The 136833-nt window shown below is 41.4% G+C and overlaps 1 protein-coding gene across 4 annotated transcripts; it reads right to left on the reverse strand.

Moving 5' to 3' along the window:
• Window positions 1-42931: 42931 nt before the first annotated feature.
• Window positions 42932-118396, reverse strand: TMEM161B (transmembrane protein 161B). Of its 4 annotated transcripts, XM_050944815.1 has the most exons (13): window positions 115875-115944; window positions 115319-115471; window positions 91468-91571; window positions 85966-86049; window positions 82692-82789; window positions 80485-80641; window positions 59603-59754; window positions 58995-59055; window positions 57038-57178; window positions 53123-53236; window positions 50674-50848; window positions 45027-45123; window positions 42932-44314 (listed from the first exon to the last, which is right to left on the reverse strand). In XM_050944815.1, exons 2-13 carry the CDS (start codon window positions 115373-115375, stop codon window positions 44037-44039), a joined length of 1518 nt encoding a protein of 505 aa, XP_050800772.1. In that variant the 5' UTR covers window positions 115376-115471; window positions 115875-115944; the 3' UTR covers window positions 42932-44036. The 4 variants fall into 4 exon arrangements, with proteins under 4 accessions (XP_050800772.1, XP_050800773.1, XP_050800771.1 ...); XM_050944816.1 differs by lacking the exon at window positions 115319-115471 and having other exon boundaries at window positions 115875-118396; XM_050944814.1 differs by lacking the exon at window positions 115875-115944 and having other exon boundaries at window positions 115319-115599.
• Window positions 118397-136833: the final 18437 nt, after the last annotated feature.

Raw genomic sequence — 136833 nt, forward strand, 5'->3', positions numbered from 1 at the left:
CTAATAAAAAAATTCACTGCCGTGATTCATATAAAAAGAAGTTGTTACAACAATGTGTGTGAAAACAATTTCTGCATCTTTTTCTATAAATATGCTAGTTTATTGCATTTGTTTGTCTCCATATCTTGGATCCTGTTGGATTGTGACATCAGTAGGCCCAGTAAATAAAAAGGTTAATTCCTCATTCCCCGTCCTCTTTGCTCTCATTCTTTGATATCATTGAAAAGTTTTCCTCTCTCCTCCTTTTGCTGCTATTTGTCCACAGCATTTGCTCCTGTTCAATTACTCTGGGTGGGGCTGGCAGGCTAAGGGAAAAGAACAAAAATAAGAGTTGACAATCTTGTGTCCAGGGCCAATATTAGGAATGAGTTAGCTGCTCTGTGACATACAAACCTTAACCCACCGTTCACAATCTTTTAAAATCAGATGGATGGGGGCTGCATGCATGGACTCACACAGGCATGGGGAGTGAGGATCATTAAATAATCTCAACTCCAAAACTGATAGCTTGAGCCTCATACAAGACGACATATTTATCATCTGGGCATCACCACTACCACATACATTAGTACTAAGAGACAAAATATTTGTCAGTCTAGTCCTATCTATAAAGGCCACTGTGCCACTTTCCTCCAAAAGACTTCTAGAATGAGAAAAAAGTTAAGAGCAGAAAACGGGGTAAGTTACACAAAAAAAATACATTGGTTTCTCCTCTCAGATACTAGGAGAGTCGGAAGAGAGAGCTACAATAAAAGGTGAGTAACTTTCCTTGTTGTGCTTCTTCTTTTCCCCATCTGATCTATAGGGAAAGTCAACGGCAAACAGCAATACTAAGAGAAGGAAATATCTGATTGTATTGGAGAACCTTGCAACTGAAGAAGGCACTTGCCAAATGAGGGGCAGGCCTCAGGGGCATCACTAGACGAAATAGAGGTGTTTCAAATTCCAACAATAACGAAGGTACCCAATCCTGAGAGACTAGCATTTCTGCTGAAAGAAACCAGGAAATGGCAGGAAAGGTAAAGGACATCTATTGTGATGTGGGACACATTGGACAACAGGACAGGGAGAAAAAGACTGTTGATAGGAGAGAAAAGGTTTCCTCTAAGGAAGAGATAATGCCATCAGGCCAAAAGAAAAGATTTTAGGGGTTCAGAGTGTAGATGGACCTAGAGACTCAAATGAAGCTGAAAAATTGCTCTGACCCAGTGAAGGGAGGAAGCCGAACCAAAGATGTCTGATAGAATCTGAAAATTGTCAAGAGAGACCAGGGCCTTTGCCATTCTGGTGTCCAGTATTATCCCCAGGTGTGAAAGGACCTGAAAAGGGGAGTAGATGGGAACTGTCCTGATTGCAAAGGAAATTGGGATGCTTTATACTTCAGGATCTTGTCCTGTAACCATTTCAGCACATCTGGATCAGGATGTGGTTGCTTTAAGTAGGTCTACGCTTGCGGCAGTGTGTAGAATACAGACACTGCACACCCAGTTAGCATGGGTATAAATAGTGTGGACCATGAGGCATGACTTAGGTGAGTAGAGCACTTTATATGCCTGAACCCTAGGGCATATGCCCTATACAGTTCTCTATACTACTGTTTTCATTTGTGTAGTGTCCTGCTGCCAGAGCCTTTCCCCACTTCAGTTAAAGGCTCTGGCAGCAGGAAAAAGCTCTGACAGAGGGGAGGCATTGGGAAAAGATTTCTGCAATGGAGACCTGCTGGAGTCTCCCCCGTCACGGTATAATTCCCCACTCTGAACCTTAGTGTCCAAAAGATGGGGTACCAGCATATATTCCTCTAAGCTTAATTACCAGCTTAGTACTTGTAGCGCTGCCACCCACCAGGAGTTCCAGTGCCTGGTACACTTTGGTCCTCCCCAAAACCTTGCCCAGGGACCCCCAAGACCCAGTCCCTCTGGATCTTAACACAAGGAAAGTAAACCCTTTCCCTCACCGTTGCCTCTCCCAAGCTTCCCCTCCCTGGGTTACCCTAAAAAATCACTGTTATTCAAACTCCTTGAATCTTAAAACAGAGAGGAAAATTCACCTTCCCCCCTCCTTCTCTCTCCCCCTCCCAGGCTCTCCCTGAGAGAGAAAGTAATCCTAACACAGAGAGAAAATTAACCTCTCTCTCCCCCTTCCCTCCTTTCTCCCCACCAATTCCCTGGTGGATCCAGACCCAGTCCCCTGGGGTCTCACCAGAATAAAAAAATGATCAGGTTCTTAAACAAGAAAAGCTTTTAATTAAAGAAAGAAAAAACAGTAAAAATTATCTTTGTAAATTTAAGATGGAATATGTTATAGGGTCTTTTAGCTATAGACACTGGGAATATCCTCCCAGCCTAAGTATACAAGTATAAATTAAAATCTTTTCAGCAAAATACAAATTTGAACTCCTTCCAGCCAAATACACATTTGCAAATAAAGAAAACAAACATAAGCCTAACTCGCCTTATCTACCTAGTACTCACTATTCTGGACATATAAGACACTGTATCAAAGAGGTTGGAGAGAAACCTGGTTGCACGTCTGGTCACTCTCAGAACCCAGAGAGAACAACCACCAAACACTAACAGCACACACAAAAACTTCCCTCCCTCAAGATTTGAAAGTATCCTGTCCCATGATTGGTCCTCTGGTCAGGTGACAACCAGGCTCACTGATCTTGTTAACTCTTTACAGTCAAAAGAGACATGAAATACTCCTGTTCTATTAACCCTTAACTGTTTGTTTATGACACCCCCAACTGGAGCTTTTTGCTGCTGCATGTAGCTACACATTTCAGTGATGAGAGGATAGAGCCTGCTTTTACTATGACCTGTAGCTACGAATGTAGTTCCTGTACCCTACATGCCACTATTTAAGTGTAAACAAGGTGTTAGGGAAAGAGATATATTACCCTCCCCACACTGATGAAGGTTGGCCACCAGAACCATTAGGACTTTCTTGAAGACAAGAAGGTCAGGCAAAAGATCGAAGGGAGCTATGACAATCTAGTAGTGCTGTTTGGAAAACATGGCAACAGCCAAGCGGATGGCGATGTCCTGAGCTCAGCTGAGGAAAGAAAGTTGCCTCATAAAATGGACAGGAGAATAAGTGCGAGGGATTCCATTTAAAAGCTGCATTTGCAGAAGTTCAAGAAACAGAGTTTGATGATAGGCAAGTGTGTTATTGGGTACTGTGCCCTTAAGAGCTGAGCTTCCCAAAACAAGAGAATAGGCAGACCCCTATGAAGCTCATTATGCACAATTAATTGTAACCAGATAGAATAAAGCAGCTCTCTTGGAAGCTCTATCAGTAATCATTGAGTAATCACTGCACATTCTGCTGTGCCCAAACTCGCCCTGCTTCAGTACCTTCCTTTCCAAGGGTCTATCATGTTTCCCTGTACTCCACTCTAACCTTCCTGGGTTACTCGTCAGTCTCAGCACACTCAGATATGATAAGACCCTACTTCAGGAAACAGCAGTACTCCCCTCCAGAAGCTAACTTTCCCCTAACCCCTTGGAACAAGCTGGGTCTGTCTTATACAGACCCCCATGCCCCTCCCACCTCCAGCAGCCTCGAGGGATCGTGGTTAATAAGAGCCAGCTGGCCTGCCTACAGTTGGTTGGGGCTTTCTGTTTGGTTGGTTGCGGGGGGGAGGATGTTAAGGGGGGGGAGAGGGAGGAAGGAGTTCCCCAACCCATGTGACAGTTCACTGTCACAGGACATATAACTGCCATTTGTACCTTTGAAAATCTCCCCCCAGTCAGGGATGAAAGTGAGCTGGTACTCCCCCGTACGCAGCCCACGTCCCTTCTCCTTTTGCCTCCCCCATCGGCGGACCTGCCCGTAGGGTCCATACTGGCAGGGCCGCCAATGGGGGGGTACAGGGGATGAAGGGATGTGGGAAAGGACTCTCCTTAAAGTGATGTAGTGGCTGGAGCTCTGAGCCCTTTTAAATCGCCGCTGGAGCCCTGGGAGGCAGGGGCCAGGCAGCGCGGATGGGCTGGCTGAGGGAGGCTGACCCCCAGCCCCACCTCTTCTGCTCTAAGCCCCAGCGCTTCCAGGGGTCAGAGCCAGCCCCAGTACTGGTAAGAATTTATTATTACTTTCACCCCTACCCCTAGTTAGTTATTAAATGGCTCAATTTTCAGAAATACTTAGAACTGGCCATTCCTTTTCACTTCAGTAGAAGCTGGAGGTTCTCAGCATGTCTGAAAATCAGGCCATCAATGCTTTATTTCCAATATTTTAAAACTGTATAAAAAGTACAGTATACGAAGTATCTGTGATAATATATTCACTTATTAAGGAATTCCTGATGAGTGCTCTGAAGAGATGACTGCATTAGACTCAATTATACGAAGAGCTGGGTGAATACTGATGCAAAATTTATGAGAATATTGGTTCAACATTTAATGAACTTTCTTCAGCTATTTTCATGCCTTTTGTGGGAGATCCTGGCCCCATTGAAATAAATGGAGACAGGATTTCATTCTTTGTTTGCTTTCCTTGAATACTCATGCAAAGTTAACTTTAAGTACTCCCCCACAAATATTCACGCAAAATGAGTTTTAATTCCACTTACCACAAAGCTTCATGCGAGAAATTTGACTATAGTTACATTCATTCACTCAGAATACCATGTGATTTCGAACAGCAATCAGAGTAAATGATACTAATGACAAGCTGTTAAATAATTTTGAACAAATAAAATCTAAGAAAATTGCAATTTGTTTGCAGAAAATAGAAAATTTAGAATAAAATATTTGTTAGGGATATTCCCTCTTCTGCTCATGAGGAACATATACATGAACTGTAGTGTTTATGATATACTGTAGATAGGACATAGCTAACACTTCCTTCTTGTTTTGTGGAGAGACGCTATTTATTTTACAATAGAAAATGTCACAATATCAATATAACCTTTCAACCAGTTCCTCCAATTTTGGCTTGGCTTCCACTTCTTTTCCAGGATGGGCAGCCATTTGCTGTCACTACCAAATGGACTGAAGCATTTTGAGAACTATTTTCATGTCACTTACAAAAAGGCAATAGAGATGGATAGCCAGGAAAAGAGCTATGCACCAAAATCAAATAACTTTTGCCTAAATAACACAAGGACAAGCAAGCGATGGAGGAAGGTGGTCAGAGTTTCTAAAGAACATCTAAAATAGAGGATCAATATAAATTCACCAATTTATGCAATGCAGTGGTGATTTTATATAAAATATGTAAGGAAAAGTGAACTCATGTCCATGTGATTTAGCTGCTGCAAAGACTATGCATACTAAGGGGAGATGGACACTTTCAGGTGTCCTGACTCATTTTAGAGGCACAGACTTTTTCAACACTAGCCAACAAAATGCCTCAAAGCCTTTAAAAACATGATAATTAGCTTTTGGAATATCAAAAGTTTTCTCCCTCTCTGAAGGAAGTGAGGAAATGTTTTTAACCTGGTTAAACCAAACAACAAAATTAGGTTGACTTTATAATGATAGAGTTGGTATTTCCCCCGCCCCATCACCCCAGGTCAGAATGATACCTGTGCATCATGTAGGCACCCTGCATAGGTGATGTCTTGGCAAATGAATCTTATGGGCAGTAACATTCCCAGCCAGTGCATGTAGAGAAGACAAACCTGGGAAGATTAGGAGAGCATTTACAGGTTCTGCATATGACTGTACTAAAAGCTCTGCTGAATTGCTATAGTGCTGTTTGAGTCAGTAACAAATTGAAGCACTTTATAAAATTTGTAGCTCTTCAATAATTTTGAATCACTCTAAAGTGCTCGTACTGCAACCCATATACTCTTTCTTAACCACTGCAAATATATAAAAGGCACGTGATCAAAATGACAGTAATCAGCCCATTCACTCTCAGGTGTGAAATTGTTCTGTATTCCCCCCCACACACCTTGTTTTTGTTGTTTACCATGTGCAAAAAATGGTCATAGAGACACAAAGGAAAGAAATCTATTTTTGACATCCTCATGTAAGCAAATTTCTAGAATGTTTTTAGATAAAACCATTCTCAGCTATTTTATGCCAGGCTGGCTAAGCGATCATATGATGGTCTTTTAAACAGCCATCCCATGAACAAGAAGAGAAACAGGAATGGGGCTAAATGAATCTGCAGGTATATCCCCTTAACAGTACAAGTGTTTTGTGTTAACAGTGAGGGCAAAAGAAAAGGTATACATGGAACTGTAAAGTGATGTTGTGTGTACTAAGACATACTAGTATATATTAAATTAATCATTTTCCCATTACCCACACCACACAGTAGAGAGCAGTATTGAATTGTCTAGTACAGGGGTTCAATACTGAAGTCCTTATACATTTCTGCAGGTGTATCCACCTTCTTTTGCATGCACAGTTACTGTGCGCATATGTGCAATTCTGTCCTTTGCAAATGTAAATGTTTGATTTAAAAGATTTGCATGTGCAGACGTGATGATTGTGCATTACACAAAAAAGCTGGTGAACCTCAGGCCTCAGTTTATGAGCATCTAATTTTAATAGAACTACCTTCCTTACACTGAAAATATATTCCTTTTCAAATTCATCAAAAACACCAGAATATAGGTGGTGCAATAGGTTAACGCTAGCACATTAATTTTCACACCAAAGTTCAAATTCAGATTTCTGTCACCAGTTGTAACAATCTATTCTCTGTAGGCCTGATCCCAAAAGCCATGAGTCTCTCACTGGCACACATTACAAAACCGCAGCACAGTTTGCCATGCAAGTCTGTCTTTGCCCAGTAGCACTGAAATAGAGATGGTTATCAAGCTGCCTTGCCAGAATTGCAGAAGAAACTTCTGACATTGTTAAAGTAATCAGATAAACTAGGTCAGCAAAAATGAGCAAGGTAAGCCAGTTGCAAACTAAGGGTATGGCTACACTGGAGAGTTGCAGCGCTGGTGGTGGGTTTACAGCGCTGCAACTTACTCACCGTCCACACTTGCAAGGTACATACAGCCCTGCATCTCCCTGGCTGCAGCGCTGGCTGTACTCCTGCTCTACCTGGGAAATAACGATTGCAGCGCTGGTGATGCAGCGCTGCTCTGCCAGTGTGGCCACCAAAAGCGCTGTTATTGGCCTCCAGAGTATTCGGAAGTATCCCAGAATGCCTGTTCAGCCACTCTGCTCATCAGTTCGCACTCTACTGACCTGGCCTCAGGTGACCCGCCCTTTAAATTCCCTGGGAATTTTAAAAATCCCCTTCCTGTTTGCTCAGCCAGGTGTGGAGTGCTATCAGAATCTTTGCAGGTGACCATGCCTCCATGCGCCAAACGAGCCCCAGCATGGAGCAATGGCAACTTGCTGGACCTCATCAGTGTTTGGGGTGAGGAAGCTGTGCAGTCACTGCTGTGCTCCAGCCGTAGGAATTACGATACCTATGGGCAGATCTCAAGGGCCATGCGGAAAAGGGGCCATGACCGGGACGCGGTGCAGTGCAGGGTTAAAGTGAAGGAGCTGCGGAGTGCCTATTGCAAATCCTGCGAGGGAAACCGCCGTTCCGGTGCTGCCCCCATGACCTGCTGTTTTTCAAAGGAGCTGGACGCAATACTTGGGGGTGACCCAACTGCCAATCCAACGACCACGATGGACACTTCAGAGCAGGGGGGGACGGGGAGGGGAAGGAAACCGAGAGTGAGTGTACTGGGGTGGAGGAAGACATCCCAGAGTCCCAGGAGGCATGCAGCCAGGAGCTCTTCTTAAGTCAGGAGGAAGGTAGCCAGTTGCAGCAGCCAGTACTAGGTGAAGGACAAGCAGAGAAGCATGTTCCCGGTAAGCGGCTTTTATTTTCAGGATGGAAATGTTTCAGGAGAGAAGGGGGGCGTTAGGGCTGCATGCATGCATGCATGCCTAGTTGTGGAATAGCCCATTGATGTGGTCTATCACGTCGCGGTAATCGGCCTCGGTAATCTCTTCAATAGTTTCAGCCAGAGTGTGGGCAATGCGCTTGCGCAAGTTTATAGGAAGAGCCACTGTGGTCCTTGTCCCAGTCAGGCTAACGCATCTGCGCCACTGTGCCGCAAGGGGTGGGGGGACCATTGCTGCACACAGGCAAGCTGCATAGGGGCCAGGGTGGAATCCGCATTGCTGTAGAAGACACTCCCACTCTTCCCAGGTGACCTGCAGCAGCGAGATATCTTCCAGGATTAACTCCTGTGGAAAATGTTGGGAGACTGTTCAGTGTTGCTGCCCCCAAAAGCAGTTTGCTTTCCCCAATGCACAGAAACCCCTGGACATCCCTGAAGCAATGAGTCCCCCTTACTCAACTATTCTGTGGATCCTGTGAGTTATGTGCACCCTGTTTGGTATGGGAAAAGTATGCTAAAGTGAAGACTGTAAACTCCTTCACTGTGTGGGAATAACTTTCTGGGTGAGATTATAAACAATGCAACCTCTGTTAACTGTTGCCATTTTTGCCTTTTCAACATTGTCCTTGACTACTCAACTGCCTGTATCATCCACTGCTCAGAGGCTACAAAACCTCAGGAAGAAGCTGCGAAAAAGCAAAGAAGACATGCTGAAAGCAGTTATGGATCAGTCTACCAGAGAGAGTAAAAAACTGTAGAACTAGAGGGAAAGGGAAAGCAGGCTCTGCCAGAGAAACGCAGCGGCTAAGAAGAAAAGCACAAAACAGCCGATAAGCATCCTGGCACGCCAAGCGGACTCTGTCCAGTCACTCGCAGCCATGCAGGCAGAGCACTACCGTGCTTCCCTGCACCCCGTCCCAAAGCTCTTTCCCTTGTGCCCCAAAGTCAGCTCCAAACCCCCTTCCCCAGCATCCAGGTTCTTATCACCACCAGCTGCCCCCAACACCTGTACATTCACCAACCAGCCCTGAGAACTACGACCATTACCCTCCGCACTCAACCCCCATCACCATGCAGTATTTTCATCCTGAAGTGCAGCAGTCACTGCACAGCACTCCAGACAGGACATATTCAAACCTGTGACTGTACAGTTCACCACCCTACCCCCCTGCCCTTTTAGGTTCCCAAAATGTTGCGTCTGTCAAGAAAGTTATTTTCTTTTCAATAAATGAATTCTTGGCTTTGAAAAGTCTTTATTATTGCAGAAAGTGAAAGATACCGTAGCCCAGAAAACAAACATGCACTGCAAATCATTTCAGGAAAAACAGATTCCTACTAACATTGTAACCACTGCACTTCACCTCACTCCCTTGCAAGGCACCAACATTACTGTTGGTTTTCAGCCTCAAATTTCTCCCTCAAGGCATCCCTAATCCTTGTAGCCCTGTGCTGGGCCTCTGTAGTAGCCCTGCTCTCTGGCTGTGCAAATTCAGCCTCCAGGCATTGAACCTCGGAGGTCCATTCCTGACTGAATGTTTCACCCTTCCCTTCACAAATATTATGGAGGGTACAGCACGCGTACATAACCACAGGGATGCTGCTTTCCCCCAAGTCTAGCTTCCCATACAGAGATCTCCAGTGCCCTTTTAAACGGCCAAAAGCACACTCCACGGTCATTCAGCACCGGTTCAGCCTGTAGTTGAACCGGTCCTTGCTCCTGTCAAGCTTCCCTGTATACGGTTTCATGAGCCAAGGCATTAACGGGTAAGTGGAGTCTCTAAGGATCACAATGGGCATTTCGACATCCCCTACTGTGATCTTCCAGTCTTGGAAAAGAGTCCCGGCCTGCATCTTCCTGAACAGGCCACTGTTCCGAAAGGTTCGTGCATCATGCACCTTTCCAGGCCAGCCTGTGTTAATGTCAATGAAACGCCCATGGTGATCCACAAGCGCCTGGAGAACCATAGAGAAATACCTCTTCCGATTAATGTACTCGGATGCTAGATGGGGTAGTGCCAGAATAGAAATATGCGTCCCATCTATTGCCTCTCCACAGTTAGGGAAACCCATTTGTGCAAAGCCATCAAGAATGTCCTGCACGTTCCCCAGAATCATGGTTCTTCTTAGCAGGATGCGATTAATGGCCCTGCAAACTTGCATCAACACGATTCCAACGGTCGACTTTCCCACTCCAAACTGGTTCGCGACCGATCGGTAGCTGTCTGGAGTTGCTAGCTTCCAGACTGCAATAGCCACCCGCTTCTCCACTGGCAGGGTAGCTCTCAATCTCGTGTCTTTGCACTGCAGGGTGGGGGCGAGCTCAGCACATAGTCCCATGAAAGTGGCTTTTCTCATCCAAAAGTTCTGCAGCCACTGATTGTCATCCCAGACTTCCATGACGATGTGATCCCACCACACAGTGCTTGTTTCCTGAGCCCAAATGCGGCGCTCCACGGTGCTGAGCATTTCCGTGAATGCCACAAGCAATTTAGTGTCACACGTGTCAGGCGAATCGATATCATCGTCCGACTCCTCACTGTCACTTTGGAGCTGAAGGAATAGCTTCACTGCCAAACATGATGTGCTGGCAACACTCATCAGCAAAGTCCTCAGCAGCTCGGGCTCCATTTCTCACAGAAATTGCACTGCACAGAAACCGTTGGGAGACTCACAATGGAGCCAAACATGGATGGAAAAACAGTGACTGCTGGGATGTGAAGCGATGCATCATGAGGTCTTGGGACAGGAAGCGGAATGATCCGCACTCTTCCGTCCCCTTCCCACAACCCACGGTGCCAAAATGGGACGAGCTCTGTGAGATAGCTGCCCATAATGCACCACTCCCAACAGCGCTGCAAATGCTGCAAATGTGGCCACACTCCAGCGCTGTCCCTGCACAGCTGTACGAAGACAGCTGTAACTCCCAGCGCTGCAACTCTCCAGTGTAGCCATACCCTTAATGGGCAAAACAGCAATAAGTAAGATAGCTTGGAGGGCATATGCACAAGAGTTCAAATCTCTGGGGAACAGCTTCATGCAGCGCTAATCAATTTTTAAATGTTCTTACTTTCATTTTTTTGTAACTGAGTTCAAACCAAGTATTTCATACTAATTTTGTAACTATTTATTTGCATCAAAAGACACGATAAAGTTGTCACTAAATTGCCAACACTTCAATTAAGATTTCTCTTCCTTTATTAAAATTAATCCTTTTGATTCAAATGGGTCTATGCAGTCATGCATTGATGTGCATGCCTGAACTGCCTGTTTACATTACTGGGGTTCTGGGCACACAGCAGTAAGAGGGAAAATCTTAAGTGCCAGAGAGATAGCTGGAGTGAAAACTGGTTTCAGATCGGCGGTGTTCACATTACTATAAATAAAAGTAAAAACAAAAAACAGGAGGAAGCAGGACCAGAATAGGTGGTCTGGGGAAGATGCTCTTAAACATGAGGACTGGCAGCCCAAGCAAATGACATTCCGTAAGGCATCCCCAGACAGTTTAGCAGCATTATGAAAGAGGGGTCTGCACGTGTGAGTGCTCACCCACACTTTTCACAAGATTAAGGAATTGCAGTTCTCTCAAATCTGTGTAAAGAAAATCCCAACAGCATAGGAAAGGAAATGGGCAGAAAGGGGTTACTATGGTATAGAATAGCCATGCCCTCCCAATTCCAATAATTCTTTAACTAACTGGGTTAAGTATGAGCATTGTCCCAATGGAATGCATATATATTTGGAGAACATCTGGGAGAGAGGGGAGTGGTAGACTAGTGAAGAAGTCAACTGAAATTGAAATCAGCGAACGTTGCATTTAGAGCCTGACTTCTCCTTCAGTCCAAGTCACTGGGGATGTGGCAAGTGAAAGAAAAAATTTGGAGGAAGAAGAACGTTCTCTGTTGCCTAAAATCAGTAGTTTTAATGCATTTGGAGACCACTGTTTAGAGCACTTCCTACCAAAGGATGCTTCTTCTGTGTTCAGCTTTAGAACATAGTGTTAATGTAAATAAATCCCATGTTAGTCCCAGAGGGACACTTATCTGACTTGAGTTGCTGTTTGTGCTAGCTTTTTTTTTTTTTTTTTTTTTTTGGTGGTGGGTGGGAGGTGCGGGAACATTCATGTGTGTCTGTCTGTCTCCTTCACTTGGAACTCTAACATAAGCACATAAGAACTCTATGGGAGCTGCAACTGATCAGCACCTTTGAAGTTCAGGTTACTTTTATAGATGCCCAAATATGGATTTAAGAGGCTAACTTCAGATATCAAGGTTTGAAAACTTTGGCCTAAACCTCTCTTTATATGTTTCTCCAGCTATAAAATTGGATAATGATATTTACCCACAAACCTAACACTGTTTACATTTCTGATTCATGGCCAGTGCAATTCTGTCAGTTCAGCAGTGGAAACTTAATTTTAAACATTTTTTTTTTAATTGACAGACCTACTAGAAATACATTGAAGTGATTATTTTAAAACTTCCTGAAGAAAATTCATTTGCATAGCGATAACCTCTCATATACAACAGCACTAGTCTATTTTCAAAGCATTCACTTTCTACCATATTTTTTCTCCCTCATTTTCTTCCAGTTAACATTTTACACCAGCAGTTAGCCTATTATGGTTAGTTATTGTGTGCTCTTCATCTTTAAAAGGACACTGTCAACATAAAATCTAGTCAATTTGTTTGAAACAAAGATAAAAAGTTTCAGATATTACACATGCCCATGGGTTCCACTGCCAGTCTTTGAGTTAAAAAGAATTTCCTTTTCCACCTGACATGATATGAAATAGAGAGACAAGGTAGGTGACGCAATACTTTTTATTGGAGCAACTCCTTTTGTTGAGAAAGACAAACTTTTGAGGTTATACAGATCTCTTCTTCAAGTCTGGGAATGGTACTCATTGAAGGAGAAACTGAGGAATCATCTGCACCTCTCATGCTCCAGAAGAGACCACCTCCAACTAGAACTAATCTCATACTCCCACACACTGGAAGGAAAAAAAAAAATCTGGAAACCTACCTGAAGATCATGCAAGAAACCCAAAACAACTGTCAAAAATCCTAACCACAGCTATTCAACGAAAAAACAAAAAGTGAAACCAACTACAACAACTCCACACCTATAGAATACCTCTGTGGAGAAACCATGACACAGGACCCACCACATGACACGCTAAAATCATCACTTCATCAAGACTACTCTCCAAGAGACTGAACTTCTGCCCTATCACAGAATCATATACCATACTAACATGTGGAGAACTAGAAGAATTATTTTGCTTACACAAAGAATTCTTTCACAATGATGACACCATTCACAGCTACCACATCCCCACTGACAATCATAAGAAAAAAAGTCCTCTTACTGGACACCCCAGAGTGGACGAAATGACACATTTGATCATTAAATTGATTGATTCTGGAAAAAAGACTGAAATCCTTAAACACATCCACCACAGTCTCTTCACTTCCGAGAAGACAGCTATACAGTTCCTGAAATCCAACCACCAGATAGTGAAGAAACCAGTAGATAAATGGGTGCCATTGTAATCTTCAACCACGATGACTATGTCAATGAGGCCAGCCGACGAGATATCTGAGATACAAAGACGATATTTTCATCCTCTGGACAGATGACCTGAACTCCCTCATAGATTTCCACAACTTCAACCACCACTCATCCAAACGCTCCCTAGAACATTGTCCACTAACATCAATTTCCTGGACCCCACGGTCAGTTTCAGCAATGGAACCTTACAGACAACTATATGCAAGAAACCCTTAGAACATCACATCTCCTTTCACAAATCTAGTAACCACCCCAAACACCAAGAAATCTATTCTCTCCAACCAGGCACTCAGATAACACAGAATATGCTCCAAGAAGAAAGTCTGGGACATACACCTTAACACACTTAAAATCACCTTCATCAAAAAAGGACACTCCACCAGAGAAGTAGATTGCATCATGGAACGGGCCACCCAAATACCCTGAGAGAACCTGCTTCAATAGAGAAACTCGCCTCCTCCCCCATAGTTGTCACCTACCAACCCACACTGGAACCCATATGGGGTATCATTAAACAACTACAAGCCAGACTCAGTGAGAACTATGTCCTGAAATCTTTTTTCCCTGAATCATCTCTTCTGGCCTTCAAACAACCTCCAAGCCTTGCCAAACTCATCAGCAGAAGCAAGCTCCTCACAGATGAGGACAAACCAACTCAAAGCATCACCAGACCCTTCCAAAACAACAGATGCAAAAGCCAGCACTCAAGTCAGTCAAACTGACAGGGCAGGCAGGCCAGTGAGGGAGTCAAGAGCCCATCAAGGCTCATCCTTCGTGTGAGCGGTGGCTGCCAGGGCAGATTAAAGCTGAGCAAAAGAAAATGTAGCAGGCCAGAGCTAAGCTGTGGGAAGAACAGAGGGCCAGAACCAGAGGTGCCAAAGAAGCAGTTCAGAGGCAGAGCTGAGCTGGAGGCAGAGAAGCTGCCCAGAGCCAAGGAGTTAGAGCTGTGGAGACCAGCAGCATTGATGGTGAGCCAGGACTGAGCTACAGAGGGACCCGTAGGACCAGAGCTGGAATAGTGGAAGGCTGGCCACACCACAAGTAATGCTAGAGCTGAATGTGGTGAGCAACTGGGGACCCTGGGCAGAAATGGCCCAGTGCAGGGAGATGTCACCAGAGAAGAAAGCCCTGAAGGCCAGACTTGGAGGGATGGGGGTGCATGAACCTGCTGGGATGGTTGATACTGGGGAGAAGAGTCCTGCTACCTAGAACCTGGAGGCATGTAGCCACTACCAAAGAAAGTGTCTTACCTGCAGTATCACTGCAACACAGCCAGGTCCTGGGAAGGAGGCCTAGTATATATAAGGAATAGACTGTAATTTTCTTAAGTTCCAGAGACTACTGTTCATGGTGTTCCCCATGCCCATAAGGTGGGGTTCCTTCTTCTTTGAAGCTTTTCCATTTTCCTTTGTTTAGTTTGTGTTTTTAAAGTCGCTGTTTAATAAATTCTATTTGGTTTAAACTCAGTGTAGTGATCACTTGGTCAGGGAAGTGGCCAGTGAGGAATGGGGACACCCTAGCCGCTGTCCTATGTGACCCATGATGAGATCAGGAATCCTGTTCCCAGCCTTATTGGGGTTATGAGGACTCTGCCACACAGGAGATTTGAAGAGGAGTCCTTGAGGTGAGCCAGGCATCTGGGTAAAGGGAGCTGGGATGGGGACTCAAATCCTTTTGCTATCTGATTACATCAGGGTAATATAGAACCCAAGAAAATTCCCCCACAATAGTGGGACCATTCTCCCACTTACATACACATGCCTATCACAACATGTGGTATACCTCATCCAGTGGACTAAATGCTCCAATTAAAACTATGTGGTTGAAACAAGACAATCATTATGTTCTTGAACGAACTCACACAGAAAAATGATAAAAGACAAGAACACCACATCACCCATGGGTGAACACTTTTCACAAAGTGATCATTCCATATCTGACCTTTCAGTCCTTATCCACAAAGGAAATCTGCACAACACCTTCAAAAGACGAGCTTGTATATTTATAGGACCAGACGTTGGTCCTACAAAATGATATTACTTCATCCACCTTGTCTTTCTAATGTCCTGGAACCAGGACATCTACAAAAACACTGCAAACAACTGGGTGAAATACCCACACAAAATCAAAAATGAATCTGACCAACTACACAGTATCGACCGACTGTACTGGGGGATACAGTGAAATGGACTGTACACTAATTGCTGTCAAATACACACCAAAGAAAAATCTAATCTTGCAGCTGCAGTAATCTTAAATATTACTTATTGCAATAGCAGTCACTGCACAGAACTAATTCCTTATCTTACTATGTCCTTTAAATATAATATTTGGGTTGTTAAGAACATGATACGTAATTGTGAATTAAGGTATATCAGCTGTATATCACTGTGAAGCTGAGTGAGGCCTAGTTAGTGCTTGGATGGAAGACCTCCAGGAAAGGCCAAGGTGCCAGAGGGAGTAGAGTGTGATATTCAGTAGACAGCACTCTTCCCTTTGCGTAGGGTGAATAGACAGCAAATGTGAAAAATCGGGACAGAAGGTAGAGGGTAATAGGAGCCTGTATAAGAAAAAGACCCAAAAATCGGTACTGTCCCTATAAAAACTGGACATCTGGTCACCCTGCCTTTGGGTTACATTTGATGCTGGGGGAAAGTGTTGCTACCAGTGCAGGCTTCTAGAGGAGATGTAAGACTGAGATCCTAACAACTTAGTCATTAAAAAGCTTTTGTTGCTTCCCATACAAATATGGGTATTCGGCTAGGATGATGGGGCTAATTCCTATTTAAGGATCTGCTCTTTGTTCTAATTCTCCCTGCAGCTTCAATTACCTACATTCTTCTTCTTTACTTCTTGCTCTTCCGGGTTGTGCTGCTGTGCATTGTTGCATTCCAAAAATGTATGCATTATCTTGTCAGGGGCAGGATTCATATATGCACACACGGGTGACTGTTCTGGGATCCTTTGGGATGAAAGGCACTTTATAAATCTATACTATCGGACAGACTTATACAAGAGACAAAATACACAGTTTGGAACCAGTTTTCCAGTGACCCTGTTTATAACAGCAGACTTGTGAAGCTGTTATGTGTGTCTTGATGCAGTTTTATTGACTGTTGGGACTGACACTTAAGTGAAACCTTCTCCACATTATGGGGTTCTTTGTAGAAATAATTTTTTTTTAATTTATTTTTACAGATTATAGCTGAAGATAATGTGTAATAGCCAGTTATACTCCAGGCTCTCATTCAACAAGGTACTTGAGCACATGACTAATTTTAAGCACATCTTCCATCCTCTCCCCAACTTTATCTGACATTTCCCCCCCCCCCCCCCCCCCCACACACACACCTCCAACAGTGTTCAGGCTTTTACTACATTTAGCTTCCAACAATATTAGAACAATCTTGCTTGTTGCTGCCTCTCAAATTTTGAGACTGATGCTGTAGCTTGGCATTTTTATTTTTGAGTATAGAATATTAAACCATAAGTGAATAAATGCTTTAAATTTCACCATTCGCACTTTCATGTACAGCAGACAAGCTTTAAAACAGATAACTGGCAGACAAAATTTCTTTCGGTATTTTGACAACTCTGTTTTTATTAAGTATATGGTAAACCTTTCAAATACAAAAGTTTCATAGTTATTTTCTCAGGATTTGATAACCCTATCACATAGAACACAGAAATAAACCTTATACAATTTTTTACACTGTTGATTAAGAAGAATCAGAAGATAAACGAAAATTAGGATTCTTGAAACAAATCATCTATTGTCAAATTGAATTCCATGTAAGCACCAGACTAGCATGTAGATGTCCTGACCATTTCAATACTTTTATTTCTCAATATTTCACAACTTCAGAAACTTAACATGAACTAATTCAGATATGAAAAGGTAAGAAAAGTAAATGAAAAAGTTCAACATGAAGGAAAGCATATGTGTCTAACTTTTCCAAAGTACCACTATTCCAAGCCACTTTCAATTTTCATGTTACAGAATCTCGTCACTTGCAGTTTATAATAAATATTCGATATTTTTAAAGAGCTGAGTAATTAAGTGAACACAATAGAATCAGAACATTGCACAAAACAATCCATGCAGGCCAAGGAAACCATCGTTCCTAAACTGCAAACTCCACAATTACATCCCAAGTATGAGGGGGAACAGCAGTTGGGGATCTGATTTTCTTTTTTAATAAATTTTAGTTTAGTTAATAAGAATTGGCTGTAAGCATGTATTTGGGTAAGATATGAAATATTCATTAACCTAGGAGTTAATGTATCCAGTCCTTTGGAATTGGTAGAACTTTTTTACATGATGAATAAGATTTTCAGTTATCCTCATCATATTTGACTTGGGTGTCTGGGTGGAGCTTAAGGCTGGGTTACTTTAAGGGAACTGTGTTGTTGGCTTCTGGGTAACCTGTGAGGTATTATAGAAGCTGTTTTGTGCTGGCTTGGTAAATCCAAGTATTTGAACGTTGATCAACTCTGAGGATTGTCTGACCCATTCTTGACAGTTCACCCTAACTGAGTGACCTTGGTTGGCTTCCCTGGGACTCCGGCCACACCTCAATTTACAAACAAATTAGTACTGCCCCTTTCACAGAGTTAGTTACTGCCCCCTAAAATCGCTAGTTATCACCCATCGTCTCATATATGTTGGCCCAATCAAAACATCTCTATTACATACTGTCATCCTGACTTTATCTTTTCGGAGCTGTCAGTGTTCTCCTATTATCCTTGGGGAATGGTTTTGTACCATCCTTAATATCAAAATGTTCTGGTTCCACTTGATATCAGGATGTGTTTGTGTGCATACTTCTGTGAGTAGCACTTCTTAGGGATGTGTATTTCTGCAATATCAGCCCTGTTTCTTGCCAGATTCTGTGAGCCTCATAGCAGGCCTCTGATACAACGGCTTATGTCTCAGGCTCTCTTCCTACTACAGTAGCCGTACTGCTTCACAGGGACTGCACCATCAATGAGACAAGATGCCTTTAGTAAAAAGGGACAAAAGCAGGTGCAGGTTTTAAGACACCTATTGCATGGACATGTTCCACCATCCAGAAAGAGCTTTGCCTCTGAAAATCCCTTGCCCCAAAATACCACCATGGAAGAAGGCTACAGCGTAACAAAATGGTGGGAAATGCCAATAAACTTGGAGAACCTGGTTCCTTCAGAACATCTTCCTTGAAAGAAAACATTCGTGTACTCTAAATCAAACAAGAGCTGAGATGGTAAAGTCTGGTAACAGTATGACCAAATGAAAGCCAAGGAATGACCCCTAGTGTGACTGTGGAGAATCTAAGCAAACACTCGAACACTGTGTGATGTAGATGTAGTGCTCTGTCAACATCCTGTATGCCTAAGGAACTATCTGAGGTAGGTGAAAACAGCAGATCTTGGCTGTGGTTTTGGAGTGATAATCTATGATGATCTTGAATTGTACAGCCCCCCTAATTCAGCCAGCTACAGGAGTACGACATATGTGCAGAGCTACAGTTCCAAGCGTCTCTTCTCCTGCAGCCTCAACTATCCCAAGCAGTACGTAGCCTTTGGAGGAGCAGGAAACAGGCAAAAGAAAAAAAAGAGATGGAAAAAGAGAAGAGGTAAGATGGACAGAAAAGTTGCAACTGTGCCAAAACATGACATAAGAAAGACAGAGGCACGTCTTCCAATCTACCTTTGGGGCCTCCAACTAAAAAAGGCTGAGAAACACTGCACTAGATTATCAGAATAATCTCTGAGCAAGTTAGAATACTTCAAGTGCCATTACCAAAATCCAGTTTTCAAGTATTGTATTAAGAAATAGATGGAAGCAGGGACTCCACTAAGGAGACCTAGACAGTGGCACAGAATTCTCCTAATGTATTCTGCAGCCACAAAAAAACAAACAGTCATCTCTAAAAATCCTGTTTGCTTTCTCACATAAGCCAAGGAGTTAATGTGCAATAAGTATTGAAATTTGTATAAAGAGGGCATGGAAAAAGAAATAAATAAGGGACTAAGAATAATTATATCTTAATTTCTGAGAATTTCAAAGAAGTCACAGTGGGTAATCTAGGTTCTGAATTTGGAGCTGCCATTCCAGACAATAGTTTGATACAGAGCCAGCACACAGAAAAGCATTTGCTAGAAGCCAGATAGACTGATTCCTCATAACTTCAGCAATATCTCCTTTCCTGTCAAAAACTTCCACTTGTTCTTGAAAATGAGAAACTCAACAACCTTATGTAACCCAAACTAGGAAAAATGGATCCTTGGCCCTGTGACAGACTAATATCATGGACAAACCTTATGGAATTAAGAAACACTTAATTCAGTGAAGTTAAAACATATTGAATTGAATTTAATACCTTTGTGGTACATTGTATTAAAAATGCAATTGTGTATGTGTTGTCATAGAATTGTATGCAACTCCTCTAGAAGACTGGGGATGCTAATATAATTTTCTGTTATGAGCCCTTTGAAGCCACCTCCTGGACAGGATCGCATATACTAGTTCAAACTGGATTCTCCAGGGACCAACAGGATTTTGGATAAATAGTCTGTTTTTAAAAAGCTCACGGTCTTCTTCCTGATCACTAAATGAACAGGACCCCTAGTCCCTAGAAGGCCGCAATCCTTTGGGAAAGGTTGGAAGGACTGGTACTACTGAGGCCCCCTTAAGTCATAAAAACAGCCATACTGGGTCAGATCAAAGGTCCGTCTAGCCCTGTATCTTGTCTTCCGACAATGGCCAATACCAGGTGCCCCAGAGGGAATGAACAGAACAGGTAATCATCAAGTGATCCCTGCCCTGTCACCAATTCTCAGCTTCTGGCAAACAGAGGCTAGGGACACCATCTTGGCTAATAGCCATTGAGGGACCTATCTTCCATGAATTTATCTAGTTCTTTTTTTTAACCCTTTTATAGTCTTGGCCTTCACAACATCCTCTGGCAAAGAGTTCCACAGGCTGACTGTGTGTGGTGTGAAGAAATACTTCCTATTAATTTCATTTGGTGACCTCTAGCTTTTGTGTTATGAGTATAGCACTTCCTTATTTACCTTCTCCACATCAGTAATGATTTTATAGACCTTTATCACATCCCCCCAAAGTCATCTCTTTTCCAAGATGAAAAATCCCAGTCTTAATAATCTCTCCTCATACAGAAGCTATTCCATACCCATAATCATTTTTGTTGCCCTTTTCTGAACCTTTTCCAATTCCAGTACATCTCTTTTGAGATGGGACAATCACATCTGCATGCAGTATTCAAGATGTGGGTCTACCATGCATATATAGAGAGGCAATATATTATTTTCAAGCTTATCTATCCCTTTCTTAATGATTCCGAACATTCTGTTCACTTTTTTGACTGCCCCTGCACATTGAGTGGATGTTTTCAGAAAACAATTCACTACTCCAAGATCTCTTTCTTGGGGTCAAATTAGCTGTTACTACTCATCATTTTACATCTATAGTTGGGATTATGTTTTCCAATGTGCATTACTTTGCATTTATCAACACTGAATTTCAACTGCCATTTTGTTGCCCAGTCACCCAGTTTTGTGAGATCCTTTACTAGCTCTACACAATCTGTCTTGGACTTACTTATCTTGAGTAATTTTGTATTAGCTGAAAATTTTACCACCTCATTGTTTATTCTTTTTTCCAGATAATTTATGTATATGTTGAATAGGACTAGTCCCCATACAGACCCCTGGGGGACACGACTATTTACCTATCTCCATTTTGAAAACTGACCATTTATTCCTACCCTTTGTTTCCTATCTTTTAACCAGTTATCAATCCATCAGAGGATCTTCCCACTTATCCCTGACAGCTTACTTTGCTTAACAGCCTTTGGTGAGGGACCTTGCCAAAGGGTTTTATGAAAATGTAAATACACTATCTCTGCTGGATCCCTCTTGTCCACATGCTTGTTGACCCCTCAAAGAATTATAGTAGATTTCTGAGGTATGATTTCCCTTTCCAAAAAGCATATTGCCTTTTCCCCCAACAAATTATGTTAATCTATGTGTCTGAGAATTTTGTTCTTTACGATAGTTTCAACTCATTTGCCCAGTACTGAAGTCAGGCTTATGGGCCTGTAATTGCCAGGATCACCTTTGGAGCCCTTTTTAAATATTGGCACCACATTAGCTATCCTCCAGTCAATTGGTACAAAAGCTGATTTAAAGGATAGGTTAAATTGATAGATTTCATGAGGGATGTACCTGAATACTTGGATGCTAATATCTGAACTGTATCAGTATATTTCTTCACCTAAATTTAAGTTAGTGCTGATTATGTACTATATGTATTTTATGATCTTTAAACCAACCTTTGTACTTTAAATCTGTCCAAAGTTCCTTTGCTTTCATGCAGCATGGCTGCTGACCCTTGTGATACCCCTTTACCTGCATTCACCATGCAATTTTTTCATAGATGTCCATGTTTCCACAGCTGATCCATAGCTGCGGATGCACAGCCTCTTCTCCCCACAGGCCCAGTTGATCCACTGACTCCTGGCTACTCTAGGCAGGAGAGCATCTAGGATGTACTCAAAGTCTGAGTGCTTGTTCTGATCAGAAATTGTGATGAACTTGAAACCCCAAAGAAACCCCTTGCATGAGTTTTGGAAAGACTGCACCAGCCACAGCCAAGCTACAGTTGAAGTAATTTCTGGTAAGTTTATTAGCATGCATGTAGGCTCTTATTGTTTTTATGATTTCTCCCTAACATTTATCTTAACTGTGTAGTAATTTATAAGTATGTGCAATCATGCTGTTAACTGATTCAGAAAAGAAAGAAAGCAGTCCTGGTCAGGCAGACTGCCTGTTGCTGGGGATAACACAGTGAAGGCAGGAAAGGAAGAGATGCACGTCTCCACCTGTTGGAGGTGAAGACCACAGATGCTGGAAGCCTGGGGGTATGTCTACACTATGAAATTAGGTCGAATTTATAGAAGTTGTTTTTATACAGTTGATCCTGTGTGTCCCCACACAAAATGCTCAAAGTGTATTAAGTCGGTGGACTGCGTCCACAGTACTGAGGCTAGCATTGACTTCTGGAGCAGTGCACTGTGGGTAGCTATCCCGCAGTTCCCGCAGTCTCCACCACCCACTGGAATTCTGGGTTGAGATCCCAATGAATGCCTGATGAGGCAAAAACAGTGTCACGGATGGTTCTGGGTAAATGTAATCAGGCCCCCTCCTGTGAAAGCACAGTCAATCATTTTGCACCTTTTTTCCTGGGTTACCTGTGCAGACGCCATACCACGGCAAGCATGGAGCCTGCTCAGATCACCGTCACTGTATGTCTCCTGGGTGCTGGCAGATGTGGTACTGCATTGCTACACAGCAGCAGCTCATTGCCTTTTGGCAGCAGACGGTGCATTACAATTGGTAGCCACCGTCATCCTCCTGAGTGCTCTTTTAGCCGACTTCGGTGAGGTCGGTCAGGGGCACCTGGGCAGACATGGGAGTGACTCAGCTAGGTCATTCCCTTTTCAAGTTTCATCTCGTGGAGACTCAGTCCTGCCGGCAGTCGCACTGCACCATCTTCTGGTGAGGAGCCAGGAGATGATGATGGCTAGCAATCCTAATGCACTCTCTGCTGCCAGCCTAAGATGAATAAGATAGATGGATCAAAACAAGAAATAGACCAGATTTGTTTTGTATTCGTTTGCTCCACCTTCCCTCCCTCCCTCTGTGAAATCAACGGTCTGCTAATCCCAGGGTTTTGAGTTCAATCCTTGAGGGAGCCATTCTGTGACAGTTGTTTGTGTTTCTCCTTGATGCAAAGCCACCCCTTTTGTTGATTTTAATTCCCTGTAAGCCATGTTGTCAGTCGCTCCACCTTCCCTCAGAGCAATAGCCCAGAGTAATTGTTTCGTGCTTTTTTTCAGCACAGACACCTTAGCACTGAGAACATGGAGCCCGCTCAGATCACGGCGGCAATTATGAGCACTGTAAACACCACACACATTATACAGCAAGATATGCAGAACCAGAACCTGCAAAAGCAAAACCAGGCGAGGAGGTGACGGGAGTAGTGACAAGAGTGATGAGGACATGTACGTAGACTTCTCACAAAGTATGGGCCCTGGCAGTGTGCATATCATGGTGTTAATTGGGCAGGTTCATGGCACGGAACGCTGATTCTGGGCCTGGGACACAAGCACGACTGGTGGGACTGCATAGTGTTGTGGAACTGGGACGATTCCCAGTGGCTGCGAAACTTTCATATGCATAAGGGCATTTCCATGGAACATTGTGACTTGCTTTCCCCTGCCCTGAAGTGCCAGGATACCAAGATGAGAGCAGTCCTCACAGTTAAGAAGCGAGTAGCAATAGCCCTGTGGAAGCTTGCAATGCCAGACAGCTACCGGTCAGTCGGGCATCAATTTGGAGTGGCCAAATCTACTGTGGGGGCTGCTGTGATCCAAGTAGCCAACGCAATCAAAGAGCTGCTGCTATCAAGGGTAGTGACTCGGGGAAATGCGAAGGGCATAGTGGATGGCTTTGCTGCAATGGGACTCCCTAATTGGGGTGGGGCGATAGCTGGAACCCATATCCCTATCTTGGCACTGGAGCACCAAGCCAATGACTACATAAACAGAAAGGGGTACTTTTCAATGGTGCAGCAAACACTGGTGGATCACAAGGGATGTTTCACCAACATCAGTGTGGGATGGCTAGGAAAGGTGCATGATGTTTGCATCTTCAGGAATGCTGGTCTGTTTCAAAAGCTGCAGGAAGGGACTTTCTTCCCAGAACAGAAAATAACCATTGGGGGTGTTGAAATGCCTATAGTTATCCTTGGGGACTCAGTCTACCCCTTAATGCCATGGCTCATGAAGCCATACACAGGCAGCCTGGATAGTAGTCAGGAGCTGTTCAACTATAGGCTGAGCAAGTGCAGAATGGTGGTATAATATGCATTTGGATGTTTAAAAGCGTGCTGGCGCAGTTTACTGACTCGGACAGACCTCAGCGAAACCAGTATTCCCATTGTTGTTATTGTTTGCTGTGCACTCCACAATATCTGTGAGAATAAGAGGGAGATATTTATGGCAGGGTGGGAGGTTGAGGCAAATCACCTGGCCGCTGATTATGCATAGCCAGACACCAAGGTGATTAGAGAAGTACAGGAGGCCATGGTAAGCCACAGTCTTTTGGCTTCTTTTACCTTCATAACACATGGGAATGGTTTCAAACAGCAGCACCCTCATTTGCCATACCAAGCAGCTGTTGAGTTGGCCATTTAAAATGGGTTGGCAATTTAAAAGGCGGGGCTGGGGTTTACAGGTTAACATGCAGCACAAACCCAACACCCCCCCCCCACAATTCTCTTGGATCATAGCCATGCGGTGGGGGGAGGGGGTGAAGCCAACAGCAGGGAACATTTATGTTCAGCCACAGGCAAACAGCCCAGCAGGAATGGGCACCTCTGGATGTCTGCTTAATAAAACCACCCTTTTCAACCAGGTGACCATGAATGATATCACTCTCCTGAGGATAACACATAAAGAACAGATGTTTGAATGCCAGCAAACACTGGGACCATACACTGCAGTGCTTTGTTCTGCAATGATTCCTGACTATGTGCTACTGGCCTGGCGTGGTAAAGTGTCCTACCATGGAGGATGGAATAAGGCTGCCCTTCCCAGAAACCTTTTTCAAAGGCTTTGGGAGTACATCCAGGAAAGCTTTATGGAGATGGCCCTAGAGGATTTCTGCTCCATCCCCAGACACGTTAACAGACTTTTCCAGTAGCTGCACTGGCTGCGAATGCCAGGGCAAATTAATCATTGAACAAGCTTGCTTTTAAAACTTGTATAATATTTACAAAGATACACTTACCAGAGGTCCCTTCTCCGCCTTCAGGGTCCAGGAGCCCACCTTGGGGGAGTTTGGGGGGGTACTGGTTCCAGGTCCAGGGTGAGAAAAAGATCCTGGCTGTTGGGGAAACTGGTTTCTCCACTTCCTTGCTGTAAGCTATCTTCTTCATCTCCAAAACCCGCTTCCGTGTTGCGTTCTACTCCATTGACGGAGTCAAAGCACAGGGTTGGGGTAGTGCCGGCTGCACCCTCTAGAATGGCATGCAGCTCATCATAGAAGCGGCATGTTTGGGGCTGTGACCCGGAGCGGCTGTTTGCCTCTGGTTTTTTGGTAGGCTTTCCTGACCTCCTTATTTTTCATGCGGCACTGCTGCGAGTCCCTGTTATAGCCTCTGTCCTTCATGCCCTTGGAGATTTTTTCAAATGTTTTGGCATTTCGTTTACTGGAACAGAGTTCAGCTAGCATGGATTCATCTCCCCATACAGCAATCAGATCACGCACCTCCCGTTCGGTCCAGGCTGGAGCTCTTTTGCAGTTCTGGGACTCCATGGTCACCTGTGCTGATCAGCTCGCCATGCTGGCCAAACAGGAAATGAAAATTCAAAAGTTTGCATGACTTTTCCTGTCTACCTGGTCAGTGCATCTGAGTTGAGAGCGCTGTGCAGCTCGGTCACAATGGAGCACTCTGGGATAGCTCCCAGAGGCCAATACTGTCAAATTGCGTCTACACTACCCCAAATTTGACCCAGCAAGGCTGATTTCAGTGCTAATCCCCTAGTCGGGGGTGGAGTTAAGAAATCGATTTTAAGAGCCCTTTAAATCAAAAAAAAAAAAGGGGGGGCTTTGTCATGTGGACGGGTGCAGGGTTAAATCAAGGTAATGCTGCTAAATTAGACCTAAAATCGTAGCGTAAACCAGGGCTGAGAGTGGGTGCCCTTGCTTGACCCACGGAGGATGAAGATAGGTGCAGTTGTGTGAACTGTGATGGTCATCCTCCTCTAGTGGCTAGTGAGCTACGAAGTTTGAGTCTGCTATTGTTTCTAATTAATGAGTTCAAGCTTAGTAGGAACAGAATTCAATTTCCTACCATTGGCCCAGGGTAGGGGCATTGCTTAGTTATGTATTTTTAACAACCATAAAGTATTACAAAAATCATGATTTTAACACAACATAGAACAAAAGATCAAACCATGCTTAGGCCCCCAAGGCTGTCAAAACAAACTAGTGAATAGATATTGGCAGTCACCCTCTGAAGGCATCGAAGGACAGGGACAGAGTCTTGTCCATATTGTTATCCTTGCAGGATAAGGGCCTTTGTTTGTATTCTTATATTTTTAACCATATACAAGAGAATCTAAAACGGGCTTGGGACCAATCGCTACAAATGACCAGGTAAAAATCTCTTGTTGGACTGCAAATGTCTTAAATTCCATATACGATGATACAAAGAACCGGTAAACTTTAAAAATAAGAGGAAACTCCAAAATTTAAACTGAGAACTTGTTATCAATATTGTTCAAAATGTCACAAAAGCTACAAAGACAAGCACGGCTAGCATAGATTTTCTTCTGAAGTGTCACTGTGCCATTGTTTATGACCTCTTATTATAAGAGGGAACAACCCTTTGATTATACACTTCCCTAACACCAGCTGTATGGCTGAAGTTGTTCTATGAGCCTTGGCCCCTTTTATAAGTCTTCAAAGGCGCACAAACACAAAAATTTATTTACAAAAAGTCTAGGGACAGACGGAAACTAAAATATTAGTACGCTGAAGTTTCTCCTCTGACTTGTGGGCTGGATAGGAACATGCCAATACAACTACAGCTATTCCCCACTACTCAAAACTCATGGGCCAAGCCTCAGAAAATTACGAGTTATAATTAAAAAAACAAAAAACAGTGTGTTTGTTTCACTGTCTTCTGGTTCCTGAGCCTTTAGGTTACACTTCAGGTGTTTTAAGCTCTTCTCCACAACCAAAAGGGCTAGGAACCTATTTCCTTAACAGAGAGGTAGCCGTGTTAGTCTGGATCTGTAAAAGCAGCAAAGAGTCCTGTGGCACCTTATAGACTAACAGATGTTTTGGAGCATTAGCTTTCGTGGGTGAATACCCACTTTGTCACATGCATCTGATGAAGTGGGTATTCACCCACGAAAGCTCATGCTCCAAAACGTCTGTTAGTCTATAAAGGTGCCACAGGATTCTTTGCTGCTTTTATTTTCTTACTGTTATCACTGGACAACTGCAGTAGGTGGGGCCTTGAGAACCTCAAACTTCATAAGACCATGGGAGTTGGCAACACTAATTTTTATGGTCTAAAATGAACTAGGAAGCAACTGAATAGCAGCCTGGATCCTCTTAGGAGTTAATCTTACCTACATGAAAGATGGACAGTAGTGCCCAAGAAAGCTCTGTCAGCTCCAGCACTCTATTAGAAGAGCTGATAGCAATTAAACACATCACTTTGAGGAACCAGCATTCAAAGTGCTCAAGACAACACAAGCGAAGTTTGAGCACTGGGGAAGTTCCAGAAGATTGGAAGAAAGTTAATGTTGTGTGAAATCTTTAAAACGGGTAAAAGGGATGACGCAAACCATATAGGCCTGTCAGCCTGAAATGGACCCTGTGCAAGATAATGCAGTGACTGATCTGGGACTCACTCAAAAGAATAAAAGGAGGATAATATAATGAATTGCAAATCAACATGGGTTTATGGAAAAATAGATCCTATCAAACTAATTTGATATTTTTTGATATTACAAATTTGGTTTATACAGGTAATCGTATTGGCGGAATATATTTAGACGTCGCTAATGGGTTTGACTTGTTACGCCACAACATTTTGATTAAAAAACTGGAACTATATAAAATTAACATGGGGCACATTAAATGGGTTAAAAATTGGTTAGCTGATAGGTCTCAAAATGTAATTTTAAATGGGGAATCACAATCAGGCAAGCCTGTTTCCAGTGGGGTCCCGCAACTATCTGTTCCTGGCCCTACTCTAACATTTTTATCAATGACATGGAACCAAAAAAACACCTCTGATAAAGTGTGCAAATGACAAATTGGGGGAGTGGTAAATAATTAAGAGGAGAAGTTATTGATTCAAAGTTATCTGGAACACCTGGTAAACTGGGCACAAGCAAATACTCGTTTTAATACAGCTAAAAGTAAACTTGTACATCTAAAACCAATTAATGTAGGCCATACTTACAGGATGGGAGACTATCCATCATGACTCCCAAATTTTTTTCAGAATCATTGCTTCTCAAGACAGTCAGACAAATATGAGTATTCATTGTGATGCTGTGGCCATAACAGTTAATACAATCCTGGGATACATGAACAGGGAAATTTCAAGTAGCAGTACAGAGGTTATTTTACCTCTATATTTAGCACTGGTACAACTGCTGCTTGATTATTATGTCCAGTTCTGGTGCCCACAATTCAAGAAAGATGTTGATAAATTGGAGAGAGTGTCGAGAAGAGCCATGAGAATGATTAAAGGATTAGAAAAACATACTTTATAGAGATAGACTAAGGGCTTGTCTATACTTATGACTAAATCAGCACTGCTGCGATCAATGCAACAGTGTCGATTTAGTGGGTCTGGTGAAGATCTGGTAAACCGATGGGAGAGTGCTCTCCCATTGATGTCTGTACTCCAGCTCCCCGACAAGTGTAAGGTAAGTTGGTAGGAGAGTGTCTCCCATCAACACAGCATGGTGTAGATACCACTCCAAGGTGGACCTAAGTTACGTCGATTTCACTTATATAATTTACATCACTGAAGTAGCGTAATTTAGGTCAATTTACAGCTTCAGTGTAGATTAGCCCTAAAGGAGCTCAATCTATTTATCTTAACAAAGAGAAAGTTAAGAGTGACTTGATTACAGTCTATAAGTACCTACACAGGGAACAAATATGTAATAATGGGCTCTTCACTCTAGCAGAGAAAGGCATAAACACAATCCAATGGCTGAAACTTGAATCTACACAAATTCAGACTGGAAATAAGGTGGAACAGTTTATCAAAGGTTGTGGTTGATTCTCCATCACTGACAATTTTGAAAACAAATTTTGGTGTTTTCCAGAAAGATATATTCTAGGAATTATTTAAGGGAACTTCTATTGCCTGTGCTATACAGAGGTCAGACTAGATGATCACAATGATCTCCTCCGATCTTAGAAACTACGAAAAAGTCTCTCCGTGACCCCGATCCTGCAACTGGCTCTCTGGGGGCAGATCTTTGTAACTGCATGGAGCCAGTTGTAGGACTAGTATCAGAGGCATAGTTGTGTTAGTCTGGATCTGTAAAAAGCAACAAAGAGTCCTGTGGCACCTTATAGACTAACAGACGTATTGGAGCATGAGCTTTCATGGGTGAATACCCACTTCATCAAACACATGAGTTGTAGGACTGTTACTCACATGACTAAAACCTCATCTGCACACCAGACTTGTATTGCTTTAACTATACCAGCATAAAGCACTACAATCCCACCAGTGTGGATGCAGCTAGCATAGCTAATTCCCAAATAGGAAGTGGAAAAATACTATGCAGGTATAAGCACATTTATTCAGTTACAACTGGACCCACACTAGGTGTTGTATCAGTTTAACTATAATAGATTTAAAAAAAAAATTACCCTAACCCTTATACTGGAACAAAAATTGTGCAGACCTTGCCTATGATGACCAATCAAGTCACAGAGTAGTAATTAACCCTCCCTCCCATGCACAAATTGAACTAAAACATTACAAGTCTGCTAAATTTCTTCCTTTAAAGTTTCTAAAATATGTTTTCAAAACACTAACAAAAAAATCAAGTTGCTTGTGGGATTTTTTTTTAAACAAAGCTAAATCAATGAAACATTTTGACTAGCTCTATTCAGTTAATTAGGTTGTCAAATAGTTCCTTGGAAGTCAGAGTTTTGCACAAATTTGCAGAACCAGTAGCTGCAGTATCATTTCAAGATTTATAAATATACAAAAATCAAATTTAGGAATAAAAACATTTGTAGATCTTTGGTTTTAAAAGTTGCCTTATTTCAGATTTGGGCAGCACTGTTTAAAATAATGGAAGTTATACTTCAGTCCAGTATATGTCATATAAACATATGTATATAACAAGTATGTGTCATTTAAAAGGTCAGGATGCACTGCATAAAAGCAAGACATGTGACAACTAAAGATTAGAACACTTCTATTACATTAAGCAATTTCTAAAACACCAGCATTGCATCAAACATTAAATCCCTCATTTGAATTAAAGCTTTAAATAGGCAAGCAGATTAAGAACATAAGAACGACCACAGTGGGTCAGACTAATGGGTCCATCTAGCTCATGATCCTGTCTTCTAACAGTGGTTAGTACCAGATGCTTCACAGGGAATGAACATAACAGGGTAATTTATTGCATGAGACACACCCCTGACATCCTCTCTCAGTTTCTGGCAAAAACGTGGGGAAATAGATTCAATTAGTGTAATGGCCCAACCATTCCTAGTCTCTGTTCAAACCTAAGGCCATGGCTACACTTTGTACAGCGCTGGGAGTTACCGCTGTCTTCGTACAGCTGTGTAGGGAAAGCGCTGCAGTGTGGCCACACCGACAGTTATCAGCGCTGCAGTGTGGCTACATTTGCAGCGCTGTTGGGAGTGGTGCATTATGGGCAGCTATCCCAGCATTCAAGTGGCTGCAACGTGCTTTTCAAAAGAGGGGGGTGAGGGGGAGCTTGGGGGAGAGAGAGTGAGTGGATTTTTGGAGCTGTCAGCTCCCTGCTTTGCAAGTTCTAAGGACTGGAACATACACATCACCAACCTGCAATCATTTAAAAAGTTTCGAGCCCTTCCCCCACCCCTCTCTTATTCACTAAATGGAAATTATGCACTCCGAGCTCCAACATGGACTCCCTCCCTCCCCCTCCACCGTGTGGCTTCTCTACTCAAGCAAACAGCTGTGAACATTCCAAAGCAATTTCCCTGCCAGCCTCTTCTTGAGCAAACAGGAGCTGTGTTTGTTTTTTAGATAAGCAGCTCCGGGGAGCCCGGTCTTCCGGTTTGTTGTGAACAGGCATTCTGGGATACCTCCTAATACCCTGGAGGCCAATTACAGCGCTTTTGGTGGCCACACTTGCGGAGCAGTGCTGCATCACCAGCGCTGCAATTGTTATACCCCAAACAGACCAGATGTACAGCCAGTGCTGCAGCCAGGTAGTTGCAGCACTGGACGTGCCTTGCAGGTGTGGACAGTTATTAAGTTGCAGCGCTGTAAACCCACCACCAGCGCTGCAACTCTCCAGTGTAGCCAAGCCCTAAGATAATTGTATCTAATTTGCATATTAATTCAAGTTCAGGAGTTTCTTTGGAGTCTGTTTTTTAATTTTTTTTGTTGTAAAATTGCCACCTTCAAGTCTGTCACTGAGTGGTTAGAGAGGTTGAAGTGTTGTCCCACTGGTTTTTGAATGTTATGATTCCTGAGGTCAGATGTGGATCCATTTATTCTTTGGTGTAGAGACTGTCGGTTTGGCCAATGTATATGGCAGAGGGGCATTGCTGGCACGTGATGGCACATATCACGTTGGTAGATGTGCAGGTGAACGAGCCCGATGGCATGGCTGATATGATTAGGTCCTATGATGGTGTCACTTGAATAGATATGTGGACAGAGTTGGCATCGGGCTTTGTTGCAAGGATAGGTTCCTGGTTAGTGTTTATATTGTATGGTGTGCGGTTGCTGGTGAATATTTGCTTCAGGTTGGGAGGCTATCTGTAAGCGAGGACTGGTCCGTCTCCCAAGATCTGTGCAAGTGAGGGAACATCTTTCAGGATAGGTTGTAGATCTTTGATGATGCACTGGAGAGGTTTTAGTTGGGGGCTGAAGGTGACGGCTAGTGGCATTCTATTTTCTTTATTGGGCCTGTCCTGTAGTAGGTGACTTCTGGCTCTGTCTATCTGTTTTTTCACTTCAGCAGGTGGGTATTGTAGTTTTAGGAATGCTTGATAGAGATCTTGTAGGTGTTTCCCTCTGTCTGAGGGACTGGAGCAAATGCAGTTGTATCTTAGAGCTTGGCTGTAGACAATGGACCATGTGGTGTGTCCTGGATGGAAGCTGGAGGCATGTAGGCAAGTATAGTGGTCAGTAGGTTTCTGATATAGGGTGGTGTTTATGTGACCATCGCTTATTAGCATAGTAGTGTCTAGGAAATGGACCGCTTGTGTGTATTGGTCTAGGCTGAGGTTGACGTTGGGATGGAAACTGTTAAAATCCATGGTGGAATTCTTCGAGGGCTTCTTTTCCATGGGTCCAGATGATGATGTCATCAATGTAGTGCAAGTAGAGTAGGGGCATTAGGGGACGAGAGCTAAGGAAGCATTGTTCTGAGTCAGCCATAAAAATGTTGGCACGCTGTGGGGCCATGTGGGTACCCATAGCAGTGCCGCTGACTTGAAGGTATATACTGTCCCCGAATGTGAAATAGTTGTGGATGAGGACAAAGTCACAAAGTTCAGCCACTAGGTTTGCTGTGATATTATCGGGGATACTATTCCTGATGGTTTGTTGTCCATCTTTATGTGGAATGTTGGTGTAGAGGGCTTCTACATCTATAGTGGCTAGGATGGTGTTTTCTGGAAGATCACCGATGGATTGTAGTTTCCTCAGGAAGTCAGTGGTGCCTCAAAGATAGCTGGGAGTGCTGGTAGTGTACGGCCTGAGGAGGGAGTCCACATAGCCAGACAATCCTGCTGTTAGGGTGCCAATGCTTGAGATGATGGGGCGTCCAGGATTTCCAGGTTTATGGATCTTGGGTAGCAAACAGAATACTGCTGGTCGGGGTTCTAGGCATGTATCTGTACAGATCTGTTCCTGTGCTTTTTCAGGGAGTTTCTTGAGCAGATAGTATAGTTTCTTTTGTTAATCATCAGTGGGATCAGAGGATAATGGCCTATAGAATGTGGAGCTAGAGAGCTGCTTAGCAGCCTCTTGTTCATATTCCAACTTATTCATGATGACAACAGCATCTCCTTTGTCAGTCTTTTTCATTATGTCAGAGTTGTTCCTGAGGCTGTTGATGGCATTGTGTTCAGCACGGCTTAGGTGATGGGGCAAGTGATGCTGCTTTTCCACAATTTCAGCCCATGCACACTGACGGAAGCAATCTGTGTAGAAGTCCAAACTGTTGTTTCAGCCTTCAGGAGGAGTCCACACAGAAGCCTTCTTTTTGTAGAGCTGGCAGGAAGGAATGGCAATTTTACAACCAAAAAACCTTCAAAAACAGGCTGCTGAACTTGAATAAAAATGCAAATTAGATACAATTAATTTAGGTTTGAACAGAGACTGGGAATGACTGGGAATGTTTGGGCTACGACACTAAATGAATATTTCCCCATGTTAAGTCTCCTCACACCTTCTATGGGTCATCTCTATTATCACTTCAAAAGTTTTATTTTTTTTTCCCTCCTGCTGATAGCAGCTCATCTCAATTGACTGGCCTCTTACAATTGGTATGGCTTCTTCCACCTTTTCATGTTCTCTGTATGTATAAATATCTTCTTGCTGTGTGCTCCAGTCTATGCATTCGATGAAATGGGCTGTAGCCCACAAAAGCTTATGCTCAAATAAATTTGTTAGTCTCTAAGGTGCCACAAGTACTCCTGTTCTTTTTGCAGATAAAGACTAACACGGCTGATACCCTGAAACCAGTTTCTGGCAGTCACACATCCAGAGCATGGGGTTATGTCCCTGACCATCTTGGTTATCAGCCACTGATAGACCTATCCTCTATGAACTTAACCAATTTTTTTTTCAAATGCACTTACACTTTTGGCCTTCACAATACCCCTGGCAATGACGATCCAAATAAGATTGATTGAAGTGAGTTCCTGTACAACAATTTATCAACAGTTTTCCCTCCAGTCACTGTGGCAACCCCACTAGTATTTTAACCAGTGTACATTCTCTTTTTATACATAATTAAAATAAAATTATGTACTATCAACCACAAACCATATTATAAAATTTTCCACCCAACAATGACTGGGGAGCTCAAAAAGCATAATCTTTGTGTTTCACAGAATTTTATTAAATTAACATCAAAACTTACAATGAGCTTTATTACTATGTTCATCAACATTAGGAAAATGCTGCCTGACACATGCTAACACTTTTCAAGCAAAACAGAAAGTTCTTCTTTAATTCTCCAGACAAACCATCAGCAGCACTAAGCAACAATTTCTTACACACAGTGTAAAAAACTAATGTATAGTAGCTTACAGGAACAAGTTTTCCCCAAACCGTGTGCTATATACATTAAAAATACTAATTGCTAAAGCCATTTTTAAGAGCTAAAAGGTCAACGCTCTATAAGGCTTCCTTTAAGGAGTGCTTCCTTTGGTACAAACTTAATTCAATGCAAACAGTTCAATTTACAAACTTTACATGTAACATGCAAAATAATTACCTCCAGACTAGGCATCTAATAATGTTTATTTCATCACTTTGTTTTCCTGCTGAATCAGATCACGTTTGATAGATTTTTTTTAAATCTTAAAATTTAAAGCATGCAAGTTCTTATAAAAAATAGTTAAAAGTCAAGCTGGCAGCCCACTGTCCTACCAAAAGCATTCAACAGTACATTAGGCTGCTATTAAAAAATACAAAATTTAAAAAACTGTACAACAGTTAACATTGGTCTCCTGTTTTGGATCCATTATGTTCAGCCCCCTATGTCATGTAATTCCTGCTCTTTTGTATCCTAGATTTGACCTCATTAATGCTCAACTCCTGCAGAAACTTTCACACTTGCTAAACTTTAAACTCATGAATAGTCCCATTGAGATCAAATTAAATACACAAGTCTTTGCAGGACTGGCATGTAAACTACAAACCTGGAGCAAAGCAGTTGTTACAAACTTCTTTCGAAGTCAACCATTCCATTGCAGACAGTTCCAACATTATAGAATTGTGATTTCTTTAATCTCAAGTATGAAAAAAGTGTGAAAGTGTAGGAGGAACTGAGGTGTTCTTACAAATACTGTAAAGGGAAGGCAGAATTCTTGGAATATTTATATGATAAAAGCAAAATCAACTTATTGGAAATTAAAAAGATATATATGGTTAAAATATTAGCCATGAGAATTTATTTTTCCACATTAATCATCTATACATACACACGTACATACACACACATATATAAATGAGTTAAAATTAAATTCCCATGGCAAGTTTTTAAGGACTAGCTGATCTCCTTTTAAGAAAATGCAGGCTCTCTTCTAGGTATGCATATCTACCAAGAGAAGCACAAAGGCCTGTGCACAACTTTAGAAAATGTCTGTTTGACATGTCATTTCCTAGTATCTGCTCTAGAATGTGCAGGTCCAGGCACTTTAGTAACACCTCATGTGCACAGAAGATGGAGTTTGTTCTTTGTACAAAAGCAGTTGGTAATATTGTACCCTCATCCGCTGTTTTATTTTTTAAAAAATGATGTGGCTTTGCCAATACCAGTTGGGTTCCACTATGCTAGCAACTTTTGGAAGACCTCTGCAGTACACCCTAGAAGGTGTGCCTGATTTTAAAGCACTACGTCATGCAACTTTGCTCATAGCAGGTCTAATCAATATAGTGTTTTAAAACAGTGATAACTGTAGACAATCAAATGAAGGTGCTCAATCTTGCCAAGATGGTGGAACTGAAAGTGTAAGTGGGAAATTTTTGAAAATCTACCCTACTCTAGAAAAAGAGGCTTGGAAGTTTCCCGTAAGATTTGACCTTTTCCATTGGCAAATACAGATTTTTCATCTCTTGTTCACAATCTGTTACTATGCCAGCATAGTTCTAAGAACAGAATGTGTTGATCTATGTACCCATTACTAACAAAAGCAATCTCAGTAGCAACAAGTGTGAGGTTATACATAACATTAATTTTAAAGTTCCCAGTAACAATGATAGATTTAAAAAATATTTACAGTCTGGAGACATGTACAGTTTGCAATAATTTACAGTTTACAAGAATTTTAACTTGAGTGAAATTCTGGGCCTAAACAACTTAATAGTATTTTTAAGTACAAATATTTGCTTATACTTAAAAGGGAATGATACACTAGGATAAAAGCAGGTTTTTTCCCCCCTATTTCTGCCACAGATGTTTTCCCACTCTTGTTCTTGAAAATGTTTATCTACTCAAATTATGCAAGATAGTTAACAATGCAAGATAACTAAAGTGGAATATGGGCACGATTTAAGATAGGAAAATCAGAAACAGGAGAAAAAGTTTTTGTTGGCACACCATGTTTACACATGTAAGAATCAGATTTACAAAATGGAATTTTTGGTACATTTTTGTTTTACCTTTTATGAAAAATATTGTAAATACCCATCTGCTTTTGAAATACACAGGACAACAGGACATAACAGGTAAACAAAGTTACAAAGAATACTGAAAATTAGGGCAAAGCATTTTATAAGCATAAAACATAAATCAAGTTTAAAAAATACAGCAAAGCTATCATACAAAGTAATTGCAAATGGACAACCAGTAAGATTATTCAAAAATATGCTTCTTTAAATGCTACAAGGGTTTACTACTTGTGCTCCTGGGGGAATTCTGCACCACTGTGGACATGTACAATTCATATCCCCTACAAAAGTGTTTTGCTTTCCTGCAGAAAAATGACTTTTTACAGGGAAGCAAAGGGAAGCTGCAAGAGCAGTCACACATCCCTCTCAGGCAGCCTGGGCACGTTGGCTTGAGTGCCTAGAGCAGCCAGTGGAGATGTAAGTCACTGCAGGGGTGGGGGGTGGGGGAGAGAAGAAGAGAGGCTGGGTGTGCAGACATGCAAGCAAAAGAGACTGTCCCTCTCACTCCCTATTGTGGTGAATCCCATGTGGAGGGTTAGGGTTTCTGGGGATTTGGAGGTATGTGTGAGGTAGACTCTGTCCCTTCAGGCAGAGCAGAATGTAGCAGCCTGCTGGCTAAGTTGTTCCCATAGTTGTTAGTGAACTGTTCCCACTCTTAGTGAATTCCCCCTGGGAGGATAAGACAGGCATAAAAGTTTTAAGGCTCCTTTACATTGCCAGAATGGTTTAAAAGAGTCTTATTATAAATGACAGTGACCTTATCAATGCTTATAGTGCTTTAGTGATTAGAACTGGTCTAAAATTTTGGACTGAAAAATTTTCCTATAAAAATGTGCTCCAAAAACTGTTTACTGTCAGCCTTTCTGGAAATGGTCAATAGCAAATATAAAATCGAGAGTTTGACTCCCCAGCCTTTACTTGCCCTTCAGTTGCCTATGATGAATACTGAGCATATGGATGCATATATTTGTTGACTAATAACTAGAAATAAAGGGTCAAATCTAGCTACATTACAATTAGACAAAGAGAATTTGGGGATTTCCTCCAAAACTCCCCACTCCCATGCTCCATGCATTGTATTGTAGTTTAAATAAATTACCAAAATAATTGAAACTGGCATGGTTATATGGCATTATTTTTTTACAAAATATGAGGAATTTTTAATTTTTTAGCGCAGAATTCACCTAGGAGCATACAAAAGTCATGAACATACTGTGTTAACAGAGATTGCGGATCTCAACTTCTTCCCTTCCTTGATTTTGAATAATGGGAATCTTAACCGAAGGAACTGTTTGGTATTTACAGACTGAAAACAAGCTTGTACTTCTTATAAATTATACTTAATATATATTAAGTATATACTTATTAAGTATATATTTATGCTTATTAATTAAGCATATACTTGTTACAAATTCAATCTGGGCTTCAAGTTTAAAAAAGCATCAACATGTAGAAACATCTGATCTAACTGGAGGCACTGACATGAATAAACAGGAGGACATGTTCCATGGCATCAGCATTACAAAAAAATTTAATTTGCATTAAAAACACTGTTACAACAAAAGGTATGAAAATACATATATACTGGTTCTCAAATCAGTGACCAGTACATCATTATTCCCCTGACAACCAATAATGGGAGATTTCCAAAAGGACTTGGGCTGTGGTTTACTTTTCTCTGGGCTTCAGCAAATAGCCTGAAAAGTTACACACTTTGTGTAAAAAGTGAAACAAACTTCCTTGTAAAAAACGTTAAGCAGACTGCAGTAAGGAAGCCTTAGACTAAAATCCTGATTGGTGCAATGTGGGTATGCAAGTGAGTAAGAACCCTTAGGGAGGCTTCTCCCATACACCCCTCCCCACAGCAGCAGGTGGTCATTCCAACCTCATGCTGGGAATGACTAGGTACCGCACCACAATGTTGCCACTACTGGCGAGCATGCTGATGCTTTTCAAAGGAGAAGTAACATGCATGTCACTGTACAGCATGACTGGCTGCCCTGAGCCATCTTGACCAACAACAAAACAGTGTATCTAATATTTCTGTAACACTTGTACTCTCCAGAGTAAGTCTTTATCAGAGAGGCCAAGATTTTGCCCTTAAATACTTATCTTGGGGATTTAAGCTGTAGATTAAAACAACAGTCTTACCTATTTGTTATTTTACAGTAAATGTTCACTTTACCATTTAGAACACTAGTAATCTGCTGTCTTTCTTTTATTAAGATCCCGCTCTGACCTAGGAACATTTCCTTAATATAGAACACTTCAGCTCCTTTTGCCTGAGTATTTTCATTCATGATTTCTATTTTTATTGTGGACATTGTTCTTCAAGCTCGAGTAAAATGTTTAGTAGCTTTGTGGAGGGAAAAACCAATGGCAATAGACTATGTGTAGTAGTAAATTTGGGGGCTATTTGGCTGACATAACACAAAGATCCTCTATAAAAAAGCGAGCTAAAACTTAAAAAGGAAAAGTGTAACACTAAGGTCTTTGAGAATAAAAAAGTATAAAATCTTCCATTTTACAGCATCACTAACTTCACAATATTGTATCTATGAGGACAAACAATTTTCATGGTCAGATAAGTTTACTTATAAAAATATTAAACCTAAGACATCAATTAGCAGTAGTGAATTTTGCACCCAGAGGTGGCTGACAAAGACAAAGAGCTGTTTGGATGAGATTAGCTGGGATTTTCTGAATACAATAACTATATTATATGCTCAGAAGTTGAGTGTTGTGGTTTAGACCTCTAATGTATCTTCATGTCACAGTGCTTGCTTCTAGGTAAGTTTGACTTTACAATTAGAACATAAGTGGCTCCCTGTTCACAAGTTCGCCATCTCCTTAGAATAAAGAATAGATGTTATGTAACACTGGGTTTGAGCAATGAATCTTCCAAGGCAGCTATTTTTCCATATAATGCTTGTCGTTCTCTCTCTCGGATACCACATGCCTTTTTCCTTTGTTGTATTGGTTGATTCTTATGCAAGAAAGAGGTTTAAAAAAAATGATACAGAATTTGTGGTTGCAAACAACTGCAAACTTTTAGGCAGCTGGGAAATCCTGAAGACCTCTATAATTACTGAAATATCTACATGCTGATAGTACAGCCCAAAAGGCACTCCAAGGTGCTCTGCAAAGTGAAAAATACTGGTTTATGACCTTTTCTATGATGTATAAAAAACATTTGTAAGCTTAAAAATAGTTCCTATCAGGAATTCATGGCTGGTCTTCCCTACTTTTTGATGACAACTCAGAGGTCTCAAGCCTGGTCTAGACACAGATTCCTACTGATTTAATTAAAAAGATGTTAGTTATTTTAAACCAATTTAGTTAAACTGATGCAAGTTCATGGTTTGCTATTCTTATTTCAGTTTAGTTTAAATTTGTTAAAAATACACAGATCAAGTTAAACTGAAATTAGCCACTCAAATTCAGTTAAAACACAAACTCCAATTTAGGTCAACTAGTAGGTTTAAAAATCACACTTTTTAGTCAAGGCCTTAGGCTCACAAGCCACATTTTCTTAACGGAATGGACAGGGCTGTTGAATCTTTACCAAAGACATTTTATCTCCCAGTTCTTTTTCTCAGAAAGAGATAATTCATGAAGAGGGCCACACAACAACATTTTAAGCAGCCTGACTAAAAACTGCTTTCCCAGTCAGGTTTCACTTGCTTTATATTTCTGAAACCCATTAGTTTTCTGCAGCTGTCCATATAATCCTCCAAAAGAAACTAAGAAAATCTTATTTTTGTAATGTAAAAAAGGAGAACGCCTGCCAAAAGTACATACCTGATAAGCCTTCTGTATACATAATAAAGATGCAACAACTAAAAAAAAAAAGAGCACAAACCTACTTTTTCTTTGCAGGTTACTGATGAGAATGGCAGACAGATACACGAGGGTAAAAGATAACTACAAATGACTTAAGATGAAGCACAAGACGGGTTATTCATTTGCTCATGAAGGTGCCATTCAGCTATAAGTCACCAGATGTGTTTTATACCATACTCATCACTATAATGTTTTTTTCCCTTAAAAAACCACTTTTCTCCACTTCCCCTACGTCAGAAAGATTTTCTGACCTACATAGGTTTTGTACAAGAAGGCCTCTAGATTCTAAGTCAATGAAAGTCACTGAAGGGAGACTGTCTTCCACCCACAGAAAACCTGCAACCTGCAGAACCACAGAGCTGGATGCAACATTCAAGAGGCAATGGCTATCAAGCTGTTTCTTGATGTATCAATGTCAGTTCTCCATGTGTATCAGTTTGATCAGTGTTATTTCTGAAGAGTAAGACATCTGACACTTGTTAACAGCTCTATAAAGCCCAACCATATTAATAATTGTCTTATATAAGACACACACATCTTTTTTATAAAAAAAGTCTTATACAATCACTTAATTTTCAGTTAGGAGTAGTGGCAACAAATCTATGGGGATGGAAATTCTATTCATGTACAGAAATGCAGGTCTTCTCATGGATTAATTATCCTTCAGAATCTAAATTTCGTTGCTACTCTTCAAGTTGCAACGATAAGCTTCTTAAATAGATTGATACAACTTCGCAAGCTGAGTCTGCAGTCAGAATGAAACAACACTAAGAGACTTTTCCCCCCTAAAGGGAGCATTAACAGGACCCTACCAAATTCACGGCCATGAAAAATGCATCACAGACCATGATATCTGGTCTCCCCCCGTGAAATCTGGTCTTTTGTACGCTTATACCCTATACTGTACACATTTCACAGGGGAGACTAGCATTATTCAAATGGGGTCCGGACCCAAAAGGGAGTTGCAGGGGGGCACTAGGTTATTTTAGGAGAGTTGTGGTATTGCCACCCTTCCTTTTGCACTGCCTTCAGATCTGGGCAGCAGCTATTAGCCAGACACCCAATTCTGAAAGCAGTGCACTGCCAGCAGCAGCACAAAAGTAAAAGGTGGCAATACCATCCTTACTTCTGCGCTACTGCTGGCAGCGGCTCTGCCTTCAGAGCTGGGCTCCTAGTGAGCAGCCACCAGTCTCCAACTGCCCAGCTCTGAAAGCGGTGCCACTGCCAGCAGTAGCGCAGAAGGGTAGTAGTACTACAACACCGCCCCACAACTCCTTCATGAGTCAGGACCCCTACAATTACATCATCATGAAATTTCAGATTTAAATAACTTTGAAACCATGAAATTTACGATTTTTAAAATCCTATGACTCTGAAATTGACCAAAACGGACTGTGAATTTGGCCCTAAGCAGTAACTTTGGAAATCTAATTGTAACCACTTAAAGGCTACCTTATTCTTTCCATTGCTAATCATACACAACACTCACCCACAAATGGGACTGTCCAGTATTGCTGGACCTGTCAATCATCTGAAAGGGCATTTCTCATAGGAATGTTTCAAGTTTTGAATTTATGAAGTCAAATATTCTTTAGGCCATTCAGGTAGTGGATGCCACTGTCACTTATTTAAAATTAGGGCATAAGTGAAGTTTACAGCACTGTTAGTTATAAAGTACTATACTCCTACAGTAATTGGCAGGATCTTAAGAGGTTTTTCAGGATATTTAAGAGGGAGTGCGCGCACAGCGGGGGATGCAGGTGAGAGGTGGCGGTATATAAAACTTATTAAGGTAACAGCAAATGAGCTAAAATATTTTTGAATGCTTTCAAAGCCATTTGATGGAGAGAGAGGAATTGATAACTATCTCAAATCCTTAATTTTCAGTATTCTTTGAAGCTTTGTTTTCTCATACCACAGATTTACAACATTTAAATTAAGCATTTTCTAACAGTCTTTTCATTTTTGTTTACTATATTCCGAGCTTTACACAAATAATTCAAAGAAACTCAAAAGCGTTACCCATATTTTCTATGTATGGCTAATATTACTTCCTCATACAAAACCACATCTTCTTGCTGTACCCTTTTTTTTTAAAAGTAAAACTTTTTAAAAATAATTCCCAATCCTGCATTTCTGATTACAGTATACACAAAACAACAACTGAAAAAAAAAATGTCATTCTAATTTGTTCTCAAAGTACTCAACTTAGGATCTGTCATTCAAACTAAGCAAAACTTGTCAAATTCGTACTTTACTCCTCCTTACTATACATTTTAAAATTAAGGTACAGAAAATACATTTCTGAGACTAAAAGATGTTCAATACTTCTACATCAGCAGGATAACCTCACATTAGACTAACAAATGAAGATCACAGAGAGCAGAAAAGATAAGAGTAACAACTTCTGGGTGAATCTCTTTCAACAAAATTGCAAAGGTTCTTTATTAAAGTTAAGTACCTTTGTAGAGGCACCAAAAATGAATAGCCCTTTCAGCTGAACTTTCAAAAAAAATTTAATTTTCATTCAAAAAGAGATCTTGAACTCATTAGATACATATATGTCCCTATCCCACTGCCCTGTAACTTACATTCAGCAACTTAAAGATTCAATATTTATTTTTATAGACTCCATATATATTATATATCTAATATATAATATATATTTATATATATATATACACACACACACACACTTACAGATACATACACACTCAGCAGGATTATAGGTATCCTTTTTAAACAGTTTGATCAGTGTTGATAATCCTTCCTATTCCTTTTATTTTGTGAATTGAATGTAATTTATCTATTATCTGGAAAAATAAATTTTCAAGACCCAAATGGAATTTGTGGATCAATAGTAGCACCAATACTGTACTTGTGAGGGTTTATATGGCCATTACTTTAAAATGACTGCAGGGATTGAGACAATATATATTTTTCTAATATTCTTCTTAGAGCATGAGCATTCCTGCACTTCTTAGGCAGCAATATTTGCTGAGTCCATGCATTTGTTCCTACCTTAAATTCAAATATTACATAGCCTTCTTTACTGTAATATACAGTATTTCTTCTGTCCTGTTGGATTTTTTTGCTTTTCACATAGAAAAGTGATCAATATCGTTCCAACAGAAATTATTCTCTCCCCATTGTATGGCTCAGTTTCAAGATTGTTTAACTAGGCAGCCACCGTTAGTGTTACCTGTACCTCAATACCACTAAGAGTCATCAGTCAACGACTGAAGTAATATACAAAGTTTTCAGGGCAGCTTACTGTTAATGGAAAGCAAGGTACTCATAGGCGCTACCCTTTTAACTAGCCCTCCAATACCAGCCACACAAAAAGGTTAGTCACAGTTCCAATAGCATAATTCAGCAGTTACCTACCTACCTACCAACCATTTGGTAACAAAAGTTAAACCCACTTGTGATTTGAAGCAACAATATTCACCCTGAGAATACAGAGGAAGCATTTAAGAATAAAATCTGATATGTGTTTTTTCTTCACGCATGCATTCTTCCATTTTTTCTTCAGCCCCTCTGGGGTACATGGGTTTGAACTGAGAAGTTAAACTTCAGATATTTCCTTTGTGAGCTGATTATTCATGCCACAGTCAGATACTGGTGATAGAAAAGCCCAAAAAGGCTTGTGAAGAAGAGACAAGCAGCAATCCACCAGGTGAGAAAAGACAGGAGTCCTCGGAACAGAAGAGGAGTGAAAATGTTCTTTAGGCTGCCCAATGCCATTGTTATTTGTACTACAGTTACCTTCATCTTCCCATCAGCAGGTGGAGACTCAGAATAAACTGAATTGGGGAGTGGACTGTTCTCCACTGGAAAGTCAGAGCTAGATTCTGGATAGATGCCCCAAGAATAATTACCTGTTAAAAGTAAGATAATAAATGAAGCAACTAGATTCCATCTCCTTTTACTTTGGTCAAGTCTATAAATATACCTGCAGTACCCATGACATATTAGAAATAGAAAATTCTTTCTAAATAACTTCCTAAATATAAAATTGCAAAATGCCTGATGTCAACTCCCTAATTACACTACAGTAGATCTGGTAAGACAGTGTAAGACATATCCTTCATGATGGTCTGGTGTTGCTCTATTCTTCTATTAATACTAGAAGAAAATCCATGCCTCATTTATAAATAGGGTCAAGAAGTCCATGCAGTTTTAAAGATAAGACCTGAACTAACATTAGAAAATGTCATTAACAGATTTCCATAAAATGATACATGTAAAAAGCATAATTGATATAGTTTTTTTACATTTTATAAACAGAAAGATCCATGTTTCAATATACATAAAACATCTCAATTTGTTTGTTATACTAAATAGTTTGCCTGTTGGATTAATAATCACAAATAGGAATTAACATCTGGTTAACAGGTGTCTTAATCAGAAAGAAGACAGAATAGTCTTAAAGCCACTACTTTAAATGACAAGAAAACATCTTTGTATATTATTGGTTACACATGATTTCTTTTAATGGACAGATATAAAAAGATAAAAGCCTTTCATAATAGGATAACAAAATTTTTTACTAAACATATGCACTGTTTTCCTTTATTAAATTTTGCTTACCTAGTGTTTTCAAAAGCAGAGTTGTATGAAGCAGCATTACCAAAGGTGCCACATACTGCAGTGCAATTACACAAAGGTAATAAAATACTCGGGCCACCTGAAATCAACAAAATCCTTATGAGTGACTTAGTGTGCAAAAAAATCTCAACACAGCTGACATGTTATGAATGATCATAGCTAACATTTAAATACAACTGTCAGGAAAACGAGCAGTTTAAAGAAATGTGATCCTTATGAGAGAAGCTAAATTCTAAAGATTTTTCCCGCCAGATTTTTAGTGTCTAAAAATACTGTCTTCAAAAACACTTTTCATGAAAAATTTCAGACTTAATAAAAGTTTCATAATACTTAAAGAGCTCATTACTTTACTAGTTATTTCCTTACAAAAGGCAGAGTTAAAAAAAATCCATTCATCTCATTTTTTCTAAAAAATCCTATCCAATGATCTGCATTTCTATACACTAGAAGTTTGTTAAAAAGCAGTCTGAAAGTTAATGTACTTTGGATAAAAATTTTCAAAAAGTGCTGGAGTGACTCAGAAGCCTAAGTCTCATTTTCAAAAGTGACTTAGGCAAATGCTTAAGTCCCACTGTCTTTCAATAAGACTTTGGCTCCTAAGGGTCTAAGTCAGGGGTGGGCAAATTTTATGGCCTCAGGACTACATCTGGGTATGGTAATTGTATGGCGGGCCATGAACGCCCAGTGGAGGAGTAATATGGGGGGCTCTATAAGGGATGTTACCGAGGAGGGGAGGGGAGCATTCATGGGGTGTGGAGTGGAGGGGAGAGGGCTCTACTGGGGCAGCACTGGGGACTCCTAGGGGCCCTGCAGTGACACCAAGACAGCCATACCAGGCACCACCACAGGCAGTGTCACTCTAGCTGGGATGGTTTGAGGCTCCTAAGGGTGGGGCCACGACCGGGAAGGAATCAGGCACACTGCTGCATAGGGGCAGGGTGAAGACGTGCCTGCAGAGTGTGGCTCTGCCTGCCGGAGGATGGTGCTCAAGGGAATTGAGAGCCGGGGACTTGAGAGCAGCAGGCAGGCGGAGCAGGGCAAGCCCCCGCTCCTGCTCCCTGGCAGGAGCTAGAGAGCTCAGTAAAAATGCTTGATGGGCCAGAAGTTGCCCGTGGGCCACAGTCTGCCCACCCCTGGTCTAAGTCCCTTTTGGAAGATGTGACTTAAGTGCTTTTGTTTAACAGTGTAAGATATTAGTAAATGAAAATGGTCAGAAAAATGAGAAATACAAATAGAAGCTCCATGGTTAATTTAACTAGTTAACAGAATTCACTTAAAGAATCTTCACTTCAGATTTATATAATATTTTATTGGACTCCACTTTTAAATTATTTTATTTCTTCACAAGGAGTGGGTCCTCCTCTCCTAATCACTAATGTTACATTACATATTTATACACAACTGTTGACCCAAAGGGCTGGAGGAAAAATAAGAGGACAAAGTAAAAAAACAAAATCAGCAATGAAAAAGTCAACTCCACATCTTAAGTAAGAATAAAATATTGGCCTTGTCTAAAGGATGAAAAGGCATAGAATTCTTTAAAATAGCACTAAAAAGAGGGAAGGGTTTTGAGATGAAAATGTGTCAAAAAGACAGTATGGGGAAGAGTTCCAAAACACTGGGTACTGAAGAGGAAGTATGACAACCATGGAACCAAAGCATAAGATGACTGTTCCCCCCTTTGACAGAATATGATCAAACAGAAAAATAGCAACCAATAAAGGAAAAGGATTGGAAGGATCATTTCCTGGTTACAGCAACGAAGACCAAAAAAAGAGTGGAGGCGATAGATAAACAGTAAGATAAAACAAAAATTGATTTTGTTCAGTGGCTTTGGACTGACTGAAAAGGAGGATTTTGGAAGACTGAAGTAGAGGGCAATGTATGGAACAGGCTTTTGCTATATGAAAATTACAAAAAAAACTTATACACCTCTACCCCGCTATAACGCTGTCCTCGAGAGCCAAAAAAATCTTACCACGTTATAGGTGAAACTGCATTATATCGAACTTGCTTTGATCCAGAGTGCACAACCCCACCCCCGGAGCACTGCTTTATCATGTTATATTTGAATTCTTGTTATATCGGGTCATTTTATATCGGGTAGAGGTGTAGTTAACTGAGATATTTAGGTTTCAGAGCAGCACCCGTATGAGTATGGGTACTTCCACCTTTTCATGTTCTCTGTATGCATAAATATCTTCTTACTGTATGTTCCATTCTATGCATCCGATGAAGTGGGCTGTAGCCCACAAAAGCTTATGCTCAAATAAATTTGTTAGTCTCCAAGGTGCCACAAGTACTCCTGTTCTTTGAGATATTCAAAAGATGTTGCATTTTCCAGATAACATGAGAAATATGAGTGCAGAAAGATTCTGATTAAAGAACTCCGAGGTTCCTAGCAGCAACAACTGGACTGATTCTGGTATTGATGATCGTGAGAAGAGCCCTGTGAATAAATCCACCTTAATCCTGAAACCCCACATTAGTCATCATGCTTCTGACTAAAAATTAAGGGCTAGAAATCTCCTTCAAAGCCCTTTTATGGCCATTGCTTAATATTTCGCGGGTGACACAGATACTTCACTGTCGTGCAGTACAGATACTACAAGTCGTGCAGTACACAATGCCATCCACAGCCTCAAACCACCCTGACATTATAATCAAAGAGGCTGATAAAGAAGGTGTTGCTGTCATCATGAACAGGTCTGACTACCAAAAGGAGGCCACCAGACAACTCTCCAATATAAAATTCTATAGGCCACTTCCCTCAGACCCCACTGAGGAATACACTAAGAAACTGCACCATCTACTCAGGACATTCCCTACACTAACACTGGAACAAATCAACATACCTTTAGAGCCCCGACCAGGGTTATTCTATCTACTACCCAAGATCCACAAACCCGGAAATCCTGGACGCCTCATCATCTCGGGCATTGGCACTCTCACTGAAGGACTGTCTGGATATGTGGACTCTCTATTCAGACCCTATGCCACCAGCACTCCCAGCTATGTCTGTGACACCACTGATTTCCTGAGGAAACTACAATGCATTGGTGACCTTCCAGAAAACACCATCCTAGCCACCATGGATGTAGAGGCTCTTTACACAAACATCCCACACACAGATGGAATACAAGTGGTCAGGAACAGTATCCCTGATGATGCCGCAGCACAGCTGGTTGCTGAGCTCTGTGCCATTATCCTCACACAGAACTGTTTCAAATTTGATGACAATATATATCTCCAGATCAGTGGCACTGCTATGGGCACCCGCATGGCACCACAATATGCCAATATTTTTATGGCCGACCTGGAACAACGCTTCCTCAGCTCTCGTCCACTCACGCCCCTTCTCTACCTACGCTACACTGATGACATCTTCATCATCTGGACCCATGGGAAGGAGATTCTGGAAAAATTCCACGATTTCAACAGTTTCCACCCCACCATCAACCTCAGCCTGGACCAATCTACACAGGAGGTCCACTTCCTAGATACCACGGTGCAAATAAGTGATAGTCACATTAACACCATCCTATACCGAAAACCTATCCATCGCTATGCCTACCTTCATGCCTCCAGCTTCCATCCCGGGCACACCACACGATCCATTGTCTACAGCCAAGCACTGAGGTACAACGACATCTGCTCTAACCCCTCAGACAGAGACCAACACCTACAACATCTCCACCAAGCATTCTCAAAACTACAATACCTGCACGAGGAAATAAGGAAACAGACCAACAGAGCCAGACGTGTACCTAGAAGCCTCCTACTGCAAGACAAACCCAAGAAAGAAACCAACAGGACTCCACTGGCTATCACATACAGTCCCCAGCTAAAACCTCTCCAATGCATCATCAACCCATCCTGGACAATGATCCCACACTTTCACAGGCCTTGGGTGGCAGGCCAGTCCTCACCCACAGACAACCTGCCAGCCTGAAGCACATTCTCACCAGTAACTGCACACCGCACCGTAGTAACTCTAGCTCAGGAATCAATCCATGCAACAAACCTCGATGCCAACTCTGCCCACATATCTACACCAGCGACGCCATCACAGGACCTAACCATATCAGCCACACCATCACCGGTTCATTCACCTGCATGTCCACCAATGTAATATACGCCATCATATGACAGCAATGCCCCTCTACTATGTACATTGGCCAAACTGGACAGTCTCTACGGAAAAGGATAAATGGACACAAATCAGATATTAGGAATGGCAATATACAAAAACCTGTAGGAGAACACTTCAACCTCCCTGGCAACACTATAGCAGATCTTAAGGTGGCCATCCTGCAGCAAAAAAACTTCAGGACCAGACTTCAAAGAGAAACTGCTGAGCTTCAGCTCATCTGCAAATTTGTCACCATCAGCTCAGGATTAAATAAATAAAGACTGTGAATGGCTTGCCAACTACAAAACCAGTTTCTCCTCCCTTGGTTTTCACACCTCATTTGCTAGAAGAGGGCCTCATCCTCCCTGATTCAACTAACTTCTCTATCTCTAGCTTGCTTCTTGCTTGCATATATATAGCATCCGACGAAGTGGGTATTCACCCATGAAAGCTCATGCTCCAAAACGTCTCTGTTAGTCTATAAGGTGCCACAGGATTCTTTGCTGCTTTTACAGATCCAGACTAACATGGCTATCCCTCTGATACTAGATACTACACTAATAGTCATAGTGATAAGTACTATTATTGAAAAACTTAAAATAGACAAGTACATTTTTGTGCTATATGACACTTTCCAGATCACATCTCCCATGGGACTGACTAACATGTTGCACTCAGTACTTCTCTGCAAAATGAGCCTCTCCCTCTCAAATTGTTGCATAGTGGCCTTACAAATTTCTATCCATCCATTTGGCCATAGTAATTTGACTGCTAAAAGAAATAATTATTCAGTGTTATCATGGTAACAAGATGGACAGGTACTTGTACATCCAGGCTAGTACATTTTTGTGACACTTTTACAAAATTGCCCTATCATTCAGCTCTTTATATTAAAAAAAAGTCCTTCCATTTTATGCTATATATTTGTATATAGTTCCTTTCACAGTTCAAGGATCTTTGCACATTTAGCACACTATACAGCCATACAACCTTACCTTTGCCTCTCAAAGTGGGAATATAACCACACCCTTGCTTCTCCTAACAAAGCCACCCATTGCCTCTGTGCCCACCATAAGTCTAAATCACCACTCATTCATACACTCCACAGACCTTTGCAGAAGTCTGTGTCCCATTAATCTGGGAAATACAGTAGCTGATTGCCAGAGATTATGCTGGACAAAAAGGCTGCGATAGGTACAGTTCTGTGACTGCCTGTAGGGACTCTTTAGGACATGGAGCAAAGGAAGCAGAGTTTAGCTGTGTGGCTGTGGTGTGTGGAAAATATTAGTTCAACTCTGCATTTCCTCGATTTGAGGGGGTTTCCCCTTGCAATGGGAGCCTTCTTGTAAAAAAACACTCAAGAAACCTCCCAGTTTACGATTTTTGGATGTGAATTCTGAACCTCTGGAAAGGTACAAGGACAGGGCAATGTGTTGTGCCTAACAAGCTATGTTAAATCATTTCAAACATTTACCATTTTTGTTCCATTCTACTTACCATTTTCTGCAGATCAACCATACTTATTCTGCCAGCCTCCTTTTTCATCTGATCCACACATTTCTGTGCTAAATTAAGGTAGGCTTGCAGGTGTTTGCGCATCATGGCCAACCGTAAAGCGCACAATAGGATAATTATCCACAGTCGTACCGTATCAAATGTTGCTTCTGACATTCTGTGGATCAAAACAGCCTAGTAATATTCTCCAAAAGTCACCCCTATATATACTTAATCCTATGTATCTGTTTACATTATATTATCTGCACAAAAAACTTGACGTGTCTTGAGGGAAATATTTAATATAATTATTTACATAGCTCCTGTTCAAGCAATATACAATTTTCCCTTCTCCCTCAGTTCCTTACACTTCCCATTCATGTCATAGCACTAGGCCTATATAAATATCCAAGTAACTGCAATGGGAAAACCTGGTAAGTTCTGTCAGTACTGAAGATTTCAAGCAATCTGGAATAATAAATGAGAACTATGCATTCCAAATGCTTTAAGATTTGGAATCTTCACTATACAGCTGTAAAATATCAACGGAAGTAAAGCCTAATTATATCTTTGGCCCTCTAGCCAGGTTAAATGCCAAGTCACTGCAATAGTTTTTCTAGTTAAAAAAAAAACACTAAAGTACAAAAACTCAAATTGTAATTATATTGAGTTCACTGCCAATGCAACTTCCTTTGGCATACAAAGTGGTCACAACAATTAGACAGCTTTTATTTCTAGAAACAAAACAGTAAAAAAACCTACAAACTTATTTTTACTGTGATAGTTATTTTAATTTTTTCAAAAAAAGGATTACTTAGTGTCATAAACAGATAGTTAAGGGTTAATAGAACAGAAGTACTTCATGTCTCTTTTGACTGTAAAGAGTTAACAAGTTCAGTGAGCCTGGCTGTCACCTGACCAGAGAACCAATCAGGGGACAGGATACTTTCAAATCTTGAGGGAGGGAAGTTTTTGTGTGTGCTGTTAGTGTTTGGTGGTGGTTCTCTCTGGGTTCTGAGAGTGACCAGACGTGCAACCAGGTTTCTCTCCAACCTCTTTGATACGGTGTCTTGTATGTCCAGAATAGTGAGTACTAGGTAGATAAGGCAAGTTAGGCTTATGTTTGTTTTCTTTATTTGCAAATGTGTATTTGGCTGGAAGGAGTTCAAATTTGTATTTTGCTGAAAGGATTTTAATTTGTACTTGTATACTTAGGCTGGGAGGGTATTCCCAGTGTCTATAGCTGAAAGACCCTGTAACATATTCCATCTTAAATTTACAAAGATAATTTTTACTGTTTTTTCTTTCTTTAATTAAAAGCTTTTCTTGTTTAAGAACCTGATCGTTTTTTTATTCTGGTGAGACCCCAGGGGACTGGGTCTGGATTCACCAGGGAATTGGTGGGGAGAAAGGAGGGAAGGGGGAGAGAGAGATTAATTTTCTCTGTGTTAGGATTACTCTCTCTCTCAGGGAGAGTCTGGGAAGGGGAGAGAGAAGGAGGGGGGAAGGTGAATTTTCCTCTCTGTTTTAAGATTCAAGGAGTTTGAATCACAGTGATCTTCCAGGGTAACCCAGGGAGGGGAAGTCTGGGAGAGGCAACGGTGAGGGAAAGGGTTTACCTTCCTTGTGTTAAGATCCAGAGGGTCTGGGTCTTGGGGGTCCCCGGGCAAGGTTTGGGGGGGACCAGAGTGTACCAGGCACTGGAATTCCTGGTTGGTGGCAGCGCTACAAGTACTAAGCTGGTAATTGAGCTTAGAGGAATTCATGCTGGTACCCCATCTTTTGGACGTTAAGGTTCAGAGTGGGGAATTTTACCATAACACTTAGCTTCAATAAATAAAGTGACACTGCAGCCTCTCTCCAATACACAAATCAGGAAACATGTAGGGTATGTTTACCATGGAGACTATACCAGTATAACCTCCTCTCCAAATGAAGTTAGCTACTCTACTGACCACACTGCAAGATAACACCCCACCCAGAAAGAGTGATTTGATTAGCAGCACAGCAATTCTATTAGAGTGACTGGATTAGTAGCTGATGAACTATGTTAACCCAGATGCTGCATCACCACTACATTATTAGCTCTCAGATGTCAGCAGCAGCACTTGAGCTTCAACACACATCCCGTAATAGGCCAGCTTGTTCAAACTTAAAGCACCACTTATAACTCAAGCTAGACACCCGTGTGTGCACAGAGATGGGACAACTCTAGTTATAGCTTGAGAAATATTGCAGTGAAAAACAAGCCTGGCCTATGCTACAGCACCATCCTAGGGATATGGTGGAATCTCTGTAGGGCCTATGCCAAGTATTCCTTCCATGGTCAGAAACAGGGATTTTAAGGCCCCTTTATGTCACTTCAGCCCTTTTACCTGGCATAAATGGAACAGAATGGGGGTGAAGAATCTGATCCTAAGACTTCAGAACAAATGTTAAAAAGGAACCTTACAAAGGTATGCTCTCTTTGCCCAGAGGTGGGTTCATAATATAGTCCTTGGTGATTGGTTTTACCCACAATAAGACCATAAGTAAAGGTGCCAAGAAGTTTATATGCAGCAATGTTCTGGAAGGAAAGAGAAAAGGAAAATATATTTAATACATACGATCATTACACTGGCAATCCAGATTTTCATACCTCCAAATTGTTGAAAGTAATGAGGCTTGGCAGAATTTGTTTGAATATATTTTGGCTGACAATATCATTGTTTAATTTTAAGCATTTTTTTCAATTTTTATAGATTTAAATTTTCACAGTGGCAGGAATTTATGAAGCGAGTCAGATAATTATTTAATGCCAGTAGTCATTCAGTGTCAAAAAGTTAAAGCTTGATAACTGTAAAATACAAAGTTGTAAACATCACATGTAAAAATATATAAAGTAAATATCCTTAAATAAAACAAACTTAGGAAGCACTTTTCTGACTCTGCCTATCAGTAAATTTCAAACAATCATTGACGGAAGTATCTTTTCTTCAGTTTGTATGTATGCTGAAATAAATGTTTACTGACATACCGTATATACTCGTTCATAAGCTGAATATTTTTGGTAAAAAAATGACGCATCAAAGAGCAGGGATGTACACCAAAATTTGATGATTTTAAACTCTATGGCAGGATTTGGCAATCTATGGCATGCATGCCAAAGGTGGCAAACAAGGTGATTTACTGTGGCACGCTGCTGCCAGCCTGGTGTCCCCGCCACCAGCTCCTGGCTGGCAGGGGCCGGCAGACAGAACCCCCAACTGACAGCAGGCTGAGCGGTTCAGCCCGCTGCCAGCCAAGGTCCCGGCCACTGGCCCCACTCAGCCTGCTGCCAGTCTGGGGTTCCACCTGCCAGCCCCTGTAAACGTAAAATGTATTACTGGCAAGCGAAACCTTAAACTACTGCAAATAAATGAATACTTGGCACACCACTTCTGAAAAGTTGCTAACCTTTGCTCTATGGAATCATTGAAACTAATACACTATAGTTTTGTTTACCTGGAGCATCTGCAGGCATGGAGCCCCTCAGCTTCCTGTGGCCGCAATTCGCCGTTCCCAGCCAATGGGAGCTGCAGGAAGTGGCGCCATGCCTGCAGACGCTCCAAGTAAACAAAACGTCCCGACCCGCCAGCAGCTTACCCTGACAGGCCAGGAGCCAAAGTTTTCCACCCCCTGAAATACAGGTTCGGCTTATGAAAGGGTCATACAGTTTTTGCTATTTTTACCCATCCATTTTGGGGGGTTGGCTTATAAACGAACGGGCTAATGAACGAGTATATACCAATAAAAATCAAATCCTTCCAAGACTAAAAATAATGTGGGAGTTTCTCAATAAAACTGAGAGAAAGTGGTGGAAATAGGGAAGTCTTCTTTTCTTCAGCATGCTTACGGGATTTTAACAACAGAAGAATTAGCCACGCAATTTCAGGATAATTAATGATTAGATACTGTGGTGAAAGGTGCACAACTTTGAATAAACTCCTATTTCAGTGTATTCTAATGAACCATAAGGAACCACATGTTACACAGCAACATGGTTAGTGACAGCTGTTGTAAATATCTACACTGGTATAATGTATGTTTAATCTAAGAACTCAGTATCTCAAACTGATAATTATGGAAAATATTCAATTCCATTAGTGGAAAGTGAGATTAGTAACATGAATATTTTTGTACTATTGAAAAGATTAGTTTGTTATTCACACAGAATCAGGGAAACATTTTATCATTTCTGGCAAGTCAAATTTGCCAATTTTGTATAGATTTTCTTAATTGGGAACCTTGACTAACTCAAAGTGAAATTTGATACTTGCATACAATTATAGCTGCTCAGAGAGAAAACACTGTAAGAAAGATAGATCATTTCTAGAATAGTTACTTTTAAAAGTACTGGATTCACAGCAAATTAAACTGGATGGTTAAAATAAAAACCAAGTTGTGGGAATGCAAAACAAGAATGAACTTTTTTTTTTTAAATGAACCTAAGGCCTGTGAAGATAAAGCCCATGCTCAGTTCCTCTCACAAAGCTAATATCAGTACAATCTCAAAAGGGCTTGATTGTGCACCCATTAAAGTCAATGGAAATATTTCCATTGACTTCAGTGGGTATAGAATTAAGTGTTGGTGCCAGTACAACATTGCAACATTAGCTGAGCCAGACTGCCCATACTCCCATATCTAAAGAAAGTGCTACAATACTATAGGGGAGTCAACCAGGTGAATAAAAAATTTATCCTAAAAGTATCAGATGTCATTCAATTAAAACACTATTAAGACTCTTAAAACCATCTGTATTTGTATTTTCAGAAGCATCTCATCATGCAGTCTGAGTAAACACTGGTTCAGAAATAAAAAAGCAGTGCTAGCAATGCAGTGTTGCTAGGGAACACCACAGCATCAAGGAGCAGCTCAAAGCAGTTCAGTAGCTTGTGAACAGCTTTTACCTGCTCTTTTGCTTATTTAAGTCACATCATTAGATCAGTGGACTAGAACGTGTAAAGGGGTGGCAAAAATCCATTTTTGTCCATTGGAGTAGTGTGAAAAAGGCTGAAAGTACTCAAAGCAACCTATGGAAAAGGGGTGGATGGGTAACTACAGAAAAACACACACACACACACGCACGGTGCTGCTGAAAGAAAATTAAGAGGATTATCAAAATTAAACATTAAAAATAGCCACACCAACAAGATTTTTTATTCTATATAATATATGTCACCAAGAACAAGTATAATTAAATATTAGGATATTACAGTCCAGGATTGTCAGTGGGGATCAGGTACTCAGAAAACCCTGAAGGGAAATTTAAAATGTATTAAAACAAAACATGTCTGAATTTGGGCCTCTAACTAGGTAAGAAGCTAGATTTGAAAATGTGGCTTTAATCTGGTGTCAACTCCCACTCCCCAATTAAATACCTTTGATTATATAAATAGCATGATAAGTAACAGCCACTTACCTATTCAACCTTATGGAAAATGACACTTGCATTTTATTCTTTAGCATTTTAAAAGATGCTTCTCTATGCCTGCTGCAGTTTGAATTTGCTCTTCCTACATAGTTTCCTAATTGCAATGTGGCCTTGGCTACACTGGCGCTTTACAGCACTGCAACTTTCTCGCTCAGGGATGTGAAAAAAACACCTCCCTGAGCGCAGCAAGTTACAGAGCTGCAAAGCGCCAGTGTAAACTCGGGGAGGTGGAGTACCTGCAGCACTGGGAGAACTCTCTCCCAGCGCTGGCGCTGCGACCACACTCGCACTTCAAAGCGCTGCCGCGGGAGCGCTCCTGCGGCAGCGCTTTGGAGGTTTGAGTGCAGCCAAGCCCGTGTATTTAATGTGTAACAAATATAAAATGAAGTTGCCAAGTTTTAGTCACACGATTAAAATAGACAAAGACAATTAGGGGCTATTTTTTTCTGCTTGGTTTTGTTTTGCTTTCTTTACTGCTCTCCTGAAACCACTTCACTCCACACTAGTCTCTTTCTGTATTCTGCCCCTAATCCTACAAGCAGCCAGCGAACAGTGCACATCTGAAACTGGCAGCTGTGACTCTCTCCTTCATCACCATTTCCTAATCTGCCTAAAAATGTGACCAAAGTGGAGAATGAGAGCCAATCAGTGTGATGCTCCTATACACGGAGAGAAAAGAACATTCCTTTATCGGCTCTCCAGTCATCTAGTGAAGGACGGTGGTAGGTATGGATGGTGCAAAGGAAACTAGCAGGCCTGTTGGAAGACTAGAGAAAGCAGGTGGGAAATGGGGGAGGAAGTCCTAGTGAATCACTAGTTTCTCATTGGAAATTAATTGTATTACTTCTTTGTACATAAAAAAAAATATCAAAACACTGAACAGCATTTATCTATGTATATATATTTTCTCTTACTGTGTTATTTTTCCTGTTGCTAAATTCAGAGCATCCAGATGCATTTGAGCCAGTCGTAAGCCAGGGAATGTCAAAAAAGCACCAATAAGTGAACAAAGAACAGCCAGGAACAGTTTGAAAGTTAGTTTAGACACGGGACCCCTAAAAAAAAAAAAAAAGAGGAGGTGGTTAAATTTTAAAGGTTTTTTCCCCCTCAACACTTCATCCCATCTCCCCAATAATTAACTATTAAAAAAGGGCAAATAGCAAAAAGGAATTCATTCAAGATTTTGAAGAAAGTAGTTTAATTCCATCTTGCTAGGATGCCAAGACTGGCTGAGCCTACAAATTACTAGCAATAGATTCGGCAACATAGAATAAATACTGAGTAAGCCCATGCAGACTGTACATTTAAAAAAAGGCCAGAAAAAACTTCTATGCAGAAAATAGAAACAATCTTCCAAGAAACATATTTGTACGTTTGGCACTATGTAGAAAATAACCTGTAAAAAAGACATTAATTGTAAAAAACAAAAAATAATCCTTCAATAATATTGAAGTCTAGGGAAGGTCAAGGAATAAAAACAGCTAGCAGAAATATTTAACAAATAATGTCAACATATTGTGCTTGCATTCAACCTTTACCCACTAAGTAGCTCTCCAGTATCTTAAACTATTGTTACTCTAGTTACCTATCACCATTACATAAATGGATAATTCTAATTCACTTATCTTCCAAGATGATGACTTTTTAAATTATTGAACCATGCAATATTTTCATAAATGTAAAATGAACTTAAAAAACTAGAATCAAGTATTTGAACTTTTTGCACCCCTGTCTTCAGGATTATGCAAGCATCAAAGACCTAAATGATGCAATACAAATAGAGAGTACTATTAATAGGGGGCAACAAATAGGAGTCTAGGGACCCATACAAGAGAATTTCAGTAGATGCATTCATAATCCATCTCATTCAACTCCCAAGAGATACCATGACCATGCAGTCACTGCCTATAAATTTCCAAGATACTGCAGTGAAGTTCAAAAGGGAACGAGGATAGACAGGCACTAACTGGAAAATTAATTAAAAAGTTAGCAAAGCACAATCAGAATAATTTACAAAAAGAGGACAGATTGCAGGTTAGGAAATGCAAAATGTTCAGTAGAGGTTATTTTTAAGGTTGATTTAGTTAATACCCAGAGTCCTCAGAACCCCTTCCCAAAATTATATTAAATTAATATGCTAGTTTAGAATTAACACCCAAAAGAAATTCCATCATGTTCCCACAGCCATCACAATTCACTTCATATAAGGGTAAGTATTACTGACATCCTCTAAATATTTTATAGCATAGATTAAAATATTACTTGCAAAAGGGAATATTTATAGTTATTGTTATAGTGTATGTGAGCAACATCACTTTGATTATAGGATATGCCTCTGTCAGTCACATAAAACTTGGGGGTCCTGAGGCAGATGGATCATATTTCCACAAGAGGCAGTATAAAGTAACAGCCTGAACACAGAACTAGGAGCCAAAACTGACTTCTACTCTCAACTCTACCACAGGCTCCACCTGTAATCTTTGGCAAAGCATTTCACCTCTCAGCCCTCTTATCTATACAGTGAGGACAATACTTATCCTCAGAGGTGTCCAGATTTATGTAATATGAAGATGAAGCGGTTATATAAAAAGTAGTAGAAGAAAAATGCTTGTAATTTTGAACTGTATTTAATAATTTAATCTAACATTTGATTTTTTTTAAAAACTTAACAAAAAGCATTACACCAAGCAAGACATGTCAAGTAATTTGAAAGTAGAGCATTGATTCAACTCTTTCACATTAATAAACACAGTACAAGAACAAAGTACATGAGTGAATAATCAAGAGACTCACTACCAAAAAACAAGTGGTAGGGTAAAAAAAATATATATATTAATGTAAAGCACATGGGTGTATTTTTCAGAAACTTACTGGGATTCCAAACCTTGCTTTTCAAGAAACTGCACAGCACTTTCTGAAAAATTTGAAAACCCTGCAGAGAGAGAGATTTTATTTTTTAAAAAATCATGGTGCAAACATGGAATATCTCTTGAAAGAAAATACTAGAAAACAGAACATCTTTTAAATAAGTTTTCATATGTCTGGTTTAGCTCTTTCATGTGCTAATTAGTATGCCACAATGCAATAAAACTTGGTTATTAGCAGGAGCAGTCTTTGAAAACATCCCTTTGATATTTGTGCACTCTATGAACATGAATAAAATTTACATTAATTCTTTAAGAATATAAGTATTTTTTCAGTATCAGAGGAGCCTCACTTAACTGTCTGAGGTTAAAAATAAAAAAGGTAAACAAAGAGTTAACAAAAAACAAAACCTACACAGAAAAATACTCTAAAGTAAAGCAAGGCAATTACACAAGATGTACTTTTAATAAAAGATGTTTGGGAATGCAAATTCAAAAATGTCTCTAAAATAGAATTTTTTTTAAAACAGATACTCTAAAAAAGATATCTGAAGGTATAATATTGATACATGACATTAAAGTAAACAGAGCTCATAAATATTGTCATAAAATTACCTGATTCAAGTCCAAATTCTAGATAATTTTCAGTTACAATAAGGATTGCCATGGCTTTGACAAAGAAAAAAAAGCCAAAGGTGACACAGACAGATCTTTCACCTCCATCTTCTACTTTGAAGTAGTGAGTGGTCAATGAGAACAGTATCTTGCTATATAAGAAAAGTCAAGGAAAAGTAATTTGTAGAATAAAAAGAATTATACCTTAAGCTGACTAAGAAGCTATTCCATACATTTTGCTCTAGATGTGCAAATTGCAAATAATGCAATATTTTTATTAGACCAAATACAGACAGAATTATGCTTCATAATGTTGGAACATTTATTATGCAACTGACATCACATGACAAAATGGGATTTTGGAAAGATGCCATTTAGAATTTTTTTGTTTTGACTTATGACTATAAATATCCAGAATATTCAATCATTTTACAAAAATTAGAATATTGTTCTATATTAAAAAACTTGTTACAAGTTAATACTTCTAGGAAAAATGGAAGCTTACAAGCCAATACACATTTCCAAAAAACAATTGCACAATATTTATCAAATACTATAATTTAAGATATAATATATTTAACTCTAATATTCAAAATAGCCAAGGTTACATCTATAAAGCAGCAAATGAATACATGCAATTCTAACTCCCAGTGGTAGTTGCACATCCCAGTGTCAAAGTTTCTTAATTATGAAAATCTTAAATAGCAAAATCCTGATTACTGAAGTCAACGACAAACTCCCATTGACTTCAACAGGGTCAAGACGATTTATGGGAAGGAAATGGATTTGTGCCCACTTTTTGCTGCTTCTTTATATAGAAAAAAACCTCAAAAGTTTCACTTATCTCTTGCTTGTTTTTCACTTCAGAGAAATCAGGATGTTTAGTTTAGTCATCCCTCTTTTCCTGAAGGCTTTTTGAGGACTCAGAGGTATGGATTGGGAGCTCTCCCTATCCTTAACTGAAAAGAGGAACATTGAATATTTAGCACAAAAGCTTTTCCTCAGATGTTTGTTAAGCCTTTGGAGCTACGTAAGTGTTGAAAAAGTTTAAGGAGTCTTAGTTAAAAAAAAAAAAAATCATATGCCTTCTCAATCAGGCTTCACTTTCTTGGTACTTATGAGAACAAACCCTACTTATTTCCAATAATTTACTTTACTCATTTCATAAAAATGGGAATTCTATAAAAATGTAGTGACCTATATATAGCCTTCTTGAAAAAAAATCAGGGTAAACAAGAAATATTTCTTGAGAAAACTTTTTGGTATTTTAAAAAACGCTGACCACCTGGGCTGTACAGGAGTAAGCACTTATTACTATGCAGTTTATTATCATGTGTTTGGGAGTTATCAACTATAGAAGTTAATTATAAGCAAACTAAAAACAAATCAGTAATACCTAGAAGGGAATTTCAAAAGGGAGAGGTAAAGATTCTACATACCTTATGCACTCTGGTAAAGTTCTTTCATATAACCAACCCGCCACAAATATGAACATCTGAGAGGTCGCCTGATCTTTTATCAAGCACTTTTTAAATTTTCATTGACTCCTCCTCCTTTTAAATGCATTTCTAAATATAATTAGATCCATAACTGCACGACAGATTAAGATCAATTTTTCACTATATACTTTCAGCTCTTATTACTACAAGCTGCAGTCTGCTGTAACTGAATTTATTTTTAAAGTGCAGGAGATCAAATCCATATTCAAATAAAATAGTTGTCAATGAGACCACACTACCCATTTAGAACAGAAAAAGGCCATAGACAAAACATGAAATAAATGTAAGCCATAACCTATTTTTCCATTACACAACACCATAAACATTTATATTAGTACAATATTTTTAAGATTATAAAAGTATTTTAAGAACAATCTATTTTACTTAATTCATTTTAGTGAAAACTTTTGAATAGCATATGCACTTCTGGGTGAAGATACACACTTTTCACAACAGAATATGGAGGATTCAGTGAGGTGTTGCACTTCATTACTCTTATCTCAGTGCATGTTTCCCTGAATTTCACTAACATGTATATAACTATCAGAGGGTAGCCGTGTTAGTCTGGATCTGTAAAAGCAGCAAAGGATCCTGTGGCACCTTATAGACTAACAGACGTTTTGGAGCATGAGCTTTCGTGGGTGAATACCCACTTCCTCAGATGCATGTAATGGAAATATCCAGGGGCAGGTATATATATGTGTGCTAGCAAGCAAGCTAGAGATAACGAGGTCAGTTCAATCAGGGAGGATGAGGCCCTGTTCTAGCAGTTGAGGTGTGAAAACCAAGAGAGGAGAAACTGGTTCTGTAATTGGCAAGCCATTCACAGTCTTTGTTCAATCCTGAGCTGATGGTGTCAAATTTACAGATGAACTGAAGCTCAGCAGTGCTCTCCTAACTCTAGCTCAGGAACCAATCCATGCAACAAACCTCGATGCCAACTCTGCCCACATATCTACACCAGCGACACCATCACAGGACCTAACCAGATCAGCCACACCATCACTGGTTCATTCACCTGCACATCCACCAATGTAATATACGCCATCATATGCCAGCAATGCCCCTCTGCTATGTACATCGGCCAAACTGGACAGTCTCTACGGAAAAGGATAAATGGACACAAGTCAGACATTAGGAATGGCAATATACAAAAACCTGTAGGAGAGCACTTCAACCTCCCTGGCCACACTATAGCAGACCTTAAGGTGGCCATCCTGCAGCAAAAAAACTTCAGGACCAGACTTCAAAGAGAAACTGCAGAGCTTCAGTTCATCTGTAAATTTGACACCATCAGCTCAGGACTGAACAAAGACTGTGAATGGCTTGCCAATTACAGAACCAGTTTCTCCTCTCTTGGTTTTCACACCTCAACTGCTAGAACAGGGCCTCATCCTGCCTGATTGAACTGACCTCGTTATCTCTAGCTTGCTTGCTAGCACACATATATATACCTGCCCCTGGATATTTCCATTACATGCATCTGAGGAAGTGGGTATTCACCCACGAAAGCTCATGCTCCAAAACGTCTGTTAGTCTATAAGGTGCCACAGGATCCTTTGCTGCATGTATATAACTAGAACAATATACCCTTTAACAAGTAGTTTTCTAAGGGATCTTAAAATTTCACCAATAGATAAAATAAATGTTTGGTGAAATTTTAAGATCACTTGTATGTGTGTGCGTGTGAATACATTATAGGAGAAATACATAAATAAAAAAAATTCTCTTGAAATTTAAAATTTCAAAAAAGTCACACCTACTGGATTGTTATATAACACTTAATACCTATATGGTGGCATTTACCTACACATTTTAAAGTGCTTTATGTAGACTGGCAAGTGTCATTGACATTTTATAGACTGGAAAACTGAGGCATAGTGCGATGAAGTAGTAAATGGCAGACTCATGAATCAAACCCAAACCACCTGATTCCGTCTTCCATACTCAAGTCACTGAATGACAAATGGTGATATCCCACAACGTATCAGTCACTTGTGGCAATTTGCATTTTCTTCATTTTGTGCAGTTTAAAAAAATCTTATCCAAATTACTTAGTTTAGGTCATACGGGGTATTAACAACTTGTAAAAACTGTGCAAAATACTCTATTAAAGTAAGGCTTAAGGGGCTAAAGTAAATAGCAATTCAGAAATTCCTTCACACTAACTTAGTACATTGCTATGATACCAAGGCTAATCAATACTTTACACAGAACACAAAAATACATTTATTTGCTGAAATATCTGCACATGTACTCTAAAATGAAAAGTAGAAGAGCAAACTAGTCACTGCATCCTATTTCTATTCTGAAATAGCTTCTTGCCGAAAGAGTAAATTTGATGCCAATCACCTCTCATAGACCTTAATTATGTCTTAACTGAAGTTTACCCATTCCACCACTCAGTCAAGTTAAGGAGACAACAGAAGAGAAAAACCATATGAAAAGTAACGAGTCACTAGTCTCACTCCTGAGTTCTCATAGCATGATAGGCTGCCCCCAACAAGCCAGTTTTGGAAGGGAAATGATTTTTCTTAAAGGATTAGGAAACTTAAAGTTACTTAAAGGCCATGTTTTTATGGTCGTACAGATGAAGACAAGCTGCTTCCAAAACGCAAAATATCTATTTTTGACCAAACAGCTAACTACCATTGCAACAGTCAGGATCACTTGTGGCGGACCCCATTTAAAACCATGTTCACCAGGGAAAAACAAAACACATGCTAACATAACTTATGCACATTGTAAAAAACTTCGTCTTAAAATGTCCCAATCAGTTCTTACCATATCAGATTTTTTTAGGGAATTTCCTCATTAATTTTAAATTGGAACACATTCACTGTCCCAATAGATGCTATTGCTGAAAGATCATTTCTCCAATTTTCTTCCTCTCTTGTGCCACCCCCCAGCCCGTTGCTAGGGATTCAGTTTTAAGTTTGTAGGATCTGTAAGTATGTTGGCTACTAATTGCTACGTCTAAATTGTCATTGAGTGTCTAGCCTTGGGTTTTTCTTTACTTCTTTTTTAAAGGCAGTATGAACAGCAGTCTTCAGAATCCTGAAATTTATCACTCTACAAGTAACCAGTTATCCTAACCTACAGCCAGTTTATGCCAAGATTTGAAAACAATACAGTAACAAAAACATACTACTCAAAACATATTGAGTTTTGACAAAGATAAAAATGTTACTGCTTATAATGAATCCTGCATCCTCTCAAAAATATTAAATGCTAGTGTGATACGGGCCAGGTGGTACAGCAGGCCTTCTAACTGCTGCCTCTAAGGTACATACTGTCATTGAATCTTCCTCAGTCTATCTGGAGATTAAAAGCTTCATTTTTCCATTCAGCTAAGAGGCAACAAAAGATCTTCCTGTACTGAAACTCTTAATCTCTGTTGCCAATTGTGTGATCACTTACTGGGGATGTCTGTCATTATACTTAAAACTTTTGAAATGTATTGTTCATTCAAGACTAAGTTCCCGTTGAGAAACCAGAAGTATACATGGAATGGTTTGCTGTTCAGAACTTTATACTATGTATCTATTCCACCAACATATAAAAAGCTACTATTTGCTTGTTGCACTGAATCACAACTCCTATAACAAATAACTGGAAAGCTCTCAGATCAGTCATCACCTCCAATTTCCATAGGATTCTGTTGGCATCTTTGATCCATAGTAAAATATAACATCAAAACAAGAGTAAAAGCATCTATTATCAAAACAAAAGCTGTCCTAGAATTAACCCCTTATTGGCCATGTTGCCTTCTGTTGATTTTATGCAGTTCAGAATATCAATTTGGGGGGCATATTTATAAAACCTGACAACTTAACTCTTTGGGCCAGAGCTGTTGACAGTATATTCCCTGGTCATGGGGCCATTCTGTACTGGCACTGGCCCCTCAGGTAAACTGGAGTGGAACTATACTATATTCTGGCTGCCAGAGGCCTTCACGGGCCCTGCTGGCAAGTAGGGATCCCTGCTGCAATCTGGCCATGCACCCTCCAGATGCAGAAAGCAGTGGTGGTGCTGATGTGGGAACCTAGAGCCCCACCCCACTTAGTGAATACTCTCAATGCATGGGGAACCCTCTAGCTTCAATTAAATCAGATTCAAATTTTCGTTGTGCTACAGCATACTTAAGGTGGGGTAAAGGATTTTAAGGAGTCTAAGGAAGCTTGTTTTAACTGCTTGTTTCCTGTGTGCATAAATTATACAGTTATTAAATGAAGTGGCAACACCCAGTTCTAGGTGCCCAATATGGTTTACTCATTATTCCTTCTTGCCACGAGACATCAGACTACACCCAATTAATACATTTGTGGGATTTTTTAAAAAAATTACTATTTATTTTAACAAAACCAGAATTTAGAATTAATCAATAACTTGAAAATTCATTCAAAACAAGAAGTTTGGCTATCTGTAAAAGTTTAGATATTTGCAATTACTGGATTACAGAATTTAACAACTTCAATTTCATTTGTGGAGCGTTTGTCTAAGACAAAAGGCCAGAGAGTCAGGGTTTTCATGTAAAAATTAGAGCTGTTTTTTTCTTCTACATTATTAATTTCACTAGCCTCATTCTGCAAATTGCACTCTAATGAAGAGGATCTTATTAATAGATTTTCATAAATGCACACACAGAAAAGTACTGATGCAAACAATCATTTTTTCCTCCTCTAATAGGTTTTCCCCCCTTCTCTTAACCCACAGTAGCAGTCAACGCAGACCTCCTGCTGTAAGTGCTAATTCATTTTGTCTTACAGTGCAAACTTTCAAAGTCCTGGAACCAAGAAAATATGAGGTCTTAAAAATCCTTTCTGGGGCAAGATTTGTTGTTACTCTAATTCACTATTGCTATTTTTGGCAACGAAGTCCCACATATAAATCCGCTAATTACAAGAGAAGAAACCTAAAGTCAAATTTTAGTGGACATTTATTTATACAAGTATTTTTGTAGAAATCTTAGCTATTTATCTATGTGAATAAATCTTTTCACTTGGTCAGTAGCTGGTATTTACATGTAACAATGTCCAGTGGAGGGAGAGGTGGGAGACCAGTGAGCTCTTGAAGTTAACCTATATCTGTTGTACATTACAATATACTCCAATTTGATTTAATATAGCAGCAGGAAGGTTCAACAGCTGACAATTTTGGGTATGAACAAGTGGTTAACTTGAAGTTATTCTATCCATTCATGGTGAACTTCAGAGAGCTCTAAGATCTCTCACACACACTAATTTATGTAAGGTTGCATGCTTGTATTACAAAGCTTTACTCCTGGAGGAATTCTGCGCCACTGCACATGCACAGAATTTATGTCCCTGAAGATTTCTTTGCTTCCTTGCAGAAAAATGACTTTGACAGGGAAGCAAAGGGAAGCCACAAAAGAAGTCATGCAACCTTCCCTGGAAGTCATGCAACCTTCCCTGGCAATATGTTTTGGGTGCCCCTGGCAGCCAGCAGAGAGGTATATCACTGTAGGGCAAGGGACGGGACCAGTAGCTCCTACTCTGTGCTGGGATCAGCAGCTAGTCCCAGCTGGGCTGGGGAGGACGAGGACTTCCTTTTCCCCTGCACGGCATCCAGGGCTGGGTCAGACCCATCTCCAGATTTCTCCCCCAGCTGCTGGAAGCTCTGCAAACTCTCCCCATCACTCCTCAGCTGCAGGGGGAGGAATCTCTGTACAGGAAGCTGCTCTCCCATCTGCCCAACCCTCGTGCATCCATTCCCAGAGCCTCACACTCCCCTGCAGCCAGAACCCACCCATTCCCCCTGCACCTGGACCACCCCGCTGAGTCACTCGGAATCCAACCTCACTGAGCCCCAACTAGTTGATACATTAAACACACACACTCTTTGGAAAACACAAGAAACAGTAGTTAAGAAAGTAGTTCTCAACCTGCGACCTGTAGGTCACCTGCGGCCCATGTGACATCCTCATAGCCATCCAGGTAGTATATATATTGTGTGGATGCAGCTCACAGGACACACAGGAAGCTGCATATGAGACCCACAATGGTAAATAGGTTGAGAAACACTGAGTTAAGGTAAAAACTGATTCTGATCCCACACTATCCATTCACTGTCCATCCAAATTTAAGAGACAGCCTTACTCTTGAACACTACATCTTCAGCAGTGATAGTGAGCCCTCACTAAAATATGTCTACCCGATACATGTACAATCATAAGATATATACACAGCTCTCCAAATTCATCCTAGTTAGAGGCAAGTTGTTGGTGTTGCTTTCTTGTCTTAGAATTCATTTGCACACCAAACACCTACGCAAAACTCAATCCACCTTCTTAACATATTTCAGAGTGGTAGTCGTGTTAGTCTATATCAGCAAAAACAATGAGCAGTCCCTGTGGCACCTTAGGCCTGGTCTGCACTGGGAGGATCAACCTAAGATATGCAACTTCAGCTACGAGAATAGCGTAGCTGAAGTCGATGTTATCTTAGGTCAACTTACCTCATGTCCTCATGCTGCGGGGTCGACTGCCGCAGCTTCCCCGTTGACTCCGCTTCCGCCTCTCGCCACGGTGGAGTACAGGAGTCGACAGCAGAGCGACTGGGGATCAATTTATCGCGTCTACACTAGAGATCGATCACTTTCTGCAGATCCGGCGGATAGTGTAGACGTACCCTTAGAGACTAACAAATTTATTTGGGCATAAGCTTTCATGGGCTAAAACCCACTCTGTGCATCTGATAAAGTGGGTTTTAGCCCACAAAAGCTTATGAGGTGCCATAAGGACTCCTCGTTGTTTTTATTTCTCAACATAGTTCCCTTATCAGTGGTTCTCAAACTTATGTGAATGAGCCCCATTTCTTTGTGTCTGTAGTCATTTACGTCCCTACAAGTACATATGCTGCTACCTAGTTCCGAAGGCAGCACCGCACCAGCAGCATCACAGAAATGATATTAGTCACTTAGTACCCCACTGGCACCCTTACTTCTGTGCGGCTGCTGCCACCCCAGGGCTGACAGCCAGAGTCCCACCACCTCCTGGTGAGGGATTGGGGAAGGGGGAGCCTCCCAGTGGGGGAGTGGGGGTGGGGCAGAGAGGGAAGAGAGCCTAAGTGAGGGCTGCCTCTTGGTGAGTGATTGGGGAGGTTGAGGGAAGAAAAGACTGTTACTCACCTTTGTAACTGTTGTTCTTCGAGATGTGTTGCTCATATCCATTCCAGTTAGGTGTGCGCGCACCGCGTGCAAGTTCGTCGGAAGATTTTTACCCTAGCAACACTCGGTGGGTCGGCTGGGCCGCCCCCTGGAGTGGCGCCAGATATATACCCCTGCCGACAACTGCTCCTCAGTTCCTTCTTGCCGGCTACTCCGACAGCGGGGAAGGAGGGCGGGTTTGGAATAGATAAGAGCAACACATCTCGAAGAACAACAGTTACAAAGGTGAGTAACCGTCTTCTCTTCTTCGAGTGCTTGCTCATATCCATTCCAGTTAGGTGATTCCCACGCCTTACCTAGGTGGTGCGGTCGAAGTGAGATGTCGCAGAGTGTAATACTGCGGAGTCAAAGGCTGCATCATCTCTGGACTGCTGAACCAGGGCATAGTGAGAGGCGAAGGTATGGACCGAAGACCAGGTAGCTGCGCGACATATCTCGTGGATGGGCACGTGAGCCAGGAAGGCAGCAGATGAAGCGTGAGCCCTGGTAGAGTGTGCAGTGATGTGGCTCGAGGGGACATGAGCCAAGTCGTAACAGGTGCGGATGCACGATGTCACCCAGGATGAAATCCTTTGTGAGGAAACAAGTAGGCCCTTCATATGCTCTGCCACCGCGATGAAGAGTTGAGGTGTTCTGCGGAAGGGCTTTGTCCACTGGATATAAAAAGCGAGTGCTCTACAGACATCTAGGGAGTGCAATTGTTGCTCCCTGTGCGATGAATGTGGCTTCGGGAAGAAGACTGGAAGGAAGATCTCCTGGCTAACATGGAAGGCCAATACCACTTTGGGGAGAAAGGCAGGATGTAGTCGCAACTGCACCCTGTCCTTGTGGAACACAGTATACGAAGGGTCCACCGTGAGAGCCCGAAGCTTGGAAACTTGTCATGCCAATGTGATGGCCACAAGGAAAGCAATTTTCCAGGACAGGTACAGAAAGGAGCAAGTTGCTAATGGCTCGAATGGGGCCGACATAAGTCTGGTAAGAACCAGGTTGAGGTCCCAGGTTGGGGCAGGGGGGCATACCTGGGGGTACAGGCGCTTCAATCCCTTGAGGAATCGAGATACCATAGGATGTGAAAACACTGAGCGGCCATTCTCCCCTGGGTGGAAGGTAGAGACGGCCACCAAGTGTACCCTCAATGATGATACCGCTAGGCCCTGCTGTTTAAGAGACCAGAGGTAGTCCAAGATGGTGGGGATTGAGACCTCGGCGGGAAGAACGTTCTGCTCTCCGCACCAGCATGAGAAACGCTTCCACTTGGCCAGATATGTTGATCTAGTGGAAGGCTTTCTGCTACCCAAGAGTACTTGTTGCACTGGGGCAGAGCAACGCAACTCAGACTGGGTCAACCACTTAGGAGCCATGCCGTGAGATGGAGGGACTGTAGGTCTGGGTGGTGAAGTTTGCCGTGGTCCTGAGTAATCAGGTCCGGGTGAAGAGGTAGAGGGATGGGGCTGGCTATTGACAGGTCGAGCAACATGGTGTACCAGTACTGCCTGGGCCACGCTGGAGCAATCATGATTAAGTGGGCTCTGTCCCTGCGTACTTTCAGCAGGACCCTGTGGACGAGCGGGAACGGTGGAAAAGTGTAGAGCAGGTGAGTCATCCATGGTACCAGGAAAGCGTCCGCTATCGAACCCTGAGAGAGGCCTTGAAAGGAAAAGAATATCTGGCATTTCCTGTTCTCATGGGACGCGAAGAGGTCTACATGGGGAAATCCCCACTTCCGGAAGACCGAAAGAATAACATCCAGGCAAAGCGACCACTCGTAAGAAAGGAAGGATCTGCTGAGGCGATTCACCAGAGTGTTTCGAAACCCCAGGAGAAAGGATGCTATGAAGTCTATAGAGTGGGCTATACAAAAATCCCAGAGTCGTATAGCTTCCTGACAAAGGGTCGAGGACCTTGCCCCGCCCTGTTTGTTTATATAGTACATGGCTGTTGTGTTGTCTGTGAATATTGACACACAATGGCCTTCCAAGTGCTGCTGAAATGCCTGGCAAGCAAGCGGACTGCTCTCAGCTCCCGGACACTGATTTGCAAGGCCAGCTCCTGAGATGACCAAAGGCCTTGAGTGCGTAGATGTCCGAGGTGAGCACTCCAGTCGAGAGATGACGCGTCCGTCATCAGGGGCATTGAGGGCTGGGGCAAATGGAACGGCAGCCCTGCACACACCAGAGAGGGGGTCAGCCACCATTCGAAGGAGCCTAGGATGCTCGGGGGAACGGTGACTATCATGTCTATGGCATCTCTGCCTGGTCGGTACAGTGAGTTGAGCCACGATTGGAGGGGACGAAGGCGCAGTCTGGCGTGTTTCATCACAAACGTGCAGGCCATGTGACCCAGGAGACCGAGGCAAGTGCGAACCGAAGTCAACGGAACAGCTTGCAGGCTCTGGATGATGGCCACCATTGCCTGGAACCAGGGAAGCGGTAAGCAGGCTCTGGCGAGATTGGAGTCCAGGGTGGCGCCAATAAAGTCTATCCGCTGAGTGGGAATCAGAGTGGATTTTTCCACATTGATCATCAGGCCTAGATGTAGGAAAAGGTCCTTGACAATGCCGACATGATGTGTGACTTGTGCCTCTGAAGTCCCTCAGATGAGCCAGTCGTCTAGATACGGAAAAACGTGTATCCGACAGTGGCAGAGGTGGGCGGCAACTACAGCCATGCATTTCGTAAATACTCTTGGGGCTGTAGAGAGGCCGAATGGTAGGACCGCGAACTGAAAATGTTGGTGGTTGGCTACGAACCAGAGGTACCTCCTGTGAGGAGGGTAGATGGCTATGTGAAAATATGTATCTTTCATGTCGAGGGCGGCATACCAGTCTCCGGGATCCAGAGATGGGATGATGGTCCCCAGGGATACCATGCGGAACTTCAACTTTATCATGAATTTGTTGAGTTCCCACAGATCCAGGATAGGTCTGAGACCTCCCTTTGCTTTGGGGATTAGGAAGTAGCGGGAGTAAAACCCCGTGCCCCTTTTGTGTTTTGGTACCTCCTCTATGGCTCCTTTGGCAAGGAGCATCTGCACCTCCTGAAGGAGGAATTGCTCGCAAATTCCTGCCGGGAGTCTTGCGGGAGCAACCCCTTAAACTTGTCTGCTGCCGCCCAGGTATTATAGTTATAGCAGCTAAGGAGGGCTTGCTGATTAGCCACGCGGAGTTGGAGTGCCCCTGCAGAGTAGACTTTGCGCCCCAGCAAGTCCATGCGCCTCGCATCCTTTGATTTTGGGGCTGGGGCCTGCTGGCCATGGCGTTCTCTCTCATTGAACGACTGGACAACGAGGGAGCAGGGAGGAGGATGGACGTATAAGTATTCGTAGCCCTTGGAGGGCACCATATATTTACGTTCCACTCCCCAGGCAGCAGGTGGGATAGAGGCTGGAGACTGCCAGATTGTGTTGGCATTGGCCTGGATCGTCTGGATAAAGGGGAGGGCCACTCTCATGGGGGCATCAGATGATAAAATGTCCACCACTGGGTCCGCTACCTTCGGGACCTCCTCGACTTGCAAGTTTATATTTAGTGCCACATGCCTGAGGAAGTCCTGGTGGGCCCTCAGGTCAACTGGCAGAGGGCTTACAGATGATGTTCCAGCTACCGCCTCGTCAGGGGAGGAGGATGAGGATAGACCAAGGACAAGCGGGTCAGTTGAGGTTTCTTCTTGGTGGCCAGCCTCTGTCTCCCTTGGGATCTGGGAGTCTTGTGGCTGGACCGGCACTTCCTCTGAAGCAGGAGGAGGAGGAGGGCGGCTTATAGTGGCTTCCGGCACCCGGTGCTCCGATGCGGCAGAGTGAGATGGGCCTGGATGTGCACCTTGGGCCTGATAATATGCCCAAGGTGTCCAGAATGCCCACTGGTGAGGGCCATGATCTTGGGACTGGGGCTCGTGGAATATCCTGGCAGACACATCGGAGTCTCTGTCCTGGGCGTACGAACTGTCCCCCTGCGAAGACACGGACAGGTGCCGGGACAGCCAGGGAGGGGCTGAAAGATCCTGGTAAGAGTCGTCCTCTCTCGCCGTTGCTGATTTCCTCAGCACCGGGGATCAGTACCTGGAGCCATATCGATATCGAGAACGAGATCGGGGCCTGCGACCTGCACGGTGCCGGGAGGTCGACCTGGATCTCGAAGGTCTGCGTTGGGAAAGGCTGCGAGAGTCCCGGTGCCAGGAGCTGGAGCGGTACCGCAAGTATCGAGCCGGAGGCCGAGACGTCGATCTATGCTGCAAGTACGACCGGTACCGAAGAGGCAAGCGATGCCGGGACTGCGAGCGGCGTCGGGACCGTGATCATCGATGGGACCACGAACTGCGCCGGGATCTGGATCATGATCGGTGCCGATCTGCCGGGTCAACTGAAGGCAGTCTCATCAGGGCTGGCTTGCCTATCGAGTGTAATGCCCGCACCGGCGGTGCCGAGGGTTGAGGCAGGACAGACTCTGTCATAGCTATGAGGTCCCTGACTGCGGAGAATGTCTCCAGTGTAGAGGGGACCGTAAGCTCAACCACAGGCCTCGGCAGGGAGCTCTCAGGGACAAGACTCGACGGCCCCTGCGGGACTGGAGTCAACGGTACTGCAGCAGTCAGTGCCGCGGCACGTGTAGGTGCCAGGCAGTCCGAATGAGGCTGCGTCTGCAGCGCAGAGGGCACAGAGGTAGTGGAGGACTTCAATCTCCTCAGTTTCAGGGAGAGAGATCCGTGCCGAGCACTTCCCTGCGCCGGAGATGGCCGGTGCCGCGGCGTCTTAGCGGTGCCGGCACAGTCCGGTGCTGGAGGAGCGCTTCTAGCAGAGAGCTCAGCGCTCGGTGCCGAGGGTGGAGGGTTCAGAGCTGCCTCCACGAGGAGATTCTTTAGGAGAAAGTCTCTCTTTTTCTTCGTCCTCGGCTTCAATGCCTTGCAAATACGGCACTTATCTGTAATGTGCGATTCCCCGAGGCACTTGAGACAGGAGTCATGGGGATCTCCTGTAGGCATCGGCTTGTGGCAGGCCGAGCAAGGTTTGAATCAGGGTGAAACGGGCATGGGCCCCGGCACCAGGTGCGGGGAAGCGGCTAATGCCCAAACCCCGCTTAACTATATACACTAACTATCTAAAAAACTATCAAACTAACTGTAATTATATAAATTCCAACTATATACAACAAAGATATCAAAGAAATTATGAGTAGCTAGGGGAGTGGAGGACAGCTAAGCCGCGCTCCACTGTTCCAACAACCGACATGGGCGGTAAGAAGGAACTGAGGAACGGTTGGGTCGGCAGGGGTATATATCCGGCGCCATGGTGGCGCCACTCCAGGGGGCGACCCAGCCGACCCAACGAGTGTTGCTAGGGTAAAAATCTTCCGACAAACGTGCACGCAGCGCGCGCACACCTAACTTGAATGGATATGAGCAAGCACTCGAAGAAGAGTGGGCGGGCTATGGCTGTTCCCTTTATCCCCGCCTTCCAGGTGTTTATGGCCCCTCTGCACGAGCCCTTTTTAAAAGAAAAGAAAGCACACAGCTCACACCTCCCTTGGGAGGCTTACCCCATAGTTTGTGAACCGCTGCCTTACATCATATAAACCAGTTACCTTTACTATCTCCAAAGGTCAGGTTTCCCGTAGCTACAGACATTAATCCTTGTAATACCCTTGTGCACTGGATATTTACCATGCTACATAAACTACAGTGGCCATATTTCTATGTCTGCAAGCTGCTGCAGATTTCTTAAGGCGTATATGCAAACTTCAAGAATATATGGGATTTAACATGCGTCTGTATATCAAGATGGATGGATGAACTGCCAGACATACTGGCTAAAGGAGGACACTTGAAAATACTTTGCACACATAGGCATGCCATACATGATGGAATACATGTTCAATGGTAGGTCAAAGGTAAAATACCACCCCAAGTAACTTTAATGTTTCTATTATTTCCAGTATTTGAACTGTTTCCCCCGATCCCATACAGGATTTGCTTTTGTTTTAAAAGTTTTACCTTAACTTAGAAATTTATGACTTTTTTCTTCTTCTTAGACTACAAGATTAAAAAGTTTTCTTTATAGCCAATACACAACCACTAAAAAGAAATGAGCAAATGATTATTTGGGACCATGTATAAAATTATTACAGAAAACAATCAGCAATTTTACATTTTTCCCATCCACTAGTCCAAATAAAAATACTTCTCCAGATTCTCTTTCTGAAAGCAAACTCTGCAGATAAGCAGAGCCATGCACATGCTAAGATCTTTCAAAAAGGAAGAGAAGAGATAGAGTACTATATATAGTCTACTCCTCAACTGTAATGGTTGACTGCAGATGTATAATTGTAACAGTGCACACAGGAGTTCCATTTAATGGACTCCAGTCATATGCTGATTTCCACATTATATTAAAATGTGTAGAGACGACTTATAGCATTCAAAAATATTCATTGCACATAATTTTCTTATGTATCAAAACAACAGTCCCTTAAAGTGTATATTGCAGTATGTTAAGAGGATATGATCACATGTAGATGTATGGTATAAAAAAAACTAGATATAGGGGAAAAGTATAGCTAAACTAAAAAAATTTCAATACCGTACCCACTACAACCCAAACCCCCTACGGTCAGCAGTTTTGTTTACAATTTACAATCTTCCTAAAGCACAGCTTGCTTGCATAAAACAATGTGGCTTATAAACAGATTATCATCACCTTAGGAATCTGATATAAGACGACAACCATAAGTTTCATGCAACTGTGGTATAATTATTTCCATCAAATATTCTCTTTTGAAAGCTTGTCACAATATTTTGCAACATCTCACATGGTCAGAGAGGGACTAGAATTTGGCTTATTTGCCTGGTTAAGTTACGTATTTTTTTTTAAATAGTTGAGCAGCATGGCACTGAGTTATTGCTGGCAACGTCTTCCAGTGTGATGGGGGTGCTTTTCACCGGGTCTGGATATCTGTGATCGGGAAAAAGCAAGAGTATTAGTACGCGTCGTATTTCCCTAAATTCTGATGTAGGGTCAGGTGAGATTCAGCATGACAATGTCATGTGGAGGATAGTAAAAGAATTATGAGGACAACTTTACCCTGGCCAGGGAAATTTTTTTTAAAAATGTGGATTTCATCAGGACTTAGAGTCGTAGCTTTAAGGCGGCTTTCAACAGGTGGGTTTCTGGGTCAATCTGGGGGTGAGGTATTATTTGGTGGACTCTGTTCAGGGTCCAGCATCGGATGGTGATCACTTCCAATAGCCTTTGTACTCTGCCTTGGAGGTGCTTAGGTATCCCTAAACTCTAACTAGCAGAAGCTGGGATTGGACAGTGAGGGATGGATCACTTAAAATTGCTCTTTTCTGTTCATTCTCTGAAGCAATTGGCACTAGCCGCTGTCAGACAGAGGAAAGTGGTGTAGCTGGACCATTGGTCTGACCCAGAATGGCCGTTCTTATATGCTGGTGTCCAGCAGCATTCCTTCAGTGACCACCGTAGACAAGCCAAGAGGGTAGCAAAGCTGTCAGATGATGAGAGCTATGGAAGTTTGTAGAAATGGAATTTAATTACAAGGCCTTTAAATCCTTGGTCCCTTTGTTTGTTAGTAAAGGAAAACAAGGTAGGAGAAGATTTAAATCTCCTAGAAATCTAGATTGAAATATCTAATCTTAGCGTCATTTGTTTTGTTTTTTATTACTTGGGCGGATATAATGAAAGAAAGACTGCATTCAATAATATGAAACAAAGAATACTAAGTCAGTGGCGAAGCACTGAAAAAACATGGTATTTTAAGAATAAGAACACAGAGCCTTTCATGTATAACAAACTCGGCTAGATGACAGACGTTGGCCAATTCTGACATAGCTAGCTTCTGCTGGCTAGTCACTGCAGCATGATCTGAAGGTGGGTAGTTGACGAGGTTGTGCAGCTCTGCTTTTCACATCCCACCTAAAAATCTAGGGTTTCTCCTACTCTAGAGCTAGAGCTGATAGACATAGTATTTAGTATGAGAGCTGAAGTAAGTTTATGTTGGGCTAATTGTGTAGTCCAACTATCCTAGCAGTGCAAATTCCATGAGAGGATGACGTTCTTCACTACTTCAGCAAGGGAGCCTCTATATGCTAAGTGACTAATGACATAGGTCTTCCGAGTTGGCTGAGGATTTTATATCCATCATTGTGACCATGGAATTGTTTTAGGTGGCTCACCCTTAGGCTCAAGTGGGGATCTATTTTTTTTTAAAAAAGATTAGACATTGAAGGGCGAGATTTATAGATATTCCATAGAACAAATGAGGTTGTGGTTCACTGCTCTTGTCAGGGCAAGTGATCCATTTTGGTGGTCCACCCTCACAGACTGATAGCTGTCTCCATTCTATTGCTAATGACAATCTCTCCCAAAGCAAGGGAATTTCATGATACTTTTCAGGTAACACCAAATGGATTTGGACCAATCTGCATCCATGGAGGGGAAGGGGCAAATGGCGAGCATTCTCTGGAAGCCAGTAGGGAAGTACTGAGTCCTTTACTAGTGGACACGCTCATTCCCTTTTTGGGAAGCGTGTGTGCAGTTTATACTTTAAAAGAAACTTCACACTATCTTCCCAGTCACACATAACTGGGAAGATATGTGACTTTTTGCTTAAGTTTGTAAAAGATGCGTCAACTCACAGTATCTTGATTCCTTGGACTTTGACCTGTGTCAATCTTGATTTGGTTATGGCACAGAGTATGATCAGAAGGACCAAAGATCTCCCCTGGGAAGTAGATAAAGACCAGGTGTTCATGCTGATATTAGATTTATCACCACCTTCAATTCCACTAACCCTGAAGTTATTAAATCACTTGTAGATCTTCATGGGACTGGAAGGTGCTGTCTGTTACTGGTTTCACTCTTTCCTCTTAAAGGGAACCCAGAGAGTAATAGCTCTTCTGCCTCATGAGCTTTAGTGTACAGGTCCTGGAAAGTTTCTTCTATGCCACACTTCTTGTTGTGTTTGAGGTCTTTTAGGAAGCCTACTGAGGAAATCTGGCCTAAGGCGCTCAATATGCTGATGATGCCAGCTCTTCATTTCCATTGCATCCAATCTGGAGTGCAATTAGAGCACCTCTTTCAGTGCTTGAGTGAGTCTGAGGCTGAATCCAGATAAAACTTAGAAATGTTGGGGTAAATATCCAGCAGCTACAGTAATGGCCATGCATCCGATAAAGTAGGTATTCATCCACAAAAGCTCATGCTCCAATATGTCTGTTAGTCCATAAGATGCCACAGGAGACACTGCTGCTTTTACAGATCCACACTAACACGGCTACCTCTCTGATACTTGAGTAATGGTTGTGTGCACCTTTAAGACTGAAAATATGCATGTCCATCATTTGTTTCCCATAAATGCAACTTGGGGTTTTTGTTGGCTTTACACTTGTTCATAGATGGAATGGAAGTTGCAACCAGGTCTGTGTTTTATCATCTGCATCTGAACAGAAGGTTGCAACCACTTATCTCAAATGCCATCATAATCCACATCTCCATCACCTATGACTTCTCCAATATACATACATGGACTACTCCTTAAAACTATCTGGAAAAATGAAGCTAGTCCAGAATGTAGCCACTTACATGTTAGGGGGTGTATCTTTGCCCAAGCACCTGAAACCTTTTTTTTTTTTTTTTTTTAAACACTAACTACATTGGTGTCCAGATACAGTTTAAGGTGTTGATTTTGACCAATAAGGGCCAAAATGGGGAAGGCAGGCAGGGATAGGCAAGCCACACAATACTTTCACAATTATGGTCAGCAGACAAGTATGAGCTGGTACTCCCTTTGAAAGAGGAGCTTGTCACAGGACATTTTATGTGAAAGCTCCTCAAGTTCTGAAATCCACTATCCCTTTCAACTTACAATAGCTCAAATATAACAAGCCTTACGGAGGTGCTGTAAACCCTGTGTTTTTGGTTAAGGTATTGAGAAGGATGAGGTCTATGGAGCAAAGAGGTCATTGAAGAATTAGGGATATGATTAGTTGTGTTACCTTCGCTGGATAAGGGTTAGGTTACATGTGTAGTGATGTTATTTTTTCTCCATTTTCTTCTATCACAGATTTTTTTTTCTTTTTTTTAATACTCAGGGCACCTATAGCCTGGGATATGTATATTCTGTATACTTTAAACCAGGGGTCGGCAACCTTTCAGAAGTGGTGTGCCGAGACTTCATTTATTCACCCTAATTTAAGGTTTTGTGTCCCAGTAATACATTTTAACATTTTTAGAAGGTGACTTTCTGTAAGTCTACAATATATAACTAACCTATTATTGTATGTAAAATAAATAAGGTTTTTAAAATGTTTAAGAAGCTTTATTTAAAATTAAATTAAAATGCAGAGGCTCCTGGACCGGTGGCCAGGACCTGGGCAGTGTGAGTGCCACTGAAAATCAGCTCGCGTGCCACCTTTGGCACAAATGCTATAGGTTGCCTACCCCTGCTTTAAACTGAATCATTAATATAAATAACAGTTATATTAAGATTTACATCCAAATCATTTATAAAAATGAAAGCAAAGACTTAATATCCTAGCTACAGCATTATTTAAGTTGCATGACGACTAGACATTGCTTTCTAATTACTTTCTAGTAAGACAGTACCATGCCTTGGACAGTGCGAAAGCCAGTGGAGAAAAGTCTTTGAAGTGGACTGCTGCCACTTTCCATTCTTTCATAATGTGCCCAAATGCACATTATTCTTCCTCACCTCTGCTCTCCCAGTTGAGGTAAGGTATATACAACTAGTTTCCCCTCTTCTTCCTTCCCTAAAAACCAGGGAAATGGTTTCATATTTCTAGTGCACATGTTGCCAAGAAACAAGCAAGGTAATTTTGCCTATTTTAAAGCCTGCATAAATATGCATTAGACCTAAATTGGATAAGTCAAATATTGATATTTTATGGTACAACAAAATGAGATTACATCATCTTTACATTAACTGAATCCCTGCTTTACAAGTACTATGCTAACAAAGCAAGCTCCTCCAAGGATGACAATCCAGCTAGTAACTGACTGCAAATGTTTTCTGGATCTCATCTGTTTTTCAGGGTATATTGGGTAACTTATCAGTACAATCAAGGCATACATTCTATTAACAGATATAGATAAGCAGAACATATACAGATGCAAAGGTTGTGCCAGCTCATTAACAGGGCTCCAAAGTTTTACTTGACACCTATTAGCTGGCACTGATACCAAGGATGGGTCACAACAGGAACTCCCGTGGAGTATCCATCTGGTATTAAACCTACCATAGCAGCTTTCAATGTCTGGCTAGTAGACGTTGGAACAGGAAGGAAGTCATTCAGTTTGCCTCCTAACTCACCTCTGGCTCTGCTCCCTTCATAATCAGGCTCTCACGCAAGTCAGGTGCTTCGTCACCTTCCATCTCTAAAGTCAACTGTTTCCTCTCCATTCCATAGAAGTAAAAAACTGGTCATTTCTCACTGGCTATTGCAACTACCACCTCATGCATTCCTGTCTCTTACATTCACCTGCTCCAGCATAACCAAACAGTTAGCTACCTCTCTAGCTGTTCTGACGTTATATGCCTCTGCACAGTTTTCACTATACTTCTACATTATGTTCAATTCTTCATCTCTGAAGTTCTGTACAATATCACACCCACTGCTCTCATCTGCCTACACTCCTTCTCACTTCCTAATCTGTTACCTCTCAAATGACTCCCTATGATGACTCAAATGACTGATTCCTATTCTCAACATTACATTCTCCTTCAAACCTGCCTCCAGCAGCAATTAATAGACTTGTTTATATGGCAGCTGGACATATCGTTCTGCTCATATTAACACTAAGATTTTTGCTGTCATCTTTTTTGTACCTTTTCTCCTTGATTGTATAGTTCAGCAAAACAAAGTTAGTTCAGAAATACTACAACATTGTGACAAGGCTGATATTGCAGGTTTACAAGTCAGCATTAACATTTCCCTTTTATCAAAAAATGAAGTAAAAGTCACACACTCATGAACACAATCTGGTATTAGGACTAAAACTATTGAACGCAGAATGCATAGATAATGTCACTGGCATCCAGGATCCTTTTCCAAATGTTAATTCTGCAATAAACAATCCACTATTACCATCTGCAAATTACAGGGGATACAAGTTATCATTTGAAAAATAGTAAATAAAATGATTTAGGAACACCGCAAAGGATACATGGCAAAAGCCAAAACAAGCAGACACCAGACTATGCTAATATTCATTTCCTGCGAGGGCTTCATCAAACTGTAGTAGGCTTCAGTTACCAAGTACACCACTGTAGCTGAAACTGTGAAATCCACCAACCACTGATATTCAGGAAAATAATGCAATGCTGAAAAATAAAGGTTTTCATGAACCAAAAGCATAAGTGAAATGTTTTAAGGCAAGCAATGACAAAATGAAAGAGGGATCATGTGATTAAAAGAAAATATTCTTAAAGTTTCTTTAACATATAGCAGATCTAACATATTCAAGTAGCAAAAGCAGCAGCAAAACAGTGCTTTTGCTCTTCTGTACTTGGTAATTTATCCAGGCCTTTTTCACTTCTGGACTGGATTATTGTAACACAAAGTACACAGGGTTAACACATGAATTCCATTTAGAGACCTCATCTAATGCAGAAAGTTCAAGTATTATGAAGTATTATTTAGTATTCAGGTTTTATGCACTGCTTGCTTAGTGATGCTTTCTGAAAGGAGAGTCCTGCACTTAAATTCCAATTATGAAATGGACTTCCAATTTATTTCCAGCTGCAATTCAAGATAAAGTAGCAAATATTTTGGGTTCTATCTACATTAAATATTGTCATCTAAGTGCTTAACAATTTAACTGTAATGTATGCTTAACCTTGTGTGTGGAATTGCTCCTCCACTCTTCTAAAAATCAAAAGATTCTTCCAGATTTTGATGGTCTCTGCTGGTTTGCAAAATAATCTGAAATTATTTGGCTAGAAACCACTGGTATGCCAGGCCTCCTCATAATAGGTGGTTTGCACAGAGAAAACTTCTCTCCTGTCAACTTTAGCAACTGCATCGAAGTGAAGCTCCTAACTCTAAAATGTAAGAAATGCACACTAATCTTCTCTAACCCTTTCACACCTTACAACTTCAGAGACTAAGTCAAAGCCTTCTGGCAAAGCACTTGTCTTAATTTAACTGTAATCAAAACAACTAAATTGGTTGTAATTCTGTTATTTCAATGCATGATAATTTAATCTTTTTTTTAAATGATACAGTCTAAGGTCTGCAGATGTGCTAATCATCATCTTTTTCTAGCAGAACTTTGCTTTGCTGTCAGGAAGGCTCTTTAGAGAAATAGTCATCTTATTTTGTACTTACTGACATTTGTAAATTCTTTCCTTGCTCACAAGCTAGTTACAAACATTGTGTCTTTCTGTTTTTGATTAAACATTTTAATCACTGTAATGGCCAACTTAAGCTCTGTGGGGGTTCTCCTTCTCAACACAACACATGTCTTATTAATAATAGCTATGTGTCTCAGCCCTCGTCCAGACTAACCCGCGGCATCGGCGGGTTAAAATCGATTGCTCGGGGATCGATATATCGCGTCTAGTCTGGACGCGGTGTATCGATCCCCGAGCGCGCTTACATCGATTCCGGAACTCCATCAATCCGAACGGAGTTCCGGAATCGACACGGAGAGCCGCGGACATCGATGCCGCGCCGTCCAGACTGGTGAGTACCTCGATTTTAGAAATTCGACTTCAGCTACGTTATTCACGTAGCTGAAGTTGCGTATCTAAAATCGATTTTAATTCCTAGTCTGGACGTGGCCATAGTCCTGATATTTTAGGGACATAACCTCCATCCCAGGAACTTAAGTTATTTGCATTTGCTTGTTTCCTCTAGCATCTCCTTGTGGTTTCTAAATATTTTACTTTAGAATGTCAGATATCTGAGATGTTTAGGTTTCCCCACCACCACAGCGCCCTTGTACTTCTACTGGTTTTATCTGTAAAGAAAGTTTATTTTCCACATCCACCAATTATCTCATCTTCCTACACTAGCATATGACCATATTCTGTCACGTTTTCAAGTACACTGTGTATGATCTGATCCTTTCCAGTGTCCACTTACATTGCTAGAGATGTCTGTTGTAGCAATATATATCTGTTATGCTGGATTTCTCTTATTCATTCTTCTCTTTAATGCAGATAGTAAGCAAGGAACAAGAGAAGAGTTCTACTTCTTGCTTTTCAGCTAATTTCCTTCTTTGTAATAAACTGTGTTTTTACACTCTCATTAGCCATAAAAATATTCCAGTATATATCACAAATAATATGTACTTGATGGAAAAAAACATATTGTAATCACAGAATATATTTGGGATAACATTTAACCAATTGCAAAAATTTATCTTACCTAAAGTGTCCACTTCAGTAACTGACTTCGTTTCCAGATGAAGATCAATATCCTTAGGAATGGTTAGGGGTTTATTTTCAATATGACCGTTATATTTTCTGTAAAATCCATGCACACAACTAATCAAAAATCTATTCACTATTATAAATTTACCTTGATTTCCATAGTAAGCTCTTTAAAAGTTGTTATATGATGAACATTTTTCATATTTGAAGTTTTTATATATAAAAATGTAATTTGAGTTAAATTCTACACACATCAAGATAATAACTGAGATGAGGGTGTTTATTAGCTTTACCGTGTCAAAGTCTGAAATAGTATTCTGATTGTACATGCGCATCTAAATTAACAAGGAATGCCAATCTGAGGCTTTGAAGCTGAGGCTCAGGCATCTCAGCTGGAGACTGACAGAAAGTAATGTTAAAATCATGTGAGAGAATACCACCTGTCATCAGCTGGAGTTTGTAAGTTGCTGAGAAATATTTACTGGAATTAATTATCAGTTATCCAGCTTTGAAGATAACTGGTGTTGTTGGAAGAGAGGGTGGATCAGCAGCACAGGACATAGGGGCTGTAGCTCAATAAGAAAAGAGGCAACATTTGGTTTCAACAGTGTATTAATATCTGAACAAAACACAAACACTGACTGGGACCATGGCTCTCTGCAGTCTTGAAGCCTGAGAGGGTATGTCTACACTGCAAAAAAACAAAAAACAAAAAAACAAAAAACCCCACAACCTTGCAGCAGCAAATCTCAGAGCCCAGGTCTACAGCACTAAACAGCAGTGTAGATGTTCCCGCTCATGCTGGAGTTCTGGCTCTGATATCTGGCAAGCAGACTGAGCCTCAGAGCCTAAGTGTGAATGTCTGCCCTGCTATTTTTAGCACCATAACACAAGCTTGAATCTGTAGACCCAGGCTCTGAGACTCACTGCCTGGGTTGTTTGTTTTTTTTCCCCCAACATAGACATACCCCCTTTAGAATACAACAGCCTGTTATGCTGCAATAGTTGGCAAGTACAATCCAGCTCAGGAGTCTCAAACTCGCGGCCCGTGGACCATCTGCGGCCCACGAACCTCCTCAGTGTGGCCCGTTGGGCTCCACCAGTTCCAGGGCCTGGTCTCTCCCTTGGCCCCACCTGATGCCCCCAGGTGCCCCCCCATCCCCAGGCGATTTACCATGGCCCGGAGTCCCGGCAGCACAGCAGAGCTGAGCAGCATCTCTCTGCTCACTCCACGTGTCTGCCAGCCCCTCCCTGCAGCCCTGGGGTGGGGCTGTGCCTCTATGCGCTGCCCCTGCCCTGAGCGCCCCTGCAGTAAATGAGAAGCTGCAGGGATGGTGCCCGGGGGCAGCAACATGCGGAGGCCCCCCAGCCCACCCAGCCTTGGAACCCCAGGTAAGTTTTGCACCCCCCAACCTCCTCCCAGAGCTTGCACCCCCTCCCCACACACCCCTAGCCCCAAAACTCCATCCCAGAGCCTGCACTCCCACACACACATCCCAGCCCGCACACTCCCTCCCAGTGCCTGCACCCGTCTCCTTCCTCCTGTACCCCCACCACCTGCCCCAGCCCAGAGCCAGAAACCAGCACCCAAATGCCCTTCTAGAGCCTGCACCCCAGACCCCCTCCCCCACACAAACTCCCTCCCAGAGCCCCTCTCATCCCTTTTGTACCCAAACTCTCTCCCAGAACCCAAACCTCCTCCCCCCTCCAAACTCCCTTCCAGAGCCTTAGGCAGGTGGAGGGTAGAGTTTTTTGTGGGGGCAGAGTTTTGGGGGGTGGGTTCTGGGGGGCATGAGTGATATTATTGGCCCTCTGGGAGGATCTGAGGACTGGCACTGGCCCTAAGGTAAATTGAGTTTGAGACCCCTGATCCAGCTTGTCAGATGATGTAGGTCCCTGCCACACCAGTTCTCCTGTTAACCACCAAATAAAAACAAGTTTAAGCCATTTTTCTACTCCTCTAAACTGTTCTATACTCAGAGTCACACATGCAGCCACATTTATTGGTTATATATTCATATGTTCTGATGATTATTATAAGATTGGTGTGATTTTCATAAGTTATACAGTATGTCAATTTTATTAGTGTGTAAATACGATAGGCACATGTCAAGTTTCAAACGGTGACCGCAAGATGTTTTTTCCATGTTTCAAAAAAATTGAGACTAGGTGAACTATGTTACTGATTGCTACTAAATTCAGTAGCAATTTTTATATAGAAAAAAACTGAAGTTTGTACATATGCACATAATGGCGTATTGTATTTCCTTGTCAGAGCTGAAACCACATGATGACTTCTAAATGAGAGAAATATGCAGGCTGGGGATGGTAGAAGGTAGTTCAGGTTGAGAAAGACTACTGATGATTGGACAGTAGTTGGGTATTGCATGACTTAGCTGCTTCTTGTCTTGCTTTTTATGGTTTGCATTGGTGAGATATACAGTTCAGCAATATTAATTCAAATCTTGAAAGTTTTGGTGTAGGAATTTTACAGATTACTAGTAAGTCTGTATCAATGATTGATAGCTATTCATATGAATACCTATCAAGACTGATATATTACTAGTTTATACGTTTAGTTATTTTTGCGCTAATTTGTTATAACAAAATGAGAGAAAGACTTATTGATGACAGAAGTTTAAACATTAGAGCTGTAAAAGTTGAAGGAAATATTGTATAAATTCTTAATCTTTATTTTCAAAGATCTGCGTGAGCAACAGATTTTCAAGTTGAATGTCAACACAGGTCAGAAAGTTAAGCTAAGCAATAATACAGAAAGACTGCTTTCACATCTGGTGAACAGATCACAGATGTAGTTTGTGAATGATTATAAGATAATAGGTCTCGTAACAAAATATTAAAACGAGTTTCCTGTTACTCGAGAATATCTCAATCTCCAAATTCAGTACACAGTTGCAGCAAACAAAGTAAACAGAATGTTGAAATGCAACAAGAAATTTGAGACTGATACTATGAGGAAAAGATGTGTTGACAGAATTCCTTTTTTAAAAAAAGTCAAATTTGAGTTTTTTTTAAACTAAAGACTGAACCAAACACCTTCCAAGTTCATTAAATATAAATTTTAAGTAGGTTAAAAACAGAAGTAGAGGGCAAATGGCAGCACACCTTGCACTCAAGCAATGCCCTACACATTATATTACAAAATTATAACCTAGCACAGAAAAGAATGTTTTGGCAAAATCAGGTGGCAAATAAGTCATTGCATGCAGTATGTTAAAGTGCTTAAAATTATTAAATAAAACATTTACCTATCTTTTTTGCTTTTCCCCCTTTGTTGCTTCCCTGCAAGAATTCGTAATTCTTCCTCAGTAGGATGTTGATACCATCGTAAACTAAAACAGAAATTTTAAGTTAAAACACAAAATGAAGAAGAGCAATTAAACTCTCATATTTAAGTGAGAGTTGTAAACTACAGATTAAAGCATCTGTTCCTTGCTGTTTTTCAAGGAAATACTTTACCTCTGTGTTTGGGAGAGGGGGAGTGGCAGGAAACTGAACCCTGAAATAGCTAAACCTTCATTTCTTTTTGAGGGGAACAGAAAAAACTTTCCAAACAAACACAAGTATTTAAGTTGCTCAGATCCTCGAGTTAGTAAGAGAATGCATTGACAGTCTTAAATTTTACAAGAAAAGTTCCTTTACACATTAACACACTGAACTGGTTTAAATTGACATTACAAATATAGCAATAAAGACCTCAGCTAAATGGAGGAAATTGGAATAGCTATGTCTGTCATTAGAGAAGATGGAGCTGGCCAAATCCTCATGTGGATCCTCATCCCTATCTCCTGTGCCAGATAGGATGTAACTGCCTAGAACCTTGGGTCCTTCAGTTCCAGAAACAAGGAAGTTTACACAAGAGTTCCTTCTCAGTCAGGTGGAGATCTGATACAGCAGCCACATTTTCATTCTAAATGTTGAGGTTTTGGGGGTGGGGGAGGAGTAGGAGAGCCTAAGTATTAAAGAAAACACCACAATGGAAAAATGTATCTGCACTTACTTTAAAGTTTCTTTTCTTAAAGTAGTATGATCCACAGATCTGTTACTCCAGACTGACTGTAATTAGGGGCCAGAATCAGATCGGTTGGTCAGTGACAGCAAGGGAATAGGATGTCAATTTCCATCTTTATTCCGGATGATGCAATTTTTTTTTACAGGGCAGGCCAGATCTGTGGACCTCATTACTTGAAAGAAAAAAAGGACAATTTTTCCTATTCTTTATTGTGCTCAGGTCCGCAGATCCATTACAATGGGATTTTCATAGCTATGTGCCTGCAGGGTGGGAAGCAGAAGCATCCTTTAAATATGGACACCTAAAACAAAGTATATAATATAGATATTCCATCTTTCCTGGGGCACTACAGCACTGACTTCTGCCAGAAAAAAATGGCCAAGGTTAAAACAACCAATATATAAAATATGGGTGAATGTATATATCAATACTCATGCAGCTTCCTGGCAAATCTCAATACAAGAAATATGACTTCTCTTCCCTAAGACTGCCAGAGCTCCTCAAGACTGGACTTTGCTGATTGACAGAAGGAAGGATATTTCTTGAATTTACTTTAGGAATGAATACTATGACAATTAACTGCAGTACTGTTGTAGCTATGTTGTTTCTAGGATATTAGAGAAATGAGGTGGGTAAGGAAGTATCTTTTATTGGACCAATCTCTGTTGATGAAAGAGAAATTTTCACACCATCTGTGAAAGTTACTCATTGTCACAACTAAATGCAAGGTGGAACAGAATGTTTACCATACGGAGATAAAACGATGTAAAAGACCATTCAAGATGAAATGGGCAGTTAACACTTATGCAATCATAGGAAAAAGGAGGGTTAGGAGATTCTAGATTGTTGTATTGAGCCATAAATCCAGTGAGTCTATTGAGTCCATGATTTTTGGTATCTAGCAGTTAATTTATGTTCCCAGGCTCATCTTTTGAAGGTGTTGTATAGTTTCCTTTGGAGGATGAAGAGTGAGAAGTCAGATAGAGAGTGAATATTTTGTGAAAAGTATTCACTCACAGGTGAAAGTCTGTTGGTCTTTTATCATTTTTCTGTAGTAGTTAATTCAAGAGTGTAGTGATTGTCTGGTTTCACCCAGACAGTTGTTACTGGGGCATTTAGTGCACTGGATGACATACACCCAACCAACTCAAAGCAGCGTCAGACTACACCATAAATTCAAAAGCTGCACACACATCTCCACTGGGACAGTTATCAATACCCGCTACAACAAACCTCTCAAGATCCATGGGTCCTACACATGCCTATCAGCATGTGGTGGGAGCTGGACTTCACACCCATATGTTGCCCTTGGAATTCCATATGGGACTTTTATAGCAGTAATTAACTAAAAGCTGAAAAAAATCGATTCCTGTTCAAATATTAAATTAAATCTACAAGTATATTATTTATGTAAACAGTTAAGCTTAACTATCTTTTAGTCAGAACTTTTTTCCTGATATTAACTTTGGTAGACATGGAGAACAACTGACCACCATTCTCTTTATGATGACCTTTCACATATTTGAAGACTTATGTCCTGTCCCCACCTCAGTCTTTTCTTCTCTAAACTTTTTTCAACCTTTCCTCATAGATCAGGTTCTCTAAACCTCTATTTTTGTTCCTCTCCTCTAGACTCTCTCCAATGTTTCTGCATCTTTCTTATGGTTTGGTACCCAGTACAAGATGGATGCACACAGACACACACCATCTAATGCCTCCCAGCATTCAGGAGAGACGAATGGTTATCTCCCAGTTAACGTACAACAGAAATGACTTTTGCTTTATTTGCAACAGCACCATATTGATGACTCATTCTCTTTGTGATCCACTAGAAATGCCCGGATCCTTTTCTGCAGTACCACCACCTAGCCAGCTATTCCCCATTTCGTACTTGTGCATCGGATTTTTCCTTCCTAAATGTACTACTTTGCACATCACATTCCTTTCAGACCAGCTCTTCAACTTATCAAAATCATTTTGCAATCCATCCCAGCTTCATGCCATCCACAAATTTAGTAAGTGTATTCTCCACTCTGCACTTCAAGTCATGAATGAAAATACTGAATAGTACCAGACCAATGGCAGTTTTCTGTGGGACTCCCACTTAAAGTGTCCTCCCTGTTTGAAATGAATCACTGATAACTATTCTGTGAGAATGTTTTTTCAGCAGTTGTACAGCCATCTTATAGCAATTTCATCTAGACCACATTTCCCTAGTTTGCTTATGGGAATGTCATGTGCGACTGCCTCAAAAACCTTACTAAAATCAACATATATCATATCTATAGCTTCCCCCTTATCCAGTAGGCCAGTAACCCTGTGAAAGAAGAAAACTAGGTTGATTTGGCATGATTTGTTCTTGACAAATCCATGTGGTCTATTAATTTTCACCAATTATCTTCTTGGTACTTACAAATTGATTGTTTAATAATTTGTTCTGGTATCTTTATGGGTATCAGTTTGACTGGTCTATAATTTCCCAATCCTCCTCTTTCCCCTTTTTAAAGATAGGTACGTTTGCCCTTCTCCAATCCTCTGGGACCTCACCCATCTTTCCTGAGCTCTTAAAAATCATCGCTAATGGTTCTTAGATTGCTTATTGTCCTTAAGTACTCTAGGGTGAATTTCATCAAGTGCTGCTGTCCTGAATACATTAATTTATTGAAATATTCTTTAACCTGTTCTTTCCCTAATTTGGCCTATGTTCCTTCCCCTTGGTTAATATTAATTGTGTTAAGCATCTGGTCACAGTTAACCTTTTCAGTGAAGACTGACTCAAAATAGGCATTTAACACTTCAGCCTTCTTTACATCATCCGTTATTAATCTTTCCCCATTAACTAATGGACAGAGACTATTCTTTGCCTTTCTCTTACCTCTAATATATTTATAGAGCATCTTCTTACTTCCATTTACATTCCTTACTAGCTGAACTCTTTGTGCCTTAGCCTTTCTGATTTTGTCATGCTACTCTTATTCTCATCCTTGCCAATTTGTCCTTGTTGTCACTTTGATTTTCTGGTCAAAAAATTGTACTAGTGTGGACGCGTAAAATCGATTTTATAAATCCTGTATTATAACATTGGTTTTAAGCTGTAGTGTGGATGTGGGCTGTTAGCTATATTGACCTAACATAATATGAATGCAGATATGCATGGCAAAGCAGTGCTCGGGGGCGGGGGGAGAAGAGGCGCGAGGGCTGTGCACTCCGGCGGATCAAAGCAAGTTCAGTATGACGCGGTTTCACCTATAACGTGGTAAGATCTTTTGGCTCCTGAGGACAGAGTTATATCGAGATAGAGGACAGTGTGTTTTGCACATTACTTTCCAATTAATATATAGGTAGTTAAAGATCCCCCGTTACCACCAGGTCTTGTGTTTTGGACACTTATTTTGATCTAGAAATCCCCACCCATCTCCTTCTGCATTTGTATTTTGTTTTTCACGGGAACATAGGAAAAGGAAGAAAAGAATGCCATTTGAAAGCCTCAAAACTCAAAGAACTCAGCACACTGGCAATTCCTTTTTCAAGTGAAGATGAAAGAGTTCATTAATTATTTTTAGAGCACTCAAATCTGTGGTGCTCTAGTGCTTAATATGCTGCCCGATAACACCCAGCAGTGAGAGACCTTGCACAGACAAAAGTTTAGTAGTTCCATTCAAATTTAGGTTATCTACCTCCAAATTACCATCATTCCCCTCTCTTCCTTGAAACTCAGCAGCTCCCAATATGCATACAAACAGGCCATTCTCAAATATCAATATATAAATATGTACACTTTTGGACCTCTAGTTATTTTTCAAGGACAGAGGCTGGCACCAACCTTATGCTCAAATAACTGCTACCCTTATCAATTCCCACAACTCCACCTTGTAACAGGATGGGAGTGGGTTTTTTTTTTACTGCAGAAAAAAATAGTAGTGGAAAATCATGTAGAAATGCTGGTAAGATGCTTGGAGAACATACACATAATCCAAGTGTACTTCTTCAGAAATCATTGAAAAAAGTGATGATTTGGGACTTCACTAGTAACTTAGAAGTTTATTGTTAAAATCTGGAAAATGCCCTCTATGAGAAACAGTACAGCATTTTCTAATGATGTAGAGTTTCTTTGGAAGAATAAGCCAACTACAGTTTTCTAAAATTTAAGATAAAGATTTAGATTCACAATAGCTGCTGGTTTTAGTTATTATGGAAACAATCATACTGGAAATGCTCCCTTTGCAACCCATTGTGTCTGTTTGATCCATTGTTGCGAGGGAGCAGTATATTGAAATTTACACAAATCTCACCCTATGAAGTAGTAAGAAAATAGAATTTTTGGTAAATTTCTAAATACTGCTTATATGAAAGGCAACGCAAGAGTGGAATCATTAGGCACACAGTGTCATTGCAGAGAAAAGTTGATCACTGTGGGAGAGCAAGAACTAAGCTGTACTTTAATATTACAAAGTGTTGTACAGCTCATCTCTCAAAGAAAAAACTGTCAGCCAAATAACAGCACGCTTAACTGTATAACAACCTTAACACAGTCCCTTTACAATGAGAATTTCACTATATTATAATATTGATGTCACAATATTATAATCTTCTACATCAGGTACAAATAATGCAAGTGGTTGCATTCTGCTGGAAATGGTTGAAACTTTTCCTGAGTAGTTTAATTTTCCAATTTCTAGACTCTATAACAAGCATCACCACGTCCGTATATACTGTAGCAATTAGTTGTTTATCTTACCTGCCACTACAGAGAAGCCAACGAGCTAGAGAATAGTGAGGTATGATCTTCTGAATGACACTAGCCATCACCATGGTAACCACAAGCTGTACACCTATCACACCCTGTGGAGGAATAAGTGAAATCAATATATGTAAAAATGCTGAAGTCCAGACTTTTTATATTTTAAAAGTAACCTTTCATAGGAAGTATAATGAAGGGTTTTTTTGTTTTGTTTTGTTTTTTAAAAACGAGAGCCTTACTACATCAGTTTCATTAAATGCTCTGAGACTTGCTACACTCAGTCCTAGACCTATTCTAAAAAAGGTACTGCTAGGCCATGGGACCAGTAATAAATGTAACTGTCTGACAGCTCATGAATCCTTAGCAGTGGCGGATTTAGAATTAGTGAGGCCCTGTGCGCAGCTTAATTTTCAAGCCCCCCTCTCCACCCCCAGGACCCAAAGAGAACGAACACACTCTCTTATCTCCCCAACCCCCCGTTTTTCATTCTTCTTTTTTCCTTCATCCTCCTCCAATATTATAAGTAACAGGAAGTAAATGGCAATACAGTGAATACCCTGATTGAGGCGGAGGTTGGGGTGTGGTGGGTTGGGCTCTGGGACGGAGTTTAGGTGTGGGCTCTGGGCTGAGGCAAGGGGTTGGGGTATGGGATGGGATGAGGGGTGCAAGCTCTGGGAGGAAGTTTGGGTGTGGGATGCGGGCTCTGAGCTGGGGTGCAGGAGGGGTCAGCGGACAGCACTTACCTTGGGTGGTGCAGACACCACTTGCGACATGCCCCTGTGGCAGCAGCTCCTAGGCAGGGGGAAGGTGGCAGGTGGTGTCTGCACATCACTGCCCACAGTCACCAGCCCCGCAGCTCCCATTGCTGCATCTCCCGGACAATGGGAGCTGCGGAGTCAGCGACTGGGGTGGGAGCAATGCGTGGAGACACACACACACCGCCAGGGGCCGCAGGGACATGCCGGCCACTTCCCTGAGTGGCACAGAGGAAGGCAATGTGGGCAGGGAGCCACCTTAGCTTTGCTGCTGGCACTTCACTGCACACTCCTTGGGGGGAGGGAGGGGCAACAGGTCTCTGTGCACTGCCTGAGGCGGAGGCAGCACGCGGAGCCACCGCCCCCCAGCCAGGGGGCATGCAGAGATGTGCCAGCAGCCGTTGGCTTCCAGAAGCGGCATGGGGCCACCGGCCACAGAATGCAGGCAGCCTGCCTGCCTGCAACCTGCTGCGCCGCCAGCAGGGACTCAAGGGCAGGTTGTCAGATGAGATATGTCCTGCACTTTGGGGGTTCCCCACCATTGGGGGGCCCGTGCCACCACACTGTTTCGTGGTAAATCCGCCTCTGATCCTTAGTGCTAGAAATCCAAGAATGCAGGGATTTTTCTGCTTTCTAGTGGTACAAGCCATTTATTTCTGATTATGGCATTTCACAAGATACCAGACCTTAAAATTAAGTCACAGATTACCATCTTGGGTTTTGTGCTTTCTTCAATTCAGACATGATTTTAACAACTGATAGCTCTAGCAGGTTTGTGAAGTAATTTATAGTATCTGTAAGAAAGCTGGAATTCCAGGTTTCAAGCAGCATAAAGCAGTTTTTTCCCCAACTTTAATGATTCAAAGGATAAAAATAATCATGTTGGAATTCTGACAACTGATGGTGTAGGTGGAGAAAGGAAAGAAAAAAGCAAGATGTTAATCAGGGTGGCACAACTTTAAAGTCTAAAACTTTGACCACATAGCCTGTAACTCTTTGGCAAGACTAATAATGCCTTCTTATCTCTTGTCCCTGACCAAGTTTTGATCCCTTGCTATTTGAACAAAAATTCACACAAGATCACAAAAGCTTTTTTAAATTAAAATTTCACTCTATGTAACTTTCATGCTATATAACTCTTTTCCTTAAAGTTCTACATTAAAAATTTCAATGCTTTACAAACTGTAATTCCAGTTTTGTTCTTGAATATGCAGCAGCACACCCAATAACTTGTAAAATAAAATATTAATGAGTTAAATATTATGATACGAGTATATCAATTTGCTTATTTAGGATTTGCACATTTGCTGAGCCAACCAATAGTGTTCTTATTAGCCAGATGGAGCCCTGAGAGACCATGGGCTGAATCTGATTACTCATCGATAATGTGTATAATGGTTTGATCTGCGCCACAGCTTGGATTCCTCGAAGACCCCAACAGTGCTTGCTGGTACACAGCAGCCTGCCCAGTCCAGAATTGGCTATAAAGAACCCACTAAAGACATGGCAGGTCAAAGCTGGGCAGGTAAGCAGTAGGGTCTGTGATGAGGAACTGATTGACGGATAATGTTAAGAATCAGTTTTCCTGTCACAAGGACTCTGTTGTCACATCATAGTGTGGCAGCCTCAACCACAGTGGGTGTTGTGATGAAAGACATGCAGCTGATGGACCTAAAAGATCATTGAACAAGGGCAAACTTGGGTTGGTACATATCTTCTCAAGTAGTTGGCCAACTGCCATCTCCCTCATGATGTAAAGGGGAGCAATGAAAGATAGAAGCCATGAAAGATGAGTTGGTCGGAGAGTTCTTGTGACAATGCAGATTGTTGAGTTGAGTTGCACGTCAATAAGTTTGGTGTCAGTTGGCACACACATAGTACTCGGCTATTGAATTCAAAATGGTAAGGCCTGAGGTCCATAGGGATGGTGCATCTGCTCCCCATGAACGAACCTGCCAGTTGGCTGTAAAGATTGTTGCGTGTATTGACCTTTGCTACTGCCTTGTTCAGGTGACTTTTGTAAGTAGCATTCAGTCAAGGGTCACGCCTAAGTAAACAGGGTACACTTCATGCTTCAGCTTCTGGCCATTCATTATGATGTTTAGTTTCCTCTTAGCAGTGGCTTGGTGGAGGTAGAATGTGCTAAAGACTGTCTTGTTGGTGCTAGGCTGAAGGCGCCATGTCTTGCAAAAGTTGGCCAGCTTTGCAGCATCGTCTCCTGGGGTTTTCTCCAGCGCAGAGAAAGTCTGAGCCTGGTAGCCCGCAGCATGTTGTCTGCAGAGATGAGCTTCCGCACCTGGGTTGCTGGCAGGTCACTGATGTATAGATTTAAAAAGGTTGAGGCTAGGACAGATCCCTCGCATAACCCATTCATCCGTTTTCTTCCAAGAACTTGTTTTCTCACCCACATGAACCCTGAACCATCTGTCTCAGAAGAGCAGTTCCCTGGCATCAGTAACCCAGGGTGGGGGAAACTCTTGATGTTTTAACAAGCAGACCTGTGTGCCACACTATAACATATGGGACAGTGAGGTCAAGGAAAATAAATGCCCATTTTCAGATTTCTTTGAAAACAGTTTTTGATTAATGTGGTTAGAGCAAGTACTTGATTGCATGTGCTTACTGAAAGACTGCTTGCTCGACACTCAAGATGCTCTCCACCTCTAGTGTTATTCACTGTAAAATTAGGTACTCTAGAACCCTGAGAGACAGAGAAAGCAACAATATCAGGAGATAGCTTGATGCCAGGTTAGGGTCTTTACCAGGTTTTGGGAGGTCAACAACTTTTGACATGTACCAGGATTTTCAGCAGTCTTCCTTCATTGGTGACCCTTGTGAAGAATTAAGCCAGCCAAGAGCACATGGGCCAAGATGTTTCAGGAACTCTAGAAGGATGTTGTCATAGCCAGCAATGGTGCCAGATGTTATATAGCCCTCCAGAACTGCAAAAAGTTCAGGGACAGGTCTGGATTTCTGCTGCTGCGTAAGACCTTTCACTCACTCTGGACTCAACTATTCATTTCTTTTTCCATGTGTGTCTTTCCCCAGGTGAAGCAGGTGAATGGCCACTCTCAGATGATCAGCTTGGTTTTGGTGATTTCCGGGCTACTCCAAAGCGACAAAGTAAAACTCCAGCATTTCTGGCTGGAACAAGAAAAGTTCAAGTACTTCATCTTTTCCTTTAATCTGGCTCAGCAAGCACAGCTCAAAGCTTCAGATAAGTCCAGGTCATCAGTTGATTTGTACTCCTTGAATACAGTGGCAGTGGATCAGTAATCTTGTCATGCCACCTATCAGTACCTGGTACAATCCGGAAAAGCTAAGGATCCTCCTAGAAAACTGAATTTTGCAGGCTTATACTTGAAGAACCCTGGTATCAACACTCCTGCTAACCCTAAGAATGTGCAATCCCACAGCTTCCACACCATCGGGCCCACACTCCAAGTCTTCCAACTGAACATTGAGAGTTTATCTACAGCCAAGACGCACTGAATCAGAGTTCTTGCTCAATATATTAACTATGTTAGAGTCATTTATATAAAAAGTATACATTACTTTTAATATGATTTAAGCATCTTAAAACAAATAGGTTAAGATACTATAAAAATATTCGGTGAGATGAAGGGAAGAAATCAGTTTAATAAATGTGGAACTAAAAAAATTCTACTTTAACAAAAGGAGGATTGAACAACATACTTCCTCTGAATACTCAGTGACTGAGGCTCCCTTTAGCTTAGTTGTAAATAAAACCTTCTGTGGAATCAAGTCCCTGCTCTGAACATTTCCTGGTGGGCCTGACAACTTCCCATTGTGCAAAAAATCCCCTATCCTCATTTGCTTATTAAGTCCCGCATACTTTGAATTTGTTACTATCTTGAGGAGAAGTTCCATCAGCATTTCCACAAGAGTGTTTTATCAGGATATCATAGAATCACAGGACTGGAAGGGACTTCAAGAGGTCATCTAGTCCAGTTCCTTGCATGCATGGCAGGACTAAGTATTATCAGACCATTCCTGACAAGTGTCACTTTTCTCCCCCACGCCGTTACAGGCTCAAGGACTCCCTCCGTCAGGGGGTCCCACGGGGAGACAGATCAGCATCGTATATTGCTAAGGCAGCTGTAAGCATCACAAGGCTTTTAGGGGTGGTGGTCAAAGGTATAAGTGCGGAATGGAATATTCCCTTGAAAGGAGCAAGAGGCCAAGAGGGGGAAAAGCAAAGAGCAAAGAATGGGCTAACTCAACACTCCAGCTCGCTCAGTCAAAAAATTAAGCACCGACTCCAGCCCAAGGCTGCAGCTCACAGCCGATGTTCAGCTGCCTGACAAGAAAAAGAGTGGGGCCTGGATTTCCCCTCCCCCGCCCCGTCCCCCAACCAGCCGTAAGAAAGAAGGATCCAGCTGAACAGACCTGCTGAGGCAGCCCAAAACAAACAAAACAGCAAAGGCTAACACGGGGGAAAACAAAGTTCCGCTGGTGTGTCTAGAGCCGGTGTGATTTAAAGAAGTTGAGAAAACCACAGAAAGCCATTTGGACTGGTACAAAGAGCATCAGGAGCAGAGGTCCCTGAACAAAACACCCCCAAAGGGAACCCAGGACTTAAAACCCTCCTGAGAGCTGGAGAAACTCGGAAATTACAGCAGACCCCGGACGACCTGGGCCTAGGACAGAACTCCCGTCCACCCCTTCCCCTCGTCTTCTTACGTTACACCCAGGTTTGGCCAGCTGTGGTTAGAGCGACTGTGAATATGAAAGCGAGTTAGGGCTTGAGGCACGAATGCTTTCTTCTTTCCGCTGTTATTTTATTAATAAAGCTTTAAAATTTAAATCCTTGGTATATTTTGTCATCTCCTCCACAAATGATCCTGTTGCCTCAGCCTAACCACCTGACACCTCAGGCAGATTGGTAACTGAAATCTGTCTCACACACACACACACCCATTGCCTCTGAGGCCTTTTCCTAACTGGGGAAAAAAGGTAGATTTTCAACCCAAATTAGCTAACACAAGCTAACTAATATGAGGTAAAATTCTCATGAAAACAAGGCAGTTTGTAGTTTTCACATAACATACCAGGTCCAGTGGGTGGCCTTAGGTCCTTATAAGGCATCTGTATATTTGGACGTCGGTCCTCACATCCACACAAATTCTTCTCCTTAGTCAAGTTATTGTTAAGGGACATCACCAAATTTACCAAGGTTATGAGAGTCCATTATGCACATGATCAGGAGGAGTTGTCACTGACTGTCCAAATGGAGTTCCTCTTTCCCCAGAACTCACCAAAACACCTTCCATACCAGATTAACGCTTTGTTTCTCAAAACGGAAAAAAAACCTACAAAGAAACATCCTATATCAAGTCTAACCATTGCATGGTGCGTTTTGGGGCATTAAAAGTAACTATGTGGTTCATAGGTTTCAAAGTGGTAGAGTTTCAGGTGTCAGACTCCAAATTTAAATTTTCTTTTATATTCTGGATTATCTGCGTAAAATACAATAAAGCAAAGGCTTACATAATACCCTCACGCAATATGGCTAGCAAATAGTTCCGGTATGTGTCACTATTCAGCACGGTATAACATGACTGTCTAGATCTAATTTGTGGACAGTTCGCCTAACTATTTTATAAAGCCCCGTGGTGTGGTTTGAGAGCCTCCCAAAAATGATGTGTATGCATAAAGGTATATATGTTTGTTTTTCCTTTGCTCCTGATTTTTTTCTAGAGAAAGAAGCGTATTTTATTTATTTTGAAAAAAGCTTTGCAGGCAACCTTTACACATCACAAAATCCGAAAGGATATACATCCTATTTAAAAACAAACCCTTTACCAGTCACCTTTTAAAGCCTTTTTTTTTTTTTAAACAGATTGAGAATAGTCATGGGTTATGGCCTTTCAAGTTCCACCTTTGCCAGTCTGGCGTGAGAGAGAGAGAGAGTGTATGTGTAAATAAATACAAAACTATAACTTATATAATTCATTCTTCACTCGGGTTGTTGTATTTGAGCTATGCTTTTTCACCATTGCAATCTTGGTAAAGATATGTAACGTACAAAGGCTATCAGCAATCAGAGGGTGACTTTCAATCTTGGGCACCATATCATACCAGACATTTTCCCATGATTTATTATGGGTAAGATGTTATTACTTGCAACCATATTTTAATCTTAAGATTTTACTCTGCATTACCCAAAAATACAAAGTTTGTGACTTTAATGTCACGTTGCCAAACAGATTGCAGTTTACTTCTCACCATTTCACAATACCACTACTAGTGACACTGCATTCAGTGGTTTAACTTAAAGATTCATGTTTCAATATGTTGAAAAAAAAATCCTGATATTTCAATAAAGAAGCCATGAGGCCCTTGACAATTACTCGAAAGGCATTCCCCCTTGAATCTGAAGAAGCATAACACAAGCACATCGGGGAGAACTTATATAGAACTTTGTATATCTTACCATTCTACTTTTGCCAATTTTGGGTAAGACCGTAAACCATATTAATTGGTAATTGAAGGTGTTAAAGTAAGCACATAGTGAAATTATCTGAGTAAAAATCCTTTACTCTCAATTGTTTCTTTCACTGACTTGGGATGTTGTTTTACTGGCTCTCCAGTCATCACAGGATTTATCTTCTAACCCAACAAAATGTTTAAGTCTCTCTTTGCAGGTAAAAGCTATATTGTAGTCAGGATGCTGGCATTTTTAAGCACTGATACAGAAAAAAAGATGTACATTTTATCAGAAAAGATGTTCCCTAAAGTCTACTGGGGCAGACAAGATCTGAATTTCTAATACAAAAAAGCTAAGAAAAATAAAAAACATTCCAAGTCTCATTTACGGATAAAGAAACAGTATTTTTCCCTTTTAAGTCCAATGCGGAAGCTAGCACAACCATTATGTAGCACTTCACTCTAATCTTTGTGACCTTTCTGCAATATAATTGTGGTACATTTTACATACAAGCCAACCACTCAATAGTTGAAAGACAAGCTATGATGTTATTTACATTTTATTCCATAAATATACATAACCCCCCAATAAACTGCATGTGTGCCATACAAGCAAACAAATACAATAAATAAAAATGTGCAAAATTCAGAAGTAGTATCAATTTCTGAAAGGTATGAACATTTGGCAAGTAAAATTCTATATAAATAGAGACCTTACAGGGAGACCTTACACTATAATAATCCTTTTTTCAGAAAACTACATGTAGATTCCGAATTGGTCAACAAAAACCACTGCTTCAATACTAATTTACATCTGAGCTGTTCTCTCTCTCTCTCTCCCCCTCTCTCCCCCCCCACCCCCCCACTACCCTTACAACTCTGTACTCCAAGTGACAGCAGGATTTCCAGGAATTTGAACATCATGCCCACAGAGCCTTTCACCTTCACATCACTGATATAAAACCAGACCATGTCAATGGTGACAGAACGTTGTTAACATATTACAGCTGTTCCAAAGCATATGTTAAATGAGTTAACCAGGTATCCAGCAAACAGAACCCAAATCACAAAACTGCCACCACAATTAACAGGCAGCAGAGAGAACAAAGATTGAATAGGAAAGGATACAGAACTACTCTTTTAGCCATAAAAATGGCCCTTTCAAAATCAGATTTAAGGCACCATGGCAGGGTAGAGTGGGAAAGTTTACAGTCCCACGATGAGTATTGTACCTGTTCTCTAGATCATTCAAGTTTCAGATATTTGGACTATTTTTCATACAAATCATACACCACTTTTCACCTTACTAAATTTGTATTGCTCCTTATTCTCAACTTAGAAAGCCAATGTTCTAAAATTAGATGTCATCAACTGTTGTGAACCATGTAGCCAACAATAAAGCCTCTGTTGCTTGCACAGGATATAGCACACCTTTCATTAACAGTCCTTTTAATAGAATTTCGCTGGGAAAATGTGTATGTGTGTTTCAGTGCTAGTGCTGTCAACTATGTTAAGTGGCAGGGTAGACAGGCATGGGAATTTTTACCACATTGTCTTAGAGTTTAAAATGCTAGCAGCTGCCAGTGCATTATTTACACAAGTGCTCTTAGCAATGAAGCTGAACTCATGTGAGCAAGAGTGGGACGTTTTAGTAAAACATAGTTCTAGCACAGACAAGACGCTTCAAGGCTCCTGATGCGGTCTCCTATCCTTGAAGGACCTCTAAAGTTGCGGGAGGGGGGTGGAATGAAAAAGGAACGTAGAACAAAGTGTATTCCAGAGATCATGACTTTCACATCATTACTAAAGTAAAAGGTACATAGAACTTTGATAAGTTAAAAACAAAGTGAACAGAAGTAAAGAATGAATAATTCAGATAAAGCTGCAAAACACACGTATCACTTATCTCAGATACGTAATTGTGCTATGTTTACAAATGAAATAAAATGTTATAAATACTTACCTAACACACAAGTTCTCAAAGTAATTCTCTCAAAAGGATATTTCTATATCCTTATTTTATAGTGTGCAGTTGGATTAAATAAGTATTAGATAAGAATTAAATCCAAGCATACCAAGTAAAGATCACCAAAGTTAATAGTTGTATGCCAAGGCTCCATTTCAACATCTCTATACTGGACTTTGTTCAAGGTCATTTTCGACACGAGAACAATCCAGGATTTTTTCCTTTTGATCTCAAACATACATGTTTAGCTTTGTACCTAAAGACCAGATCCTGCAAACACTTAACTTTAAACACAGGAAATTCTATTGAAGTCAGTGAACTACTTACATGCTTAAAATGAAGCTCATACATAATTGTTTGCAAGATCAGGACCTTGACTGAGAATTCACATGGATACCCACAAACTGTCAAACAAGAAGACCTGGGAAATCGGCTAGTGGGATCCACAGCAAACTAGTGTCGTTCCTAGAAATACAACTTCAGCAAGAAACTCTTTGTAAATCCACAACTCTCAGAAATAAGATTCTAAAGCAAATGCACAAAAGTCTTCTTTGAAGTTTAATTCAGAACATACATTTACTTTAACTATACTTGCAAACCCACACAAAAAAAAAAGCTGTAAAACTTTCAAGTAGTAAATAATACAAATATTGTGCTGCATTTTCAAGGTCACCAAGGCTCTTAGTAGAATGTAGTGCAATATCCTATATTTTTTCCCCGCCCCAACTATGCAACAATATTTACAGAGGACAGAAGTTACATGTGCTTTTGGGGGAGGAGGGGGTCGCGCCACGACCTGAAATGCCATCTGACCAGGGATAGGACGTTTCCTTTCAGAAGCAGTGTGCCGAGTCTTCATTTATTCATTCTCATTTAAGGTTTCGCATGTCAGTAACACATTTTAACATTTTTAGAGGGTCTCTTTCTATACGTCAATAATATATAACTAAACTATTGTTGTATGTAAAGTAAATAAGTTTTTAAAATGTTTAAGCAGCTTCATTTAAAATTAAATTAAAATGGAGAGCCCCCCAGGACCAGTGGCCAGAACCCAAGCAGTGTGAGTGCCACTGAAAACCAGCTCGTGTGCTGATTTGGAATGCAGTAACCAGCTTTGGATAGCTGTAGCCTCTTCTGCATATTCTCTTCATTTCAGTTTACTCAACTAGTTCATTTCAATGATGAGTTCTTTCAAAGTTAAGAAATCAACTGGGAGCTGAAAAAGCAGAAAAAAGTTTGTTTTCTTCTTCTAATCTATGATAAGAAGTAGTTATGAAAAGATGAGATCTACTAGTTTTAAAGTCCTGAAGGACATGGTGACCAGAAACAATCAGTTCAATTCACTAACTATAGCTAATGCTTCCTTCATTTAATAAATCAGTTTTAAAACAAAAGCAAGTTTGATATGAAAAAAGTTGATCAAAAAGTTTATGTATCCAGGAATTTAAGGTAGTTTTATTTAACTAATAAAGCAATTTTAAATTGATGTTTTAGTGCATTTTTAATTGGATTCAGTTTCCATCCAAATAAATCTTGACACAAATCACAAGTTAAGAATTTATCATCCAGTAAATAAGAAATGCATCATTCATCATTTTCTAACATAATAAAAAATGCAAAATTTAAGAATCTAAATAAATGTAAGTTAAGCTATATAATTGCTTAAATAAATGCATATAAGTATAGTGCATGCATCTGGTTATCAAAAAGAAGCCACAGATTTAGTGTAAAAGCTAAACTGAAGTTGCAAATCAACATGTTTTAATGGTTACCAGCGAGTGAAAATTAAATATGTCAAAAATGGCATTACCTGTTTCCAAGTCACTGATAACTCGGAAGAAAATTATCTTGAATGCTTATGGATCAATGTCCTAACAGATAAAGCACAAGATGAGATATTAAATGATGTCGGCATAGAAAGTACGCTTATTAAGTTTGCAGACGATACCAAACTGGGAGGGACTGCAACTGCTTTGGAGGACAGGGTCATAATTCAAAATGATCTGGACAAATTGGAGAAATGGTCTGAGGTAAACAGGATGAAGTTCAATAAAGATAAATGCAAAGTGCTCCACTTAGGAAGGAACAATCAGTTTCACACATACAGAATGGGAAGAGACTGTCTAGGAAGGAGTATGGCAGAAAGATCTAGGGGTCATAGTGGACCACAAGCTTAATATGAGTCAACAGTGTGATACTGTTGCAAAAAAAGCAAAAGTGATTCTGGGATGCATTAACAGGTGTGTTGTAAACAAGACACGAGAAGTCATTCTTCCGCTTTACTCTGCGCTGGTTAGGCCTCAACTGGAGTATTGTGTCCAGTTCTGGGCACCGCATTTCAAGAAAGATGTGGAGAAATTGGAGAGGGTCCAGAGAAGAGCAACAAGAATGATTAAAGGTCTTGAGAACATGACCTATGAAGGAAGGCTGAAGGAATTGGGTTTGTTTAGTTTGAAAAAGAGAAGACTGAGAGGGGACATGATAGCAGTTTTCAGGTATCTAAAAGGGAGTCATCAGGAGGAGGGAGAAAACTTGTTCACCTTAGCCTCTAATGATAGAACAAGCAGCAATGGGCTTAAACTGCAGCAAGGGAGATTTAGGTTGGACATTAGGAAAAAGTTCCTAACTGTCAGAGTAGTTAAACACTGGAATAGATTGCCTAGGGAAGTTGTGGAATCTCCATCTCTGGAGATATTTAAGAGTAGGTTAGATAAATGTCTATTAGGGATGGTCTAGACAGTATTTGGTCATGCCATGAGGGCAGGGGACTGGACTCGATGACCTCTCAAGGTCCCTTCCAGTCCTAGAGTCTTAGCGAACAGGAGCTGCTAACAGGGAGTTTTGCAAGGGAGTATGGAAGGGGAGTAGGAAGGGAGGGGGGGTCCCTTGTCGGTCTCATCTGTGACCCATTGGTCCCTTGAACCCATAACCTGAGCCACATCGAAAACCTTTCTGTTCACAGCAAAGAGGAGCGGACAGAGAGCTGTAGACAGGAATTTGAGACTTTGACAGAGGGAGGCTTAAAATGGTGAGGAGGACCCGTAACACCTGTGCCAGCACTGCTTCTGTCTCCTCCACCTGCGCCTGTAGCCAGACAGAGCACCAAAGCATGGATGCTTTTACCCAGATTCTGGTGTGGGCTTGCAAAGACTGTAATTTGCAATTTCCACTTACTGATATCCAGGCTGGGGGTGGCATCCAATGTGAAAGGTGCCTACTGGTGGAATCTCTCAGGCAGCAGGTGGGAGAGCTACAGGAGGAGGTGGCCTGGCTGAGGAACATCTATGTCCATGAGCAATTCCTGGACAGTATCCATGTGGAGACAGCTGATGGTGCTGTCCCAGTTGACGGGACTACTGACACTGCAGTGGAAGAGGAGATGCCTCAGGGTGTACCTGACACACCAGTGGAGGAGGCGGCTCAGGGTGGACACAGCCAGCTGGTTACTTCTAGCAGCGGGCAGTGCTCCACCACTGCTGCGAACCCTCCTGTTGTGGTAAAAGATACAGGAGAGAAGAAATCACCCCCAACAGTTAAGGGGGTGAAGCCTCGTACCCCTAAGGCTGAGAGGTCTGCTGCCACCACTGATAAGAAACGTAGGGTAGTGGTGGTTGGAGACTCTCTGCTGAGGGGGACGGAGACACCCATCTGTCGCCCTGACCGTTCATCCCGGGAGGTATGCTGCCTGCCAGGGGCCCGTATCCGAGACGTTACAGAGGCTTTGTCGAGGATTATCCGGCCTTCTGACTACTATCCCATGCTACTCATCCATGTGGGCACAAATGATACTGCGAGGTGTGATGCTGAGCAGATCAAGAGTGACTACAGGGCTCTGGGGGTACGGGTTAAGGAGTTTGGAGCGCAGGTGGTATTCTCTTCGATTCTTCCTGTTGAAGGTAGGGGTCCGGGCAGAGACAGATGCATTGTGGAGGTGAATGCCTGGCTGCGAAGATGGTGTCGCCAGGAGGGCTTTGGCTTCCTCGACCACGGGATGCTACTTGAGGAAGGACTGCTAGGAACAGATGGCCTTCACCTTTCGAAGAGAGGAAAGGCCTTATTCGCGCACAGACTGGCTAACCTGGTAAGGAGGGCTTTAAACTAGGTTCGACCGGGACAGGTGAGCAAAGCCCACAGGAAAGTGGGGAACAAGACCTGGGAGATGGGTTGGAAGCAGGAGGGAGCACGGGCTATAATGGCAGAGAGGAAGGAGGGTCAGGGCAAAGCTGGGAGGCAAAATCAAACCAGTATCTTAGATGCCTTTATACAAATGCAAGAAGTATGGGTAATAAGCAGGAAGAACTGGAAGTGCTAATAAACAAATACAACTATGACATTATTGGCATTACTGAAACTTGGTGGGATAATACACACGACTGGAATGTTGGTGTGGATGGGTATAGTTTGCTCAGGAAGGATAGACAGGGGAAAAAGGGAGGAGGTGTTGCCTTATATATTAAAAATGTACACACTTGGACTGAGGTGGAGATGGACATAAGAGACGGAAGGGTGGAGAGTCTCTGGGTTAGGCTAAAAGGGGTAAAAAACACAGGTGATGTCGTGCTGGGAGTCTACTACAGGCCACCTAATCAGGCGGAAGAGGTGGATGAGGCTTTTTTCAAACAACTAACAAAATCATCCAAAGCCCAAGATTTGGTGGTGATGGGGGACTTCAACTATCCAGATATATGTTGGGACAATAACACCGCGGGGCACAGACTATCCAATAAGTTCCTGGACTGCATTGCAGACAACTTTTTATTTCAGAAAGTTGAAAAAGCTACTAGGGGGGAAGCTGTTCTAGACTTGATTTTAACAAATAGGGAGGAACTTGTTGAGAATTTGAAAGTAGAAGGAAGCTTGGGTGAAAGTGATCATGAAATCATAGAATTTGCAATTCTAAGTAAGGGTAGAAGGGAGTACAGCAGAATAGAGACAATGGATTTCAGGAAGGCGGATTTTGGTAAGCTCAGAGAGCTGATAGGCAAGGTCCCATGGGAATTAAGACTGAGGGGAAAAACAACTGAGGAAAGTTGGCAGTTTTTCAAAGGGACGCTATTAAGGGCCCAAAAGCAAGTTATTCCAATGGTTAGGAAAGATAGAAAATGTGGCAAAAGACCACCTTGGCTTACCCTTGAGATCTTGCGTGACCTACAAAATAAAAAGGCGTCATATAAAAAATGGAAACTAGGGCAGATCACGAAGGATGAATATAGGCAAATAACACAGGAATGCAGAGGCAAGATTAGAAAAGCAAAGGCACAAAATGAACTCAAACTAGCTATGGGAATAAAGGGAAACAAGAAGACTTTTTATCAATACATTCGAAGCAAGAGGAAGACTAAGGACAGGGTAGGCCCACTGCTCAATGAGGAGGGGGTAACAGTAACGGGAGACTTGGAAATGGCAGAGATGCTTAATGACTTCTTTGTTTCGGTCTTCACTGAGAAGTCTGAAGGAATGTCTAGTATAGTGAATGCTTACGGGAAGAGGGTAGATTTAGAAGAGAAAATAAGAAAAGAGCAAGTAAAAAATCACTTAGAAAAGTTAGATGCCTGCAAGTCACCAGGGCCTGATGAAATGCATCCTAGAATACTGAAGGAGTTAATAGAAGAGGTATCTGAGCCTCTAGCTATTATCTTTGGGAAATCATGGGAGACGGGGGAGATTCCAGAAGACTGGAAGGGGGCAAATATAGTGCCCATCTATAAAAAGGGAAATAAAAACAACCCAGGAAACTACAGACCAGTTAGTTTAACTTCTGTGCCAGGGAAGATAATGGAGCAGGTAATCAAAGAAATCATCTGCAAACACTTGGAAGGTGGTAAGGTGATAGGGAATAGCCAGCATGGATTTGTAAAGAACAAATCATGTCAAACTAATCTGATAACATTCTTTGATAGGATAACGAGCCTTGTGGATAAGGGAGAAGCGGTGGATGTGATATATCTAGACTTCAGTAAGGCATTTGATACAGTCTCGCATGATATTCTTATAGATAAGCTAGGAAAGTACAATTTAGATGGGGCTACTATAAGGTGGGTGCATAACTGGCTGGATAACCGTACTCAGAGAGTAGTTGTTAATGGCTCCCAATCCTGCTGGAAAGGTATAACAAGTGGGGTTCCGCAGGGTTGTGTTTTGGGACCGGTTCTGTTCAATATCTTCATCAACGATTTAGATGTTGGCATAGAAAGTACGCTTATTAAGTTTGCAGATGATACCAAACTGGGAGGGATTGCAACTGCAATCTGCAATTTATTATTGCAAACTGCAACTGCAATTTATTACAGCTAGTCCAAACAGATAAAGAAAAACTGATCACAGAACTAAGCGTTAATGGTAGTTTAGATACAAGCGATATTGACTTGATCATGATGTGTAAGCACAATATAAGCACAATAAAGTCCAGAACAGTAATATACACACTTGTTGCTTTAATAGGGCCAATTTCACAAAGTTGAAAACAATTATGAGTAAAACCAGCTGGGATGAAAATTTGTATTGGAAAAATCTGAATGATAATTTGAAGTCATTTAAGAACACTTTACTAAGAGCCCAAAGAGTCAATCCCACATTTCAGAAAGAAGGCTTTGCTGGTTAAAAAAAAAAAATAATAAATAAAAAAATAAATAAATAAAGCTGAACGAGTTTAGAAGGGAAGTGAAGGCAACTATAAAAAATAATATATAACAAATGGAAGAAAGGGGAAATAGACAGTAATGTTTATAAATCAGAAGTTAGGAACTACAGAAAATTGAGAAGGGAAGCCCAAAGACACAAGGAGAAGTCTACAGCTAACACAGTTAAAGACAATAAAAGAGTTTCTAAAATATATTAAGAACAAAAAGAATACTAAACAATGGCATTCCATTACTAGATGGAAATGGTAGAATTATCAATGAACTCTTCATTATTAATAAATATTTCAGTTCTGTATTTGAGGAAACAAATGATATAATCTCATCCTATGGTGATAACACACTTTCTATTCCCCTAGTAACTTTGGAGGACGTTAAATAGAAGTTACTGAAGTCAGACATTCTTAAATCAGTAAGTCCAGATAATTTGCATCCAAGAGTTTTTTAAAAAGGGGCTGAGCAGCTTGCTGGACCATTAATGTTCATTTGCAATAAGTCCTGAAACACAGGCAAAGTTCCACATGATGGGAAGAAAGAACGCTGTGCCAAGTTTTAAAAAAAGTAAACAGGATGACCTGAGTAATTATAGGCCTGTCATCAATCCCAGGCAGGATAATGGAACATCTGATACATGACTTGATTAATAAGGAATTAAAGGGGGGTAGTATAGTGCCAATCAACATGGGTATATGGAAAACAGATTATCTCAAACTAACCTGCGACTCTTTTTAGATGAGATTATAAATTTGGTTGATAAAGGTAATAGTATTGATATAATATACCTAGCTTTCTGTAAGGTGTTTGACTTGGTACCATGCAACATTTGATTAAAAACAAAATATAAAATTAACATGGCAAACACTAAACAGAATAAAAACTGGCTGATTCTTTACAATGATATTTTGAGATTTAACAATCATCATCAAGCGGGTGTGTTTTCAATGGGGTCCCACAAGGATTGGTTCTTGGCCCTATGCTATTTAACATTTTTATCAATGACCTTGAAGAAAACATCATCTTCACTGATAAAGTCTACAGATGACACCAAAATTGGGGGAGTGGTAAACAATGAAGCGTGGACTGGTCACTGATTCAGAGCCATCTGTATTGCTTAGTCAACTGGGCACAAGCAAACAATACGCATTTTAGTAGGACTAAATGGAAATACACATGTAAGAACAAAAGATGGGGGACTCTATCTTGGAAAGCAGTGACTGAAAAATATTTGGTTGTCATGGTGGATAATTAGATGAACATGAGCTCCCAGTGTGATGCTGTGGCCAAATGAGCTAACACGATCCTGGGATACATGAACAAGGGAAGCCACAGTGGAACAGAGAGGCTATTTTACCTCTATATGTGGCATTGGTGCAACCACTGCTTGAGTAGTGTGTCCAGTTCTGGTGGCCACAATTAAAGAAAGACGTTCATAATTGCAAATGATTTAGAGAAGAGCCATGAGCATCATTAAAAAGGGTTAGAAAACATGCCTTACAGTGATAAGCTAAATAGATTGAGCTCTTTTAGTCTAACAAAGAGAAGATTAAGGGGTGACAATTACAGCCTATAAGTATCTACATGGGGAACAAATATTTAATAATGGATTCTTCATTCTATCAGAGCAAGCTATACTACAATCCACAGGCTGAGAACTGAAACTAGACAAATTCAGGCTGGAAATAGGGTACATACTTTTTACAGTGAGGGTAATTAGCCACTGGAACATTTTATCAAGGGTTATGGTGGAATCTCCATCACTAAATTTTTAAAACAAGGTTGGATGTTTTTAAATGATATGCTCCAGGAGTTATTTTGGGGAAGTTCTTTGGCCTGTATTATACAGGAAGTCAGATTCTGGCCTTGGAATCTATGAAAAACTTTTCTTTGCGAACCAGGGTGGATTTGATTTAAATCAAACTGATTTAAATCACTAGTCAGGAAGACTCTATTGAATCGGTTTTCTACATAAAAGTGCATTCTTATTGGTTGTTATAACCTTAATACATATTCTTCCAACTCAGAGATAGATGCAGGTTTCCCTTTTAGAAGGTACACACTATACATTTTTAAACATTATTTTGAAAACTTTTCAGATTAGTTTTACAGCTATATCAAAAATGAACAATTGTTTGGTTATTTCATTTACTAAAAGGTAACTGAAGCAGCTATTTATGAAGTCATTAGGAGGTAAGCCATCTCCAATTCAACAGGTTAATCATTAATATTTGGAGGATTTTCTTACTATGCTGGAGGAGACCACCACTGGACATTTAAATTGTTTTATTTAACTAAAACAACAACGTTATATAATCTGGATTTTTTTCTTCAACAGCAAATATATAATATTTTAACAAAACAAGGATATGTCCCTTGCTTCTTACATTTATCTCCAAACATCTTCTCCTAGTCCAGATCTATTCCGCCCCAAACAATCTTCCATTCACTGAACTTTTTAAAACTTTGCACTTTTAGAGAGAGAAAAGGGACTGACTCTGTGTACGCAAATTTGCAGAGGGACAATAGACTTGAGGTCTGTTATTTCTCACCTCTATATATTATTTTATTTAAAAACATTTTTGCTGTTAACAAGCATGTTACCTCTGGAGAACAAATCCACAGTCTGAGAACTGCAAAATTAAGCATCTCTGATGGTATCTTCTAGACTGAGTACTGAGTCCCACTGGGTAAATAGAAAGATTAATCTATACAGAAGCCTCTGGAACCCCATACGATTGGGTTTCTAATCCATGAACTGTTGGAACTCATCTACAAAAACTTTTCTTAAACATTATATGCACATATTTTTAAATCGTTGATTTTTATCCACTCTGTTAAGAACCCCATGCCCATTCCACCAAGCCACCATTTTTTGCCAGACACACACTCCATTGATGACCATGAGCTCCTCTGAGTATCTGGGAGATGGAGATCAGTTTAATATTCAACCCCAAGGCCTGGCTTACATGAGAAAATTAAGTCGACTTAACTACATCATTCAAGGATATGAAAAATCCATACCCTTGAGCAAAGTAGTTAAGCCGACCTAACCTCCAGGGTAGACAGCACAGGGTCAATGGAAGAATTCTTCCCTTCATCTAGCCACTGCTTCCCAGTGAGGTGGATTACCTATGCCAATGTAAGAACTCTTTCTGTTAGTGAAGGTAGTGTCTACAGTGAAGCATACAGCAGTGCAGCTGTGGCGCTGTAGCATTTTATTATGTGCAGACATGCCCCAAGTTTATCATACAAATGGCAAGCAATCCTCCCCCGGCCACCAAGAGAGGTTATTGTTCTGGACTTTTGTATCAGACCCTGAATGCTTTTATATTCTCCTAGACTCGCAGGTGATTCTTAATTTACTAAAAAGAACAGGAGTACTTGTGGCACCTTAGAGACGAACAAATTTATTTCAGCATAAGCTTTCGTGGGCTACAACTCACTTCTTCGGATGCATAGAATGGAACACACAGACAGGAGATATTTGTACATACAGAGAACATGAAAAGGTGAAAGTATGCATACCAACTGTAAGAAGCCAATCAATTGAGATGAGCTATTGTCAGCAGGAGAAAAAAAAACCATTAAAGTGATAACTGAGATGACCCATGGAAGGTGTAGTTTTTCCACAATTCTATTTATAAATAGGCTGTCTATTATAAGAAATAAAGTTTTGCTCTAGATGTAATTCAAGGCCATGTGAGCATACAGACAACCTGACTATTTGGTGAAATAAACGCTCTCTTGCAAAAGCGGATGCTGGCAATTAAGTGGACTCTGTGGTTACCCTCTGGCCAGAGCTGAAGTACTTTCTATTATACAAGTGGCATCATCACTGAAGCGACTACCCAGTGAGCACTGGAAGGACCCTCTAACACTAACACATAGTACAATGCATTATGGAATCACCTGCCACAGAGAGAACTTGCCTAGAAAGCCGAACCCATCTACAATGGAAAGAAACCATATTAAGTTTTGACATTTAGTAATTAAATCTAAAGTGCCCACTCACTCATGCTAAATGAAAGGAAAAGGCCATCCCTAGTGAATATGTGGATGGGGATGGTTGAAGCTATCAATTTCCAAAGTATTTAAAGCTTTCACTTTATTAAAAAGGTAAATTTCTAGTCTTCGTGATTACAAAGATCTCTTTCAAAACATGAATGGGGCACTATCTTCCCACTTCTGTGGGCAAATCTCTAGTACCTCTGCTATACAACTCTCAACACTCAGACTATGCCTACGCTAGGACTTTTGCACAGTCTGTTAAGCACAAGTAGAGGCATTATTAGATAGTCCGGCTCTACACCAGTGCTTTCCATTGTTGCAGCTGCATTGATACTAGACTAGACAAACTATGCAAAGAGTTCTTGGGTGACACACCCTAGAAAAGTAAAGCTAGCAAAAAAACTGTTTCGCTGATGCTATTCAGAGCCCTAAGAGCAAAAGTGAAACTGTCAAGCATCAAATAAATTTAACTCTCCTTCTAGACATTCAAACTGGGAAGTACAACCCAAAAAACAGAGGAAAAAGGTATCATAGGGTGAGAAACCCCTCAGGCAGGTGGCTTTGAGGTGCGGGGAAAGTGAGAGAAAGTTGCTCCTCCTCCATTCCAGCAGCTGGGACAGGAAGTGGCTCCCAATCTCCCAAATTACTCAGACATTGACCATCTTGGATGATGATATGAAACACTAAGTTTTCAAGCAGAGTCCAAGGACAGCATCCTCTGATCTTTGCAGTTGCGAGGTGTGAAAAATGGGACATACTGGGCTTTTCACTACACTGGACATCACAGCCAGACCTCCATCCCCTGCATCTTTCATAGTGACCTCTGGCTTTAGTGTTCTGTTTAACAGACATCTGGTAAAAGTTTTTCAGCTCCTAGATTGGGTAACAACCACATGGCCAGGGTTATAAAACCAACAAATTCTTCTTGCCCGCGTGGACAAAAAATACAACTATATTGGATTCCCTACCAAGTTTCCTTAACATGACTATGGCTATGTCTTTGTTCATTTTTACATTGATAACTAACTCATTTTTGATGAATTTGAACAAAAGATGACAATGATAATGGCACAATGTGTGTTGACCGCACCATATGTTTTAATAGCTAGCAGCACTACAGTAAAACTTACGCTCAAGTTCTACGATCTAGGATTTGTTGTACTGGATAACATATCTAGAGGACGCATTTAATTCTTACATCAAAAAGGCAGCCACCACTTTCAACCAACTTATCAAGCATATGTGGGATAAAAGAAAGTCAGCACTGAGCATCAAGATATGGGTGTACCAGACATTCATTTTGTGCACACTGTGGAGAGACTCGGACCACCTACATCAGAGGTAAGAAAAAGCTAGACACCTTCCACACCCGCTGTCTTTGCTGTATTCTAAATGTCATGTGGGAAACCAAAGTTCTAACACTGAAGTATTTAAGAAAGCAAAATTACCAAGTCTCAAACACAGACAACTCCTTGGCTTGATAATCTGCACTCGGTGGACATGATGGACACATTCCAAAGGGCTCCAGTATGGAGAACTTGCAGATGCTCCAACGCCATTGGGACAACCTCGGTTCAGAGTCAAGGATGGCTGCAAGAGAAACTTGAATACCTTCAGTGTCAACACTGCAAGCCAGGAAGACTACTCTTGGGGAAATTCTGCGCTACTGTAGCGCAGCAGAAAAATGCACCTCTCTGCAGATTTTCTTTGCGTTCTTGCAGAAAATGGTTTCTATGGGGAAGCAAAGAGAAGCTGCACCAGTACTCAACTCACCGCTTCTCGGCAGCTCAGACATATCTGTTCGGGCAGCTGGGGGAAAGGTAAAAATCACTACGGTAAGGAGTCTGGGGATGCCCCAGCCACCCGGGGACATTAGTCCCAGCTGGGGGAAGCAAGGGGAGGATGCAGAGGGAAGAGGAGGACAGAGACCGAGTGCCCCCTTCCCTGCACAGAGCAGCCGGGAATCACACCATTTTCAATTATTTTGGTAACGTACTTCAAAATACTTTTCAGTAAATCACCGAAAATGGTGTGATTATATTGTTACAGTGTGTGTGTTATTTTGACAATTAAAATATGCAGAATTTTACAGAATTTTAGAATATTGTGCACAGAATTTCTCATTTTTTGGTGCAGAATTACCAGATAAGCAACAGGCTACAACAGAGGACTATACTGCACCAGAAAGTCATATACGCTGAAGAGATAGCTGACAGAGAAGAAAATGGAGAGATGAGAAATGTAGCAGGCTTCAAACACTAGTAGCATATCAGCTTCTTCTTCTGACCCCAAGTTATGCCTACATTATCTGTGGCAAACTGCTATCACTTCAGAATTGGACTTTTTAAGTGTTTGCAATGCTTACACCATTGTCTTTTAAGATGGACGGTTGCCATTCCATCACACAGCTAACTCAGTGTAAAATCTTAGGGGAGACAAAATTATAGTTTTTACCTAGTCAAAGTCAACTCTACACATTCCCATCTGAGGTTGATCCTGCCTACCTATACCAAGGTAAAAGTACAGAGTGAAATAGCTAACATTCATTATCTCATTGTAAACACACACTTTCAACAAGGAAGGCATAGCCCATAGCCTTACATTAGGGGCCTGTCTTCACCAGACTTTTGACTGACAATTAACTCAGGGTACTTAACATTTGTGAAGGCTTGCATGGACATATCTCCCAACTGTGAACCAAGTGATCCAGTCACTCAAGGCACAAAAGTATAGTTTAAACATACCCTAAGGGTCTCTATACAACTGAAAACACTATGTGTGGGGGAGAGAGGGGCGGGATTAAGTTTACCTTGAAATACTAAACTGCAATACCCTACAACAATGATACTCAACCAGTGACTAACTCATGATCCAAAAAGAGAGCTGCAGCTAAGAGAGACAAATGGGCTATGAAAAATTTTCAAATTATATCAGATTTTTGAGCTGCTAAAACTATAATGTTGAATATGCATAAAATTGATTATAAAAATTGTTACTCCTCTCTTGGCAATATCAAGATCTCTGCTACCAACCTTGATTCAAAGATCTGAATTCTCAAAGCAAGTATTCCAAAATTATTTCAGAAGTCTCATGTTCAGTAAGTTAACAAACCCACAGGTTTTTAAAAGCTATTTCTTGTGACCCATAGAATAATGAAAATAGTAGTAATAAAGTAATGATATTTTTCCGCACATCATTTACCAGATTACTCTACAGCAGGGGTTCTCAATATTTTTCTTTCTGAGCCCCCTCCACCTCCCAATATGCTATAAAAACTCCACAGCCCTCCTGTACCGTAACAACCACTTTTCTGCATATAAAAGCCAGGGCCTGCATTAGGGGGAGCCAGCTGGGCAACTGCATGAGGCCCCACAAAACTAAGCTGTTAAGGCTTTGGCTTCAGCCATGGGTGGCGGGGCTCAGGTCAGCATGGCTTCAACATTCTGCCCTAGACACTGATGGGTCTAATGCCAGCCCTGCTTGGCAGACCCCCTGAAATCTGCTTGCAGCCCCACAGGAGGCCCTGGACACCTGGTTGAGAACTACTGCTTTACAGCTTGCAACTATTTAATAGAAATCCTTATGTCTGGGCTCTGTAAGCGGAACCGTTTAAGTCTGCTTACATATCATTGTTTTTTTCTTGAATCTTTACAATTAATAAAAAAATCAGTTTCTGTATAAAAAATGTTTTAGATTCCTCTCTCCAAACAAATATCAAAATACTTACTGTATTCATTTTCAGTCCTGGTCTTTAAATGAGAAGTTGCACTTGTGTAACTTAATTGATTTTAAATACCACTAGTTACACAGGTGCAAACAGGTAGCATATTCCTTATTTACAGTTTAAGTTTACTTATAGGAACGCACTAACAGAACTAGATCAATTCTGAATCAATTTAGGTTGTTTTCAAGCCCCCATGCCTATCCATTCTTTTACTTGACCACACCTGCTATTACTTTTAAGTCTAAGAAACAAAACCTAATGTGTATTACATTGAAGTTGAATAAACTTGGGCACTCCATTAGTTACTCACAGTGGATGAAGAAAAGCCAGCGAGATCATAGGCCAGCTCCCAGAAATTCATTAGCATGTTGGGGTAAATCCTGGCCAACAAGAGTTAACTTGATGCTCCCCCCACGCCGAAGAGTTGCAGGCACAGATGTCGAGACCACGTCCGGGTAAAACCCTCAAACCCCAGAAGGAAATGCGCAACGGCAGTGAAGAAAATCACTTCTCCCTTGGCTCGGAGGCGGAATACTGAGCTACGTACCTACCATTTCTGCCCCACGCTCGGGAACTAGGCTGAGGGGGACCCTGCCAAACCCAAAGGGAAACACAGACCGAGGAGCCTCTCACTCCCACCCTTCCCACTGACAGGCTGCGGGACCCGCAACGGACACAAGCCTCCTTCCCCGCGTACGCCACGAGCCCACCCGCACAAAACACTGCGGCCCACAGGAGTCACTAGCCGAACCCCCGGGCCGGGCACCGCGGCGCCCGCTACCCCATTGCGCTACCCGAACGGAGCCCCCATGTCCCATGCACGCCCAGCGGGGCCTGACCTCCCCAGTGCCCTCTCCGCCGCTCACCATGTTGCTGCCGCCTCCTGCTGCCACTCCAGCCGCCCGGCCTCTCCCCGCTCCCAGCACATAAATCCGCGCGTGCCCCGCACAGGCAGCTGCCGAAAGGGGGGGGGTCGGCGCGCGGTAAGCGAGGAACCTCGGCAGACACCGGCCCCGCACCGGCTTCTGCCCGGCTCACACCTCACAAAGGTCACGGCAGGACCCCACCTCCCAAGGACCTTTAGAGCGGCTAAGACAATTGCCTGCACAAACTGGAGCCCGCACTGCAGCCCGCACCAGATCTACTGACTCTCTCGCCTCGCCGGGCGGCTAACAACGCGCAGGCAGGCAGGACAGCCGCCTGCCCAGGGTAACAACAGTATCTCTGCCAGCTTCTTTCCGACAGGCGCGACCGGGGCAGCCTACACCGCAGAATGCTCAGGGCGGCAGCGGCAGGACCCCATTCACGTGACACGGAAGGTCACCACCAGAGACCTTTTGTCTCATGCCGCGAGGGACAAAATGATCTAGGGCGCCCACCTGAGTTCCCAACCCCTTCTACGCCGCTACCCTCCCACCCCTGGCCGGCGGGCCCTGCGAGGGACGGGCTGGGGAGTGAGCGCAGGTGGCTAAGAGGGGCCGGCGGCCCTGGGAGGCCGGATCGGGAGAGGAGGTGTAGGGGGCTGGGCCTGGGCCGCCTGCTCGGATCGTTCTCCGGGGGGAGGGTCGTGACCGAGACAGGGGCTGCTGAGCCTGACGCACTGCGCTCGCTGGTACAAACAAACCGCGACTCGGAGAACGGGGGAGGGGTGGGGGCAGAAAGGTGCCTCGTGCGCTTGCGCCGCCGTGACTCCTGCCGGCCTTTCCCTTGAGCAAGCGCGCTAAGAGCGGCAGACATCTTGTGAGCGCCGCTGAACCCGGAAGTGGCGTGGATGGTGTTGGATGAGAGAAGCGCTTGCGCGGCCCCTCTGAGGCGGGCTTCGGGCCCGCTGCGGCGGGGACCTGCAACTGCGGGACCCAGCGGCTCCTCCCTGCCTCTCGCCGGCTCTTGCGGCTGCAGCCCTCCGCTTGTGGCAGCCTGTGAGCCCTGCTCGGGGAGGGGGAAGGAGGCAGCTGCAGGTTGTGCCCAGGGAGCCGGGAACGCCGCTACAACACCCCTGGGGCGCCGCCTTGTGTTTACGTCACGCGTGTGGCCGCCCTCCCAACCAACCGGTCTGCTCTCCACGCCAGCCCCAGAGGGACGCGCTGGCCTAACCACGCCACATTCCCCTTGCACCTCTGTAGCGATCTGCTCTGGCATGGGAACGTGCTAATCTGGGGTGATCCAGCATCATGCCCATCACCACAGCACCTGCTAATTCTGGCCCTCAGCACGATCGCCTTCACAGCTGCTAGGGTCACGTTCATCGTCTCCCTGGCATGTACCCACTTCTATTTGTGGCCCCCAAGAATCCATGCCCCTCGTCTTGAAGTCCATCTACTCACCACAAGCGCCCACTCCTGTGAGGATGTGTGATCTCCTTCTCAGCCACCCTGTATTAGGACAATCCTCTTGGTGGTCATTGCAGGTGATGCTTCAGAACAGGGAGTTTTTACACCTGTTGACTGGAAAGAGTGGTTTTGGGAGCAGAATATTTTGTGATGGTTGGAAATTGTAGTTAGTATAATATCTTTCCTCAACAGAACTATGAGAGCTTTAGCCTCTCACACTCATCCAGCCTGGAAGCAGGCCTATCTCACACACAAGAGAACATGCACCATCTGCCATTCAGTCTGGAAGCAGTTGTATAGTGCACATGAGAGAATGAACTCACCAACCACCTTTCAGTCTGGAAACAACCCTACTACCCAGACATAAGAGTGCATGAGATGCCTACTACTAGACCCCCTCCCACACACACAAGCAAATGTGCCTACCACCACCTGATCTGGAAATGTCACCTTGACACACATACAAGGCAGCTCTCTCCTTGGCCTGGAAGTAGCCCCTTCCACATATTCCCAATACAAAGTGTTAATGGCCACCACCCTCTTGTCTGGAAATAGCTGCACCAAGATGGCATTCAAGTTCACCACCAGCACCACCCAGCCTGAAAGCTTCCCACACATACCTGAGAAAGAGAACATGTGCCTATTGTATTGTATCCTGGAGTTGCCTTGTCCCACCCCTACACACACAAGAGACTACATGCACTCTGCTATCTGCCCTGGAGGCAGCCTACATGCACCAACCTCACTTCTATCTTAAACCAGCCCCAGAAGACAGCATGGGTTCACTTTGTTCTTGTTCACTCAGCTTAGCCCACCAGATCGATGTGTGCTCCCTTTGCTTCTGTGCTGTCCCAACAGAACATGCCTTCACACCAACACCTGGCTCCAAGAAACCCTTCCCAGGAGAGCACACCCATTTTGACAAACTGTAATTGAAATAAGGGGGAAATAATTACCTCTAATCCTGCTTCTTTGATTCCATGACATGGGATTCCCACTCTTGAAGCTGAGAATCAAGAATGTGAATTCTGCATGAATGGTGTCTTTAAAGAAAACATCTTCTGTTTATGTACATCTGTCTGTATAAAGACTAACGTAAATTGCTTGGAGAGAATCCCAAAAGTGGGGAACAACAGCAAGATATTTCAAAAACTCAAATTCTCGCATATATCAGAAAATGTAGTGACATTCTGGCAATCATCATCGAGACTCAAACAGACATTCTCAATTTTTTTTTTAAAACACACACCAACCAAAAAAACCCAAACTCAACATTATGAAAAGATTTCATTGGAACGTCATTCAGATGGTTCTGGCATATTTAAATTATATGTTAGTAACTTTTAGATAACAAATTTGTTAAAAGTTACTTAAATTATGTATTGCAACAGACTTAAAATGGTAAAACCACTGACAGTTTTATAGGTTGTGACATTTTAAAATAATTTAACTCAAAGCATTAATCAAAAAAGGGAGGAGGAAAAAGACCTCAAATTACCAAAATACAAAAGGTATGCACTAACTGAAAAGATACAAATCTCATTCACAATATAAAAAGCATTAAATTGAAAAGCAACAAATTTGAAACTGCTAAAGTATTTTTTAACAAAATGCATAATTAATCTATGGAACTCTCTGCCACAAGATCTCGCTGGTAAGAGCTTATGATGATTTAAGAAAGGAGTAGGCATTGATAATGAGACCATCCATAGTTAATTAGACAAAATTAAAAATGTCTTAGAGGTTGGTTTATACTCTAAAACATGAGGATTTATATTCCTTCTAAAATATTTGTATTTCAATTAATGGTGATTAAAGGATGTAGAACAACAGGCAACACACAGACACACAATTTGACTATAGTCAATGTAAGCGCCACATGGAAGTTGTCTTTAAGAGGGACTTAAATATGGACTGAATAGGGACTTTGCAAGTGAGCTCAGGAAGATTGTACCATGGAGTATTAAATTACATTGGAAAAAGCACCTGTGTTCTGTCTATACTAGTGTTTTCTCTAGAACCTGTAGAGTTGTCTCACTGGGAAATTGTCAGAATCATGGTAGGGTAGACAAGCCCTAAGTGCCTAGGATTAGGAAATAACATCCTTTAAGGTCACTTATCTTTCACTTTTTTCTGAAACATCTGGTATCAGTCATTACTGGAAACTAGATACCAAATTACATAAATCACACCTGATCCTGTATGGGAATTTCTATGTTCCTATTATCCATTTCAAACAATAACGAGTCCTTAGTTTTGCGGAGTATGACTACATATCACAAAAAATCCTAAGGTTTTCTGTGGTGGCTCAGATCCATTCTTACTTCTCAGCCTCTTCTTTCACTTCCGTCAGTTCTGTTTCTTCCATAGGGTTAAACTTATTCCTCTAGGTCTTCTTTTCTGGTCTACACAGGAAAAAACAAACCTTGAATAATATGTCTAGGACACAACTGTATTCCAGTGGGACTGTTCCAATCTAGAACTAGGCCTCAAAGGAACCTTATCATGTACTATGATCCAATTTGGCCTAGCAAGCCTATGACATAACAAAACCATGACATAACATGGTGTGACATTATCTGATTAAAATATGACCATATAGATCATTATTGCAACCACTGTTATATATTTGCAGCAAATTTTGTATAAAGGTTGTCAAATGCGGTGTCTATGAAAAAGTTATGATTTGCTGGTGGTGATTATGCTATCTGTATGCATGTATCATTTTTGTATTTTTAATAGTAAATATTGACTCTATAGCCAGATTTCAAATGTTGGCTGCTGGGGTAGCTAGCCAGCACATATTGGAGGGACTATTCAAATTAAGTGATTCATCAAGAAACACTTGGTTGATGACAGACCATCTGAGATGCCCATCTACACTAAGTGGACTGTCCTGTAAACATGCTGTCTGGAGTGTAGGTAATGGCTTCCTGCAATGACCAGGGCTGGCTCTAAGCACCAGCATTCCAAGCTTGGGATGGCCCTTTTTTCAAGGGGCGGCATTCCGGCTCATTGGGGACAGCACTTTTCAAGTGCAGCACTCTATGCCCCCCCCCCCCGCTTTTTTTCGCTTGGGGCAGCAAAAAACCTGGAGCCACCCCTGAATAAACCTTTAGATTTTAGATACTAAAAGATTGGCATCAGCGTGATTTTTGAGTAAGATCAAAGTAATATATTGACCTGGATGTGTGGCTGGTCCTTTGGGATCAGAAGAACCTTTTATTTGATGAGACTGGTTGTAAAGAACCACTCATCTCTGAATCCAGTGTTTTTGGTGGTGATATAAGAACTGGAATGCCTGAGGAAACTGCCTTTATGTTTTCTTGATAGCCAGTAAAAAGAGTTTTAATTTTGTGGCTGGTTTGGTATATCTTATAAAAGAATAACCACCAGTTTTCAGTTGTGTTTGACCTGTTTCTCAGCAGTTCATCCTGAATATGGCATCCTCAGTTGTGACCCACTAAGGCACGGTTACACATGGTTAGCACATAACTATTTTGTAACTGGGTATTCTGATATGTTTGCTGTGTAGATAGGGTATCAATGGTACAGAAAGGAAGGAAACTGCTTCTAGTAAGAAGAATGTTGTTGCACCAGTTAGCTGCCATGGAAGACAAAATCTCAGCAATATTACAATATTCTTTCTAGAAGCAGTTGGCAGATTTTGGCACGTTCCACTCCACTTTCTAGCTGACAAATTTTATAACCTTATTTGGAAGATCCTGTTTATATTGTCTCCCAACATCAAAATGTCCCAGAAATTTTCAAATGGAAAATTCTAATGAAAATTTGTATGGATAATAGCTTGAGAAATCCAAAGAAGACCACAATATAAGGTTAATATACAGCAGTTGAAGCCATTGGAGTAGTGATAGAGAAATATGCATTCTATGACAAACCCATCTATGCTGCTTAGAGCACTTGATTGACAAAGGATATGAGGCAGATCCAGAAAAAGTCAAGGCTATAGTTAAAATGCCACCACTAAAAATAATGTAGTTCCTTGGTATGATAAAATGTTGGGGGAAAATTGCAGGATGACATATTGGAAAGAATCTGAGAGATCCCAAGTCTTTCAAAATGCTGGGTGTGAGCCTGGATGTTGATGTAGTAGTCTAGCCTAGGATAAGACCTATCACAGAATATGAGATCATGCAAGTCTTGCAGAATACACAGAAGGACAACTTAAGACCCTCTCATCATGCCCAGAGCTATGTTCATTATGCCTGTGAAAAGATAGTACTAGATTTGTGTGAAGAAAAAGGTACATCTCTCTCTAGCAAGGATTTCTACAAATTTAGAAAAATGATGACTAAGTCTTGCGGGACCTGCACAGTCAAAGACATTTTTAAAAGATATCTTTTCTTGTTTGGGCATTATAGAATAAATAATTACTGAAATACACCACAGTTTCTCATCTCTGACTCCCAAGTTTTTGCACTTCACATACATCAATTCCAATCTATCGATAGTACCGATTTAGCCCCTATTATCATAGTATCTGTCCATCTCACAGTCTTTAATGTATTTATCATCACAACACCCATCTAAGGTAGGCACTACTATTATCTACCTGAGGCACAGAGAGTCTCTGTAACTTGCCCAAAGTTAAACAAGAAATCTAGTGGAGCAGGGCCTGGAACCCAGGTTTCCCAAATCCTACGGTCGTACCTGAACCAGTGGGTCACCCTTTCCCATTATCCATAATGGAATGGATACACAAACCAAACACAGAAGAAATTATTAACATTTGTGAAAATGTCTTTGCATACATATACTTTATTTTTCTGCGAAAGTTCATTTAATTTTATGTTTACATATAAAACAATGAAAAACAAGTTTATCCTTATATTTTACTTTGTACATATTTAAAAGTAAATCTGTACCATGATCATATTTATGTGAAAATATAAATTGTTTACAGCAAGACTAGTTATCACAAGTGGAAATATTTCACTTTTGATACTCCAGTCAAACTGAGGAGTTTCATCTCACTTTTGCTCTTTTCCTTCTTAGTTGTAGGCATCACATGTATATGGTAATATATCACTAATTCTGGTAATACATTATTAATAAAGGATACTTATCTGACAGAATCAAAATATTTATGTTGTCTATGTATTAAATTTAGCAAACTAATGGAAATATTTGCATACACAGCCCTTACAGGATCAGGATGTAAATTAGTAGCAGAATCAAGAATAGAAGGCTGAAATCCATATTTCCATTCTTTTGCTTTAGGAGACAGACTAGAACAAGTTCCATTCCCATATGTGAGATCTCATTTTTGTTCTTCATTTTGTTGGCAGGTTTCTACCCTAACAGCTGGAGAACATAAGAATATTGCTTAAAAGGTGATTGACATGCAAGAAAACATTAAATAAAATGGTTTTTAAATCATTAAAATTTATTCTGTTAAACTATTAAAAGGGGTTGGTTATTGAGGTTTTTTTGTGGGGGGCGTGTTTCAGGGGTAGGAAGGTTTGAATTGCTTCTCTTTCAGTGAAGCATTTTGAATCCACTGTGTAAAACAGACATTTTTCCGACATTCTTACATGAAAAATCACATGTACTTGGGCTTAGAGAGTGTTACTATGTTAAAACACTGCATCATTATGTTGTGTTAAAGAACATAAATAATTTATTTTTACATTAGGTAAGACTTTGTTTTGCTTACCTAACTGAGACTATATGCAAAAGCACACTTGTTTTTTTGGTTACCTTGTACTCTCCTCACTGGTCTCCCACCAGTTTGCCTCTTTTATCCATCTGTTTCATCATGTCATAAAGCCAGGATTGTAAGATTGCAAACCCTCTGGGTTCTTTTTCCTGGATGTTTGTGTAACACTTAGCAGAATAGCATCTAGATTCCTGACTGGCCCTCTTGGATGCTATTGTAAAATAATAATTTTCTATCCTATCTACTTCTAGAGAAAAACAACCTAGTAATTTTGTTAAATCCACATTGGAATTATAAATTAATATAATGAATCATCTATGAAAATAGCGCCTTTCGTATATTAGTTCCTACACATATGACACACACACAAAAATATTACACACTAAGTATATAAAACATATTCTTTCCACATGAGAGGACAATGGACACATGATCAAACTGCGGACTCCAGGTTTGCTACTTAAAACAGGGCAGGTAACAGTCCTAACTGTACCTATTGTATGTCCTTTTATAAATGGCTACTGTTATTTTGTACAAAGAAGCTAACTTGAAATTTACTTCTGATGGTAAAAACGTATTTCCTTTGTGCTCTAAGAATCAAGTTGTTCAGCAGAAAGTGCATTCTTGCTGAGCAGTGTAGGTAGAACTGAAAGGCCTGTGGAGTGTTATGATTTGGCTTAACCACTAAAAACTAAAATGAATTTTAACAATAAATCTCTTTTCATGAGTGTGTCCTTTTAAATAAAACTGCATGGTTCTGATATTTTCTTCAGTTTTCCCTTACTTTGTTTTAAGATATATTAAAGTGCTTTAAAACTGGTTTTGAAAGAACAATCAGAATTTAATTACATTAACCACAGGCGAGCATAGGCTGCAGTCTTCCAGTGTGGTATTCCTATGTAAAGATCTTATCATGAGTGAGAGGACTACAAATTGACAAAGTGTTCCAGATACATATAGCACAAAATGTAAAGTTCTTTGCTCCTTCAGTGTTAGAGCTAATAGCATATGGTGAACAATGAACTCATATCTGCAGTGCAAGTGGGGAAAAGAGCTTATGTAGGTTTGCAGGAGCTGGACCACTGAAGGTCTTATAGGTCAGAAACAGAATTTTAAAATCAATCCACTGCTTCACAGGGAACTAGTGTAATGAACAAAGAAACTACAGCATGTTCTGAGGCTTGGGAGCAAGTTAACAACCTGACTGCAGCATTCTTCAAAAGCTCTGCAGAAGTGCCATAGGCCTAGTCAGTGCTTGCATTCCTGAGGCATCCAAAAACATGTATTCCAAGCACTTGGACGTATTATTACTTACCTTCTACTGATTCTCTCTCTATACAACAAAAACAGCAGCAACAACAAAGCTTTACTGCCCATGAATATTCTGTCGCTTCATGTTTATGAATATGCATAAGTAAGTTCTACAGTAAAGAAATTACATTAAAACCTAATACTAGCAAATAGGAAATCTCTTTCCCATATTTGTAATCCATGCACATGCTTCTGCATTCCACACAAGAATGTGGATTTGTGGTACTCCTGGGATGAATAACTGTGAGTGGGTGGGGATCAGGCAGTGACTTTCCTCTAGTTCAAGTCCAACAGTGCCAGAGGGGAAACCTAGGGTCAGGAGAAAAGTTTCCATCCACTCCAGTATCTCTGTCGGAGGGGAAGATCAAGAGCAGGTGGTGAATTTCCTATGTCTTTCTCTCTTCCCATCTGAGGAAGAGATAGGGCTGGCTCATGAACAACAGCACAGAAATGCAGGTGACACCCAAACGTGGAATCTCAAGCAATCTCTTATTTTTCTTTTGCCTAGGCTGCCCCCAAACCCAATCCAATAGCTTTACCACACCCCATTACTCATGCATGTAAATCACTGTGACCCAGGGACCCTTTGGTGTCAGTTGACAGATGGAATAAGGGGTGCACAGGGGTTTGATGTCTACAAAATAGTTAGCCACAGGCTAGCATGTGAAATCTCTACTGAAAACCCATAGCCTGCTTGTCATCATCATCGCAAAATGTATGTAAAGATATTATTAAAAAAGGTATGTATCTATATTGAAAACTGTGTTCTTAAGATATGGAAGTTAAGGCTGGTCACCAGAAGGTGGTAAACAGATTCTAGTCAGCCAAGAGGTAGTAGACACTTATCTTTCTGGGTGACAGTCACATACTGTGTGTCTTACAATGTAAGTCTATTTGCATATGGAGCTACCGCTAATGAAGATTGTAAAGTTAAAAAGCTTCACCTAGTGAGCAAGCCACCCGTATTCTTGTTTTAGGAACTGAGGATTAGAACTGACCTGGTTGTTAAGTGGTGGGAGAAAGACTTTGGGTGAACTAATCTTTATAAGACAAAGAGTGCCTTGCTTCTCAACTCAAGGCTCTGGAAGGTTTATGATTTTATTTTATATGTAACCAATTGTTTCTAATATTTCTACTTACCTGCTATTAAATGAATCTCTGTTCTTTGATAAACTTGAAGCTGATTTCACTATAAACAAATCTGAGCACTGTAAGTTGAGCAGAGCCATGGTCTTGAGGTAAAACTGGTAAGCTGTGGTATACTGTTCCTTTGGGAACAGCAGATATGTGAGTTCTGGGTGTGTCCAGTGGAACAGGAGTGGGCACTCCAGGGCAGGACCTGGTTTAGGCCAATTCAACCAATTCCCCTGAATCAGGCCCTGCCCCTAAGAGGGCCCCGTGCCCAAGCCTCAGTACGGTGTACCAGGGCACTGTACTGGGGTGGCCCGGCTTTCCCAGGTGGCAATTTAAAGGGCCTGGGGCTTCCAGCAGGGGCTGGAGCCCCAGGCCCTTTAAATTGCCACCAAAGCCCAACTGCTAGAGCCCTGGGGTAGGTCTGCGGGGCTATGGAGGCTATTTAAAAAGTCCGGGGCTCCTGTTGCTTCTACCACCGCGGCCCTTTAAATAGCCACTGAAGCTCTGCCACTTCCCTGGGCTCCCTCAGCTGTTTAAAGGGCCAAGGCAGTGGAAGCAGGGGAGCCCTGGGCCCTTTAAATAGCCTGGGGTACTGGGGGGCTCCAGCTGCCTCTGCCACACCAGTCCTTTAAATAGCCCACAGAGCCCCGCCGCTTCCCCAGGGCTCCCGCGGCTATTTAAAGGGCTCGGGTGGTAGAAGCAGGGGAGCCCCAGGCCCTTTAAATAGCCCCCAGAGCCCTGGGGTAGCGGGGGACTATGGGGGCTATTTAAAGGGCTAGGGCTCCAGCTGCCTCTGCTGCCCCGGTCCTTTAAATAGCTGCGGGAGCCCCACTGCTTCCCCAGGGCTCCCGCGGGTATTTACAGGGATGGGGCTGTGGAAGCAGGGGAGCCCTGGACCCTTTAAATAGTCCCTGAGCCCTGGGCTGCTGCTCCTACCCTGGTGGGGGATGGAGGAGGAGGGGGCACTCACCGTACGGGGTGGGCTGTACCCGCACCCCCTGCCCACAGCCAGCCCTTGCTGCACCCCATGCCCATACTGGCCCTTGCCTGCAGCCAGCCCCTGTCTCCGGACAGCCCCGCACCCCTTGTCCTGCCTGCAGCCAGACCCTACCTCTAGACAGCCTCTGCCCTGCCTCCAGCCAGCCCATGTCCATTGGTGCCCTGCAGTTCCCAGGGCAGTAACCCTGCACTCCTTTTTCAATGAGGGGGGCAGGGAGCAGCTGGGACCCACACATGTGCACATACCCCCAGGAAGTGGTGGGGACCCACACATGTGAAACGGAGCTCATTTCTAGTTCAGGCCCATCTTTTTTAAAAAGAACTTTAGGTAGGGTTAACATACATTCGTATTTCCGAGACATGTCAGGCTTTTTTATTCTTAAATCACCATCCGGAAAATATGGATATATGGTAACCCTATTGGTACAAAAAAATACATACTGTGGCACATCCTTTAAATCAGAAGTTTTTATAGGGAACCAGTTGCGAAGAAATGAAAGCCTTTTTTTAATGTTTTTTTTTTTTTAGACATCCCTGCTGGGGCCCTGCCAAAAATGTTCAAAGTGGGCCCCGCACTTCCTAAAGCCAGCCCTGCTCCAGGGGGATGCTTGGACAGTTTGGGGGTTGGAGTGTGCCTATTGCCTACCTGAAGAGGTGCAGTGGTGCATAAGTAGGCTGAAAGGGGAGTGCTTGTGTTGCGTGTGGCTGGTGGAGTCCATGAAGTTGTCCTTGCGGGCACAACCAAGGCTTCCTCATGCTAAGGGCTGGTGGTAATCAGATGCTTTACAACCCTGGATATCCCCAGGAAGCATCACAATCACATGCGAAATCCTCCCCTCAGAAAAATCCCCTTTTGCTTTGGAATCTAAAAAAGTTAACAATTGTTGCAGCTGAGGATACAGTTGCTATCTAATCAGTAAGAGTTAATAAACCGAAGTGGTAAAGCAACATGTGAATTATGAAGCTCTTCCCTCACTAATGGGAATTATTCAGTGTCCCTCAGATGCTCATTATGTATTGTTTATACCCAGTAGTAAAGGCTGTCATTGCTTCAGTGGCATTAGCTGGAAATGATATTCTTGTGATCATACAATAAAAGCTATTGAGGAGTTTTGTTGTTTGTACTTATTAATCTATCTCTCTGTATGTGCATGTGTGCACACTTGCTATTTATATGAGTAACTATTCACCCTATTTAAAGCAGAGAAAAACTTGAAAACATCTTGATGCAGACTGATTATGAAGAAATAGGGATGTTGACACAAAGGACCAAATTTGCTTCGATATTAATTCACTAACTTCAACAGAGTTACATTAGAGATTAATATGGGTCAGAAGTATCTAAAATAAATGTAGTCAAGGTACAAGGTTCAAATTAAAAAGTAGAGCATAACAAGGCATCTGTTGAGTGCTTTTAATGATGCCCTGGTGCACCTTTTTGTGATGCCAGAGTAGCCCTAAGGTAAAAATATGAAAAACTATACCATCCTCGTATAATAAGAAGTGTCATAGAGGCAGAGTTAGCATTAGTTTTCTGTTATGTAAAGAAGAGATCAATGAATCTGGCTTCTGGTAAATGATGCAAAAACAGATATTGTTTTGGTGTTAACTAGGAATACACAATGCAGGATAACAGAACACTTGAGTTCTGAATGCTTTCAATCACACCCTCTTGTCTCATTGAGATTAAAAGGAACTCTAATGTAAAATTTAAGGAAATATATTTGACAGATTTTTTAAAATATTCCTGCTGGTATATTTTCCACCATACAAACAGTTCTTGTAAGTTCATTTTAGCAATAGGTTTTAATATACAGAGCAGACAAACAAACAATTAGTATATACTCTAAATAGCATTTTTATTCTTAAACATTTTTATTAAATATATTTTAAACCTATTATTAAATAGTACACTGATAAATTAACACTGTCCTATTTAATCTTATAAGAATAATCATAAATCATTAGAAATTATGTAGCACCTTCAATCCAATACTCTTAAAAGGCTTTGCAAATGGTAAGGGCAAGTCCATGTCTGGTCTTACACAGATTTGCAACGGGGTAAGATGGCACAAGGAACTTTCCTCGTCCTCCTCCTGTTCATAGACTGAGCAAGCTGCAGTCCTTGAATGCCTGGCCAAAAGTTTCAAAAATGGGCACCTAAAATTAGGTTCCTATCTCCATATTTAGACATCAAGTTAATGCAGCTGGGAGCACAGCCCTTTTGAAAATCTGGCCACTTATTTAGGTGCCTAGATATGGATTTAGCAGCATGACATTAGGCACCTGCTTTGGTCCCTGAGTAAAAGAGATGTGCCAAGCTAGCACCAGTACAGACACCAGCCTCTCCAAAAAGATCAAACCTTTGGCTTATACCCTGTACCAGCAAGCTGAGGTGGCTCTATGGAGAGGGCAGAAAACGTATTATAACCATTCAAAGGGTGACATAGCCATCTACACTAAGGGGCACTATTTAAAGCAGGAGTCCCTATATGGCAGAGTGCCTCCACCTATCTATGGTTGTGACTTAAAGCCATGGTTAAGCTTAGGTATAAGAATATTATTTTATCCACTGTACAGATCGGACAACCGAGGCACAGAGTTATTAAGTGATTTGTTCAAAGTCACACGGGAAGCTAGCGTTAGAGCCAGAATTAGAACCCCAGTCTCCTGATTTAACTTCAAGGCAGCACTGTTTTCTGTGGCTTGGTTTACACCCACAATTTGCACTAGTTTAATTAAATAGATTGTAAAATGTATTTGTTTAAACCAGTGTAAAATTGTGTGTTGACACACACACATTGGTGTACAACTGACCTATATTAGTTTAGCTTACATCAGTACATTTACTTACAGAGGAAGATTAAGGAAACACTAGTTTCTCTCAGACCCAGAAAATGGAAGCTGATCTAAGCCATAAGACCAAGATTTTCAGAAGTGATTAGTGATTTGGGTTACCTCCATTTTGTCAGCCCAGCTTGAGATATCTTGAAGGGGCTTGATGTTAAAGGAAGGGTTCTCAATACTTTCTGACAATCTGTCCCCTTTAAAATGTCTCAAGTTGGACATTCCAAAAATGGAGACACCCCAAATCACTATTCACTTCTGAAACTCTTGGCCTAAATACGTTTTTTCACCCTTTTTTACTTATAGTATTAATTTCATAAATAAAATCAAGCCTATAATTCTGAGTTGTTTGAAATAAATGTAGATCGTTGTGGGTTGTTGTTTTTTTAAATCATACTTCTCCCCAGGATGGTAACAGTTAAAAACTCACTCTCTTGAGGTGCAGTTATTAGGAAAGTGACTATAAAAATGGCATTGTGTGGACCCACATTTGTTGTCTCTTACTGATTTCCATATTAATTGTGCAGGGACCATCTTTTGGTCTGTGTTTGTACAGCACCTAGTACAATGGGGTCCTAGGCCATTAACAGGGCTCCTACCTGAGGCTGTTCCCATAAATAATTAGTAAATAAATAATAATAAAATAATTATAATATAATATAATATAATATAATATATTGTTTTTTTCTACTTCCCAACCCTGCATACCTGGGCTCTAAGAGTCAAACTGAGTTCTTTCCTTCACCAATAATAAAGGATCTGCTGGTCACTTTATACCCTCAACTGTGCCACCCCCTGACTTCCAATTATGTCCTGACTGATATCTATTCAGTCTCATTTTCTTCAGTGGGTTTCACAAGTGTAACTCATAGCAATTTAGTAAACAATTCTGTTGCTATATGAGAAGGAACAGAATCCAGCTAATTCTCCCATAATTGTGTTGGCTCAGCCATGCTGCTGTGTTAAAACCCCAACATATTTTAAGATTTCAACAAAAGTTTATTTTAATCTATAAACATGGTACATTGTGTCCTCTGCTTTTTACACAACTTACTGTATATGAAGAAACCACAGGGGCACAGGGTGTCCAAATTACTGTGATTAACAAATATATATAACATATAAGGTCTAACTACATATATACACTGCTGCTCTGGCAGGATTCTGGAGGCTTTTGAAACACACAACACAGTCAGGGCCACTAGATGACTCACAGGCTATTTAAAGGGATACTACCCCATTCCTATACACTACAACACATAAAATTGTTATTAAAGAAGTGTAAGAAAAAGTTAAATAAATGTGTGATTATGTATGTTTAGACCTAGAAATGGGCTTACTTGGAAATTTTCTAGGATCCTGATCAAATCGGTACCTATTATACAACCCATTTGGAAGGTTCTTTAGAATTATCACAAAGACATTATCTGCATTTATAGTAACCATACATTTACTTTGGTTGAATATTTTTAACTAGGCACTGTTCTTTGGACTTTGGGATTTGGGCAGAACAGACTCTTTCAGTGAAAAAGGATGCCTTTCAGCACTGGGGTCAAAAAGACCAACCTTTTCCTGACTGACTCACCAGGCTAAAGAAAGAAGGACTAGGATTAGCCAACCGGTTTGTCCCATGGTACCTCATTAATAGCACCTGTTCCTGTCTCCTGTAAAAGTTCAACTCTATTCTACGGTGCATCCCTCTTTCTTTTCTTTTTACCATTTCTGTCCTATCATTTTTACTTCTTCAGGACTTCAAATCTGATATACCTTTCCAACTGACTAGAGGGCTGTATTCTGGCCGTGAGAAATGAACTCACCCTGATCCCAGTATAGGAAAACTGGTGAGGGAAAGGAGAAAAGGCTTTGGTTTCACAGCCACAACCCAAACAATATGACCAGTCATGCCAATTGCTGACCTGGTGAGAAGAGAAAGAGAGCAGCTAAGTGTCACACTGCAGAATCCTGAGCCTTCTGCTGTCAAAAAGCTAATAATGAAAGGGACTTTTTCTTCCTAGTTTTCTATTCCCCCAGGTGTATGTATGTCTAAATGGAACTGAATCCACCCTTTTGTAAATGTGTAATAAATATTTCAAATATGGATATGGAAGAAAAGCAAAACCAAGTCCCTTGTGCAAACCTGTGTACCCAAGTTAGCTACTAATTATGGAATATAAATTCAAAAAAACCTTGAAAATCCTGGTACTAGATAAATACAACAATGTGAACAGGAACAAAAAGTAATAAAAACTTATTTTAATCTCTAATGAAAGAAGATATAATTGTGAATGCACATTGTACTACAGCCTATCTACCCACAAAAAGGCCAAGGAATTGAGCTGTAGGCTGATGAACTGTAGAAGAACTGGGGAAATGATGTCCCTTCCCCAGCTGACAACCAGGGAGTGGGGTTAATGTGCAAAACTCCCAGGTGGCTATTCCAGCCTCTGGATGGGAATAGTAGCCACCAGCCCCTTCACATCACATAACCAATGGTTTGTGTCCACTGCCCATATTCCTGCATGCAGCTCCTGTTGGGGTCTTAAAGGATGCACAGGCCCTCTCTACTGCAGTGGAATTTCATCCCCAGAACAGACCTGTAGTTACAGTGATGCCATTTTTATAAAATGTTGCCAATTTTAAAAACACTGTAAATCCTATTGGGTGCCTTGGTAAATGGTATCTGATTGACGTACCTCAGGCTCAATGTAAACACACTTACAGGAGTGAGAAGATGCTTTGTTTGAAAATTATTGGACACACACAGCCGAGACAGTTATCTCACAGCATTTTTAAATTCTGTTTTCTTATTTTTGTCCACCTCTCCCGAGTATTTTTGATTTTCACATCTGCATAAATGCTTATGTGACACTTATTAATAGTGCATCACTTAAAAAACTAATGTAAGTTTTTCAGCAACAGCACTTTCCTGATGCTTCCATTATGCTCTATGATTACAATAGCACTAGACCTCATTCCTCCATTTATCTTTCATTCTAATGTCCTGAAAAAAGCAAGAAGAGACCTAATAACTAAGCACTAATTATTGTAACAAATCAAACAGTAGTCCTGGGAATTCAGTCACAATCTCTTATGGGCACTGAGCTCTTAAAACTTTCTCGTTCTCTCTTCCTCTGTCAAGTTCAATCATCATTGCCATATACTTTTAAAAAATTAATTTTCTATAAGAAAATGAATCTAAACAGAGCAAACAATGGCCTTCTTCTGATTGTTAAACTTAACATGGGAGTAAAATGACATGTTGCCTTTGATATGTCTGATCCATATTTACTGTCAACTTCAAGTCACATTTATATATGAATATTTTAAAACAAAGTCATAACTATAGCTGAGTACTTGAGTAAATATTTTACAACTCTCTCCCCCACCATATTCTTTTAAATGTATATGTTTGCTGATTAGCCATCTGCCCATACAGTGGATGAGCAGAAAATCAGATAATAATGGGAAACTAAAGTGGTTAGATGGCTTTCTTTTGGATATTACCTATTCTGTAGCAAGAAAGATTCTTCTGAGTTTACTAGCATAGCATTGGTAAGAGCTAGTATTTTAAAATTGGGATGATCACCTTCCCATTTTTACATTAAAGTCAGCCAAGGTGTCTTTTGCCTTACAATTGGGTTAAGTACAAGACAAAAGATACCTTGTTATAGAACAAGGTAAAGGTCTGAGGAAATGCTGAAACATATGAGGTCGTTTTTGGAGCTTTAAAATCAAGTTAGATATACAAATGAAAGCTACAATTTCAAATGTTAAAGTAAAACTGATGGTTCACACTTAAAATTATCTCATATTTATGTTTCCCTCCTTTCCTATTGTAGTTGCCTAGGGCTGTATTACTGGGTGTGTCAAAAAGGGACTGCAACACATGTACTACTAGGCAGGCAGTCAGTTATGGTCACTGAATTTCATATCAAATATCACCTGGCTCTCCCTATTGGCCCTAAAAGGGGAGTTCACTTTAGTTTGTTGGTACTGGATCAGCACCTTTGAGTAGGTAGAGCAGCATGAGATGAGATGCTGTCCTCTGCCTCCCACTAGCAACAAATTGTTGGTACCTCCACCCTGCCATGCCACCTCTGACCTGCTCAGAGCTCCTTACCCGTGTTCTGGAATAACCCATTGGTCAGTGCATGTTTCATGTCCCCTTTTGTTTTTGAATGTGAGTCTGTTACAGCTACCAGCTAAAGAGCCTGACTTTTTAATTCAAAGCTGTAAAGGCTCATGTTTTTAGCTCGAGGTCCCCGGTTCTATTCCCAGCGTGTTAGCCAAGATGACTGCCACACTGGTGTGACATATTGTGAGCAAGAAACTGCCATCAGGTGGTGGAAGAACATCTACATAGACCACATCCCTGGACATCGGCAATACCAGGAGGGATGAGCTGGAGTGCAGATGAGAAGTACAGTGAAGAAAGTAACAAACACTTGCATTGTATTTTCAAAATGGACAACCAACCTAATTCTCAATTACTGAGGGACCATCTCCACTGATTGATATATTTTGCTTTCCACAAACAAAACTCTGTACAGCTGTTCATGAGCCATGTACCCGAGTATTCAGATTCTAATATCTAAACTGTATTGTTAAATCTATTCACCTAAATTTGGGTTATTGCTGATTATGTACTCTATGTATCATATGCCTTTTAAAAACTAACTTTGTGGCTAATCTAAGAATGATACCCAGATGCACAGACACTCTTTTCCCAACCTATATATATATATATATATATTTTTTTTTTATAAATTAACTTTAATAAACATTTTACATATGTCACTGAGTTTGCACCATTTCACCATTATGTTGTCATTTTATATTTATTTATTAGCATGTGTTGTTCTTTCTGTTTATTTACCATTGTGTGCTGGATTATTATTCATCTGTTCTTGGAGCTTGGAATGCTAAATTAGAACAGTCCCTGCATCCGCCATGGAATCCAAGAGCAGCCAAAGTGGCTTGCTGTTCTGAGCACATTTTGGCTGGACTGGAGAATCTGGGCTTTAAGGCTGATCCTGGGTAAGATTTAGCCTGACATCTCTATAGAGAGAAAATGTTTCTTTGTGAAATATTTACTATTCCAGTCCTGAGAATAACACTAATGCTTGATGAAACTCTGATTCAGCTAAAGAGCCTCTGCTGCTGACATCATAAACTGTTTTCCTGAGAAAAGAGGGGTGTGAGAGCTTCAATGGAATAATGCAATGGCAGTGGAATTCTGAGATCCATTTATTTCTTGGGTGTTTAATCTTAAATGAACTATCTTTGCTTGGAAGATGTCCCCAGCTGTACAGTAAGAATGGCAGACTCATGAAACCACTGGAGAAGAACAGTTCTCCTTGTAGGTGCTGAGGCAGGAGAAGAAAGCTTATTGGAACATGAAGGCTAGAGGAGGGTTTGGTGGAGTTTTTCTTACTAACGGTAATGGCTGTGACTCAGGGAGGAGGGCAGGGATGGGCTATTGAATGTGGAGGGAAGGGCTACTGAATTTACAGTTCAAAAAAAAAATCCTGTTGCCTGTGTAGGGGAGAGGAGATTACAGAGCACCTGACGCAGGGGGAGCAGAAGGAGGATTTTCTTTGGATATGACGTACCAAAAGGATTATTGGACCTGTGACATAGTAGAAAGCAGATTACAAGGAACATTAAGAAGCCTTTCATGGCAGTAATACAATATAGGCATTGCATCATCAGGATCCTGGAGACCTTAGGTCTCCAGTGTTCTCAGTCTGCTAACACGTGTTTTAAAAATATATAAAGAATTAAGGAGAATGACAGTGCTTTAACAAGACAAATGTTTGCCTCGCAGATACCCCGCATCAACCAAGATTAAACTGCGTGAGGATGGTGCTGTGTCAGTACGGAAGAATGTGGAGATGAGCAAATCGACTGTCACAGATGATTTGACAAATTCTGATTTGCTTGTAGGAAAATGTCTGTTAATCCTATTAGGGAGGGAGAGACAGAGCAAGTGAAAGTCAGTTACTTGGAGCAGCTAGAAAAGTTCGGATCACAGGTGGATCTGATTTATTTTCACGAGTGTGGTTTTTGTTCTTCCGATGCTATTCATCAAAGTCCCTGTAATTTCAGATGTCCGATCAAAGAATCGGTTCCTCTGAACTTGTCCAGCAGGTGCAGGAGTTGTGTACATCCAGCCACCCACTCAGGAGATGTCCGCTCTAGCTGAAGAGGAATCGCATTCTTCCATTCTTCACGTTCTCAGCCTAGGGAGGGAGAGGGAAAGCGGAAATCTTTCCCTTTGCGAGCTTGGGAAACGTTTGTTTTAACCCTCCTTCCCCAGTGTACGGCTGTTCCACCGGCAAGAACTGATTTAGAACCCCTGCTATGGAGACACATTAATTCTAATGTACATGCTTATTTCTATACGCACGGGGGGTGGGTGCATTTTACCCTATTTAAGGCTACTTTTCAGCATCAAATGTTATCTACATCTGACTTTCAACGTGGGAGTCAACACGGCTGGGGTTGCAGGCTGGAGCTTTGCCCTGTCTGTGATGATTTATAAGATCTTACTGGGAAGGCTAATATTCCCCTTGTATTAGTCCGTTTGGTATTTATGTGTGTTGAGTCTGATAGAGCACTGAGGCCTTTAGGTTTTCACATGTCTCCTGCCCCCTTAATACCTTAGCCAACGTGTTGTTTGTCTTTGGGGCTTTATCGGGAGATGGTTACGGTCAATCTTCAAAGTGGTTGTTTTGTTTTGCAGGATTGGACTAAATAATAAAAGGAGCAAAACAGCCGGATATTTCTTTGTAAACGTTCTGATTTCGGCTCTATGTTTAAAGAGCGGTCAAGCACATGCCCCCAGCCTGCCATTTCAGCGTGGGCTGTACTGTGTAAACGCTGTACATTTAAAAATAAAATCCAGGCCAATAAGGACAATGTAGACTCCTCCAGCGTGTAATATGCAAGTTAGTGCACCATTAGCTAGCCTTGCACACAGCTCTTCGAAGTGGTGCTATAACTCATTTTCGAGGTTAAGGCAAAGAGAGAAAAGGAGAAAGGGACCAGGGGTGTTTCAATTTAAAACCCAATCCGCTGATCTTTTTGGAAATTGAAGTTGGAGATTAAGGACCCGACACTCTCCAGCACCCCATATTTGCCCAATTGTCCCGATGCCATCAGTGCGGCTATGTACAGAGTAAAGCGCTACTCAGTGGCAGAATCTGGCTTTACATTTTCGCACAAGAACGCGTGCCAGCGTTCGCTATTTGGGGACTGAGTGGGCAGTTTGTGTTTTTATTTTTTTCTCCCCTTTGGGTTTGCCTGGCATTTTGCCTGTTATGGAGCAGAGTAATCCCATAACTTTTAAAGTTGTGCATTCAGAGTCTAGACCAAAGAGAAATCGCCCGTTACAGTGCAGTCCTTTATTCCATGCTTTCACTCTGCGTGAGTATTTACACTTACAGATATCTATAGATATGGACACACAGCTTGACTAGTCTCTATAAGAAAGTTCCCTGGAAAAATAGGCTGCAACAG

Source organism: Gopherus flavomarginatus, chromosome 3, assembly GCF_025201925.1.
Source record: "Gopherus flavomarginatus isolate rGopFla2 chromosome 3, rGopFla2.mat.asm, whole genome shotgun sequence".
Taxonomy (NCBI): domain Eukaryota; kingdom Metazoa; phylum Chordata; order Testudines; family Testudinidae; genus Gopherus; species Gopherus flavomarginatus.

Bases quoted from the DNA above. Each gene is read 5' to 3' on its own strand.
- TMEM161B (XM_050944815.1), bottom strand. From the start codon at position 115,375: ATGCTAATGAATTTCTGGGAGCTGGCCTATGATCTCGCTGGCTTTTCT. The intron at 57,179-58,994 runs GTAAGTTTCTGA...TTTTTTTTTTAG, and splicing joins AAGCAAGGTTTGGAATCCCA to GGGTCCCGTGTCTAAACTAA. The intron at 50,849-53,122 runs GTAAGGTTCCTT...TTTGATCCACAG, and splicing joins GGCAAAGAGAGCATACCTTT to AATGTCAGAAGCAACATTTG.